Source organism: Notolepis coatsorum (assembly GCF_963971535.1).
Source record: "Notolepis coatsorum genome assembly, chromosome: 3".
In the NCBI taxonomy this organism is placed as follows: domain Eukaryota; kingdom Metazoa; phylum Chordata; class Actinopteri; order Aulopiformes; family Paralepididae; genus Notolepis; species Notolepis coatsorum.
The window spans coordinates 95,379,779-95,523,957 of NC_140167.1; the positions used below are offsets into that span (position 1 = coordinate 95,379,779).

Here is a 144,179-nt window from a genome sequence, read left to right on the forward strand (position 1 = left end):
AGATCCTTAGGAACTTCTACTCATGTACAATAGAGAGCATCCTGACCGGCAACATCACCTCCTGGTTTGGGAATAGCACTGCACAAGACCGTAGCAGACTACAAAGAGTGACACGTTCAGCCGAACGCACAATTAGAGGGGGGCTTCCCACCCTCCAGAACATTTACAACAAGCGGTGCAAGGGGAAGGCTAAGAGAATTATTAAGGACTCGAGCCACCCGAACAACTGCCTCTTTGAACTGCTGCCGTCAGGCAAGCGATACCGGAGTCTTATGGCGAGCACAGAAAGACTCAGAAGGAGCTTCTATCCCCAGGCCATCAGGCTGCTAAACGAAAATAATCGCTAAACGAACAATAATCACTATGCAACAACCATCAAATGCACACAGCACACACACCCACACGCACACACTCACTCAAACAAACAACACACTGCAGCACCCACTCTCCACACTTTAGATCACACAAACACACTTACACTTTATATTTATTGATAAAGGATTTGCACTACAACTCGTACACCTACTGTGAATTGTACCTAAACTGCACCTCGTCCATTTATGCCTTGCACTATATTGTATTGTATTGTATATTAGTACACTGCACAGTATTGTATATTGTATGGTAACTACGTCTACGAACATTGTACATATGTCAAAACTGAACACTGTGACCTCTTTTTTTTTACTTCTAATTTTTACTATGTTTTTATTTCATACTTATCTTGTCATGCACAGTCTCTGAAGCGCAACAGTAAGAAGCATTTTGTACAAAAGTATTCTGTACTTCTGTATGACAACTATTAAAGAAACTTGAAACTTGAAAACTTGAACTGGTGGTGGTGGTCCCTGCCTGCTGGTGGTGGTGGTCCCTGCCTGCTGGTGGTGGTCCCTGCCTGCTGGTGGTGGTCCCTGCCTGCTGGTGGTGGTCCCTGCCCCTGGTGGTGGTCCCTGCCCCTGGTGGTGGTGGTCCCTGCCTGCTGGTGGTGGTGGTCCCTGCCTGCTGGTGGTGGTCCCTGCCCCTGGTGGTGGTGGTCCCTGCCTGCTGGTGGTGGTGGTCCCTGCCTGCTGGTGGTGGTCCCTGCCTGCTGGTGGTGGTCCCTGCCTGCTGATGGTGGTCCCTGCCTGCTGCTGGTGGTCCCTGCCTGCTGGTGGTGGTGGTCCCTGCCCAATGTTGTGGAGCCTGGCGGCCGGTAGTACGAAGGACTGGCCGGGGTGGTTAGTGGTGTGTCGTGTGTTGTATCGGTTAAAGATACTAGGTACCCACGTTGTTGTCAGACCAGCAATATACTCTTGTTAAGAATGGGATGTCCAGACAGGCGCTCCTGACTTTCTTGCAAGTTTATTAACAAAAGCACACAATGACGGCTTCTTAAAAACACTTGCTGTCGCTCATAAACACTGGATGTTTACAATAATTCAAGGTTTGAATCAGCGTTCTCCAAACTAATCTAACAAAAATGTCCGCTGATCGTATCCCGTCATTGGCAACGTGGATATAGCTTATTCTTCACCGATGGTGCAGTCCGTCTGACGTAATCTCCTTCTTCTTCACCGTCTTCTCTTTCAACTCTCCTCTAGTGTCTTGATGGCCCTGTATTTATAGCAGGCCGGGGTCCAGCTGATGACATCACAGCTAGTGACATCATAACAGGTTTTCCTCCAATCCACAAGTTAGTTTGAAAATGTAGGCGTGGCTTATCGCTAACTGCCCTGCTGAAGAGAGTATTTCTTTCCAACTCATTTTAAGACTGAAACATTGTTACTATTACATTTACAACACATGATATATGAATATTAAGGTACTTCTCTCAAAGACACATATTTCAACATAACACATTAACTGTTTAGTCCCAGAGTAAACCACAAAGCTGACATTCACATGAGTTGTTTCCAGTTCAGAGTATCAAGATCTATATTACCTTATTTGACTTATTCATTAAACTAATTTACCTAGATTTCTTTAAAACAGAGCTTTTCTAAATAATTATCTTAAATGATACTAATTCAACCAGTTACCATTGATACTCAAACTGAATTAGTTTACACAATAGTTTTGCACAGTAAAATCACTTGACCTCCCTTAACACTTTGGTTGCCTAAGGTTAAATTAATGATATACCATAGATTGCCAGCGCTATTTGTCTATGGAGAAAGTCCCCTTCTTTGCAGGGCTATAACTTTTTAAATTCTATTGCTACATTGCCATTATTAGGGCCCATTCAAAGTCCTATATGTATTGTTCATTGTGTAGCAACGTTAAACTTTTTCATTCACATATTCATAGTAAAGTATGGTCTAATGTATAAGTATGTTTTCATCTCTTTCTGCAGCTTTCTCCAGAACGTGATATATAGCCCCAAATGCATTATATTGATGATGAAATACAGTTTGATGGCAATCAGCGCGATATAAAAAATTCCAACTAGACGTACTTCTAGAAGTTACTACACGTCATCTGATGTTGACCGGATGGGCGAGGGGGCGTTTATAATTCCGTGGGCAGCGTTATACCAATCATCTAATGTGGGTCAAATGTTGATAATATCAGTTATTATCGAAGACGGTAACGTTACACGCTGAAACTCACCCCAGTCTCCGCGCGCCGTTGGGCGATCATCGTCGAGTAGAAATTTTATCATTATGGGATATATTATTACCCGGTCCATCTCCAGCTTGTATAATGGTATATACGTCCAAATCATGTTGTTTATCGAGTTATTGGCAATCGATCGCTATGTAGTGTGACGAGCTAGAGTGCCGGAACCTATCCCGAGTGGCCGGAAGCAATACGGACATCTAGCACAACCTCTACTGCGCTTCCTGTTAAGCAGTTGCGCGATCGGCCACCAGATGGCGCTCCTGAACCGCCAGAGAGCTCAGTGGGTCCTGCTGGTGTATCTCAGGCCAGCGGAGGGACATTATGAATCCGATCGCAGATTTTTTAAATATTGATATAAAGACGACGTACAGCGTCCCCCGGCAACTTTAGCATGGCCAGCAAAGACGTCTAAAGACGGCTCCCGGCAGTCAAAGTGTTAATCCTGTACATTTGGCTATAAACCACTCCAAATTTACTATCAAAATGTTTCCCAGGTTAAACACATCCTTTCAGTGATAATTGTAGTTTAATCTGGTTTAAATTGAATATAGAAAAATACATTTCTAATGTGTCCTAATTACCAACATTATCTCCTTCCTCCTGTCTATTTGTGCCCCAACAGAAGTTTGAGCTTTTCACACCTCTGAGAGAAACAGCTGTGAACCTGCTTGTATGCAAATGCATTTGTCTCCCTTCTTCAGTTCCTCACAGCATTTTCTGATTACTTGCATTAGTTACAGAATGAGTTATTCTTAAAAGATATATACTTTATCCCACATAATACTTTGAAGATGTATTACTTTAAATTAGTTTTTTAAAAGGCTTGATTCAACCAGAAGCTTTATTTCATGATTATATTTTAAGTGATTTTCAAGAGCAGCCTAGCTGCTCACACAACACTGTGTTGCTACAGCTGTTTATCACGTATACATGTGATTTGAATGTTAACACCGTCATTGGCCGAATCATTGTTTTGAGTCTTCGGGGGTGAATCATATCCCTTGGTCCCTTCTGTTGTATGTTGCTTTTAAGCTCACTGAGGTGTCTGTATGCAAAATTGGTTTCTGTGGAGACATCCTGGCTCGGATGACCTGGGACAACTGGTCCCCTATATTGATTTAGCTGTTTAAGGTCACGGGAGGATTTTCTCTAAATGGCTTCCTAAATTCCAAATTGGGAGGTAATAGTTATTTAAGAATATGTATAATTTAACAGTCAAATTATACTACACGTGCTTTTCATCTTGGCTATACATTTTCTGTTCTATGTATTCTCTTTTTGATCACCCCATCTTCCTTATATAGAGGACAGGAGGTCCCGCTCACCCTCCAGCTCTTCAGGCAGTGAGAGGGAGGACAGTGAGACTGAGGTCGACACCAAGCAGGACCGGGCAGCAAACACCAAGCAGGACCAGGCAGCGAACACCAAGCAGGACCAGGCAGCAGACACCAAGCAGGACCAGGCAGCAGACACCAAGCAGGACCAGGCAGCAGACACCAAGCAGGACCAGGCAGCGGACACCAAGCAGGACCAGGCAGCAGACACCAAGCAGGACCAGGCAGCAGACACCAAGCAGGACCAGGCAGCAGACACCAAGCAGGACCAGGCAGCGGACACCAAGCAGGACCAGGCAGCAGACATCAAACTGGAGGAAGATGCTCGTCAGGTCGACCAGGAAGAAGAAACCCCAGTGCTGCCAACCGAAACAGACAAGCCAACCGCAGAGGTGGCCACCAGAGTCACTGCCACGCCGCCCCAGAAGAGCGACACCCCTGCCGTGGTGGCTGAGGACCCCGGGGCATGGGACAGGGGGGACCCAGGGGACGACACCACCGCGGGTTCAACAGGGGTGTCAGACACCGGGGTCCCCTCCAGAGCAGAGGAGGGAAACAAAGCTGACGGAACTGCAGATGAGTTCCCGGCTCCGCAGGAGGAACCGGAGAGGGGTGAGTATTCACCAGCGCACGGAGGCACCGCGCCACACCGGGAGCCCGAGTGAGAGACCGAATCCGTCCCGTGTTGTTTTGTCAAACCTTTTCCACTATGATTACAACAAGCGGGATCATCCCTGTTTAGATACAATTTTCAGTTAAACAGAAGTGACATCATGGCTTTTCTTTCTTTTTAAGTCGCACATTAATTCACACATTATGACCTAATGTGTGGTTCTGGTTTTGATAGTGGAAAAGCTACACCTGTCTGTGTGGTCTTTGGATAGACCACCGCAACACTTCCGGTATTCTGAAATCATGGGAGAGAGAGAGAGCGGGGGGAGAAAATGAATGAATGTGGATGAGAGCCTTGACCTTAATTAAGTAGTTGTAGCTACGGCTGTGGGGGTGCTGGAAACAGGATCCAATATACTTCTATACGCCTGAGTCTCCTGAACACGGAGAGACTAATCCCAAGTCGATCGGCACTTTCTCGGCCGAGCTATAATCACTTTTTCGCACCTACTCCTCAACTCCGCATGCACAGATTGCCCACGGAGTGTCTCTGGATTGTCCAGAGATCTAGGTTTATCTGACTATAGCTCGGCCGAGAAAGTGCCGATCGACTTGGGATCGACGTGTTCAGGAGACTCATGCGTATAAAAGTATATTGGATCCTGTCTCCAGCACCCCCACAGCAGTAGCTACAACCACTTAATGTCAAGGCTCTCATCCACATTCATTCATTTTATCCCCCCACTCTCTCTCCCATGATCTCAATGTAACGTGGAAGTGCAGTGGTCTATGTTGTTTTACATGGGCTTCTGGCATGTCCTCTCCCTCTGTATCTGTGTGTGAGGATTTTCTCTGTGAGCTTTATTTTTGTTTGTTTAATTTTTTGTTGCCATATTTTAATCGAAGACACTGTTTGCAATTTGTAAGAACTTGCCAGTTTAATAATCTTTGTATTCTAATCATGCATGGCAATGTTTTTAGATAAAATGCACATTTAAAGTACCTGGCTTATAATTGTGATGAGCTCTGGCTCTATTACCTAATCATGTGTTTCTATAAATGTTTTGGTTTGTTTTATGTGTGCATGTTTATCATACATTTTGCATGTTATGCTATTTTCATACATTATTCATTTTGTTCCATTTACTTTTTGAGATTAAAAAAGAAATTACATTTGTGGTTTCACCCTCCTTCATTTATGTTTGACATTTTTTATTATTGCATGTGGTACAATGTGTGACGTTTGTAATCATTGCAGTTGATATCAAATGGCCTTTTGTTGTGATGTTGTGGTGCTTGTGGCATGAAGGCTCAACTTGGCGTTGCTGGTAACGTGATTTCACAGCATGTCATGTTTCTTTCTCTTCTCCACGCCTAACCCAAGCCAAGTCTGTGCAGGAGAAGCTGGCGGAGGGCATCTTGAAGGAGGCCCAGTGCAGCTCCGAGCCAGAGCTGAGTGACACCAGCACAGAGGAGGAGGAAGCCACAGATAAAGGCCAAGACAGCAAGGGTACCGTTTACTTTTTAGATTTCTCTGAACAACTTTGTAATATGGAGAATCAGTTGGCTCAACCTTTATAATTACCTGGTCCATTGACATTTGTTGCAATGTACAAATTAGTACAGATTGAAGGATATCAGTGTTTCAGCCTTATCAACCCGTCATCTGCCGTTCCTCTGCGTTGTGTTTGTAGTCGTTTGGTGATGGTTATCTTACTGGCTGTCACACTGTCTTACCCCGTTGATGCATTCGGGCAAAAGAATCAACTCGAAAACGTGATCTCTTCTCTTGGTGGGATGTTTATTTTCATAAATAAAAGGTCTCGTACAGAATGAAACAAATTTAAAGTCTTTAAACGGTGAAGAAACTAGATTAATAATTCTATCTCGTGGTCGTGGTTGTTGCGGCCTCGCTCACTAGTTGAAGCCTGTCCTGGTAGCCAGTAGCTATTAACGTATATTTCTATAATGTAACGTATCTCTGATCGATCGTTCTGAACTTGTATAGTGGAATTTCCCTTCTCTCTGCGTTGTTGACTCTGTCCATTCATTCAATTGGTTCGTTTGCAGGAATTAGGCACGGACGAGAGCGCTCGGTTCCAACCAGACGATCTGTTTTTATTCATCAATAAAAAGCCTCAGATCTTATTATAAAAGTGGTTTCCAGCTGTTCCCATATTGACAAGATACGAGCTGGATTCCCTAAAGGTTCACAAAGATATTGTTCTCCTCTGCTATGCTGCTGCAAGATCAGAAAAGTCTTCTCCTCTTTGTTGATTCGGGTCGGCCTGGCAACACGCGGCCGGCTCTTTGTTGTGCTGGTTGCCCCTGGCAATACTGGTCTCATCGATCGTCTGGGGTAGCGCTGGGTGCGCTTGTTTTCCCTTCTGCTTGTCTCCTCTCTCCGCCAGTTCCTGTATTTAAAGACAAACAGCCCGCCCCCTTGCCGCGTCGCCCTAGTGACGATCGCTAGGGGCGTCACTTCCTTCTAATTGGCTAAGCTTGACGTCGCCCATTTTGGGGATAGTACCCGACGCCATTTTTTTTCACCAGTTTGGCTCCTTATATGGAAGATTACAGTTTTAACGGGCCGTCTCTCCTGAACAGAAATAACCCATGAGTTGTTTCCTAGTTTAACAGCTAAAAGTACTTTGTCATGCGTTTATTGTCTTTAAACTTAGAGATTATTCTTTATTTTGACTAGACAGTTTTCTAACAGTCTTTTCTTGAGTTCTTGGGCCTTCTAAATATATCTTTAAACTTATTATTGATCTTTAACCATGCTTATTGTATTTATATATTGTCTAAAGTAATACCTTTGACTTAGTTTTAGCCTTTTAAACACTCAGCCTCTTAATCTAATTTCTAATCTTAGTTAATAATATAGTTTGTAGCTTACCTTAACTTTTAAAAGATCAATCCGTATCTTGTTTAGTCTCAAACTGATCCATACAATAATCTAAACCGGTCTAGTCTAATTTCAATACATAATACTTTTTGTATTTTATTTTTTTATTATTTTTTAAACAAACACATAAACAAACATGACAACACACGATAAGATATACAAGCATTAATTGTCAGAGCACATCCAATGAAATCACATTTTAGTTAATTGTCTTATATAAGATATACCCCTAATACCTGTTATCTAAAAACCTACACACATATGCTCCAGCTCGAACCCCCCCCTCCCGGACCCCACCTTGGGAAGTACCTCCATTATCCCTCGCACCTAACCAGACACTACCATTATAAGCTAGCTTTTATTCTCTCCACCACTTCTAACCACATTGACATTTTGGATTCATTGAGACCCAGAATTCTTGCTGTAGATATTTCTTGATAAATCACATCGAGATATGTAAGAAACCAAACTTTCCGGCAAATTTTTTCCGGTTGAAACCAGCGTGATGCGATCAGCTTTTTAGCTACTGTGATACCCGATAAAACCAATCTCTTTAGCTGTGGATTTACTGCAAACTCAAAAACATCATTCAATAGTAATACCGAGGGGTGTACAGGTATATTCCAAGATACAAGTTTTGATAATTGTTGGGTCACATCTTTCCAGAATGCCTTAACTGGTGGGCAGTCCCAATACATGTGCATAAATGTCCCTTCGTCCCCATTTGTACATTGGGAGCATTTGGAGTCTTGTTTAAGACCCATTCTGCACAGTCTTATAGGAGTCAAGTATGTCCTGTGAATATAGTTAAGATTGATTTGTTGATGATCCGGGTTCCTTGATGTAAGTCGGACATTTGCCCAGGCTCCTTGCCAATCAAAGTCATTTTCCAGGTCTGGTATATCCCTCCTCCAGACAGAGTCTAGTTGGAGGGTTTCATACGAGGACGTTAGTAATTGATGATAAAAATCTGAAACAAAACCTCTCGATGTCTCTCTTTCATAGAAGAATTTGTGGTATCTGTGGTGTTCAATTGGTATGTCTAATGGAACACCGTAAGACTTCAAACATAGCTGTAACTGTATGTAAAAAAGCCATGTGGACTTGGTGAGATAAAAAAAATTGCGTATTTCTTTATCACTACAAAAACCCTGTTTGTTAAAAACATCCCCTAATGAGTGTATGCCTTGCTCTTCCCATATAGGGAATCTTATAGGTCGTTTTTCAATTAAGAGTGCATTGTTATTGAATAAGGGAGTATGATTGTGCCATTTATGTGGGTTAGGATTATTTTTTTGTGATTCACGCCATATCCGGATCGCATGAGTAATTATGGGGCCAAATTTCCGTTCACAGTGCTTGATTGGTAGTTTAGTGTATGCTATGTCCTTCAGTCTATGTGGGGTTACTATGTTTTCTTCTAATTTTCTCCAGGATACTAATGCTTGGGGGTCAAACCATGTTGTCAATGGTCTTAATGTGTACGCCTTAAAATATTGGAAAAAATCTGGAAATGCCATGCCACCATCTGCTTTATTTCTCTGTGCGGTGGATCTTTTTATACGTGGTGGTTTGTTATTCCAAATAAATTTGTATGTGGAGGAGTGTAATCTTTTCCAGTAACCCTCTGGAGGGGGTAACGGTAGCATTGAACTGAAGAAGTTGATTCTAGGTAGTACATCCATCTTAACTATTGATATCCGTGCTTGTACTGTGTTTTTAAGTTTTGCCCATCTATCAAGGTCGTCTTTGATTTTGTTTTGGATTTTTGTGTAATTGTGCTTCACCGTTTGTCTTATGGTGGGGAATATTTCCACTCCCAAGCATCTAAAATGTCAAAGGCTTTCATAGCATCCAGGGACAGCATCGCCTTAGGTATGGTGTCATCCTTGTCGGCATCTATTACGTGCAGTATTCGTCTTATGTTATCAGTGATCAGGCGGCCTCTTATGAAGCCAGTTTGGTCCGGGTGAACTAAAGACGTCATATGCTTTTGTAATCTGATGGCTAATACCTTAGAGTACAGTTTGATATCGGTTCCGAGGAGGCTTAAAGGTATAATAACTACCGCACTCGTTGGGGTCTTTGTCTTTTTTAAGGAGGACTGTTATGAGTGCAATATTGTCATTCTTATGGAAGTTCCCCTCCTTGACTGAGTATAAGATCATATTTAGTAATAAGGGTCCAATTATGTCCCAACAAGAAAGGTACATTTCTGATGGGATACCGTCTCTTCCAGGAGCCTTACCACTTTGCATTGCGGTTATGGCCTTCTTGAGTTCCTCTAGTGTGATCGGTGTTTCTAACTGTTTAGCGTCATCCTCTGAAAGTTTAGGGAGAATAATTTGATTAAGATATGTGTCCATTTTGTTTTGATCGAAGGTCGTTTCTGATTTATATAAGTCGGAGTAGAATTCTTTGAATGTATCGTTTATTTTTACAGGGTCTGTTTCAAGTACTTGTTGTGCTCTAATGGTAGTTATATCTGCACATTTTGCATTAATTCTCAATCGCATGGCTAATAGGTGACTAGGTTTAGAACCTTGGGAGTACTGCTGTTGTCTTGTGCTGCGTATTTGTATTTCCGATTGTTGTCTGTATATGGCATTGATCTCTATTTTTAGTACGTTAACTTGATTCTCTAGTCGAGTTGAGTTGTTGTATTTTAGAGAATTAAATAACGTTGAGTAAAGCGTTTCCAGCTCAGCCAGTTTTGTGCATTGATTCTTGCGCATTTTGGAGGAAAAGCTATCAGTGAAATCTTTGATCATTCCCTTTACCGACATCCATAATATTCTGGGGTCTTGCACCGAGTTTGCATTCTCCCGTTGGAATACTATAAGAGCTTCTTTGAGTTGTGTAATGAATTCCTTGTTATTAAGCAGCATCGAGTTAAATCGCCATCTTGGGGCTCGGGAGGATAGTATACCAAATGTTCCTTTAAGGAGTAAATAACAGTGATCTGATAGTGCGTTGGGTATCATTTCCACTTCATAATTATCAAATAGTCTCTGTGATGCAAAGACATAATCTATTCTGGATAATGTGTTATGTCTCGCAGATCGACAAGAGTACTTTCGGGTTGTGGGATTAAGTAATCGCCATAAGTCATTTACACCTGTAATCTTCGACCAATCCTTTAATGCCTTAGATGAATTATTTTGTTCGCTGGAAAAGTCGAGGTAAGATTTGTCCATCCTTGGGTTCCAGATGGCATTAAAATCCGCACCTATTATAAATGAGTAATCGGGAATGTCTAACATTGCATTGGTTAGTGTAGTGAAGAAATCCTCTTCGTACATAATACATAATACATAATACTTTATAGTTTAGTTTGCTGTTGTCCAAATTTAGGCAATTAATTACAAAGGAGTTCCTGTGGCTAGATGCCGACCAGGTGCCCTGTTGAACTGCTAACTTTATCTTGTCTTCAGGCCCCATATATGGCCTAGAGTATTTACAGTTGGCCTAATCAATCACAATGCATCTATTGTGGGGGAAGGTTTGGTCAACAGCCATCTGTTCAACTGTTAAACTTACTGGCAGCCAGAACCTGGTGGTATACTAAATTACATTGTAGTTTCCTATAGAATATATGTGAAGGGGGAAGGTTTTACAACTTCTATCTTTAGGCTTTGTGCCCTCTCCTTTGCCAGAGAGACAGACAGATGATTTGATCCAAATTAACTATTTTCCAATGTTTTCTCTAATCAATGCTACGTTTAGTTACTTTGTCATTTTACTTTATCCATCTAAGTGATTATTTTATCTCTAACCGAAGTCTGTTAATATTTCCTATGGTTTTTGGCCAGATATAAATGCAGATTAACTGTTTTCCCTTTAATCACTTACAACAGCATTGTCCCCTGCATGTGTACATTCCTTGGGAGAAGACATGTTTCATTTAGATAATTTACGACACTATCTGTTCTATTAGCCAAAGCTAGTGCTCCTCGTGGTCAGGGTTTTCCCTTCCCCCCTCCCAACCCTCGTCTGAGAGCTGGGAGCTCAGCTCCTGTCTCGCTTGCTATCCAACACACTTCGTCTGACTCAAACCGGAAGAACTCACAGCTATAAAGTATTTTCCCTAGCAACGGCTCTTAGCCATAGCAACGCTGCCCTATCTACTCTCATCACAAAGCGACGGCGGCCGCTTGTCACCTCTGACCCAATCAAACGCTGCTATGGCTTAAAATGAACACTCTCTCTCCATTTCTTGGAGTAACCTTGAGTCTCTCTCTCTCCCGTTTCTTATCTCTCCCACACTCTGTCTGTGTCTCTTACAGTCTCTAAGTTCAACACACACACACACACACACACACACAGAGGAGATGTCTGTCTCAGCGTTTAGAGTTTAACATGTTTAAAGTAACTAATATCTATATGTTATAACCAAATGAAAATCATTGATTTCCTTCAAGATACAGACATAAAAACGCAGAGATACAGACATTTAGCACAAAGAAAAAAGTTATTGATGACATTTGCCAAAACTATTTTCTTTTTACAATTCTATTCTTAATTATTTCTCATTGTATTTACAGATATTGTTCCCGAAAGGTCCGTGACATTTTCCCTGCAGCAACAGGACCCTGTTGGCGAGGTGACGTGTGAGGAAGCTGCTGCTGTTGCCAGTGAAGCTGAAGCTCACAGAGAAGAGGAGTCTGAGCAGCAGGAACAGGAGGACGCGACCAGACCGGTGCTCAACCAGAGCGCCGCGGAGGTCCAGAGTGACGACGGGTCGGAGAAAAACAAGCTTGTTGAAAAGACTGCATCGGAGCAAGGCGACAAAGACAACACGGAGGAGAAAGACAAATCAGAGGTCATAGAAGAAGCAGACATGTCTGAGAAAAGGGCAGAAGACAAGGCTTCGGAAGCAGATGAACCAGGGAAATCTACAGAAACTGGGACGGCGAAGAAAGAAGACACAAAGCGTGACGAGACGGAACGAGAAGCAAAGAGCATCAAAGAGGCTGAGCCGTCAACACCAGAACCAGGGAACAAGACTGAGGAAATGTTAGATAACGCAGAGGTGGAGGAGGAGGAGGCGACAGCAGTCAGAGCAGCAGTAGCGGAGATGAAAGAGGAGCCCACAGTGGAGCCTGAGGCCCTCAGCTGCAATGAAGCACCTGTGACTGATGCAGAGAAGCACGGAGACGGGGAGGCCATGGTCGGAAGCTCGATAGCTGAAGCCACGGTGGAGAATTCGAGCAGTTCGTTGGAGGGGAGCAGAGACACCACAGTTCGCTCTGAAAACCCAGCGGACGTGATTGATGTAATAAGGGCAGACGAACCAGAGAAAGATGATGACAAAGAGGAGGCGACAGGAGATGCCCACAGTGTGGAGGCCAAGACGGATGAAGAAGGACAACAAGAGAGCGTTAAAGACAATCAGACAAGTACCAAGAGAGAAGAGGAACACAAGGAACCGGTCAAAGTAAATGAGGGAGAAGATGAGGCAGAGAAGGCCGAACCTCAGGGAGATATGGTGGGGGGTGAAGAGGTAAAACAAGACGGGTTACAAGACGTCAACAACGTAGAAGATGAAGAAAAGATTAAGAAAATAACAGAGGAGGTGGAAGGAAGTGTGAAAGACGTAGGAACCACTGGAGAAGGGGCTGAGGACGATGGAAAGGCTGGAGCAAAGGCACAAGAGGACGGAGGGGAAGGACAAGAAGACAGAGGGGAGGGACATCTTGATGAAGGAGATAGAATCGCAGGTGAAGAGAAGGTCAAGGAAGCAGAACAGTCAGAGAAAGTTGAGGACAACAAAGTTGAGGACAGCAAAGATGAGGACCCCAAAGATGAGGACAACAAAGTTGAGGACAGCAAAGATGAGGACAGCAAAGATGAGGACAACAAAGTTGAGGACAATGAATGTGGTGAAGCTGATGAAGAACAATTAGAAGAAAAAGTGACAACATTTGAGAAGATTCTAGAAGGTGAAGAAATATCTCAGTCTACTGGGGAACAGCCTGAGAAAATGGCAGAGGAAGAACATAAGAAAGAGTTCATGTCAGATGACAAAGCAGAGGATGAATCAAACGAGGCGACAGCTGAGGAGGAAACAGCTGCAGAGATCGTGGACGACGTTCCAGAGGCTGAGAATGTTCAGAAGGTGAATGAAAAAGATGGAACCAATAGTGAAAAGGAGGAGAGAGACACGACGGCCACTGAGGTCGATGGTGGAGAGAAAGAGAAAGCCACTGAAGCACAGAAAGAAACCCAGGAGGACGAGACAAGCTCGACAAAGACTGAGGGACTCAATAAAATGGAGAACGGAGAAGGTACTAAAGACTGTGGAGAGAGGAGCGATAAGGTGGATCAATCTCCTGACACAGATTGGGTAGAAAAGGGCTCTTCTAAGACTGAAGATGCCAATGTGGATATCCAGCCTGAGTCCCGTCACGTGGAATCAGAGTCAGCGACGACGTCTGTTGTGGAGGTCAAAGAGGAGGTCAAGGCAGACTCCGAACTCAAGCGAGATATGAAAGACGACACAGAGGAGCCAAAAGATCCCGATGAGAATATTGAGCCCACGGACGGCAAAGAATCCGCCCCCGAAAGTGAAGACAAAGACACAGATGTGAACATAAAGAATGACAACGTCCAGAATAATGTCAACGAGGCGACGGTTGTTTCGTCAATGTCTCAGGCCCAGTCTCAGGCCCAGTCTTCAGAACATACAGCCGACGTTGATAACATGGCCCATGAGTCGGATGGAAAGAAAAAGGCACCCGACTCAGAGATGGACAAACCCCCGAACACTGACAGAAATACTGCCGATGTCGACCCGTCTGCTAAGAACGGAGCAACCGGAGCGGACACAGAGGAGGCGAGTAAGCCTTCCGAGGAGGGTGCAAGTGTGCTTCTGAAACCCCAAGCGGGATCATCAGGAAGAGATGCAGATCACCCAAAAGACAGCGGTGCAGAAGATAAAGAAGCCGACATTCCTGGGAACAGTGACATGACGCCAGAGTCCTTGGAAATAGAAGACAACAGGGATCTCGTTAAAAACTGGGTGAACCTGCATCAAGAGTCAAAGTTCTTTGAGACGTTTGTTGAACCTCTGGATGACTTGAGGGGGTCGACTTTGAACAGCACTGAGGCCAGTGACTCTAACCGGAACACAAAAGTGATTGAATCTAAACATGCAACAGAGCCACCAAGACCAGAGAGTCCAGTTACAACACTGCAGATGTCCAAGCATAGGACTGATGATGCAGATCCCATAACAACTGAGTTTGAGGACAATACCAAAGTGGAGGCCCTACAGTCAGACCTTGGGAGTAATCGCTCTAAAGGTAATCACGATGAAAATGTACCTATTAAAGAGACACTGCAAATGAAGAAGACTGAAGTCACTGATGATTTCACACCCATTACGGAGATTGAACATAGTGGTGAAGACGACACAACCAGGCCAGCGAAGGAAGAGACGAGTTCAGAGGAAAACAAGCGAACCAGTGGAATATCAGAAGAAGACAAGGACAAAGTTGTAACGATAGAAAGGGAGCCTGAGCAAAATGAAATCTCCAAAACGGAGGTCAAAAGCATTGCAGATACTAATCCTTCAGTGGCCAGTGTCAAGCCTGACAATGTCCCAGAGAGCCCAATAGAAGATGATGGAACCAATGATAAGCCAGGGCTGGATGAAAAACAAACAGCTGTTGAAGACAGAGATCCCACGCCTCCGTCCAGAACCAAGGATGGACCTCAAAAGCATGTGGAGAGTCCAGAGAATTTCTCCAAATCTTCTCCTAGCGACCCGACAGTAGGAGAACGTGAAGATACCAAAGACACAAGTGAGCAGAGAGAAGCGAGCGCAGAGGTGGAAGAAATAACGGATCTTACGACAGCTTCTAAGTCAGATGGTGGCTCTAAAGGTGATCACGGTGAAAATGTACCTATTAAAGAGACACTGCAAATGAAGAAGACTGAAGTCACTGATGATTTCACACCCATTACGGAGATTGAACATAGTGGTGAAGACGACACAACCGGGCCAGCGAAGGAACAGATGAGTTCAGAGGAAAACAAGCGAACCAGTGGAATATCAGAAGAAGACAAGGACAAAGTTGTAACGATAGAAAGGGAGCCTGAGCAAAATGAAATCTCCAAAACGGAGGTCGAAAGCATCGCAGATACTAATCATTCAGTGGCCAGTGTCAAGCCTGACAATGTCCCAGAGAGCCCAATAGAAGATGATGGAACCAATGATAAGCCAGGGCTGGATGAAAAACAAACAGCTGATGAAGACCGAGACCCCACGCCTCCGTCCAGAACCAAGGGTGGACCTCAAAAGCATGTGGAGAGTCCAGAGAATCTCTCCAAATCTTCTCCTAGCGACCCGACAGTAGGAGAACGTGAAGATACCAAAGACACAAGTGAGCAGAGAGAAGCGAGCGCAGAGGTGGAAGAAATAACGGATCTTACGACAGCTTCTAAGTCAGATGGTGGCTCTAAAGGTGATCACGGTGAAAATGTACCTATTAAAGAGACACTGCAAATGAAGAAGACTGAAGTCACTGATGATTTCACACCCATTACGGAGATTGAACATAGTGGTGAAGACGACACAACCGGGCCAGCGAAGGAAGAGACGAGTTCAGAGGAAAACAGGCGAACCAGTGGAATATCAGAAGAAGACAAGGACAAAGTTGTAACGATAGAAAGGGAGCCTGAGCAAAATGAAATCTCCAAAACGGAGGTCGAAAGCATCGCAGATACTAATCATTCAGTGGCCAGTGTCAAGCCTGACAATGTCCCAGAGAGCCCAATAGAAGATGATGGAACCAATGATAAGCCAGGGCTGGATGAAAAACAAACAGCTGATGAAGACCGAGACCCCACGCCTCCGTCCAGAACCAAGGATGGACCTCAAAAGCACGTGGAGAGTCCAGAGAATTTCTCCAAATCTTCTCCTAGCGACCCGACAGTAGGAGAACGTGAAGATACCAAAGACACAAGTGAGCAGAGAGAAGCGAGCGCAGAGGTGGAAGAAATAACAGATCTTACGACAGCTTCTAAGTCAGATGGTGGCAGCCAGGGAGACTCCCAGGGTCAACCCAGATGGTCAACAGGAAGTGTCAGAGGAACAGGAAGTGTCAGAGGAACAGGAAGTGTCAGAGGGACAGGAAGTGTCAGAGGGGACAACAAGGTGGAGCTGATTGAGGACATAAAACAGACCGTCAGTAAAGATCAGTTGGGCACATCGTCGGTGGAGGAGACCACACTGTTTGGACGCACCTCGTATCCACAGCTGACCGCTGCACGGACAAAGAGTGGCTATTAACACATCACACCATAGACCAGCACTAAGGTACGTCTCTCCGTTTTCACATTTTAAAAGTGAGAATTGACACTTTTATCTGGGACAGAGTATGCTTTAATTCTGTTCTCTTTTGTACAGCGCATGTATGACAATCAGATGACCACATGATGACCTGGAAGTATCTTCTTAGTTATCGCCAATGGCCTTGAAATGACATGAACTGTGATGTGACACATTGGGTACTCGTTAGTTCTTTAGATTTAAATGTGTCAAGCCTTTTGAGATCAAATGATTTGAGGATCATCGAGATCAAGATGGCTCTACGGAAGCCATGAAGTGACATTACGTCTGTGTTTACAATGGAAACCTAATCGGTCTTTATCCTTTAATAGGGTAAATTACATAGCCTATCCCTTACTATTATTGGTCACAACACTGAGGCATGGTTTGTGAGGGTATCGTTCACGGGTACCGTCACTGGTCCCTGTAAACAAATACTCCCTTCACTCACGCCGCAGAAAGGGTTGAATAATTCATTGCCGTCAAGCCTCTCCCAGGTCCCAGGTCAGTTTGCCCCAAAGCACCTGAGCGACACACTTATTACATCATGCGTATTGACAGCTCGGCTGACGGATGCACAATAGCACCTTGGCTTTGATCACGAGAGACCTCATCTTGCACAGGAGGTCACAATGATACGTGATACGTGATTTAATTTCCATTTGACATTTTAATGAATGCTTTGATATTCGTTGACTCATAATTTGATGATGCATCAAACTGAATATGTTGTGCTAAGGAGGGAATTAAATCAATATCTGCAGATGTCTAATTAGTTATCTAAACACTGGTAGAATTGTTGATATGTAGCCTACAATGTAGGCACTGATTTGTGTCACTATCTGCTGCTAATACTACCTCTTGCATGAAGCATTCTGATTTTTCCATTGCCTTTCCCTGGGATTTTGTAATTAGTGTGTTTTGTGAAGAGTTATATTTATCAAATCAACTGGACAACTAAATGCTTGTGGGATTTGACCAATTCAGAAATAAAAACACAAATTACTTTCAGTTTCTTTCTTTTTTTACATGAAGTTATATATACTGTATATATTATAGTTATATACACTAAGTCCCAGAAGTATTGCATACAACGATTGAGGCTTACACAGTTTTTATTTCAACAATATGCAGACAGTATACACACCATAATAATATATATATAAACATGGCACACAAATATTTACAAAATACAAAAACCCACAACAACATTTTAGATATTATTTATAATACATTTAATTGGAAATGTTACTCAATAAAGATGTTTGTAATAAAAATAAATGTTGGCAACCATTCAAAGTAAGGTGTAATGCGTTTAAAATTTATCAACTCTCATGCTAACATGGCTACACGTGGTTTCAACTATTTATGGTAACCCTTTATAAAAAAGCTAAATATGAATATAAAAGCTAAATGGACAGGCCACCTCACTGTGGAGTAAAGTGTAATATAACTGCTGCTAAACAGAGAGACAGAGCCCAGAAACCGGGGTCTGGTTTTGTGAGCCAACAGTGCATGATTACAGTAATGCAAGAGGAGCTTCGAGCCATATCAGTTACTGTCTTCAAGGCTTCCACTGCTGCTGAGGGACGTGGTGTGGAAGCGCATGGTGCTCATTGGATCAGAGACGTAGCCTGGTGAAGAGAGGAGGCAGAGGTGAAGAGACAACTCCACTTCATCACGTTCACTGTGGTGGAAGGCCGACTGGCTTCCTCCCTCAAATACACCTCCCCCATAGGGAGAGGTAGTAGGTGTAGTGTCCCGCGCGGTCCACCCGTATAGGGATTTATCATTGGGAAAATGTATTATCGGCTATTGTAATAATTCTGCCTCATGAACATTGGCAAGCTTTCCATTTTTTCAAAAGATTTGTTCCCTTCTATCACTAACATTATTGTTTAAAGGTCCCATGTTTTGCTATTCCTTTCACTATTTGGGCAATGTTACACAATTCCTGTGAGTCTATGGAACACATCTGTAATAAATTTTTTCAAAAAAATTCATTGTTTTGTATTTCTAATCAAGTACTCTAAAGCAGCATTTTTCCACTTCAAGATTTCAAGCTGTTTTGGGCAGGGCTCCGCCCATAAGCGCTTTGAGTGACAGTCACCCACACAGCGTGATACATGTATATGAGAGAGCGAGAGAGAGAATGAGCAAGGGAGAGAGAGGGAGAGAGAAAGAGGATACATTGCTCCGTGCGCGCGTGTGCGCTGTGTGAGCGGCTCGAGCGATTGTCTGTAAAATGCAGATGTGGACCGTGGAGAGAGAGAGAGAGAGAGAGAGAGAGAGAGAGAGAGAGAGAGAGAGAGAGAGAGAGAGGAGAAGGAGAGTCAGGGACAGGAAGACCGCTTCCGCATTATTCCCACTGCTCCATTGTCGAGCGAATTGTTGATTCTCTCTGTCGGCACCCGCGCACATCAACCCGTTTGAGGAAGTGTCAGTATTTGCACTTGCTCTGTTGTTGAGTGCGCTACCATAGAGGGGCCGTTAGCTATGCAGATGAGAATTCTTGGACGTCACAGGTACGCGAAATTCAGAATAGCTTAGTTCAGTGAGGGATGATCTAGTGACCTGGGACTGATGAGCCAAAATGAGAATTAGAGACACAGACCCCATTGATACAACCCCACATTGCTCAAAAACAATGCTAAACACTGGAAAAGGCCATGTATAAGACACAGGACCTTTAAGCATTTTTGGTTGAAATAAAGTTAGTTATAAGGTTGTTTAATTTGTTGTTAAAAAGAATAACTACACTTACCAGTAGAACACCTACACGCGGCCATTGTGTAGTTTCTCAGTGAACGAAACATAAACGTTGTTATTTTGCTACTTTGACGATTAATTGCGAATTATTTCACGTTGAGCTATAGATTGCGGATGAATACACACAGAAAGGTACACCATGCCAATGTTCATGCTTTATTTGTTTTAAACGAGACGATTTAGAAATGGGTCCATTGGAAATACATTGCAATTTCAAGTGGGGTGGACCGCGTGGGAAACAACCATGACGTAACCACTACACCTCCCTATCGTCTACCATGTCTACCCCCTCCGAGCTCACCCCTCCTCCCTCCCTCACTCACCCCAACCAAATCTACCCTGTCTCTGACCTGGGCACAACCCCTGTTCTCTTACTATAAAGACCCACATTTCACTTGATTCAGGAGCTCTATGGAGGATACTGGGCCTGTGTTCTGGGGTCATCCAGCCTAACTGTGGTCAACTCTGTTTGAACTAAAGAAACCTGTGTTAACCAAGTCTATATTTGACTTGAGTACATCCTTACTCATGGTAAATTCCTCCACATCACACACACATTATTATTCCAGATACTAGCTAATATCCAGGTTACGGTCTTAGTCAGGTTACGTCTCTATGCATCTTCATATCTTGGTCACTAACATCCCTGTATATACATGACTTGAGAACACAGAATATTGTGAATACCTGCATGGAAACCACTTGTACACAGTAAATGAGATACAGTGTTTACATGCCTCGGTGTCCCGGGCTGATATTGGCATATTCATATCCACATCCTATTTGTGTTTCCTGTAGTAGCAGGGGTATGAACCTACCCCAGCTATTATAAATGGGTTATGGCATGTACCTATGGGTTATGGCATGTACCTATTCAAAGACTGAATAACTTGTTATAATTAATCATATCTGTGCGTGTATGCGCATGTAAATGCACTCTAGGGCTGACCCCTATTAGTCGATTAGTCGACTAATCGGTCGAAAGGAGCCGTAGTCGACTGGCCAACCTCTTAGTCGAATATATAAAAAAATATATATATATTAAAAAAAAAAAATCATTCTTTCCAAAAGAAAAGAGGCCTAGAAGCGTGGCTAACGCTAATGGCATGCATACCAGAGGCTAACTGCCTACGAAAACAGGCACAGAGGCACTGAAAGAGGATTTCACCCATCTAATGAACACACTAGACAAATATCAAGATGTATCCATCAGTGGACCAATTGCATGCTTTTGCAGAGGACAAGAAGCCTTCAGTCAACTCCTTCAGACATTAAGCACCCCCCACAGCCCAAATGGAATGATAAAAAAAAATATATATATATATATATATATTATACTTTTTTTTATTTTTATTTTTTTTTTAGTCAACCAATAGTCGACTAACGGCACATTTTGGCCAATCATAGTCGACCATCCAAATCCTTAGTCGGGGACAGCCCTAATGCACTCACTGATGATCGGTCTACTCAATTGCTGTGCACAAAATGAATCCATAATATAATAACTTTGCCTTTAAAAGAAACAACAACAACTCTCATGTCGGTGGACAATATGCATTTGCACACAAACCGTTGCGGTCGATCGGTGGCAGCTGCATGTTCCGCCTCAGCTCCTCCAGAGACTGGCCTTGGGACGCGCCTCGCCCCTCGCTGGAAATGAACGATAAGATGTCACCATCATTATTCATATTTTTATAGAATTCTTTTATTTAGCCTTTATTTAACCAGGTTTGTCCCAATTGAGATCCAGGATCTCTTTTACAAGGGAGACCTGGCCAAGAATTAGCAGAAACACAAAGTTTCAACATACACACATAGACATTACAGATAAAAGTAACGTTACAAAATGGTAAAATAAAACATCTGCACACAGAAAACGTGGTTACTTACAATAGGCTTCACCATCAGCCTTAAATACACTCAGTGTTACCAAGCTTTGGATCTTCAGATCGGACTGGAGATTGTTCCATGCAGTAGGTGCGGAAAACCTAAAAGCTTTCTTTCCCATTTCTGTTCGGAAATTTTTGTTCGGATATTAATCCCAATGGCCTGCAGTAAGAACAATACTAGATACGGCAGCGCAGAAAAGCCCATTACGCTGTGATCAGAATGGAAGACAGACGAGGTGGGTTGGGACAGGGGCAGGTAGAATCCCATACCTGACGTCCTCTGCTGTTCAATCTCACATTGTCCGTATTCACACGCCGGCCATTTTGCTATTATGGCATGCTCAGGTTGGGATTCTTGGAAAGGGATCATGACATAAGAGCAAAATGGCTGCCGTGTGAATATGGTCAATGCAGGGACGCGGGAAGGGGGGGTGCGGGGGGTGCTGCAGCACCCCCTCTCAATTATTGCAAAAAAAAAAAAAAAAAAAAAATGTATGGCAGTATTTATATATTTGTATATACTGTAACTGTATAACTGTAACACTGTATATTATAAGTTTATCCTGCTCAAAGCACATCACCATTTTAATATTGTGTGTATTGAGCCGTACTGTATTGTAGCCATTCTCCAATCTGTTAAATAAAGTTTTCATTCATTCATTACACTACTGTATGTACACAATCATACGTGTAAAACCGAGTAGATTTTCGAGTGATGACAGACTGTCACAGACTGATTGAATGACAGGTGAAACAACTAATTGTATTCACCTCCTGTCTCCCGCCCTTCCCACGCGCCACAAACCACTGAGCTACTGTGATACTAACTGGCGATAGTAACTGGCGCCGCTCTGATGGCTGCCTTTCTGATCGCTCCGACGAGACTGTGCTTTATTTTGTTAATTTTTATAGTATTAGGAGTTTTATTTGCACCAACTGTTGGTGCATTATATGTGTATGACCGTCAGTCAATCATTGACATTGGATTAAGAAAAACTTACCGTTTGGATTGCTCTCTGGATCGGATCGCTGAACAGCAGAAATGGCCCGCCGAGATCCTTTGTTATGCCGGCCATGGCCAAGACGCCAAGAAGCCGCCGCGAAGACGAGGAAAGAGAGCCGGGGTCCGGAACAGACTGAGGTCCAAACGACACAGAACCACATTGCCCAGCATATTGTTGGCCAATGTGCAATCGATAGGAAACAAATTGGACGACATCAGAGCAAGGATCCAATTCCAGAGGGACATTCGGGATTGTAACGTCCTCTGTTTCACAGAAACTTGGCTGAGTCCAGATGTCCCGAATCATGCAATAGAACCGGCAGACCACTTCTTCGTTCTACGCAAAGACCGGACGGCATTAGAGTCATTAAAGAAGAAAGGAGGCGGCATTGCCTTCATGATAAACAAGGAGTGGTGCGATGTAGGCAACACAAAGGAAATGTCTAACCACTGCTCCCCAGACCTGGAGTTTATCACGATAAAATGTCGACCCTTCTTCCTCCCAAGAGAGTTAACGTCCATCATCCTCATCGGAGTGTACATTCCACCACACGCGAACACTGAGGTCGCACTTTCAAAACTTCACGACGAGGTAAACAAACTCCAAGCAGCTAATGTTGACGCTGCCATTTTGGTCTTGGGGGATTTCAACAGCGCGCGTCTTAAAAAGGTGCTGCCGAATTTCTATCAGCATGTGACCTGTCCCACCAGAGGCGAGAACATATTAGACCATGTATACTCGCAATTTAAGAATGGGTACAAGTCACAGGCTCTTAGTCCATTCGGTAAAAGCGATCACGCCGCCATTTTCCTTTTGCCTAAGTACAAACAGAGTCTCAAGCGAACGCCGGTGGTCTCGCGAGAGGTTAAGCGTTGGGCCGTGACGTCAGTGGAGTCACTCCAAGCAGTGCTGGGAAGCACAGAATGGAGTGTATTCCGTGATAACACAGCCAATATTAACGAATACACCGAAACGGTGATTGACTATGTCTGTACTCAGGTAGAAGTAATAATCCCCACCACCAAAATTAATATCTACCCAAATCAAAAGCCCTGGGTAGACAAATCCGTCCGTGAGGCTCTGAAAGTGCGCACATCAGCATACAACACCGGGCTGGTGACAGGCAACATGGAAGAACACAAGATGGCAAGATACAACGTCAGGAGAGCAGTAATAGAGGCAAAACGGCGTTACAGGGATAAAGTTGAACTTCAGTTTGAACAGGCTGACTCTAGAGGCATGTGGCAGGGCCTCAGAACAATGACAGACTACAAAGGAACCCCCCTCAAACTGAACAGTGACATCTCCTTAGCAAATGATCTCAACTCCTTCTATGCGAGGTTTGAGGCTGTGAACAACAACACCAGCCTACAAACCACGGCAATGGGGGGGGGGGGGGTCTGCTGATGGAGACTCAGTGTTCAGGGTAACAGAGCATGAGGTGAGACGGATCTTTAAAAAAGTGGATATCAGGAAGGCAGCAGGACCGGACGGCATCCCCGGCCGCGTCCTAAAAGTCTGTGCCGACCAACTGGCCCCGGTATTCACTGACATCTTCAACCTGTCCTTGGAACAGGCCGTCATCCCCACCTGTCTGAAGAAGTCCACCATCATCCCTGTACCCAAAAAATCTACGCCCGCTTGCCTCAACGACTACCGCCCTGTAGCCCTCACCTCCATAGCCATGAAGTGCTTTGAGAAGCTAGTGAAGGGCTACATCTGTTCCTCCCTCCCCATCAACCTGGACCCTCTGCAATTTGCATATCGCCCCAACAGGTCCACGGAGGACGCCATAGCCCATGTGCTGCACACAGCAGCATCACATCTGGACAAGAGGCAGGGGAACTATGTGAGAATGCTGTTCATCGACTACAGCTCAGCATTCAATACCATAGTCCCCTCCAAACTCATAGCCAAGCTCAGGGACCTGGGCTTGAACTATGACCTGTGCCAGTGGGTCCTGGACTTCCTGACGGGCAGACCCCAGGTGGTAAGAGCCGGCAACTGCACCTCCTCATCCATCACGCTCAACATAGGGGCCCCCCAGGGCTGTGTTCTGAGCCCCCTCCTCTACTCCCTGTACACACATGACTGCGTAGCACAGCGGAACAACAACACCATCATCAAATTTGCTGATGACACAGTAGTGGTGGGCCTGATCTCTGCCAACGACGAAAGGGCCTACCTGGAAGAGGTAGAGAACCTGTCACAGTGGTGTCAGGAGAACTGCCTCTCCCTGAACGTCAGCAAAACAAAAGAGATGATTGTGGACTTCAGGAGGTCGGGGGTCAAGGACTACAGCCCCCTCAGCATCGACGGGGCACCAGTTGAGAGAGTGAACAGTTTCAAGTACCTCGGAGCCCACATATCCGAGGACTTGACATGGACCACACACATTGACAGTGTTGTGAAGAAGGCACGACAACGCCTCTACTTCCTCAGGCGCCTAAGGAAGTTCCAAGTCAGTCAGAAGATCCTTAGGAACTTCTACTCATGTACAATAGAGAGCATCCTGACCGGCAACATCACCTCCTGGTTTGGGAATAGCACTGCAAAAGACCGTAGCAGACTACAAAGAGTGACACGTTCAGCCGAACGCACAATTAGAGGGGGGCTTCCCACCCTCCAGAACATTTACAACAAGCGGTGCAAGGGGAAGGCTAAGAGAATTATTAAGGACTCGAGCCACCCGAACAACTGCCTCTTTGAACTGCTGCCGTCAGGCAAGCGATACCGGAGTCTTATGGCGAGCACAGAAAGACTCAGAAGGAGCTTCTATCCCCAGGCCATCAGGCTGCTAAACGAACAATAATCGCTAAACGAACAATAATCACTATGCAACAACCATCAAATGCACACAGCACACACACCCACACGCACACACTCACTCAAACAAACAACACACTGCAGCACCCACTCTCCACACTTTAGATCACACAAACACACTTACACTTTATATTTATTGATAAAGGATTTGCACTACAACTCGTACACCTACTGTGAATTGTACCTAAACTGCACCTCGTCCATTTATGCCTTGCACTATATAGTATTGTATATTAGTACACTGCACAGTATTGTATATTGTATGGTAACTACGTCTACGAACATTGTACATATGTCTAAACTGAACACTGTGACCTCTTTTTTTACTTCTAATTTTTACTATTTTTACTATGTTTTTATTTCATACTTATCTTGTCATGCACAGTCTCTGGAGCGCAACAGTAAGAAGCATTTTGTACAAAAGTATTCTGTACTTCTGTATGACAACTATTAAAGAAACTTGAAACTTGAAACTATACAGTGCTTGCGCAGTCAGTCGATTTGAGCTAGTAGTCAGACTTTGCTAGCACAGAATGTCTCACTCGCAGAAAAGAAAAATATCAGATTTATTTTCGAAACGTCCCGCCGGTCCCAGTGACAGTCCCACTAAATCTGATAAACGTCAGAGAGAGACAGAGACGACAGGTTCAGCCTCAGCATCAGGTATTGAAGAGTTAACTGAGTCTGTTCCCCTATACCCCCCCTCGGGCGCCAGGGGCTTCCACTGAGGGGTGATGCAAATAGGGATGGGGTGTTATGGCAGCTCATGATGGAAAGAGTGCGCACCGAGTCTGATCCCGAGTTGAAGAATTGGCTCCAAAAGAGAGACAACTGGATGTCCAACAACATCCAAAACGAAATCTTACAGCTGCTTGCCCATGATATTCAGCGACAAATTAGAGGCAAAGCATCCAAAAGCCCAATCTTTGGCTTGAGCGCTGACGGAACCACTGATGTCACTCACTGGAAAAGAACAATTCTCGTGTAATATACAGTTAGCCGATGACAACTTGGAAGCTCAGAACTTCTTTTGGGGTTTTTACAATGCCCGGCCCAGACACAACAGCCGAGACGCTGTTTTTGTGTATAAAATACTTTTATGCCTCGACCTGCCCATGGAGAGGCTGATAGGATACTGTTTTGACGGGGCCAGCAACATGTCTGGGGGGTACAGGCTAGACCAGGGGTTCCCAAATTTTTCAGGCCGCGACCCAAAAAAAACGGTGTCAGAGAGCCGCGACCCCCACTATTATAGGAGGTAAAAAAATATTATTTTAAATGGAAATGTATGGTTGAAACATGCAAACGTTCAAACGCACACACACTAATAAGCATTGGAGGCTTTTAACCAGGGCCGGACTGGGGAAATCATTCAGGCCAGGAAATATAGCCCCAGTCAGGCCACTTTTTAAGCAGGGGGTCTGGGGGTCCCCCACCAGGAATTTTTTTGTTACAAAGACTTAATTTCCTGCATTCTGGTGCAGGCATTTTTTTTATTTGTACCCTTTAAATGCCAGTGTTTGTGATGGCATCACAACTTATTGTTAAAAAACAGGCTAGCATATGTATGATTAGCAACAACACAGATTTTTATGGATTTTCAGTTTTTTGTAATTGATAAATACAATATTTTATTCAACTTCAGCCCTGATCATAACACCACATATTCATTTTATAATTCTAACCCTTTAAATGCCAGTGTGTGTGATGGCATATATTTGCAATATATCAAATGCAAAGTACATTTTTCTGGGGGGGATTATTACAGGCTAGCATGTGTCAATGATTAGCAGTTTTTCGTAAGGATCCCGCCTCCACCAATCACATGCGGCTCCCTTTGTGTGTGTGTGAGAGCAAGAGAGAGAGAGAGAGAGATAGTTCTCCAACTTGTGTGAGTTGCAGTGATCTCCTGGTTGTTCCCCACCTAGGTTATCTAACTATTGCGCTGGTGCAAATAGAAACACTGGCCTGGCCTTTCTCGATTCTGTGGGTGGTGGTGCATGGCTTCTAAGTTCAGTGGCCTGACCGGATTTTTATTTTTTTTTTTATCTGGCGACCCCCCAGCACCCCCTGCCGTTTTATAGTTCCCGCGTGCCTGGGTCAATGGCCTGTGTAGTACGACCCAATAACCCGCTTTTAACTTGACATTCAAATATAAACAGAAACATAAACATTCTAAATGAACCCAAGGTTATTTCCCATTGCAGTGTTTGCTAATACAGTAGTCGACAGGGAATATATTAGATTAGATTACTGTAAATGATGAGAACTATTTTATTGCACTGCACTATTGCATCATTTTACTCTGTCTATTCTATTTTTACTAACTATTTTATTGCACTATTTTACTCTGTCTATTCTATTTTACTCTTTTTATTGCTGTCTATTTAAAAATTGCCATAGAATCAAACCGTAAACAAAGAGGCCTATTAAGATGTTAGTAAAAATGTGATTTAATGTTCTATGCCTTACCATTATTATTATTATTATTATTATTATTATTATTATTATTATTATTATTATTATTATTATTATTATTATTATTATTATTATTATTATTATTATTATTATTATTATTATTAGATTAGATTCAAATGTATTGTCAACGAAAATAAGTTTGGTATCCAACAAGAGTGCAAATGTAACAGTAAAGTGCAACAGCAATATATAATGTTCAGGTGATTAAACTGGGTACAAAATATACAAATTGGTAGTCATACTGGCCAGCAGCGTAACTAGTAAGAGTTAAGTGTTTCCCATTAATTACCTAGACTGTGGCAGCCCGCCACAGTCTAATTAGTCCCACCACAGTTTTATAATGAACCAAAAAAAAAGTTATATAAATATATGTAAATATAAAGTTTGCCAATAGGGATGTATCAGTAGTATTGGCAGTGGTAGTAGTCGTAATAGTAATCCAGTATATATTTTTTTTCCTAAAAAAATAAACCAGTTCAACACACTTTTGCTTAATTTCTTTGATGGCTCAAATGAAACCTCTCCTCAAGACACCCCAGCCGTTCCATGTATTTGTTAAATTCCACCACCAGCACACCCGATTCAACTAATAAAGGGCTAGTTAAGTTGAATCAGGTGTGCTGGTGGTGGAATTTAACAAATACATTGAACGGCTGGGGTGCTTCGAGGAGGACTAGTCGATTTTGTGTTTTGAGCACAAAGTTCATCATAGATCTAGCCTCTTTATTTTGCTCTCAAAGTGCACCAGATTGAGGGGCCGAGGTTCACACACCATCTCACAAAATCCTGTGGGAAACACTGTAGGATATGTAAAGATATAGATTTAGTATCTACAGATATGGAAAAGGACTATGTGCATATAAATAAATAAACTCTGGTCCAAACTGTTCCCTGTAGCAACGCGACGCCAGTGAAACCGTCTCTATACAAAATGTATGAAACTTTCGGATCAAGCGCCAGGTTATTTGGGACGAGCCAAACACCAGCCTGCAGCCTCTTGTTGCTGCGTCTCATAGAGACTGTTACCAGGCTGCCTCTCTCCTAGTGCCTTTTATTACACACACACGCACGCGCGCGTGCACACACACACACACACACACACACACACACACACACACACACACACACACACACACACACACACACACACACACACACACACACACACACACACACACACACACACACACACACACACACAGGCCACAGTGAAGGCCTTAGTTGCCTTTTATTACCTACACACACACACACACACACACACACACACACACACACACACACACACACACACACACGCACACGCACACGCACACACACACACACACACCTTCTTAGTTCTCAGTCAGAATGTCATGAATGTTTTATTGCATGTGCTTTCTATTGTCTCCCGGTCTCGTATCCGAGCAACTCTGCTCCTCACTGTTGCAGTAAAACGCTGCAACTGATCTGCATGTTTGTTACTTTGCCAAACAAGGGCGCAGAGGGTGGGGTTGTTATCGCTGCTGCTACAAAGCTTGTTGTGAATCAGAACAGGCCCAGACGTGACATTTCCCAGAACCCCCTGCTGGCGTCGGCTGCGTACGTAACCTGACTGGAATATAAAACACTGGTTTATAGGGCGACTTGAAATCAACAGTGAAAACTCATGTCCTTTGGTGACGTCTGGGGTGAAGCCTTTTGGTGAGCAGCGGTGTTCACTGTTGTATATTGAGTTGCCTTGGACCTTACCTCTGGCTGTAGTGGTCTGAGGGGATGCTCTGGCTGGGCTCCCTTACCTCTGCCTGTAGTGGTCTGAGGGGATGCTCTGGCTGGGCTCCCTTACCTCTGCCTGTAGTGGTCTGAGGGGATCGATGCTCTGGCTGGGCTCCCTTACCTCTGCCTGTAGTGGTCTGAGGGGATCGATGCTCTGGCTGGGCTCCCTTACCTCTGCCTGTAGTGGTCTGAGGGGATCGATGCTCTGGCTGGGCTCCCTTACCTCTGGCTGTAGTGGTCTGAGGGGATGCTCTGGCTGGGCTCCCTTACCTCTGCCTGTAGCGGTCTGAGGGGATGCTCTGGCTGGGTTCCCTTACCTCTGCCTGTAGTGGTCTGAGGGGATGCTCTGGCTGGGTTCCCTCCCCTCTGCCTGTAGTGGTCTGAGGGGATGCTCTGGCTGGGCTCCCTTACCTCTGCCTGTAGCGGTCTGAGGGGATGCTCTGGCTGGGTTCCCTCCCCTCTGCCTGTAGTGGTCTGAGGGGATGCTCTGGCTGGGCTCCCCCATACCTCTGCCTGTAGTGGTCTGAGGGGATGCTCTGGCTGGGTTCCCTCCCCTCTGCCTGTAGCGGTCTGAGGGGATGCTCTGGCTGGGCTCCCTTACCTCTGCCTGTAGCGGTCTGAGGGGATGCTCTGGCTGGGCTCCCTTACCTCTGCCTGTAGCGGTCTGAGGGGATGCTCTGGCTGGGCTCCCTTACCTCTGCCTGTAGCGGTCTGAGGGGATGCTCTGGCTGGGCTCCCTTACCTCTGCCTGTAGTGGTCTGAGGGGATGCTCTGGCTGGGCTCCCTTACCTCTGCCTGTAGCGGTCTGAGGGGATGCTCTGGCTGGGTTCCCCCCGCTCTGCCTGTAGTGGTCTGAGGGGATGCTCTGGCTGGGCTCCCTTACCTCTGCCTGTAGTGGTCTGAGGGGATGCTCTGGCTGGGCTCCCTTACCTCTGCCTGTAGTGGTCTGAGGGGATGCTCTGGCTGGGCTCCCTTACCTCTGCCTGTAGCGGTCTGAGGGGATGCTCTGGCTGGGCTCCCTTACCTCTGCCTGTAGTGGTCTGAGGGGATCCTCTGGCTGGGCTCCCTTACCTCTGCCTGTAGTGGTCTGAGGGGATGCTCTGGCTGGGTTCCCCCCGCTCTGCCTGTAGTGGTCTGAGGGGATGCTCTGGCTGGGCTCCCTTACCTCTGCCTGTAGTGGTCTGAGGGGATGCTCTGGCTGGGTTCCCTTACCTCTGCCTGTAGTGGTCTGAGGGGATCGATGCTCTGGCTGGGCTCCCTTACCTCTGGCTCCAGAAGGCGTAGGCGCGGGAGTTGAGGGCGTACTCCAGCTCGAAGCGGGAGCGCAGGGCGGCCACGTTGTTCCGGCCGGGGCCCCCCCGCCCCGCCAGCAGGCAGTCGGAGGAGCAGGACGGGGAGAGAGAGCCGCTGCTGTTACTGGAGGCCGGGGACGCCAACTGTGGGGGGGCCACACACACACACGCACACGCACGTGCGCGCGCGCGCACGCACGCACGCACGCACGCACGCACGCACGCACGCACGCACGCACGCACGCACGCACGCACGCACGCACGCACGCACGCACGCACGCACGCACGCACGCACGCACGCACGCACGCACGCACGCACGCACACACACACACACACACACACACACACACACACACACACACACACACACACACACACACACACACACACACACACACACACACACACACACACACACACACACACACACACACACACACACACACACACACACACACACACACACACACACACACACACACACACACACACACACACACACACACACACACACACACACACACACACACACACACACACACACACACACACACACACACACACACACACACACACACACACACAAGGTGTTAACCCTTTCACTGCCACACGACAGAAGGTTAACCCTTTACTATCACACAACCGACGGCTGTCGTGTGGCAGTGGAAGGGTTAACCTTCTGTGTATTGTCGCAGTGAAAGGGTTAACCGTTTGGTAGTGCGGCGGTGAAAGGGTTAAATATCAGTGTATATATTGCATCCTTATTGCAACATTATATGAGATAGTATATACACAGATATATTTGACTGACGGATTATAATAAGCATGTTTATACAACAGGCCGGTCCGACCCACGCATTGTGATTGGTCGAGAGCGTTCTAAAACGTTGGGAGCAAATTTCCAAACAAACGTTATTTGGACGAACTGACCACATATTTGGAATCGAAATGGGTACATTCTCTTCTTGATTTTTATAATAATAATAATAATAATAAAAATAATGGTCCTAGGTCGTACATTAATTAAAACAGCGGTCCACCTTGGTAAATAGGTGGTCGGTCGGACCTACCCGTTGTATGAATTAGAATAATACGTCATTCGTTTGCGTTGCCAAGCTGGTTGATAGCCTACTCCATTTGAAATTCCATAGCAAAGATACATCTTTAGGAACTATTTTTCTACGCCAAGTTCACTGAAATCAATATAAAAGACCCTAGAATTGTCTGTATTCATCCTATATTTTTCCCGACGGTGCAACTTGCTGTATAAAAGCAATAATACACGAGTGATACACTGTGATGCCTACACCACTCGAGCTTCGCTCTCGTGGCTGCGGGCGCATCACAGACGTGGCAATATTCCTGATATTCCACCCGGTTCTCGTGCATTTTTATTACTTAATTATACTTTGATAAATAGGTCTCCATACCTCAACATTGCATAGGCATTCCTCCAGTTTGTCGACCACCTCAGAGAACTCAGGCCTGTCCTGAACCAGAGAGAGAGAGAGAGCAGACCAGGGTTATTTCTGGCACTCTTGAGGCCATGGTTACACAGACTGTTTTTGTTTTCGTTTTGTTGCTGTTTTGAATATGTTTGCTGTCCCTGTTAACACTTTCTATGCCACTCACGAGTTTTCTCGGAATTATTAATATCTCGTTGAAAGCCACTCACGAGATTTCTCGGATTTTAATTTTTTTTCTTTTTTTTAGCGATCTGAAATCATATTGCATCACGCAAGCCTACCCTAGTCTACCCGAGAGCCGCCGGCGATCAGATGTGGAAAAAAGCGCCCCCTATCGTCTCCCAGATGACATAAGGGATTTTGGAATGGACTCAATGAAAATGGATGGGGAAAAAAATCCTGTACTCCACATTTTCCAGTCCACTGATGCAGCCGGGGTTATCAGAGTTCATTCTGGAGCCTCTGAGCCCTGCGGAATCATGTGTTCTACAGTACACACGTTGGATCTATACACTTATCAATTTTTTCGAATGGTGATCAGGAATTGGAATATACCAGTTGGATACCATCTGATGTCAGGTAAGGAATCTATGTTATCAGTGTTAGGATAATCAGACTCATTTTGATGAAGATATAAGCTGTTTTGTGAAATGTCCTCTATTGGTTTCACTGTAAAAATCCAAGAGGAAATGAACACGGCGATTATCCGTGCGCGGCTCGAATGGGCGTGCGTGTACGTATAATATTGATCATCTAGCGTTTATTTGAAAACGATTCATAAATAGGCCGACAAATATCAACGTTCTGGAATATTCCAGTAAAAGACGATTATCATAGAATGGCCCAGAATGGACTGTTTTTTACCTCAAAACGGGTGCTTTTCAAAATGCTCTCAAACGGAAATGAAGCGATAAAAAAACAATCTGCCTTGACAGCACTGACTGGAAAAGGATTCTTTGATAAGCGACGGGCAGATTAGACACATAGCCATAATTTAAAACATAGATATTAACGATAACATTAAAGTGGATGGTGGCATTCAAGCGCTAACTCTGGCGCCACCTGGTGGCACTGAAAGTGTTAAATAGAAATGACGTTTTGGCAGGAAAACGCGTTGCCCTAGCGGCAGGGCTCTACAGTGCGACCATATTGCTCGCATATGCCCCTAAAAATATGTGTGTGCGAACCTCAAAAATCAATTACGCGCACGGTGTGCGAATGTGGGTAACAGCCTCTGTCGTACTTTTTATTTCTCCGCTGAGAATCGTTAAAAAACTACAAGTCCCACATTGCACTCAAGCCAACGGTCCAATCACAGTAGAGTGAAGTGACTGGTTTCATGGGAAATAAAGCAAATGACCAATCGGAAGCTCTCATTTTCCTTGTTTACTTCCTGAAACTCCGCCATTGCGATCAGGGCTCTCGTTTTCCGAGACACTAACTTATTATAGTCTCTCTCTTACCAATAGCAATAGATTTTAGAACACCTAGATTTATCGATAGCAATAGTAATATAACGTTAATGCAACAAAACGAATGCCTTGCTTTGTTAATCATAACGTTGATGCAGTAGCGTATGTCGGTGTGTTGGCTGTAACGGACATGACAATAACGTAACGTGTACACATTAAAATTGCGATAATCTATTCTAACATTTTCAAATCGATGCAGTTGAATTTCCCCCTTAGGATCGATGCATTGTTGTTACACCCCTACACCAAAGTCACTGGCCCACTGTGTATCTGTGTGTATAATAACTTGGCTAGCGTTATCAACAGCAGAGATGGGCAATAGGGTCCAGCTGCAGCGCCGGACGGCCGGCGTGCAAGCGGTGTGATGTAATTGGCAGACTCGACTGTCAATCAATGGTCTACCTGACACGCAAACTCATAAACAATGTTTCTGTACTGGAGGTGTACAGTATTTCAATAGGCAACCCTGAAAGGATTATTTTTCTAGAAGAGCAACACAGCCAAAACATAGGCATTGTATGCATAAAAGGGGCTAAAGTTAAGTGACTGAACCTTTTGTAGCAGTAGTTTGATTTGATAGTTTATTTGATAGGGACAGCACATGTTAATGAACATCAAGTACAAAATACAAAATGTAAACATGCAGGGTTGTAGCAAGAGCTAATTTACACGCATGCACGCACAGTACAAATATACATTTATTTAAAAAAATTTAAATAAACTCTTACTTGAAATATTTTCACTGTGCTCCTAAATATTTTTGGGTGCTCCTAAATTTCTTTGTGTGCTCCTAAATTTGTTCATTTAGGAGCACATGTGCTCCTTGGGAAAAAGGTTAGCGTAGAGCCCTGCCTAGCGGGAACGCTGAAAAGGGGTTTTCCTCGCCAAAACTCACCGACAACGTGTCGTGTAATCTGCGCGGAGCCGTTGTTGCTCAACGACCATGCGCAGTAGATACCGACATCTGCGTGCCCTCACCAATGTCCGGTGACAACAGAGCTGTCCCAAATAGCTGCAGCTACCATGTGTTGTCAAGTTATTGTTATAAGGACCCCAGTCCAAGCTACAACAGTCTGCATTCCCTTAACAATTGTTTGTATTGAGCCGTATTGTATTGTACCCATTCTGCAATATGTTAAATAAAGTTTACATTCATTAATTCTGCTAGCATTAACGATTGCATGAGCAGCTGGCTAACGTGAGCTAACGTTAGCTACCAGACCCTGTTAGCTCAGAGCCCCTCTTTCAACATAACAAGCATTAAACAAAATGGCCCAGTCATCTATTCACTTTTGTTTAATACATGAGGCGTTGTCTCTAATGTTATCTAGCTACTGATAGCTCCTGATATCATCCTGGTGCTGGCTGGCTAACTAACGTGAGCTAACGTTAGCTGCTAGCCACAATGCTATACTGTTATACTGGCATATTCACGTTAGCATGTAAGCTAACAAAATCGGCGCCGATGAGACTAAACTCCGCTTTTGGTGTTCAATTGTGTTGATGTTAGTTTTGTTTCATCAACAAATGAGAGGCAGAACACACAGTGAATGTATCCGTTTTGTTTATTGCACGTTCTTTGCTGAAAAATAAGTGCTACAGTGGCTAAATAGCTCAAGGAGGCATTTAAAGATGGCGGCTTGTATATATTTTTTGCAGGAAGTGTATTGGCACATTCAAGTTCTGATTGGTTGAAAATTGCCTTCATGTTCGCCATCTACTGCCACCTACTGCTTTGGCATTGTACTACATCACTGTGCTCAGGAGGCAAAACGAAGTGCTCAGGTTGCAAAACGAATGTCTAACTCGGCTGCCACTACGTTGCAACCGGGAAAGCGAAACTCATTTTGAAAACGAAACGAAAAACACCCTAGGTGTAACCTCAGCCTAAAACACACACCTGTGTGTAGCAACTATTTCCCTAGTGTTAGTGAATCACACAGCCACAGAACGAGATCTAGCTTAGCAAACCTGCATCCTCCAAGGTGTAGAACACAGATGGGACAGAGCTCATCCTCCAAGGTGTAGAACACAGATGGGACAGAGCTCATCCTCCAAGGTGGAGAACAAAGATGGGACAGAGCTCATCCTCCAAGGTGGAGAACAAAGATGGGACAGAGCTCATCCTCCAAGGTGTAGAACACAGATGGGACAGAGCTCATCCTCCAAGGTGTAGAACACAGATGGGACAGAGCTCATCCTCCAAGGTGGAGAACAAAGATGGGACAGAGCTCATCCTCCAAGGTGGAGAACAAAGATGGGACAGTGCTCATCCTCCAAGATGTAGAACACAGATGGGACAGTGCTCATCCTCCAAGGTGTAGAACACAGATGGGACAGAGCTCATCCTCCAAGGTGTAGAACACAGATGGGACAGTGCTCATCCTCCAAGGTGTAGAACACAGATGGGACAGTGCTCATCCTCCAAGGTGTAGAACACAGATGGGACAGAGCTCATCCTCCAAGGTGTAGAACACAGATGGGACAGAGCTCATCCTCCAAGGTGGAGAACACAGATGGGACAGTGATCATCCTCCAAGGTGTAGAACACAGATGGGACAGAGCTCATCCTCCAAGGTGTAGAACAAAGATGGGACAGAGCTCATCCTCCAAGGTGTAGAACACAGATGGGACAGAGCTCATCCTCCAAGGTGTAGAACACAGATGGGACAGAGCTCATCCTCCAAGGTGGAGAACACAGATGGGACAGTGATCATCCTCCAAGGTGTAGAACACAGATGGGACAGTGATCATCCTCCAAGGTGTAGAACACAGATGGGACAGAGCTCATCCTCCAAGGTGTAGAACACAGATGGGACAGAGCTCATCCTCCAAGGTGTAGAACACAGATGGGACAGAGCTCATCCTCCAAGGTGGAGAACAAAGATGGGACAGTGCTCATTTGCTCACAAAGGAGCACAGGAGTGGAATGAGTTGCCTTTGACCACCAAACAGATCTTGAACCTGTATAGTTTCAAGGTGAACGTTAGGAAATGGCTCCTAGAAAATGTCCCAGAGTAACTAAGGAAGGTTCTAGTTTTAATGTAGTGTAGTTTTAGTGTGTCTGTAATTTTTGTACATATTTTATTAATAATGTTGTATTTTACTTTTTAATTATATTTTTAGCAATATGCTGTAGGCTGATGATAATATGTGTCATATATGTTTATGTAAATACCATGTGCTGCTGAGACCAAGGACCACAATGGAAATAAGTGTGACTTTTTTGTGCTATCCTTGATCATTTTAGGATGCATGACTTGTTGTAACATGTAATGTATTTTAATAATTGTCAAATAAACTAAACTAAAAGTCCTCTCCAACACTCCCACATGAAGCTTCAAAAAGCTTTAGCTCTCCTCTCTCAGAACACACAGCCACCCCGGGGCCGTTCAATCACACATCACACCCCCAGACAGCGGCCAGGGGCCTGTGTGCTGTTTCTAAATCATAATCATCATCATCATTTTTTTATTATTCGTACATGGAATTGTTACAGTCCAACAGTGTCTTCATTCCATGGCCGAAAGGAACAGGAAGAAGAAAGCTCTTATTGTACCTGCCCCTACACACATACAGTACACTGATAAGACTGTTCATAGTGCAATGTTTACCAAACCAAACTAAATGTACATACTTATTATGCAGAAATGAAAACATCAACACAATTAAATTAACATAACAAAATTAAATAAGTATCTATCAGTTAAATTGCATATTTACTGAGGTTCATTCATTTATACACACGCACACACACCCCACACACGCGTATCTATATATTTTATAGTACACTGTTATTATTATTATTTTTTTAATCTTTTCCCCCCTCCTTTTTCCTCCGTTTTTCTCCCATCCCAATGTTAGTCGTTATCCCAATCCCCTTCCTGGTCGCTGCGCACCTACCCCCCACAGTCGGTCTGGGAGAGTGGAGGCTATCACATGCTTCCTCCGACACATGTGTAGCCAATCAACCGCTTCTTTTCACCTGGCAGCGCGGACTCTCACTGAGAGGGTGTAACGTGTGGAAGGATCACACTACCCCCCTTAGATCCTTTCCTCGCTGAGCAGGCGCCCCGACCGAACTGTAGGAGTCGCTGTTTACAACAACCAGGACCCACCCACCAGCTTTCCACCCCTAACACTGCCAATTGTGTTAGTATGAACGACCAGCCAAGCTCGTAGCAACGCCGAGAGCTGGGCTCGAACCCAGCGTCTCCTGCGTTGGTGGCGAGTGCCTTGCCCACTACACCACCTAGCCGCCCCGTATAGTACACTGTTCTAATAATACCTATATAAGGAGCCTGATGTGTCATGAAGATCAAAAACATTCAACAGAGTTAATAAATCGACATCAAAAAGGCCCTCGTTTCTTTATTTACAAGGTGAACTTCTCCCCGTTATCATGAATAACCAAGCGTCTAACAGCACACAGTGTTCTGCTTACAGGGCAGTATTATTATTATTCACAGTCTGACTGGAACTCTGTTGTAGAGTCCGCTTTTGAGCGTTTTGCAGGGTTAACATTAACGCTAAGCTAACAGCTAACGCTAGTTAGCTTAGCCTGTCCAGCAGCTAACATTATCCCATCGTTTGTGGCAATTATATTACATGTCATTGATCTACTGGTCGACCACGGCCGACTGGTTGGGCACCACTGGTCTAATAGAAATGAATGCATTCAAACAAGAAACTAATGTATAGAAAATAGCATGGCAAACAAAAATTGCCAGGCCTAATGTGAGCCAGGAAGTGCTGTGCGTTTGTAACGTGGCTTCATGTTTTCATCCACTTGTTTTTGGTTGAGGTCTGAACTCTCAAATTGCCCATAAATATCGTTTTTGTGGGTATTCTCCAGTTGTTGCTGTGGTGTTATCTGCCCAAAATTCAAGCAAGCATGACAGTAACGACGTTGTGTGTGTCACGCCCCCCGCACCCGCACAGCCCGATTCCGAGACCACCTAATCCAACTGATCCCGTTCAGGCGGGGGTAAAACGAATCAGCGCCGTTTCGCATCCCAAAAGGGGTGAGTGAGAACACTCCCCCCCCGTTCCCGGAGCAGTGATTCGATCCCCAAACGTGAGTGAGAAAGGCCCCTCAAGAGTCACTCCGTGGCCAGGCCTGTAACCACGATGTGCCCAGGCCTGTAACCACGATGTGCCCAGGCCTGTAACCACGATGTGCCCAGGCCTGTAACCACGATGTGCCCAGGCCTGTAACCACGATGTGCCCAGGTCTGTAACCACGATGTGCCCAGGTCTGTAACCACGATGTGCCCTGTAACCACGATGTGCCCAGGCCTGTAACCACGATGTGCCCAGGCCTGTAACCACGATGTGCCCTGTGACCACGATGTGCCCAGGCCTGTAACCACGATGTGCCCTGTAACCACGATGTGCCCAGGTCTGTAACCACGATGTGCCCAGGTCTGTAACCACGATGTGCCCAGGCCTGTAACCACGATGTGCCCAGGCCTGTAACCACGATGTGCCCAGGCCTGTAACCACGATGTGCCCAGGCCTGTAACCACGATGTGCCCAGGCCTGTAACCACGATGTGCCCAGGCCTGTAACCACGATGTGCCCAGGCCTGTAACCACGATGTGCCCAGGTCTGTAACCACGATGTGCCCTGTGACCACGATGTGCCCAGGTCTGTAACCACGATCATTTTAAAAGGGCATTTAAAAGGATCCAATTTACTTTTAAATGCGTTTATTCTTTGTTTTTTTATCCAATTTCCGACAATTAGTTACACAAAATGCAATTTCTTGATTCAGAACAATTTGATCATGGATGAACAAAACGTTCAATGCGAATGGTTGATTCGAATTCCAAGGACTTTTTTTAAGCACCTTGTTAATAAATTGGCTGTTTTCAAGGAATTCAGGCCTTGACTTTCTTTGGTCAAAAATCAAGCACTTTAAGCACTTCAAGGCCCTTGTGCGAACCCTGTGTACCTGTACAGGAGAGAGAGAGAGAGAGAGAGAGAGAGAGAGAGGAGAGAGAGAGAGAGAGAGAGAGAGAGAGAGAGAGAGAGAGAGAGAGAGAGAGAGAGAGAGTGAGAGAGAGGGAGAGAGAGAGAGAGAGAGAGAGAGAGAGAGAGAGAGAGAGAGAGAGAGGAGAGAGAGAGAGAGAGAGACGGAGAGAGAGAGAGAGAGAGAGAGAGTGAGAGAGAGAGAGAGAGAGAGAGAGAGAGAGGGAGAGAGAGAGAGAGAGAGAGAGAGAGAGAGAGAGAGAGAGAGAGAGAGAGAGAGAGAGAGAGAGAGGGAGAGAGAGAGAGAGAGAGAGACGGAGAGAGAGAGGAGAGAGAGAGAGAGAGAGAGAGAGAGAGAGAGAGAGAGGGAGAGAGAGGGAGAGAGAGAGAGAGAGAGAGAGAGAGAGAGAGAGAGAGAGAGAGAGAGAGGAGAGAGAGGGAGAGAGAGAGAGAGAGGGAGAGAGAGAGAGAGAGAGAGAGAGAGAGACAGGTGAACCTGCAGTGAATCTCACTGTTGCTTTGCTCCGACACGTCTATGATTGAAAACGCTGGGCCTCGACACCGTGTTACACACCGGGACCCTGGAGTCCGGCGTGAGAAGGAGAACACACGGGAGGCCAGGAGGGCTGATAACAGCACATCCCTGACACCCACCAGGCCTGTTGGCTGGCAACCCTACCTGGCAAACAGGGAGGCCACCTGTACCCCAGGGAACCATAAGAAAACACACCAGGTCTAATATGAGCGTCCCGACGCAGCGCCGGGGGAGGGGGGGTATGGTTCACAACGTCCCAGGATGTGTGAAGCCACGCGACAACAGAGCGTCTGGGGGATGATGGGCCCGTTCTGCTCATTACCGCTGCAAACAGCTGACTCAGAGCTCACTCAGCGAGAGACACCCGACACCTAGCGACGCGGACCGGCCTCGGTAATAGCGCCGTGCTTTTATAGTTCTGTGAAACTAAAGACTTGCACGTGGGTCGAGTATATAATGGCATACGATTAAACATTGATGAGTGGTCCTTGGATGATCTGGGCTGCTCACGTGAGACGCTAAAAAGGAGATTCGCGGTTCGATTCCCGCTCCTCCCCGCCGGGCAGCGCGTCGAAGTGTCCTTGAGCAACACCCCCCCCCCGTGACGAGCAGGTCGGCACCTCGCATGGTCGCGTCCGCCGTCGGTGTGTGTGTGTGTGAGTGAGTGGGTCAAATGTGAGGAACAAAATTGTAAAGCGCTTTGGATAAAAGAGATATATAAATGCAGCCATTTACCATTTGACCATTGACCTACCTCAGGGCAGGTGTTCCAGCCCCTCATCAGTAGAGCAGAGATGGGTTTGGGGATGGAGTAGCCGATGGGAGGCCGGATGTGATGGTACGCCATGTCTGCAGCTGCGGCCGCTGGCGAAGGAGAGCGGGACGAGAGACTTTCAGAGATTCAGCTGCACAATGTTGAAAAGAAAACATCCCATCATGACCTGTGATGATGTGTTATTATATTCTGTGATCAATATCTATGTGCTGCAGGCGTTCCCAGCCTTTTCTGCCAAGTGACCCCAAATTGAAGTCATAACATTCCAATGACTCCCAAGTTCAAGTTGTGTTTTATTAGTGTTTTATGAGGTACATGTACATTATAGTGAAAAGCTTGGTTCTGTATGAGCCTCCTGAGATTGTGCTTCATACAGTAAAAAAAAGGGTAAAAGACCAAACACTATACGAGATATACAATTATACAAAACTAAAAATGTGCAAAATACAAAAAAATTATAAAACGAAATGCAAAAACGACATATGAATAGTATGTTCTCACATTGTACATTGAATTGGTCATCATAGCCTAGACACGCTTTATGGCTTTCATAGTGGCTTCTGTGTGCAGTCCAAAATCAATTTCATCATCGCAGTCCTTTTAGTTTGATGTGGAAATGATCTTGAGACTAGGGTTGTCAGTTTATCGCGTTAATTAGATTAATTAATTACACAGCAAAGTATCGTGTTATGAAAATTAACTCAACATTTATAAAAAATAAAATAAATATTTTTAATTTAAATTTATTTTTATTTTAATATTTTTTTATCTCATTCATTCCATAAGAACGTAGAATACACATTTACAATTTTTCTTTAAATGGTCCATTTGCATGTTCTTGGTATCTGATTCTAGGGACATCTATGGATCTCAGGGAATGTATTCCCAGTGTCATAAATACTGTCTGTTACTAGGCTTGAGTAAATTGTAATGAACCAAATGAGAATATCAATAAATTTATTTGTATCTTTGACTGTGAATAACACCATGCTAAAATTGACCAGACCTGACAAATCTAAGCAAATTAATGAATGATGAATGATGATTAAACAGAAGGTTTTGTAGATACAGTACTGAATTCTGCCATCCGGACACATGCAATTTGAAATATGATTATAGAATATAGAATATCAGACATAAAATGGTTATGCGATTAAAATGCGATTAATTAGATTAATTAATTACAAATCCTGTAATGAATTAGATAAAAAAAATAATAATCGCCTGACAGCACTACTTGAGATGGTTGAGACCCACTTTGACCACATCATCATCATCATCATCAAACCTTTATTTGAATAGGCAGGTTAATTAAGAACAAGTTCTTATTTTCAATAACGGCCTATTTGGGGGTAAAAAGACCCCTAAATTAAAATAAATAAAAATAAAACACAAAGGAACATTATTAAAAAGGCAGGACATACATACAGAGCAACAACTGAACTGAACAACAACAAATACAACAGAACAACAGTGGCAGCATGTTGTTAGCTCACGGAGAAACATCTACATGAGTGCTCTAGGGAGTTTGTTAAAGTTTCCTTAAACAATCTAATTGAAATAAACGTTTCCATATTTAAGGTTTTTTGTAGTGTGTTCCAGCTATCAGCTGCTGCGTACTGAAAGGAGGAACGGCCTTGTGAGGAGTTGGCATGGGGGGCGTTTACCAGGATATGTGTGGCTGACCGGGTGTGGTAATTCGGGAGTGGACGAGGGTGGACTAGGCGAGTAAGGTAATGGGGAGTACGGCCTAGAAGTGTTTTATATACAAAGGCCAGCCAGTGGATGTTGTGTCTAATCTCCAGGGAGGGCCAGTTTACTAGGGAGTATAGCTCGCAGTGGTGGGTCCTGTAGGGGGCATTGGTAGCGAAGCGAATGGCGGAGTGATATAGGATATCTAAGCGCTCTAGATCACCTTTACGGGCCAAGCGGTAGATTACATCGCTAAAATCAAATAGCGGCAGGACAGTCATCTGGACCAGGGTGAGTTTAGCAGATCTAGTGAAGGAGGAACGGTTCCTATACAGAAAGCTAAGCCTTGCTTTGACTTTGGCCTGCAGTTTAGTTAGGTGTTCAGAGAAGGAGAGTTTGGTGACGATCCACACTCCCAGGTGTTTATAAGAGGTGACGACCAGTTCAAGCCTGAGGCTGGGAGAGCCTGGTCCCCCGTGGACTCAGCTGCACCAGAGGAGGGCTGAGTTCCACATCTCCAATACTCGTGCCAGTCTGACATTCGATTTTCATGTCAGAGTCGAAAAATATATAATTATATAAAAAAGAAATTATAATACATTTATTAAAACCCGTTGATAGGCCAATGCAATGCTGTTATTATAGGCTACGGTGGTGAATGGTGTCATTTTTATTTATTGTCGGTCAGCTGAGCCAGCTAATCTGAAGGATTATCCGAAGTGCCTATTTATGTGCAATACCCTTTGATTTTGACATTTATAGCACTTTCAGCTTTTTCTGGCCACGCAGGACCGATAGAGGGAGAGAGGGAGAGAGGGAGAAGGGAGGAGAGGCAGGGAAGACAGGACTGGGAAACGAACCCGGGACGACCGCTTGGCGACTATGTGGTGACGTGCTACTGGAGCGCCCCGTACCCTTTGATTTTAATGATCCATTCTATTAAATAGAATAACTGAATTTAAGTGAAACTGAACATTTTTACTGAATTTAAATATTACATTTTTCGAATATTTGGTCTTAAGAACAGTAGACTATTCAAAAATTATTTCGGTCAAATAGCTGCTCAAATAGCATCTAGCGAGTATAGTACAGTACAGTATAGTACAGTACAGTATAGTACAGTAGTCCCTGGCAGCTGCTTTCACCTGCAGGAGGAACCCAATGGTCCCGGTGCTCCGACTGGTTTAACACCATCTGATGCAGGTCTGGTGCAACACACTCATACAGTATATTATTAGTGCTGTCGGGAGATTAAAATGTATCTAATTAATTACAGGATTTGTAATTAATTAATCTAATTAATCGCATTTTAATCGCATAACCATTTTAGGCCTGATATTCTATATTCTATAATCATATTTCAAATAGCATGTGTCCGGATGGCAGAATTCAGTACTGTATCTACAAAACCTTCTGTTTAATCATATTCCCTTTATTCATTTGCTTAGATTTTTCAGGTCTGTTCAATTTGAGCACGGTGTTATTCACAGTCAAAGATAAAACATTTTTTATTGATATTCTCATTTGGTTCATTACAATTTACTCAAGCCTAGTAACAGACACAGTATTTCTGACACTGGGAATACATTCCCTGAGATCCATAGATGTCCCTAGAATCAGATACCAAGAACATGCAAATGGCCATTTAAAAAAAAGTTTGTAAATGTTTATTCTACGTTCGTATGGAATGAATGAGATTAAAAAAAATAAAAAATCTTTTTATAATTAAAAAAATTATAATTTTATTTATATCTTTTTTTTTAATTAATTTTGAGTTAATTTTCATAACGCGATCATTTGCTGTGTAATTAATTAATCTAATTAACGCGATAAACTGACAGCCCTATATATTATACAACTATGATTTATCACTGAGGTGTTTGACGGACACCAGGGAACAGTACCAGGCTTCAGGTGAGCGAACGGCACCTCCCCCGTCAGCAGCTCCCAGAGGCAGAGGGCGTAGCTGAACATGTCCGCCTTCACCGTGTAGCGTGTGCACTGTGTGAAGACCTCTGGGGCCATCCAGCGCAGGTTCTACACACACACACACACACCCACACACACACACACACACACACACACACACACACACACACACCACACACACACACACCACACACACACACACAAACACACAGAGATAAAGTGAAGACCAATTAACAGCACAGAACGCTTGCAAGGACAATTGGTTTCCTCAGAACAAGTTGAGCCCAAGAGACACGAGACACTTAGCGGCTGACTGCAGGCCGAGCGCTCTGTTGATGAGTCAGCAGCACGTCGTCTAGAGACACCATCTGCATCAGCAGGGCCGCTTCTCCTCTCTGGGAGCTAACTGATGGCTGACAGGAGGAGAGAGGAGGAGAGAGAGAGAGAGAGAGAGAGAGAGAGAGAGAGAGAGAGAGAGAGAGAGAGAGAGAGAGAGAGAGAGAGAGAGAGAGAGGAGGACTAACCCCAGGCTGACATGAGGAGAGAGAGAGAGGACTAACCCCAGAGGAGAGAGGAGGAGAGAGAGAGAGAGAGAGAGAGAGAGAGAAAGAGAAAGAGAGAGAGAGAGAGAGAGAGAGAGAGAGAGAGAGAGAGAGAGAGAGAGAGAGAGAGAGAGAGAGAGAGAGAGAGAGAGAGAGAGACTAACCCCAGGCTGCTTGGTCATGTTGTCCTGGTCCACAGACTGTAGGAATCTGGACTCTGCCAGGGGAGAAAATACAGCAATTTACATGAACTCCACGTCCCCTGATATCAAAGAGAAACAATATCCTTATAACGTGCGTCTTTACCTCCGAAGTCCGCCACCACGGCATGTCCGTCCTCGTACAGCAGGATGTTGTGACTGGAAAACACATGTGCATCATTAGCATCTAGCATTTTTCTCCCATCCCCCAATTTAGTCGTTATGCCCATTTCCTTCCTGGTCGTTGTGCGCATTGCCCCACTGTCGATCTGGGGAGGGTGTAGAACTACCACATGCCTCCTCCGATACATGTGGAGTCAGCCAGAGGCTTCTTTTCACCCGACAGCGAGGGTTTCACTGGGAGAACGTAACGTGTGCGGAGGTTCACGCTATTTCCCCCAGATCCCCTCCCTGCTGAACAGGCGCCTCGACCGACCAGTAGGTTTGCAACGACCAGGACTCATACCCCACCGGCTTCCCACCTGCAAATACGGCCAATTATGTTCGTAGGGACGACCGACCGAGCCGGAGGTACCGCTGAAAGCTAGATTCGAATCCAGAGTCTCTGTGGTGGTAGGCGAGTGCTTAGACCTCTACGCTACCCAGCCGCACCAGCATCATGACTGTTATTTCAGATCAATATCACGTCAACGCGGGCGGCTGGGTGGCGCAGTGGAGATTGCGCTCGTCACCAATGCAAGAGACTCCGGTCTCGAATCCGGGTGTCAGCGTTGCCTCCGGCTTGGGCCGGCCGTCATACTGGCTCAATTGGCAGAGCCGGCGGGTGGAAGTCGATGGGTGGGGATTTGGACGTTGTGGACAGCGACTCCTACAGGTCGGTTGGGGGACGCCTGCACAGCAGAGACAGGAAGTATTGGGGGCAGCGTGAGCCTCCCACGCGTTACACCTCGCCACTGAGAGTCCGCGCTGTCTGGTGAAAAGATGTGACAGGCTGCCTCCTCGTGTACCGGAGGGGACACGTGATGCAAGGCTTCTATCCTCCCTACAACCGACCAGTGAGGGGCATAGTCGAGCAATGGAGAATTGGAAACTCGAAATTGGGATGGGAGAAAAATAGAAAAAATTAGGAGAAAAAGTGGATACACAATTTTTTTAAATCACGTCAACCCCTAAAAAAGCGTCCCGTCACTGGGAGGCCTACCTGTTGAGGTCCTGGTGGGTGATGGGCTGCGTGAGGTGCCTACTGTACCTGTTGAGGTCCCGGTGGGTGATGGGCTGGGTGAGGTGCCTACTGTACCTGTTGAGGTCCTGGTGGGTGATGGGCTGGGTGAGGTGCCTACCTGTTGAGGTCCCGGTGGGTGATGGGCTGGGTGAGGTGCCTACCTGTTGAGGTCCTGGTGGGTGATGGGCTGGGTGAGGTGCCTACCTGTTGAGGTCCCGGTGGGTGATGGGCTGGGTGAGGTGCCTACCTGTTGAGGTCCCGGTGGGTGATGGGCTGCTGCGTGAGGTGCCTACCTGTTGAGGTCCCGGTGGATGATGGGCTGCGTGAGGTGCCTACCTGTTGAGGTCCTGGTGGGTGATGGGCTGTGTGAGGTGCCTACCTGTTGAGGTCCTGGTGGATGATGGGCTGGGTGAGGTGCCTACCTGTTGAGGTCCTGGTGGATGATGGGCTGGGTGAGGTGCCTACCTGTTGAGGTCCTGGTGGATGATGGGCTGGGTGAGGTGCCTACCTGTTGAGGTCCTGGTGGATGATGGGCTGGGTGAGGTGCCTACCTGTTGAGGTCCCGGTGGGTGAGGGGCTGGGTGAGGTGCCTACCTGTTGAGGTCCTGGTGGATGATGGGCTGGGTGAGGTGCCTACCTGTTGAGGTCCCGGTGGGTGAGGGGCTGGGTGAGGTGTCTACCTGTTGAGGTCCCGGTGGATGATGGGCTGGGTGAGGTGCCTACCTGTTGAGGTCCCGGTGGATGATGGGCTGGGTGAGGTGTCTACCTGTTGAGGTCCTGGTGGATGATGGGCTGGGTGAGGTGTCTACCTGTTGAGGTCCCGGTGGATGATGGGCTGGGTGAGGTGTCTACCTGTTGAGGTCCTGGTGGGTGATGGGCTGCGTGAGGTGCCTACCTGTTGAGGTCCTGGTGGGTGATGGGCTGCGTGAGGTGCCTACCTGTTGAGGTCCTGGTGGGTGAGGGGCTGGGTGAGGTGCCTACCTGTTGAGGTCCCGGTGGATGATGGGCTGCGTGAGGTTGTGCAGATACTCCATGCCCTTGGCCACGTCGATGGCAATGACCAGCTTGGACTGCAGGTCGATGATCCTGCCCGTTGACACATCATTAAAGGAGCGGCCACTTAGTGCCACAGATCAATACGGGGCCCTGCATGCCAATCACCCGCAGCACTTCACACAGATCACCAGTCTATATAAGACGGCACCTGGGCGCAGAGTTATTGGACCACTCCATCTGGATCAATGACGAGCCGGCAAAGGGAGCAGTGGGCGCAGGGAACAGTGGGCGCAGGGAGCAGTGGGCGCAGGGGGCAGTGGGCGCAGGGGGCAGTGGGCGCAGGGGGCAGTGGGCGCAGGGGGGCACTAAGCAGGAGGACGATGAGACCTGAACCACGGCATCATGTTACGTGAACCTGTGCTGATGCACCTTCTGACACTTTCTGTAAATCATTGACTATTTTATTTTGTCTTATGTAATTTTATATCATCTTACTACTGCTACTTATTGTTATTGAACACACACAAACACACACCCTGCACCTTAACCCTTTCACTGCCACACGACAGCCGGTTAACCCTTTCCCACTGTGACAATACAGAAGGTTAGCCCTTTACTATCACACAACCGACGGCGATGCTCCGTCATTAGCATCATTAGCTCCGCTAATGCGGAGCTAATGATGCTAATGATGGAGCATCGCCGTCGGTCGTGTGATAGTAAAGGGCTAACCTTCTGTCGTGTGGCAGTGAAAGGGTTAACATGCACATACACTACTGTATAGGCGAGACACCTTCTGTAAATAATTGACTATTTTATTTGATCTTACCTCATTTTATATTTAATTTGATCTTACCACTACTACTTATTGTTACAATTTTTTGTCTTCATTGTTGTTTCTTAAGTGTGCACCGTGTTGAGTCTGAGCTCGAAACACAAACATGTCATTACCTGCGATGCCCCATCGTGTAGCGTTGTGTATTTGACAAATAAATCACTTGAACTTGAACTACACCTGACACAGAGTAACTATTCTCCACGCTCACACTATGAGCAGTTTGACATCCTGTGAAATCTTTCCAGTGGGATTCAGAAGCTGACTTGACGGGAGAACGACCTGCTTCCTGGGAGCCTTAAGAGGAAGAGCTATCTCACAGAATCACTTCTGCCTCTAGCCAGTGTTGTAGCGCTCGAGTCCAGGACTCGTGACTCGACTTGGACTTGAGCACTGATGACTTGGACTTGGACTCAAGCATCGACTGCATTCGGACTCTGAAGGTGCAGACGAGGACTCGGGCATGTTAATTGATAAATACAGTTATTTTTTTTTTTTGTAATAGGCCCTAATCATTTGGCATAAGATGTTGATGGCTAGTGCATTTGTTTGGCAATTGTGTGACAAAGTAAATGAACTCCCTTTGAAATGGTGACCGCTGGGCGGCTAAGTGGCGCAGTGGGCAAGGCGCTCGCCACTAACGCAGGAGATGCTGGGTTCGAGCCCAGCTCTCTGCGTTGCTTCCGGCTTGGCTGGTCGTTCATACTAACACAATTGGCAGTATTAGGGGGTGGGAAAGACGGTGGGTGGGGATCGGACGTTGTGGACAGCGACTCCTACAGGTCGGTTGGTGCGCCTGCGCAGCAGAATCAGGAAGTATAGGGGGCAGCGTGAGCCTCCCACGCGTTACTCTTCGCCACTGAGAGATCGCGCTGTGCAGGTGAAAAGATGCGACAGCTGCCTCCTCGTGTACCGGAGGGGACACGTGATGCAAGGCTTCGTCCACACTGCAGCCGACCAGTGGGAGGCATGGTCTAGCAACGTTCGAGACAGGGGAGGGTAGAATTGGACAATACGAAATTGGGATGGGAGAAAAATAGAAAATGGGGAGAAAAAGTAGATAAAAAAAAATAAAAATGGTGACCGCTGTGTCATTTATGTTTAATGTAGACCCTGTTTTATTTGTATGTCAGCTCTTTGACTGCCAGAGCGGAGTGGACTCGACCTCGATGACTTGGACTCGGACTCGGGTAATGGGGACTCGACTCGGACTCGACTCTGGCTCTTCTTTGGTAACTCGTAAACTAAATGTCGGACTACAGATTTAGTGACTCGACTACAACACTTCTGATGCTGACGTACAGCACTTGGGTAAAGAAAGAAAATGCAGAAACACTGATGTTGTTATAATCAAATGTTTGTTTCGTTGATTCCAGGTAACATCTCTTAAGGGACAACAGATGGAAACTAGCCTTGGCTATAATCTGGCTTGTTTACAAGCTTCTTTTGTAATACATTGTTGTAATACATTGGAGTGTTGTTCATTAACTTGCACTGTCCCTTTGCAAAAAACCTTCAAGTCAAATCCAAGCTTGCAACTGTCTGGTCATTTCTTGCTGAATGTAGGCTCAATGGGCCAAATGACTCCTATTCCAAGACACAGAGTTCAGGTTAAAGGTGCAGGTTTCCCACAGACGTTGCTAAATGAAATTCAAGGACTTTCAAGTACTTTTCTAAGCACTATTTTCCATTTTAAAAGGCATTTAAAAGGATACAATTCACTTTGAAATGCTGTCTTTCATTGAAAAGAAAATCTGATTCAATATTTATGCCTTAAAACCAATGTCTGACAATTAGTTACACTTTAAATTAAAGAAATATATTTCTTGATTCAGAACTATTTTATCACGGATGAACAAAACGTTCAATGTGAATGGTTGATTTGAATTTCAATGACTTTTTAAGCACCTTGTTAAAAAAAAATCTGTTTTCAAGGAATGCCAGGCCTTGACTTAATTTTTTCAGAAATCAAGCACTTTAAGCACTTCAAGGACCTTGTGCGAACCCTGAGGTTGTGCATCAAGAAGCCACCGCCTCACCTCTTCTGCTCGTGCAGCAGGGAGAACAGGGAGCCTCCGGAGACATACTGGGTGACGATGGCGAACTGGCTGGGATCATCCAGACAAGCGCCCACCAGCTGGATGACGCAGGGATGGTTGAGACGACAGAGGATGGACACCTCTCTGCAGAACATGTCCACGTCTGACTTGGAGCAGTAGGTGTTGGCTCGATACCTGGGGGCAGGAGGACAGTTGATGCTGCAGGATGTGACGGTTCATGTCTGGTGACTGAGGGGGGGGGGGGGGGGGGGTTTAAAAACATACGGTGTTGTTGTGGCTCTCGTTACCGTTTGATGGCTACAACCTTGTTCCGGCATTTGCCCCGGTAAACCTTTCCAAAGGAACCTGGACGGGAGTGAATTTAATGATCAAACATATTATCTTGTCAGGAAACATGTTGGTAATGAGAGAACAGTAAAAACACAACAGAGGAATGATTAGATTACAAATGTATTGTCATCACACAGCACAAGTACAGTACAACGAAAATAAGTTTGGCATCCAACCAGAGTGCAACAGTAATATACAACGTACAGGTGATTAAACTGGGTACAAAATATACAAATTAGTACTACTGAGTGCAGTGCTAATCAGATGTATGTACAGAGTTGTAGTATAATATGTGGTACAGTGGTACAGGTGTAAAGACAGTATGGTAGTAGTCATACTGGCCAGCAGCGTAACTAGTAAGAGTAGGATATGTACAGATATAGATATAGTATCTACTACAGATATGTAAAAGGACTATATGCAGGTGAATACGGACAGGTGTGGATAGGTATATATGTGGTGAGAATTAATATATATATATATATATATATATACAGCATCTGTACATGCTATAATACAGATCTAAGTGTTATTTGCAGATGTATAAGTAAGTATATAGAGGGGTTATATGCAGGTGTATAAGTAGGTAGATAGAGGGTTATATGGAGGTGTATAAGTAAGTATATAGAGGGGTTATATGCAGGTGTATAAGTAAGTATATAGAGGGGTTATATGCAGGTGCATAAGTAGGTATATATAGGGTTATTTGCAGGTGTATAAGTAAGTATATAGAGGTTATATGCAGGTGTATAAGTAAGTATATAGAGGGTTATATGCAGGTGTATAAGTAAGTATATAGATGGGTTATATGCAGGTGCATAAGTAGGTATATAGAGGGTTATTTGCAGGTGTATAAGTAAGTATATAGAGGGTTATATGCAGGTGTATAAGTAGGTATATAGAGGGTTATATGCAGGTGTATAAGTAAGTATATAGAGGGGTTATATGCAGGTGTATAGGTAAGTATATAGAGGGTTATATGCAGGTGTATAAGTAAGTATATAGAGGGTTATATGCAGGTGTATAAGTAAGTATATAGAGGGTTATATGCAGGTGTATAAGTAAGTATATAGAGGGTTATATGCAGGTGTATAAGTAAGTATATAGAGGGTTATATGCAGGTGTATAAGTAAGTATATAGAGGGTTATATGCAGGTGTATAAGTAAGTATATAGAGGGTTATATGCAGGTGTATAAGTAAGTATATAGAGGGTTATATGCAGGTGTATAAGTAGGTATATAGAGGGTTATATGCAGGTGTATAAGTAAGTATATAGAGGGTTATATGCAGGTGTATAAGTAGGTATATAGAGGTTATATACAGGTGTATAAGTAGGTATATAGAGGGTTATATGCAGGTGTATAAGTAAGTATATAGAGGGTTATATGCAGGTGTATAAGTAGGTATATAGAGGGTTATATGCAGGTGTATAAGTAAGTATATAGAGGGTTATATGCAGGTGTATAAGTAGGTATATAGAGGGTTATATGCAGGTGTATAAGTAAGTATATAGAGGGGTTATATGCAGGTGCATAAGTAGGTATATAGAGAGTTATTTGCAGGTGTATAAGTAAGTATATAGAGGTTATATGCAGGTGTATAAGTAAGTATATAGAGGTTATATGCAGGTGTATAAGTAAGTATATAGAGGGTTATATGCAGGTGTATAAGTAAGTATATAGAGGGGTTATATGCAGGTGTATAGGTAAGTATATAGAGGGTTATATGCAGGTGTATAAGTAAGTATATAGAGGGTTATTTGCAGGTGTATAAGTAAGTATATAGAGGGTTATATGCAGGTGTATAAGTAAGTATATAGAGGGTTATTTGCAGGTGTATAAGTAAGTATATAGAGGGTTATATGCAGGTGTATAAGTAAGTATATAGAGGGTTATTTGCAGGTGTATAAGTAAGTATATAGAGGGTTATATGCAGGTGTATAAGTAAGTATATAGAGGGTTATTTGCAGGTGTATAAGTAAGTATATAGAGGGTTATATGCAGGTGTATAAGTAAGTATATAGAGGGTTATTTGCAGGTGTATAGGTAAGTATATAGAGGGTTATATGCAGGTGTATAAGTAAGTATATAGAGGGTTATTTGCAGGTGTATAAGTAAGTATATAGAGGTTATATGCAGGTGTATAAGTAAGTATATAGAGGTTATATGCAGGTGTATAAGTAAGTATATAGAGGGTTATATGCAGGTGTATAAGTAGGTATATAGAGAGTTATATGCAGGTGTATAAGTAGGTATATAGAGGGTTATATACAGGTGTATAAGAAAGTATATAGAGGGTTATATGCAGGTGTATAAGTAGGTATATAGAGGTTATATGCAGGTGTATAAGTAAGTATATAGAGGGTTATATGCAGGTGTATAAGTAAGTATATAGAGGGTTATATGCAGGTGTATAAGTAGGTATATAGAGGTTATATGCAGGTGTATAAGTAGGTATATAGAGAGTTATATGCAGGTGTATAAGTAGGTATATAGAGGGTTATATGCAGGTGTATAAGTAGGTATATAGAGAGTTATATGCAGGTGTATAAGTAGGTATATAGAGGGTTATATGCAGGTGTATAAGTAAGTATATAGAGGGTTATATGCAGGTGTATAAGTAAGTATATAGAGGGTTATATGCAGGTGTATAAGTAGGTATATAGAGGTTATATGCAGGTGTATAAGTAAGTATATAGAGAGTTATATGCAGGTGTATAAGTAAGTATATAGAGGGGTTATTTGCAGGTGTATAAGTAAGTATTTACAGAGTTATATGCAGGTGTATAGGTAAGTATTTACAGAGTTATTTGCAGATGTATAAGTAAGTATATAGAGGGGTTATTTGCAGGTGTATAAGTAAGTATATAGAGGTTATATGCAGGTGTATAAGTAAGTATATAGAGGGTTATATGCAGGTGTATAAGTAAGTATATAGAGGGTTATATGCAGGTGTATAAGTAGGTATATAGAGGTTATATGCAGGTGTATAAGTAGGTATATAGAGAGTTATATGCAGGTGTATAAGTAGGTATATAGAGGGTTATATGCAGGTGTATAAGTAGGTATATAGAGAGTTATATGCAGGTGTATAAGTAGGTATATAGAGGGTTATATGCAGGTGTATAAGTAGGTATATAGAGAGTTATATGCAGGTGTATAAGTAAGTATATAGAGGGTTATATGCAGGTGTATAAGTAAGTATATAGAGGTTATATGCAGGTGTATAAGTAAGTATATAGAGGGTTATATGCAGATGTATAAGTAAGTATATAGAGGGTTATATGCAGGTGTATAGGTAAGTATATAGAGGTTATATGCAGGTGTATAAGTAAGTATATAGGGTTATTTGCAGGTGTATAAGTAAGTATTTACAGAGTTATATGCAGGTGTATAGGTAAGTATTTACAGAGTTATTTGCAGATGTATAAGTAAGTATATAGAGGGGTTATATGCAGGTGTATAGGTAAGTATTTACAGAGTTATATGCAGGTGTATAAGTAGGTATATAGAGGTTATATGCAGGTGTATAGGTAAGTATATAGAGGGTTATATGCAGGTGTATAAGTAAGTATATAGAGGGTTATATGCAGGTGTATAAGTAGGTATATAGAGGGTTATATGCAGGTGTATAAGTAGGTATATAGAGGGTTATATGCAGGTGTATAGGTAAGTATATAGAGGGTTATATGCAGGTGTATAAGTAAGTATATAGAGGGTTATTTGCAGGTGTATAAGTAAGTATATAGAGGGTTATATGCAGGTGTATAAGTAAGTATATAGAGGGTTATTTGCAGGTGTATAAGTAAGTATATAGAGGTTATATGCAGGTGTATAGGTAGGTATTTACAGAGTTATTTGCAGATGTATAAGTAAGTATATAGAGGGTTATATGCAGGTGTATAAGTAAGTATATAGAGGTTATATGCAGGTGTATAGGTAAGTATATAGAGGGGTTATATGCAGATGTATAAGTAAGTATATAGAGGGGTTATATGCAGGTGTATAGGTAAGTATATAGAGGGGTTATATGCAGATGTATAAGTAGGTATATAGAGGGTTATATGCAGGTGTATAAGTAAGTATATAGAGGGTTATTTGCAGGTGTATAAGTAAGTATATAGAGGGTTATATGCAGGTGTATAAGTAAGTATATAGAGGGTTATTTGCAGGTGTATAAGTAGGTATATAGAGGGTTATATGCAGGTGTATAAGTAGGTATATAGAGTTATTTGCAGGTGTATAAGTAGGTATATAGAGTTATTTGCAGGTGTATAAGTAGGTATATAGAGTTATATACAGGTGTATAAGTAGGTATATAGAGGGTTATATGCAGGTGTATAAGTAAGTATATAGAGGGTTATATGCAGGTGTATAAGTAAGTATATAAAGGTTTTATACAGGTGTATAAGTAGGTATATAGAGTTATATGCAGGTGTATAAGTAGGTATATAGAGAGTATATGCAGGTGTATAAGTAAGTATATAGAGGTTATATGCAGGTGTATAGGTAGGTATTTACAGAGTTATTTGCAGATGTATAAGTAAGTATATAGAGGGATTATATGCAGGTGTATAAGTAAGTATATAGAGGTTATATGCAGGTGTATAGGTAAGTATATAGAGGGGTTATATGCAGGTATATAAGTAAGTATATAGAGGTTATATGCAGGTGTATAGGTAAGTATATAGAGGGGTTATATGCAGGTATATAAGTAAGTATATAGAGGTTATATGCAGGTGTATAAGTAAGTATATAGAGGGGTTATTTGCAGGTGTATAAGTAAGTATATAGAGGTTATATGCAGGTGTATAAGTAGGTATATAGAGGGTTATATGCAGGTGTATAGGTAAGTATATAGAGGTTATATGCAGGTGTATAAGTATGTATATAGAGAGTTATATGCAGGTGTATAAGTAAGTATATAGAGGTTATATGCAGGTGTATAGGTAAGTATATAGAGGTTATATGCAGGTATATAAGTAAGTATATAGAGGTTATATGCAGGTGTATAAGTAAGTATATAGAGGGGTTATTTGCAGGTGTATAGGTAAGTATATAGAGGGGTTATTTGCAGGTGTATAGGTAGGTATATAGAGGTTATATGCAGGTGTATAAGTAGGTATATAGAGGTTATATGCAGGTGTATAAGTAGGTATATAGAGAGTTATATGCAGGTGTATAAGTAAGTATATAGAGGGTTATATGCAGGTGTATAAGTAGGTATATAGAGGTTATATGCAGGTGTATAAGTAGGTATATAGAGGGTTATATGCAGGTGTATAAATAGGTATATAGAGGGTTATATGCAGGTGTATAGGTAAGTATATAGAGGGGTTATTTGCAGGTGTATAGGTAGGTATATAGAGGTTATATGCAGGTGTATAAGTAGGTATATAGAGGGTTATATACAGGTGTATAGGTAAGTATATAGAGGGTTATATGCAGGTGTATAAGTAGGTATATAGAAAGTTATATGCAGGTGTATAAGTAGGTATATAGAGGGTTATATACAGGTGTATAAGTAGGTATATAGAGGGTTATATGCAGGTGTATAAGTAGGTATATAGAGGGTTATATGCAGGTGTATAGGTAGGTATATAGAGGTTATATGCAGGTGTATAAGTAGGTATATAGAGAGTTATATGCAGGTGTATAAGTAGGTATATAGAGGGTTATATGCAGGTGTATAAGTAGGTATATAGAGGTTATATGCAGGTGTATAGGTAGGTATATAGAGGGTTATATGCAGGTGTATAAGTAGGTATATAGAGGTTATATGCAGGTGTATAAGTAGGTATATAGAGAGTTATATGCAGGTGTATAAGTAGGTATATAGAGGGTTATATGCAGGTGTATAGGTAGGTATATAGAGGTTATATGCAGGTGTATAAGTAGGTATATAGAGAGTTATATGCAGGTGTAAGTATATAGAGGGTTATATGCAGGTGTATAGGTAGGTATATAGAGGGTTATATGCAGGTGTATAAGTAGGTATATAGAGGTTATATGCAGGTGTATAAGTAGGTATATAAGTAGGTATATAGAGGGTTATATGCAGGTGTATAAGTAAGTATATAGAGGTTATATGCAGGTGTATAAGTAAGTATATAGAGGTTATATGCAGGTGTATAGGTAGGTATATAGAGGGTTATATGCAGGTGTATAAGTAGGTATATAGAGGTTATATGCAGGTGTATAAGTAGGTATATAGAGGGTTATATGCAGGTGTATAAGTAGGTATATAGAGGGTTATATGCAGGTGTATAAGTAAGTATATAGAGGTTATATGCAGGTGTATAAGTAGGTATATAGAGGGTTATATGCAGGTGTATAAGTAGGTATATAGAGGGTTATATGCAGGTGTATAAGTAAGTATATAGAGGTTATATGCAGGTGTATAAGTAGGTATATAGAGGGTTATATGCAGGTGTATAAGTAAGTATATAGAGGTTATATGCAGGTGTATAAGTAAGTATATAGAGGGTTATATGCAGGTGTATAAGTAAGTATATAGAGGTTATATGCAGGTGTATAAGTAAGTATATAGAGGTTATATGCAGGTGTATAAGTAGGTATATAGAGGGTTATATGCAGGTGTATAAGTAGATATATAGAGGTTATATGCAGGTGTATAAGTAGGTATATAGAGAGTTATATGCAGGTGTATAAGTAGGTATATAGAGGGTTATATGCAGGTGTATAAGTAGGTATATAGAGGGTTATATGCAGGTGTATAAGTAGGTATATAGAGGGGTTATATGCAGATGTATAAGTAAGTATATAGAGGGTTATATGCAGGTGTATAAGTAAGTATATAGAGGGGTTATATGCAGGTGTATAGGTAAGTATATAGAGGGTTATATGCAGGTGTATAGGTAAGTATATAGAGGGGTTATATGCAGGTGTATAAGTAAGTATATAGAGGTTATATGCAGGTGTATAAGTAAGTATATAGAGGGGTTATATGCAGGTGTATAGGTAAGTATATAGAGGGTTATATGCAGGTGTATAGGTAAGTATATAGAGGGGTTATATGCAGGTATATAAGTAAGTATATAGAGGTTATATGCAGGTGTATTCAGACACATTAATAATAATAATAACTGACCAGAGCCGATGATCTCATTGAACTCCAGCTCAGACAGCTGCAGCTGGAAGTGGGAGGGCAGGTTGGCCCTGAGCAGCAGCACGTCTGCTTTCTCTGACAAGAAAACGTGGGATTTTAGATACGTTCATCAAATCAACAGGATCCGTCATGTAGGGACACTGAGATCTAACGAACACAGCAATAATTTGTAGCCGACTGTTAGCGAGCAGGTCCCATGGTTCAGCAGCAGCAGAGAGTGTGTACGGTCAGCTGACAGGGGTGTGAGGAGCAGGGCATGAAGCCACGCCACTACCTTTGGTCATGCTCTTGATCTTGCCCAGGGGCGACGGGACCGACACGTAGGACCCATCTGAAAGACAGCCACGAGAAGCAGACTGATTACTGAAAGGACTGAGACGCTTATTAGTCCAAATAGTGATTTCTAGTGGGGGGCGGGGGGGACTCACCCCCTCCTGGCTGAGAGTACTCATTGCATGGGGAGTCATCGGGGCGTTTGTAGTGTTTCAGCAAGGTGACGATGGCATCATGGCCTGAGATGAAACACACAGGGCCAGAAGAGTCACAAGGCTTTTTTGAGCAGGAGAAAAACCTTTCATGGTATAGGTCCATCCAGGAAACCCCTTCCCAGTTAGGTCCATCCAGGAAACCCCTTCCCAGTTAGGTCCATCCAAGAAAACCCTTCCCAGTTAGGTCCATCCAGGAAAACCCCTTCCCAGATAGGTCCATCCAGGAAAGACCTTCCCAGATAGGTCCATCCAGAAAAGACCTTCCCAGATAGGTCCATCCAGGAAAGACCTTCCCAGATAGGTCCATCCAGGAAAGACCTTCCCAGATAGGTCCATCCAGGAAAGACCTTCCCAGATAGGTCCATCCAGGAAAGACCTTCCCAGATAGGTCCATCCAGGAAAGACCTTCCCAGTTAGGTCCATCCAGGAAAACCCTTCCCAGATAGGTCCATCCAGGAAAGACCTTCCCAGATAGGTCCATCCAGGAAAGACCTTCCCAGATAGGTCCATCCAGGAAAGACCTTCCCAGATAGGTCCATCCAGGAAAGACCTTCCCAGATAGGTCCATCCAGGAAAGACCTTCCCAGATAGGTCCATCCAGGAAAGACCTTCCCAGTTAGGTCCATCCAGGAAAACCCTTCCCAGTTAGGTCCATCCAGGAAAACCCTTCCCAGATAGGTCCATCCAGGAAAGACCTTCCCAGATAGGTCCATCCAGGAAAGACCTTCCCAGATAGGTCCATCCAGGAAAGACCTTCCCAGATAGGTCCATCCAGGAAAACCCTTCCCAGATAGGTCCATCCAGGAAAGACCTTCCCAGATAGGTCCATCCACCTGTACGTCATGTGAACTGACCTTTCTCGTAGGCCCACATCAGGCAGGTCTGCTCATCCTTCTCCCCACTGGACCTGCTGGGGTCACAGGCCACCAGGTTCATGTCGGCCCCGTTGTCCAGCAGGAACTGTACCAGGCGGATGTGGCCGTGGAAACAGGCACTGTGCAGACCTACGCAGAGTCGCGAGGGTCAAAGGTCACGGACGGACGGAGCAGGTTGACCAAAAATATCTCACCTGGTCCAATATTGACCTATTTTTAGGAGTTAATGGCTGACCTATGTGGCCCGGAAAGGGTGGACAGAACAGAAAGGGTGTGTCCATTTACATTTAGTCGTTTAGCGGAGACGCTTTTATCCAAAGCAAACTTACAAGTTCTGTGCAACAGGTCAGCAGGAAGGGTACACCTCTCTCAGCTGAGTGACAATGTTCATCAAACAGTGTTGAAACTTGGGCGCTGCAGTGTTGAGTGCATAGTATTAGAGGGTAGAGGCATATCAGTATAGTAGGTAGTAGGGATGTCCAATATTATCGGCCTACCGATATTATCGGCCGATATTGGCGTTAAAATGTGATATCGGAAATGATCGGTATCGGTTTTTTATTTAAATTTTTTTATTTAACCTTTATTTACCCAGGCAAGCAAGTAAGAACACATTCTGATTTGTTTTATTGTCAAAAGTATGCATAATGTTGTGTTAATTTCATGACAAGAGATATGTAATGTTAATTACCTGAAATTATTCCGTTTTTTGGGGGGGGGGGGGGGGACCCTGCATATATCGGTATCGGTTGATATCGGTATCGGAAATTAAGAGTTGGACAATATCGGTATAGGTAAAAAAGCCCAATATGGAGCATCCCTAGTAGGTAGTAATATAGGCAAGGGAGATGACTTATTGGAAGAGTGCATGATAGTAGAACACAGCGAGGGTACCGGTGTGTCCATCCCGACCCTGGTGGTTGATACTGGTGGCATTCTGGCTCAACAGGAACTTGACCAGCTCCAGGTTTTTACCATAGGTGCAGGCACTGTGACACAGACACAGACATGACCTCAGAGCCAGTAAGACAGTGAGAGAGAGAGAGAGAGAGAGAGAGAGAGAGAGAGAGAGAGAGAGAGAGAGAGAGAGAGAGAGAGAGAGAGAGAGAGAGAGAGAGAGAGAAAGAGAGAGAGAGAGAGAGAGAGAGAGAGAGAGAGAGAGAGAGATCCCTGAGTAATGCAAGACACCCTACCTGTGAAACGCAGTCTCGCTGAATATGTTCTCCTTCGACAGGCTGTCTGCGCCAGAGAGCTCCACGATCTCCTTCACCGCCTCAAACTTTCCATTATAACAGGCTCTGAGGAAACACAACCGTTTGGTATATCGTGTCAGTTGACTTCGTATCGTCTAATAATAATAATAATAATTCATAATTAATCATTAACAATTAATCATTAATAATTAACCATAATAATTCATTAATAATAATAATAATAATAATAATTCATTACATTTAGTCAAGTCAAGTCAAGTCAATTTTATTTATATAGCACATTTCCAGGCAGCGGCAGCTGGCACAATAATGTGATGCAAGATATAAGATTAAAAACATAATAAAGCAATGAAAGTAATCAAAACAAAATAATATGATGCAAAATATAAGATTAAAAACATAGTAAAGCAATGAAAGTAATAAAAACAGGTAGGACACAGTAAAACAAATAGGATAGAAGGGCCAGGGGTCTAGTGGTGGTTAAGTAGGGGGGAAGGCCAAGGAGAACAGGTAGGTTTTTAAAAGTGATTTAAAAGCCTGCATGGTCTGGGCGGTCCGTACGCTGAGGGGGAGGCTGTTCCACAGTCTAGGCGCTGCGGTGGAGAAAGCTCTGTCTCCCCTATTTATATAGCGCTTTTCTAGACACTCAAAGCGCTCCCCACAATGTAGGGTGGAAATTGCCTCCTTCACCACCACTGGTAGCACCCAACCTTGGGCTATGCAGGCTCAATGGCTGCCATACACTGGCACCAGGCACACATCCCACTACACACAATGGCTGAACGGCTCAGGAGACAGGGATTGAAATCAGCCAATTAAGGGGGGAGGGATGACTTATGTGGCCTTGATGTCAGAGACCTGATTGGGAATTTGGCCCAGGAATGTCGGGGAACCCCCTACTCTTTGCGATAGGCGCCCTGGGTTCACACTACAGGGGTTAACCATCTGTAGTGTGGCAGTGAAATGGTGTACCTTTCTGTGCTTATTCATCCACAATCTATAGCTCAACATGAAAATATTCGCAATTAATCATAAAAAAAAATCGCAACATTTTATTTCAACCAAAAATGTTTAAACAATAATGTTAGTGATAGAAGGGAACTCATTTTGTGCAAAAATGGAAGGCTTTTCTATTTCCATGCGGCAGAATTGTTACAATAGCAGATAATCCATTTCCCCAATGATAAATCCCTATACGGGTGGAACAACCAGTGACGTCAGACTACACCTCCCTCTAGTGGCGGCTAGTGGAACAACCAGTGACGTCAGACTACACCTCCCTGTAGAGGAGGTGAAACACTCACAGGTGCAGCGGCGTGTCCCCGTAGATGTTGACGGAGTGCGGCTGCACGCCGAGGCCGCCCTGCAGCAGGAAGCGCACCACCTCGTGGTGACCGAAGCGGGCGCAGAAGTGGAGAGGCACGTGGTCCTCGTTGTCCTGGCTGTTCACTGCAGAGAGAGAGAGAGAGAGAGAGAGAGAGAGAGAGAGAGAGAGAGAGAGAGAGAGAGAGAGAGAGGCAGCTACCACCAGTATATTATTCTACCGTATGAGTTCCTCTGTGAAATGTTCCGAAGAGCCAACTCAACTACAAAAATGTATAGTAGTCAATCCAAAATAAACATCACCTGACGGCACACGAGCTCTACCGTGGTTTAACCCTTTCACTACCGCACTACCAAAAACGGTTAACCGACCGTTGGGTTGTGTGATAGTAAAGGGTTAACCTTCTTTCGTGTGGCAGTGAAATGGTTAACGATTCATTTAAAACAAATCTCAAACCGACAGATTTGGAACTGTGGGGGAATCTTTTTGGTTCCCCCAAACAATAGCTTAGTTCACCTAGTAGCTGAGAGGCCAAGGGCTACAGCCCCCACCTCTCTCTCTCTACATAAGATCAGTGTCTCCTAGCTGGCCAGGGGAGAGCACTCCTCTTCCTCAGTGTCTCCTAGCTGGCCAGGGGAGAGCACTCCTCTTCCTCAGTGTCTCCTAGCTGGCCAGAGGAGAGCACTCCTCTTCCTCAGTGTCTCCTAGCTGGCCAGGGGAGAGCACTCCTCTTTCTCAGTGTCTCCTAGCTGGCCAGAGGAGAGCACTCCTCTTCCTCAGTGTCTCCTAGCTGGCCAGAGGAGAGCACTCCTCTTCCTCAGTGTCTCCTAGCTGGCCAGGGGAGAGCACTCCTCTTCCTCAGTGTCTCCTAGCTGGCCAGGGGAGAGCACTCCTCTTCCTCAGTGTCTCCTAGCTGGCCACAGGAGAGCACTCCTCTTCCTCAGTGTCTCCTAGCTGGCCAGGGGAGAGCACTCCTCTTCCTCAGTGTATCCTAGCTGGCCAGAGGAGAGCACTCCTCTTCCTCAGTGTCTCCTAGCTGGCCAGAGGAGAGCACTCCTCTTCCTCAGTGTCTCCTAGCTGGCCAGGGGAGAGCACTCCTCTTTCTCAGTGTCTCCTAGCTGGCCAGAGGAGAGCACTCCTCTTCTTCAGTGTCTCCTAGCTGGCCAGGGGAGAGCACTCCTCTTCCTCAGTGTCTCCTAGCTGGCCAGGGGAGAGCACTCCTCTTCCTCAGTGTCTCCTAGCTGGCCAGAGGAGAGCACTCCTCTTCCTCAGTGTCTCCTAGCTGGCCAGAGGAGAGCACTCCTCTTCCTCAGTGTCTCCTAGCTGGCCAGGGGAGAGCACTCCTCTTCCTCAGTGTCTCCTAGCTGGCCAGGGGAGAGCACTCCTCTTCCTCAGTGTCTCCTAGCTGGCCAGAGGAGAGCACTCCTCTTCCTCAGTGTCTCCTAGCTGGCCAGGGGAGAGCACTCCTCTTCCTCAGTGTCTCCTAGCTGGCCAGAGGAGAGCACTCCTCTTCCTCAGTGTCTCCTAGCTGGCCAGGGGAGAGCACTCCTCTTCCTCAGTGTCTCCTAGCTGGCCAGAGGAGAGCACTCCTCTTCCTCAGTGTCTCCTAGCTGGCCACAGGAGAGCACTCCTCTTCCTCAGTGTCTCCTAGCTGGCCAGGGGAGAGCACTCCTCTTCCTCAGTGTCTCCTAGCTGGCCAGGGGAGAGCACTCCTCTTCCTCAGTGTCTCCTAGCTGGCCAGGGGAGAGCACTCCTCTTCCTCAGTGTCTCCTAGCTGGCCAGAGGAGAGCACTCCTCTTCCTCAGTGTCTCCTAGCTGGCCAGGGGAGAGCACTCCTCTTCCTCAGTGTCTCCTAGCTGGCCAGGGGAGAGCACTCCTCTTCCTCAGTGTCTCCTAGCTGGCCAGAGGAGAGCACTCCTCTTCCTCAGTGTCTCCTAGCTGGCCAGGGGAGAGCACTCCTCTTCCTCAGTGTCTCCTAGCTGGCCAGGGGAGAGCACTCCTCTCAGCCAAAGCTCATTTAACCCACATGTAATTTGTACAGATTGTTTTTACTATTAAACCTATTTTGATCAGAAGATCCGTCTACGATATAATCGATGAGTCTGGTTTCCACCACAGAACCACCGCTCATCACCAGAAACCATGACATTTCCTCATTATGGTTCTTGATCTTAAGTGTTCCATTATCACGACGCCCATGATTTGAATTCATGGGTTTATTGAAGGACGAACATGTTCTCTTCAGTTCTCTCACCTTCAGTCTTGCTCCCCTCCCCCGTCAGCAGCTTGACAATCCCGAGGAAGCCCTTAGCAGCAGCCAGGTGCAGCGGCCTGTCACCCACCTCTCCGCTCACGTTCACATCCCCGCCAAACTTCAGGAGCAGCTTTGCCACCTGGGGGATGAAGTTATGCGCATTTATATTGAAAAAATCTAAAAAAGAGATTTAAAAAAAAAAAAAAAAAATCAATTGAAAGTGAATGTTCAAAACATTATCCGTTATCATCATCAGTTCATCAAATGTACGGTATGCGACAGTGAGATCAGTGGACCTGTGCGAGCAAGACACTAAACACTGCCAAGTTTGATTCTGAATAGGGCCACGCATGCGCTCACTGTATTGTAAGGTATTTGGTTAAACATGGCCAACAAATGACATATGATATGAAATTAGTGTGATGATTACCTGCTCATGGCCATAGTAAGCAGCGATATGCAGTGATGATTACCTGCTCATGGCCATAGTAAGCAGCAATATGCAGTGATGATTACCTGCTCATGGCCATAGTAAGCAGCAATATGCAGTGATGATTACCTGCTCATGGCCATAGTAAGCAGCAATATGCAGTGATGATTACCTGCTCATGGCCATAGTAAGCAGCAATATGCAGTGATGATTACCTGCTCATGGCCATAGTAAGCAGCAATATGCAGTGATGATTACCTGCTCATGGCCATAGTAAGCAGCAATATGCAGTGATGATTACCTGCTCATGACCATAGTAAGCAGCAATATGCAGTGATGATTACCTGCTCATGGCCATAGTAAGCAGCAATATGCAGTGATGATTACCTGCTCATGACCATAGTAAGCAGCAATATGCAGTGATGATTACCTGCTCATGGCCATAGTAAGCAGCAATATGCAGTGATGATTACCTGCTCATGACCATAGTAAGCAGCAATATGCAGTGATGATTACCTGCTCATTGCCATAGTAAGCAGCAATATGCAGTGATGATTACCTGCTCATGGCCATAGTAAGCAGCAATATGCAGTGATGATTACCTGCTCATGGCCATAGTAAGCAGCAATATGCAGTGATGATTACCTGCTCATGGCCATAGTAAGCAGCAATATGCAGTGATGATTACCTGCTCATGGCCATAGTAAGCAGCGATATGCAGTGATGATTACCTGCTCATGGCCATAGTAAGCAGCAATATGCAGTGATGATTACCTGCTCATGGCCATAGTAAGCAGCGATATGCAGTGATGATTACCTGCTCATGGCCATAGTAAGCAGCAATATGCAGTGATGATTACCTGCTCATGGCCATAGTAAGCAGCAATATGCAGTGGGGTAAAGAACACCGCATCCTGGATGTTGACGGAAGCTCCATGTTGGAGAAGTATATCCACTGCCTGGAAACAATGACAATCATAATAATCACAAAAAGGTTGAAACATCCACATCTGTGTATGTATTTACAATCGCAACATGGGTGTAAATTGACACTTGTGAGCAGGATGAGTTCCCACCTCATGGTGGCCGGCTACTGTGGCGATGTGCAGGGCGGTGAGAGCACCGTATCCCACCTGCTGGATGTCCGCCCCCCCGTGGAGCAGGCCGTTCACCAGCTCAGAGTTGTCCTGCATGGGGCAGGGAGAACGAGACAGATAATGAAGCCATACTACTACTACTACTGCTGCACTACTGACAACACTGGCTTTCTGTGTGACTTGCACCCCACCATGTGGCCAAACCTAGGAAGGACCTCACATCACCAGATAAGATCTCAAACGCAGCACTGTAGAATAGAGCAAGGTTAAATGCTTTTTATTAACATGGTGTTTTAAAGATGTTGTTGAGGTTTGTGTGGCAGGGTTCCCACAGACATTGCAAAATTAAATTCAGTACTTTTCTAAGCACTATTTTTCATTTTAAACGGGCATTTAAAAGGATACAATTAACTTTTAAATGCTGTTATAGAATGCTTTTTTATAGAAAAAAATATTTATGATCCAATATTTATGGCTTAAAACCAATTTCCGACAATTGGTTACACTTTAAATAAAAAATAAAAAATGTCTTGATTCAGAACAATTGGATGAACAAAACTTTCAATGCGAATCTGTGATTTGAATTCCAAGGACTTTTAAGCAACTTGTTAATTGTTTTTTGTGCTGTTTTCAAGGAATTCCAGCCAGGCCTTGACTTTTTTGTAAAAAATCAAGCACGTTAAGCACTTCAAGGACCTTGTGCGAACCCTGGTGTGGTAATGATCTCTTCTCACCTTATAGACGGCCAGGTGTAATGATCTGTTCTCACCTTATAGACTGCCAGGTGTACTCACCTTATAGACGGCCAGGTGTAATGCAGTGAATCCGTTTCTGGTCAATCTAGACGGACGCAGGCCTTTCAGCATCAAGGTCCGGACGTGGGCCTTGTTTCCTGGACACAGCGAAATGTTGCCCCCCAAACCACAGCAATACTTTGATTGATTGATTGAAAAGTTTATTAACAGATTGCAGAATGGGTACAGTACAGTACAGCTCAATACATACAATTGTTAAGGGGATGCAGACCAGAGAAAGACTTTCGTCTTGTTTACATCAGGGTCCCCCATTTTCAATTCATCATAACATATATGACATACATGACATACAGATAGACAGTACTGCTACATCTATACATTTATGACATATCAGATTTGCAAATACAGTACTGTTTGTGATACAAAAGTGTCCAGAAAAAGAGTGTATATACATTTGACGTAGAAACTGTACATTGGAGGAGGTTGGGTGGGTGGGGTGGGGTTGGGTGGGTTGGGGTGGGCTGTACATTGGAGGTGGTAAGGGGTTAATTGCAGGGGTGTAAAGTACTTGAGTAATTGTACTTCATTACAATACAGTAAACAATAAAAGTACAGTTTTGGGGGATTTGTACTTTACTCAAGTATTATTAGGTTTGTATACTTGTACTTTTACTCAATTACATTTCAGAGATTTTTAAAAAAAATTTTACTCCTTACATTTAAAATGCAGACCTACAAAGTACAAAGTACAAATCTTGCAGGTCCAACTATATTAATTAGTATATTTGTTTCTCCGGCCGAACTAACGTTATCGTTATTAATCCTGCGGCTGCACTTTATTTAAAAACAGCCAATCAAATCCCCATCAATGGAAAATTAACCCGCCCATACCCATGCTGATTGGTCCTTGTGCAAGACTAGAAAGCGGGGATCTTTGATTAAACACCTGCTATCAGAAGAATACAGTCAGAAAAAAAGTTTGTACTTTTACTTTTTAGTACTTAAGTACGTTTAAAAGTAGAAACTGTTTGACTTTTACTCAAGTGTGTTTTTAGCCAGATACAGTACTCTAACTTTTACTTGAGTAAGATTTTGAGACGGTACCCATACTTTCACTTAAGTTTCTGGGTACTTTTTACACCCCTGGTTAATTGAGACTGAGAGCTAGTAGTGATGCCACTGTTGTGGAATATTTTAAATCAGCCATGACAACAGTGAACTGTTAGAAATTCAAATGAGTCAAATTGTATAAAAATAGAACATAGTTTATTATCTGTTTCTATGGCCACAGAAAGAGTATGATCAGTTTATAATCAGAGACACACAAGCGTCTGACCAGAAAGTGACAAAGAGCTCTGGTCCGACTTACAATAAATACATAATTGACATGACGTCAAAAGATGTCAAAAGATATGACAAGAAAGGTAAACAAACATGCCCTAGTGAGAAAATGAAAACAAAAGATGGGGTTAGGGGCTTTGTTGTGTCTCACACAAGAACTGGAGACAAGGCCAGATTTCATATCTCCTGGCCCTTTTGTAATTTTGTTGTTTTAAGAACACTGTCAGACTGTCGCCCTAGTGTATACTATTAAACTATATTAACTAGTCAAGGCTGTGCAGAGAATACATATTTAACACAGAGCTATGGACAGGGTCATATTTTCCAAGACATACCTCCACATATGGAGCAGAGATGTAACAGGGAGAGACCACCCTCTGTTCGGTAGCTCAAATTCACCTTCTGAAAAGCCTCATCAGAGCTGAGTCATAAAAAAAAATTATTATTAAAAAAAATAATCTTGTGACAATTCTAAACCTGGCAAAGAATGTTCAGCAATCTGAGTGAAATACAGACAAAAACAATTAAACATACTATTTGATAAAGACAGAATAGAACATAATAGGCCAGGGACTAAATAATAAAAAGATATGTATGAAAAAAGAAAAAGAGAACAACAGTTCCTATGCTTCTGACCTGAAAGCGTGTTTGAGCTCCGTGAGCTGGTCCTCTGTGATGCGCAGGTCCGCCTCCAGCCGCTCAGCGATGACGGAGTACGACTCACTCACTTTCTTCTTCCATTCATCTTCAGAGCCAGATCAGCGTTAGACAAACACTTGCACTTGTTGTGTAATATTCACAACGTGCATATTGTAACATTTTCAGTGAAGTGATTATTACTATTAATAATAATAATAATAATAATAATAATAATAATAATAATAATAATAATAATAATAATAATAATAATAATAATAATAATAATAATAATAATAATAGGGCGGCTACGTGGCGTAGTGGGCAAGGCGCTTGCCACGAAATCTGGAGACGCTGGGCTCGCCTGTTCGAGCCCAGCGCTCCACATTTGCTTTCAGTTTAGCTGGTCGTCCGTACTAATACACATTGGCCGTATTAGGGGGTGGGAAACTGATGGGTGGGGATCGGGCGTTGTGGACAGCGACTCCTACAGGTCGGTTGGTGCGCCTGCGCAGTGGAATCAGGAAGTGTCGGGGGCAGCGTGAGCCTCCCACGCGTTACTCCTCGCCACTGAGAGATCGAGCTGCGCAGGTGAAAAGATGCGACTGCTGTTACCTCAAGTACCGGAGGGGACTTGTGCTATGTATGACTTAGTCCACATTGCAGCCGGCTTGTGGGAGGCAAGAAACAGCGTTCGTGACAGGGGAGGGTTGAATTGGATGATACGAAATTGGGATGGGAGAAAATATAGAAAATGGGAGAAAAAGTGGATAAAAAATTTAAAAGAAAAAAAAAATAATAATAATAATAATAATAATAATAATAATAATAATAATAATAATAATAATAATAATAATAATAATAATAATAATAATAATAATAATAATAATAATAAACGTTATTTGTATAGCACCTTTCATGCAAGAATTGCAGCTCAAAGTGCTTCAGTAAAAAAGACAGGCATATAATGAGCACAACATTGGCAGATCAAGAGCAATTGCATGAAGTGCAGACATATAATTAGGCATAAAATAGACAGCAGCAAAATAGACAAAGTCAAGGTAAGGCATATAGATCATTATCGTTTTTCATATTAGGATCTAACATCTTAATAGGCCTCTTTGTTTACAGTTTGATTATTATCACTGATACACATTAAATAGACATAGCATGAAATTGGCAGATTAAGATTTCAAATATGTTTATCAGAAAGATATTGAATCAAATTCAGAGTTCAAAGAATAAAATTGCCTTTGTATCCGTGTATTCCAATACCACACAATCAATAACTGCAAAATAAAAACAGTTTGTTTCATCCATATCGATGGCAGCACAAAGTGACGTCCTGCTCATGGCTGCTGTCCCTCTTCACAAGCAGAACCTGTAGACAGACAGGCCGGCTGCAGGTGAAGAAGAGTCAACATGACACCCAGCCGTTACCTGTACAGGTCTGAGTCGGTCTGGATTTGTAATTTCCCATCGAGAGTCCTTTCGCTTACGGTTCTATCAAGCCGTGGTGTATACAGCAGTGGTACGACCCCCCCCCCCCCCCCCCCCCCCCCCCCCCACCGCGGTAGAGCAGGGGGCGAGATAAAGGAGGGGTCGTGGCCCCGGGGCTAAAAATAAACATCTTTGAGTGGAATGTCTGAGAACTATGACAACTGATCTCCCCTTTGTATGCAAGCACGCCCGTGTGTGTGTGTGTGCCCGTGTGTGTGTGTGTGTGTGTGTTGTGCACGTGCATGCAGAGCCCATGATCTTTATGAAACAGCAGGTGATCATCTCCTCCCACTGACCTACAGGCTACAGGCTGCCAGAGCAATAAGCCAGTGGCCACTTTATATGTAGCCTGTTGTACACGTCTAAAAATAAAACCATCGTGCCCTGTTCTTCAGGGACAATTGACAACACTAGATGTTGTGTTAGACTAACCATTGACTACATAGTTCAATCAAAAGACTGCATTTATGACAATACATGGTACCACTGTGTCTATAATACTGTACATAGATTAGCGTAGCATATTTACTCCTTAGCTTTTTCATACGCATACCAATAATAATAATAGCTTGGCTAGCCTTTCATGCAACCCACAGATGAGGGTGATGTGTTGCCAGGGCTTGGTGCGGGTGAGAAGCCTGCCAGCAGAGCTCTGCTCATACTGGAACCTGTCCAGGGCATTGCTGGGTACAACCAGACAGGACTCCATTACAGTAGTCAAGGTGGGAGGTGATGAATGCATGTACAGTACGACGGCGGTCTCCGCCCAGGAAGTCAGTGAGTAAAGGCCGGAGTCTGGAGATGTTTCTGAGGTAAAAGAATGTGGTTCTTGTTACAGACTTGATGTGAGACTGAGCGGAGAGTGCAGAGTCCAGTAGTTAGTACACCCAGGTTGTGGACGTCAGGGGCAGGAGAGTGCAGAGTCCAGTAATTAGTACACCCAGGTTGTGGACGTCAGGGGCAGGAGAGTGCAGAGTCCAGTAATTAGTACACCCAGGTGGTGGACGTCAGGGGCAGGAGAGTGCAGAGTCCAGTAATTAGTACACCCAGGTGGTGGACGTCAGGGGCAGGAGAGTGCAGAGTCCAGTAATTAGTACACCCAGGTGGTGGACGTCAGGGGCAGGAGAGTGCAGAGTCCAGTAATTAGTACACCCAGGTTGTGGACGTCAGGGGCAGGAGAGTGCAGAGTCCAGTAATTAGTACACCCAGGTGGTGGACGTCAGGGGCAGGAGAGTGCAGAGTCCAGTAATTAGTACACCCAGGTGGTGGACGTCAGGGGAAGGAGAGTGCAGAGTCCAGTAATTAGTACACCCAGGTGGTGGACGTCAGGGGAAGGAGAGTGCAGAGTCCAGTAATTAGTACACCCAGGTTGTGGACGTCAGGGGAAGCAGAGTGCAGAGTCCAGTAGTTAGTACACCCAGGTGGTGGACGTCAGGGGCAGGAGAGTGCAGAGTCCAGTAGTACACCCAGGTTGTGGACGTCAGGGGAAGCAGAGTGCAGAGTCCAGTAGTTAGTACACCCAGGTGGTGGACGTCAGGGGCAGGAGAGTGCAGAGTCCAGTAGTACACCCAGGTTGTGGACCTCAGGGGAAGCAGAGTGCAGAGTCCAGTAGTACACCCAGGTTGTGGACCTCAGGGGAAGGAGAGTGCAGAGTCCAGTAGTACACCCAGGTTGTGGACCTCAGGGGCAGGAGAGTGCAGAGTCCAGTAGTACACCCAGGTTGTTGTGGACATCAGGGGAAGGAGAGTGCAGAGTCCAGTAGTACACCCAGGTTGTGGACCTCAGGGGAAGCAGAGTGCAGAGTCCAGTAGTACACCCAGGTTGTGGACCTCAGGGGAAGCAGAGTGCAGAGTCCAGTAGTACACCCAGGTTGTGGACCTCAGGGGAAGGAGAGTGCAGAGCCCAGTAGTACACCCAGGTTGTGGACCTCAGGGGAAGCAGAGTGCAGAGTCCAGTAGTACACCCAGGTTGTTGTGGACTTCAGGGGAAGGAGAGATGGAGCAGCAGTCCAGAAGCAGATCTTCCAGCCGCATTGGAGCCACAACTATGGGCTCCGTCTTGTTGGTGTTGAGCTTGAGAAGGTTTGATGACATCCAGAGTTTTATTTCATGTAGGCAGTTGACAAGGGAATGAGGGGGAGCTGCGCGCAAGGTCTGGTAGTGAGATACAACTCTGTGTGCCGTCAGAGTACGAGTGAAAGCTCAGACCATGGTGACGGATAATCTGACCAAGGGGGGATCGTGTAAATGGTGAAAAGGTTAGGGCTGGGAATCGGGTGGGGGGTAAAAATGTGACTGGTAGAACATTTCTACCAGTCACATCTTTACCCCCCACCCACCCGAACTATGGCCCTAATATCCTTGATAATTTTACAAGAAGTAAAAAGTACAAAAGTAAATGACAATGTCTTATGTCAACATGCTTGTTTCTTGTAATGTTATTTCAAAAAGTTTCATTTTCTGGAACAATTTGGGGGGGCCAAATAATTATATCATAGAGGGCCAAACTTGGCCCGTGGACCATACATTGGACAGGCCCGATGGACTAATCTAACTTCAGTGGGTCTGCTGGTAGGACTCTCTCATACTGCTGTTTCAAGGGTTCATCTTATGCTTAAAGCATGGTACCAGTTAAATGCTTAAAGCACCAGTTAAAGAAAGCTTAAAGCACCAGTTAAATAATGCTTAAAGCACCAGTTAAAGAATGCTTAAAGCACCAGTTAAAGAAAGCTTAAAGCATGGCACCAGTTAAAGAATGCTTAAAGCACCAGTTAAAGAAAGCTTAAAGCACCAGTTAAAGAATGCTTAAAGCACCAGTTAAAGAAAGCTTAAAGCATGGCACCAGTTAAAGAATGCTTAAAGCACCAGCTAAAGAAAGCTTAAAGCATGGCACCAGGTAAAGAATGCTTAAAGCACCAGTTAAAGAATGCTTAAAGCACCAGTTAAAGAATGCTTAAAGCATGGCACCAGTTAAAGAATGCTTAAAGCACCAGTTAAATAATGCTTAAAGCACCAGTTAAAGAATGCTTAAAGCACCAGTTAAAGAATGCTTAAAGCACCAGTTAAAGAATGCTTAAAGCACCAGCTAAAGAAAGCTTAAAGCATGGCACCAGGTAAAGAATGCTTAAAGCACCAGTTAAAGAATGCTTAAAGCACCAGTTAAAGAATGCTTAAAGCATGGCACCAGTTAAAGAATGCTTAAAGCACCAGTTAAAGAATGCTTAAAGCACCAGTTAAAGAAAGCTTAAAGCATGGCACCAGTTAAAGAATGCTTAAAGCACCAGTTAAAGAAAGCTTAAAGCACCAGTTAAAGAAAGCTTAAAGCATGGCACCAGTTAAAGAATGCTTAAAGCACCAGCTAAAGAAAGCTTAAAGCACCAGTTAAAGAATGCTTAAAGCATGGCACCAGTTAAAGAATGCTTAAAGCACCAGTTAAAGAATGCTTAAAGCATGGCACCAGTTAAAGAATGCTTAAAGCACCAGTTAAAGAATGCTTAAAGCACCAGATAAAGAAAGCTTAAAGCATGGCACCAGTTAAAGAATGCTTAAAGCACCAGCTAAAGAAAGCTTAAAGCATGGCACCAGGTAAAGAATGCTTAAAGCACCAGTTAAAGAATGCTTAAAGCACCAGTTAAAGAATGCTTAAAGCATGGCACCAGTTAAAGAATGCTTAAAGCATGGCACCAGTTAAAGAATGCTTAAAGCACCAGTTAAAGAATGCTTAAAGCACCAGTTAAAGAATGCTTAAAGCATGGCACCAGTTAAAGAATGCTTAAAGCATGGCACCAGTTAAAGAATGCTTAAAGCATGGCACCAGTTAAAGAATGCTTAAAGCACCAGTTAAATAATGCTTAAAGCACCAGTTAAAGAATGCTTAAAGCATGGCACCAGTTAAAGAATGCTTAAAGCACCAGTTAAAGAATGCTTAAAGCACCAGTTAAAGAAAGCTTAAAGCACCAGTTAAAGAAAGCTTAAAGCATGGCACCAGTTAAAGAATGCTTAAAGCACCAGTTAAAGAAAGCTTAAAGCATGGCACCAGTTAAAGAATGCTTAAAGCACCAGTTAAAGAAAGCTTAAAGCATGGCACCAGTTAAAGAATGCTTAAAGCACCAGTTAAAGAAAGCTTAAAGCATGGCACCAGTTAAAGAATGCTTAAAGCACCAGTTAAAGAAAGCTTAAAGCATGGCACCAGTTAAAGAATGCTTAAAGCACCAGTTAAAGAAAGCTTAAAGCATGGCACCAGTTAAAGAATGCTTAAAGCACCAGTTAAAGAAAGCTTAAAGCATGGCACCAGTTAAAGAATGCTTAAAGCACCAGTTAAAGAATGCTTAAAGCATGGCACCAGTTAAAGAATGCTTAAAGCACCAGCTAAAGAAAGCTTAAAGCATGGCACCAGTTAAAGAATGCTTAAAGCATGGCACCAGTTAAAGAATGCTTAAAGCACCAGTTAAAGAATGCTTAAAGCACCAGTTAAATAATGCTTAAAGCATGGCACCAGTTAAAGAATGCTTAAAGCACCAGTTAAAGAATGCTTAAAGCACCAGTTAAAGAATGCTTAAAGCATGGCACCAGTTAAAGAATGCTTAAAGCACCAGTTAAAGAATGCTTAAAGCATGGCACCAGTTAAAGAATGCTTAAAGCACCAGTTAAAGAATGCTTAAAGCACCAGTTAAAGAATGCTTAAAGCATGGCACCAGTTAAAGAATGCTTAAAGCACCAGTTAAAGAATGCTTAAAGCACCAGTTAAAGAATGCTTAAAGCACCAGTTAAAGAATGCTTAAAGCATGGCACCAGTTAAAGAATGCTTAAAGCACCAGTTAAAGAAAGCTTAAAGCACCAGTTAAATAAAGCTTAAAGCATGGCACCAGTTAAAGAATGCTTAAAGCACCAGTTAAAGAATGCTTAAAGCACCAGTTAAAGAATGCTTAAAGCACCAGTTAAAGAATGCTTAAAGCATGGCACCAGTTAAAGAATGCTTAAAGCACCAGTTAAAGAAAGCTTAAAGCACCAGTTAAATAATGCTTAAAGCATGGCACCAGTTAAAGAATGCTTAAAGCACTAGTTAAAGGGGACACCCATATTTGGAATTCCCATGTTATTCCGTGTCCCACGACAGTTGACAGTATGCTGGTGCTCTCTCCTAAAGCTAGGGATCAGAGAGGAAGCCCTTGTCTTTGTGACTTTATTATCCATTGGTCAGTTTAAAGCTATAATAGCCAAACATTTCACCTCAGTCTGCAGTTGTTTATGTATTGTACCTCTCTGTGTCATTGTAAATGAGAGCTTGGTCTTTCGAGATTAAATAAAGATTGAATGAACTGAGACTGCTTCGACTGACTTTGTGGGCCCATAAAATGTTTGTGTGAGCATGCACATGCCAATTAGCAATTCTAGACTAGCGATATAGCCCCAATTTTGCCATCCAGGTGACCTCACAAACTCAAGGGGTCTCTCCGGTGTATCGCTTTAGGAGAGAGAGCAATGCATGTTCGCAAAGGACTGAGTTGACCTAGTGCACAGATATAACTATGTGAATTCTTAAAATTGGATGGCAATCCCCTTTTAATGCTGAAATACCACTGTTGTGTAATACAGAACCAAAAGGATTGCAAACCTGAGCATTTATAGAAGAATAAAAAGAAAAGTTACAAAGAAATAGAGTTGAGGACAAATAACCTACTGCAGTACTAGTGTAGCTGTGGCCATTATATGGTTTCATCATTTATATGTTATTTCAGTTTGTAAGTGTAATATTTGAGAATGTATTTATGTTTCATTTCTTATTTTCTTTATTATTTAATTTGCTACAATTTATAATATATTCATTTTGACGTCTGGTCATATATGGTGTCCCGTTAGGCTGCTGTCGCGTTTTTACCTTTGGAACTGATTAAGACACCTGCGAGCAAGCGGCAGGGATGGTCGGAGACTGGGACTGATTAAGACACCTGCGAGCAAGCGGCAGGGATGGTCGGAGACTGGGACTGATTAAGACACCTGCGAGCAAGCGGCAGGGATGGTCGGAGACTGGGACTGATTAAGACACCTGCGAGCAAGCGGCAGGGATGGTCGGAGACTGGGACTGATTAAGACACCTGCGAGCAAGCGGCAGGGATGGTCGGAAACGAGTTGTACAGGCTCTCCTAATTCTAAGAGTGTACCACTATGTGTACCACTATCAAGACTGTTACCAAGAACAGAAGAATAAGACCCCTTTTTATGTAGCATGCAGCCAACAAGGTATTTAATGTTTGTTTGTATTTTGCTTTGCTGACGTGTTGTTTTCATACCGTGTATATTATTGTTTGTGTTGACCTGACGCGACTTATGTTTCTGTTTAAGTTTTCACAGTGGATTGGAGGTGGATTAGAGGACCAAGCCTTTAATAAACCCGTTGAAAGGAAACCACTTGTGTCTGCAGTGCTTGGAAGGAGTTACAACTAGTGTGATTTCATCAGACCTTCATACAAAATGTAATCACACATAATCCCAACTTTTGAACATCCCTGGTGCATTCTTTCAATCAACCCCATATTGCATTCAGTTGACCCATCTCAAACCCTGCCCTCTTTTCTTGATCCTCCAATCGCAACAGTTGTGATTGGGGGATCAAGGAAAGAGGGCAGGGTTTAAGATAGGTCCATTCAGGTGATATTATGAACATCTAAACATGATTACAACTGAACATGGAGACGTCAACATCAAGAGCAAGAGTTCCTCTGCATAATGTCCTCATGCAGTCCCTTCCTGAACTTGAGCATCTCCACAAGATCCTTCCACTGCAAAGCCTCATGCATAGATATCAGCTTCGAGTCCTTCAGTACAGCGAGTGTGGAACCACCGTCGATCGCCCGTGTCATCTCCAAAGACCTCGAGAACGACGTTTGTAGATCGGGGCACATCGGAAACAGACAGGCATTCCACAGACTACAGACGGAGTCGTCGCCGGAGAACCTCAGGACTTCACTACCCAGACCCCACTGGGGAAGACACTCCGCCAGACTGACTCCAAAGAGCTTCAGCCTCTCGACGTACGCGGGCGCCTCGACGCTCCCTTTCAGGTCGTCGTGGATACCGAAGACGACGGTCACGAAGCCGGGTCGGCCTCGGTCGTTCACGCTGAGCGAGTGCATGAAGACCCCACCGGGCACGGAGAGGCGCGGGCCGACCCAGCAGCCACTGAGGACGGACCCCTCGCCGACGGTCACTCCTGCCTCCAGTCTGGAGTACTCGACCACGGAGCCAGGGGCCACGCGGCAGCCGGGCTCCAGGACGCTGGACACGACACAGCAGCAGACGGCGGAGCCCTCAGAGGCTCGGTCCGGATGCACACTGAAGGCAGAGGAGAGCAGGCCCAGCTCGCTCCTCAGCACGGGGTCCGCCGTGAGGTGATGGAGGTACTCGGCGGTGGTTCCGATGTGATAAAACTTGGAGTTGTTCAGGAGAACGACGTTCAGCGGAGTTCCTCGGAGACGATTGAAGATTTTCTGGCGGATCTCCACCAGGCTCTTCTCCCGTTTAGTGACGTTAGTGGTGTCATTGGTGTACGCTATGGTGGCTTTGGGGCCCAGTGCCTGAAGAAAGTCCCCGTACGCATCTATCTCGCAGTCCAAAGGTCCGACCTCTTCCAGTAGCCTAAAGAGAGCCATCGCAGTCAGGTAATCCATATAATATGTGCTGTCTGTGTAGACGAACTCAGTAGACGGCGCGCCGCACGCGGCGTCCATCTTACAAACGGCGCCGCTGTCTCTCATCCTATCGACGCTCGGCTTGTGCAGGAAGTGTAGGCAGGAAGTGGATTCCATCTCGGAGGTTCCACGCTTTTCACTCTCTTCCAAAACAAACACCCCGTGGGTAGTTCCGGTGGAGAGCGGGGAGGGATGGGCCAAAGCGGTGAAGCCGGGTTTGTCAAACCGTATGCTCTCCTCCTCCTCCTCGCCGATGCTGTAGAGCTCCACGTCGTCCGCACAGGTCACCAGTACGCCGGGCTTCATCCGAGATGGGAAATCCACATACATGGCCAGTTTGAGCTCCAGCATGTGGTACAGGGGGTCGCCCAGGGGCAGTGCAGTGAAGATCTTCCCCAAGGCACTGGCATTAGGCAAACGCTGACTGAATCCTCCTAAGAGAGAGGGACCAGTGAGAAACAACATATTGCCACATATATGCTTATTTGAATCAATAAACAGGCATTGTATATAGTAGACTTAATTTAGCTATATATATCTATACATGGGGTTGACTTAGGATAGAATCTATTATACATATGTACATATGTGCATTGTGATGGATAGAGTACGTACATATTGTGATCGATAAGAGTACACATATTGTGATCAATAGAATACACAAAGTATGTCTCACCTCTCCAGCAGATCAAACCGTTTATCTTTTTTTCTAATGATCCCTTATACTTTCTATTCTCATATTTGTATTTCTATTACCCTGCCTGTACCTCCCCTCCCCCTCCCCATGTGCTGCTATTACCCCGGCATTTCCCCCAAGGGGATCAATAAAGATCCATGTTATCTTATCTTATCTAATGGAATGACTGAAAACAACATACCTGCATGAATCAGGATGACTCTCATTCTGCCTAGAGTCTTCCCATAGATGCCATCCAGATGTTGCAATGCATACAGAGTTGAGCCGCCATTACCTTGAAAAACACCAGCAGTTGTTGTTCTTCATATCATTTCGTGGCAACAGGGGGGACAGGGGGTGATGTGTTTAAAAGGGTTGACTGACCCACTTACCTATTTTGGATCCAGGTGGATCTGAAAAGACCTTATAATGGATCCCAAGGGGCAGCTCTTTATTATCGACCTTCTCTGTGATCTGGAGCTCATATGCTTCTCTTTGGCTCTCATCCGCCGCAGTCACGACGACTAGATCCCAAAATTCCACGGGCCGCACCGCTTTACCTTGATGCACCAGCAGAATGATATTTGGTCAGAAAAAGCTTACTGTGGAATGTAAACAGTAAGAACAGAGAGACTCAGACTCAGCTTCTTCCCCAAGGCCATCGGAACACTGAACACTGATCTCTCCACACACACCACACATCCTGCACTCTCTCGCACACAAACACACTACAGGTCACTTTAGGAAAAAGAAAAGGTCACTTTAAAAAACATAAATGTATGTTTTTGTATAATATAGTTAGTATAGTATAGTTACATATAGCATAACTGTATATTGTATAGCATATTGTATAGTACTGTATATAGGACTCATTACCTTTAATTCGTAAGCTTAGCATTGTATAGTATTTTATCTTAGTACCTTTTATCATGTCTAGTATCTATTATCTATTCTATTATATTCTATTATTATTTGTATTTTTTTGCACAATCAAGGCGGGCGCCGGGCATGGCCACCTTCATTTCACTACATGTCTTGTGTCTGTATGTGACTAAATGTGGAGGCGACAGTGGCTCCGTAGGTAGAGCAGTCGTCTGGTTATCTGGAGGTTCCCGGTTCGATTCCCGCTCCTCCCGGGCAGCGTGTCGAAGTATCCTTGAGCAAGACACTTAACCCCCTAATTGCTCCAAATGAGCAGGTTGGCACCTTGCATGGTTGCCTCCGACGTCGGTGTGTGAATGTGTGAGTGAATGTGTAAAATGTGAGGAACAAATTGTAAAAAGAAAAAAAGAGGAGGTAGGGACCGCACTCGGAATATCGTTGTTTTTATTTTCAAGTTGTTATAGCGCACAAAACGTTTTCAGCCATCCGGCCTTCATCAGCTAATGTTGGACTACGCACCTGTCTGAGCGCAGTGGTTACCCCCTTTTTCTACCTGAACAAATTGTAAAGCACTGCCTTTGGATAAAAGCGCTATATAAATGCAGCCAGTTATTACCATTTACTAATAAATCTCTTGAATCTTGAATCTAAACGTCAGCCAGGAGTGTAATTCTTCCAGCTTCAGATGTATCGTTTGATTTGTTATAACTGTTTTAGTGCACCCTCTCTGAGCACAGCCAACTCTCAGTATGTTGAGAGGGCAGAGCCCTGTTGGAGATGTCAAGTCAGTATCATAATACACAAAGCTTTCAAATGATAAATTCATGATAAATTTATTCATCTTCTTCGCAGGAACAGGTCTGCTCATCTGCAATGGTTTGATTATAATGACAACCAGGAGGATAGTTTTTCAAGGGAATTTAACCATATTTCCATAATAATAAATGTAATAATACATTTTTATATAGCGCCTGTCATTAGGTATCTCAAAGCGCTTTACATACATGGCATTATAGCATAGGGACAAACACGTGGAGTATATTCACTGCTATAACATTTTGGGTAACTTTTCATTGACATGCAACGAGATTGAAAAACACGAATTTCATTGTGCTGGTTCTTTAATGAATGGAAATACAACAATTGGATTTTTTTTGTATTTCACGCATAAGTAAATGTAAGTGTAACCTACGAAACGTAACACTGGTGTTCCCAATCTAGGCTAACAACAGCGTACAGTAAGCGTAAACACATAGTTTGGCCAGTTAGATGTAACTAAATATTAAACCTACCACGCAAAGAGTTGAATTTTCTCAGCTTCTCTCTGGTTGCAATTTGCAACTTTTTGTTATCTTGTGCGTTCATATTCATGTCTCAAAGTTGCATAAACTAATAATATGGATAAATCGAAGTATCGCATAAATTAGCACGCTGCACCTTGCTGACATAAAGTACACCAAATAAATAGACTAAAAATTGAAGAAGGAACTGCGTCTAATATTTCCGGGTTTGGAACTGGTGACGTCACTTGTTTACATCGTGAGCGGAGAGAGCACGTGGTCAAGTGGCCAATCATCTTTCACCTCCCTCTGGTGCTTCCAATAGTACCCAGCTGCAGCTCCGGAGACCAGCGCTTACAAGCCCCGCACATACAAGCCCGCACATAGCAACCCCTCGCTTCCATTGGCTGATTTTGGTCACGTGATTTTGGGTCACGTTGCACTGCGGGATTGATTGATTGATTGATTGAAAACTTTATTAACAGATTGCCGTATGATTTGGGTCACGTTGCACTGCGGGATTGATTGATTGATTGATTGATTGATTCATTGATTCATTGATTCATTGATTGATTGATTGAAAACTTTATTAACAGATTGATTGATTGATTGAAAACTTTATTAACAGATTGCCGAATGGGTACACGTGACCACAGGCCCTGATTGATTGATTGAAAACTTTATTAACAGATTGTAGAATGGGTACACGTGACCTGACCGATTGATTGATTGATTGATTGATTGATTGATTGAAAACTTTATTAACAGATTGCAGAATGGGTACAGTGACCGATTGATTGATTGATTGATTGATTGATTGATTGATTGATTGATTGATTGATTGATTGAAAACTTTATTAACAGATTGCAGAATGCAGTACAGCTCAATACACACAATTGTTAAGGGGATGCAGACCATGCAGTACTGTTACATTTGTGACATACAGTAAATATATACAAGGGGGAGGGAACTGTACATTTATGATGAATTGAAAATGGGGGACCCTGATGTAAACAAGACGGAAGTCTTTCTCTGGTCTGCATCCCCTTAACAATTGTGTGTATTGAGCTGTACTGCAGATATATTTCAATTGCCTTACTTATTTACATAAGTATTATAGGCCTACAGCAGTATTGTACAGACAGTCTGTGTGAAGTCTGTGTGGTTCTCCAGCTGCACAAAGGCAGAGCAAGAGGCTCTACAGAGGGTGGTGATGATAAAGCCATGATAAAGACCTTCAATCAGCTGAAGGGGAATCCCTCCAAGCTGCTGTCAGCGCTACACACCTTCGGCCGCTCTGGTATCAGCCATGCATCAAAACGTGCACACGCACTCAGGCGAGTCGCTAACCGTGCTGGGCCAAGCATAGCGGCTCAACCCACCTCTGTTGCCCGTCGTAAAATGAAGCTCGGGGGTCGACGACGGCTCGCTGCGGGGAGGCCGAAGAAAAGTGTGGTGAGCACAGACCATCGCTATAGTTTCCCAACAGGAGTAAAGTCTGGAACGCACCACAGCCTGTCACAAGCAGTAGAGATGTGTCGTAGCAATCCGAAGTGACATTGACCACCAATATAGCATGTACATAAAGACCCAGTGCCTCATCCGTAGCTAATATTGCACTACCACAGGACCTAGCATGTCCTACCATGCTCTGTAAATAACTTATGTACATATACCGATATGCCCTACTCTGTTTACTTGTTTTATTGCACAATGTCGTTCTATTGGATTCTATTATATGTTATTACTATTGTATTATGCACATCTTTGCGGGCACGACCACCCGCATTTATTATTTTTTTTTTTTTTTGATATTTTTTGCACAAATCTCTCCAATATTCAAAACATCTCTTTCCACATCACCATATGCAACTTCCAAGATTTGCCTTTTTCTTTTTTGTAAGAACATACAAAACATGTAAAGGACTCATACAAATACATTAACAACTCAAGTTCAAGTTCAAGTTCTTTAATAGTTGTCATACAGAAGTACAGAATACTTTCATACAAAATGCTTCTTACTGTTACGCTCCAGAGACTGTGCTAGACAAGATAGTATCAAATAACATAATAACATAATATAGCATGAATTTAGAAGAAGAAAATGAGGTCACAGTGTTCGGTAAGCGTCCCAGACACATGTAGGTGTGCATGATAGCATGCATGCATGTGTGTCTCCAACATATGTATGTGGGTACGTGTATTGATTGATTGATTGATTGAATTGATTGATTGATTGATTGATTGAAAAGTTTATTAACAGATTGCAGAATGGGTACAACTGACATGGAAAATAAAAAAGACTTACGAAAAAAAGAAAAATACTATACTATACATTGTGCGTATACATCCCTGATATATATACTTTGCATGTAGACCGATCTACCTGCGAGCAGGTATGTGCTGCATCCTCTATCGGGATGCCACCCTTCTCCATATTGCATGTGAGAGAAAGCGTCCCAGACACATGTAGGTGTGCATGATAGCATGCATGCATGTGTGTCTCCAACATATGTATGTGGGTACGTGTATTGATTGATTGATTGAATTGATTGATTGATTGATTGAAAAGTTTATTAACAGATTGCAGAATGGGTACAGTACAGTACATCTCAATACATACAATTGTTAAGGGGATGCAGACCAGAGAAAGACTTTCATCTTGTTTACATCAGGGTCCCCCATTTTCAATTCATCATAACATATATGACATACATGACATACAGATAGACAGTACTGCTACATCTATACATTTATGACATATCAGATTTGCAAATACAGTACTGTTTGTGATACAAAAGTGTCCAGAAAAGGAGTGTATATACATTTGGCGTAGAAACTGTACATTGGAGGAGGTTGGTGGGGTGGGGTTGGGTGGGTTGGGTGAGGGCTGTGTACGTAAGCATGTGTACATGCCTCACATGTGTGTGTGTGTGCATCTTCCAGGTATGCGACTGTACTCCTATCTCTTGTGTGTGTCTCGTATCCATGTGTGCCTCCGCCCCCTATGTGAGTGTATATCTCAGGTGTGCATATATATGTGCGTCTCAGCTACGTATGTGTGTGTCTCCTATGTACATGTATATCCCCCATATGTGTCAGTGAGAGCCTATACCTCAACTATGTGTATATGTAGGTGTGTGTATGCCTATTTCCTATAAGTGAGTATGTGCATGTATGTGTGCCCCTGACATGTATAACTTAGCCTTGTGCATATGAGTGTGTGTAAACCTATTATGTACACATACGAATATGTGTATCCTAGATACTTGTATGCGGCTAAACATGCACATATGAGAGTGTGATAGAGACAGTGACCATTCCATAGATATACCATCCGGACATAAAATCCATGTACATACATATATAACACATTATAAAGTACAAGTACCATCAGATCAGATCCCCTTTTTCATATTCATCCTTGATATCATTGTAACCCCACCTTAATCATTTGTCCCCAGACCATTCAGTCAGGTGTAGAAAACTGTCCCATAAACGTGTATGCAAATAAACAACTTGTGACAAATAAAACTCTTGACTTGACCACCAGCCTCTCTATCTAAATGTTATATTGTTAACTGTCTAGTTAGGCATTAACTGTGTTAATCTAAATGTTATATTGTTAACTGTCTAGTTAAGGCATTAACTGGGTTAATTAATCTAAATGTTATATTGTTAACTGTCTAGTTAAGGCATTAACTGGGTTAAGTGGGGAGTGCGTCATGGTACAGTTTCAGTAAGTGGGGAGTGTAAACAAGTTGAACGCGTCACGTGAAATAACGTTACGTGAATAAACATATAACGTTACAATGTACAGTTTCTGACAGCTGGCTGTGTTGTGAAATGTGCATAACGTTATGAATAAACCGCGAAGTCACGCGAAATAACGTTATAAACGCGAATCTGGTAGTATATTTATTTGTATCTTCTTGAGATGATAACATTAACATCCGCATTTTACCGCATGGCGAGCTAAACCAATCAGAGAGGGGCTTCGCTCAACCAATCAAAGAGGGGGCTGCAGAAATGGAGCCCAACCAATCAGAGAGGCGTCTGCAGAACTTCAGCCATTGGGTGGGACCCAAATCACGTGACCAAAATCAGCCAATGGAAGCGAGGGGTTGCTATGTGCGGGCTTGTATGTGCGGGGCTTGTAAGCGCTGGTCTCCGGAGCTGCAGCTGGAAGCATCTCGGTGCTTCTGGGAGGGTTGCAGACATTGATTGATTGAAAACTTTATTAACAGATTGCAGAATGGGTACAATACAAGGGATGCAGACCAGAGAAAGACTTTCGTCTTGTTTACATCAGGGTCCCCCATTTTCAATTCATCATAACATTTATGACATACATGACATACAGATAGACAGTACTGTTTGTGATACAAAATGAGTCTAAAAAAGTATATACATTTGACGAAGAAACTGTACATTGGAGGAGGTTGGTAGGTGGGGTGGGGGGGGGGGGACTGTACATTGGAGGTGGGTGGGGTGGGGGTTGAGTAGGCGGGGTGGGGGGGTAACTGTACATTGGATTATCGACGAAACCTTACTTGGTCCCAAGAAGAGGGTCTCGTGTATTATTGGGTTAGGACATTTACTGTACATTGGAGGGGGTTGGGTTAGGACATTTACAGGGGCCAGTTTCGAATTGCAGTCTCCCGTAGGTGCTCTTTGAGTGGTTTTGAAAGTGGGTAGTGATTCACATTCCTTTACAGCTTACGTGCTTCTGGGAGGGTTGCAGACAGATCTGTCTGGGCTGCTTTCTGCTCAAGAAGGCTGACATGTTCAAGTTAACATTGTTGTTTCGATACGCAGTCAGCTAGTTAGCTCAATTATGCTAATTATGATACTTTGTGGTTCATTCATTCGCTATTGGTGCCTATATCCCATAGACCTAGCCAGATATGAAATTGTAGTTAGCTCTCTGTGCAGCGTGTAGCTTAATCCCAGCGGAAGAGTCGCAGAACGCTTCCGCATTCTTCGCCGCACGCCTCTGGCGTATCAAGTCAGATTGGCCACATTTCTGTATAACAACAAACATCAGTGCATCAGTCTGAGCCACTTGCTTCTGGAGAATGTGCAACACCTGAGATTCTGTAGGTCATTAAATATCAGTGTATTGTCAGAGAACTTTACCACAAAGATAGATACCCTTGTGGAATGTGTACATTTGGTGAAACGACCTCAAAGGAAATCAGGTGGGTTATAATTCCCATTTGAACCCACAACCATCTCTATTCCTTCCGCCACATTAAGTCTGGTTGATATGTTTTAGGCTGTATATACCGTATGCTTGAATTGATTGAATCAGATGACTTTCTCTCCATTATAGGCCATGTAATATTAGCCTACATTAAAACACATCAGATCACCCTGTTCCTGTTGCACCGCAAGGAAACTATAAAAGAAGGAAGGGTCATCATCACGTTACTGTGTAGTGCCCAGTGTACTTTCAGTTCGGCCAACATTGAGTTGAATGGGATCAGCCATCTCCTCGTTAATGACCTGTTAAACAGGTTATTACCTTGGATGTCAGAATCATCAGCAATTTGATATATTGGTTGATGTATATTTCCTCAGATAGCTGGTCAATTTTGAATTTTAAAACAGGCTTCAATAGAACCGACACCAAAGTCTGGAACCAAGCAGAGCATAGAACGCTGGGATTCTGACGTGACGACTCTTCCTTCTTTTATAATTTCCTTGGTGCAGTGTGTTGGGAAAGATGGAGACAGCTACAACCTCTTTATCTCCATGACAGCCATATGGGGACCATGAACTATATCCAGGGATTGGCCGGCTGCCAAAATCTCTCTGGATTAAGCCTTTATGACACCCCACGCGACCCAAAGACAGAAACTACAGACACTGACTGCATGGTTCACAACATGTCACTGAATGCTCTGGATCACTATGAATCAAGAGGTTTATTTGTCACATACATACCAGGGCATACAGTGAAATGCGGGTGGTCATGCCCGCATCGATTGTGCAATACTACAATAATAAGATAGACATAGAAATAGGTAAGACACAAGATGTGCATGATAAAAAGTTCCTGAGAAACTGGTTCCTATTTACACTACTATACAATATACAATTTACAATTTTAACTCCCGTCATTTTTATATTTAATGTATCTAAACTATACTATTACAATACCTCCTTCCTTTAATGTCATCTCCGATTAGAAGATACTTGAGAAGCGGTTACTAATTGTCATTCCCATTGTCCCCGATTTCTCTATCATTTCATTGCTTTTGTTTGTAACTCGTCTTATACAGGGATCCTATCAGAGTGGAATGAAGCCAGTTTAGAAGATCACTTCGGAGATCAACAGGATCCAGGGACTTTGTTCCTCAACTCTGAACATCGGACGATGGATTCGGGCTCATCTGAAGAGAAATAAATCTTTGAGTAGTTACAAAAGAAGCACATGATTTGCAGACGAATGAAAGACGATTGTTTTTGTATCTATTTTCACCTTCCTGTCTTACCTTGTCATTTTGTTGATATCTTCAGACTTTGTCAAACCTGTGCCTGGCTGTACACGAAACAGATAACGCATGTTACACCAATCGTTCCTGTGGAGACCAATGCACAACGCAGTCTAGGAGGACCCCCGAGAGAACGCTGGGTCAAAAGCTTGCTTGAAGTACATGGTGGTGGTAAGAAACAGTTCAACTGTAGTAGTATCATCATCATAGCAGTAGTATTAGAAGAAGGATGTAGGATGAAATATGGTCTAGTGATTGACAGAGGAATTTAGCTAGCATGATTGAACTATAGTAGTGTTGAACCTGGGACCATAGGGTCCACATGGCCGCACTAACCAGCTGAGCTAAAGGGTCAGACCCGTTAGCAGGTGCTGGTTGACTGTGACCAACTTGTGTGTGACTACTCGGTGTATGTATGTTTGTATTAACACGTATCTTTTGAAAGTATGTTGGTATTTTATAATATGTATATTTGTATTTTTGTATGTTTGATTTTACAAAACAGGGGAAGTTCTCGATAAGCCTCTAGGCTTCTAACTTCTCCTTCACAATATGGTTATAACTTATTATGTATTGTTTTTACTTTTGTTTAACTGTGTTAATAAATAAATACAAATACAAGTGCTGGTTGACTGTGACCGACTCGTTAGTAGTTTACAGTATCATCATCATAGCAGTGGTATTAGAAGAAAGATGTGGGATGAGATAGGTTCTAGTGATTGACAGAAAATCTAGCTAGCATGATTTGTTCTTCCATAGTGGTTGGAAAGCCAATAATGACTGCAATCTGTTTCGGTTTTTCAAGAAACTGCATTTAAACTTGGAAGAAATGGATGCAAACCATTCAACTATCCAGGGGTAATCGGGTCAGTGTTTCGGTGTTGTCTAGCTGTATCTTTTTCCACGATTCTCAACAATTATTCAGCATCAAGTATATGTTCCTTTTTTTATTGACGTATTATTTTACTGTTGTAGTAGCCTATGTTGCTTTGATTGAATTATTTCCAGGTTTTACAAGCCAACACAATCGCGGTGCCAGTGGAAGCCAAGAGAGGCTTTCATCCTCCACCAAACACTCCACGGTGCAGGAAAACTCTCAAACAGCAGAATCATTGGGCATGACAAAGACCTTGACAAGAACATGCACATTTCCCATCACCAGGAAAGCCAAGACACCCGCAAAGCCATCAGACACTTTCACTCCAACGCCCTTGCAGGTACAACGTCCCATCAACCAGGCTGAGAAGAGTCTTATGAGCTGCTGTCACAGCTCCACCAACCAGGCTGAGAAGAGTCTTATGAGCTGCTGTCACAGCTCCATCAATCAGGCTCCCTTAACGATGATCCGAGAGGAAGAAGAAAGAGCACATCACTCAGTCCCTGGAATAGAGGCAAGGCATCAAGGCCTCACGATGAACTGCAGGGAAAAGGTTGTTCTGGAGAGGGAGCAAGACCAGGCAAAGTTGGAGGCTGTTCTGGCATCATTGAGCCAGCGGGGATAGGGACGTGGAGGCTGTTCTGGCATCATTGAGCCAGCGGGGATAGGGGCGTGGAGGCTGTTCTGGCATCATTGAGCCAGGGGGGATAGGGGCGTGGAGGCTGTTCTGGCATCATTGAGCCAGCGGGGATAGGGACATGGAGGCTGTTCTGGCATCATTGAGCCAGGGGGGATAGGGGCGTGGAGGCTGTTCTGGCATCATTGAGCCAGGGGGGATAGGGACGTGGAGGCTGTTCTGGCATCATTGAGCCAGCGGGGATAGGGACGTGGAGGCTGTTCTGGCATCATTGAGCCAGCGGGGATAGGGGCGTGGAGGCTGTTCTGGCATCATTGAGCCAGGGGGGATAGGGACGTGGAGGCTGTTAGTGTTCTGGCATCATTGAGCCAGCGGGGATAGGGGCATGGAGGCTGTTCTGGCATCATTGAGCCAGCGGGGATAGGGACGTGGAGGCTGTTAGTGTTCTGGCATCATTGAGCCAGCGGGGATAGGGGCATGGAGGCTGTTCTGGCATCATTGAGCCAGCGGGGATAGGGACGTGGAGGCTGTTAGTGTTCTGGCATCATTGAGCCAGCGGGGATAGGGACGTGGAGGCTGTTCTGGCATCATTGAGCCAGCGGGGATGGGGGTGTGGAGGATGCCAGGCAGAAGCACACATTCTTTCTGGAGAAGAAGGAGGCTGCTCTGGACCTTCAGTGTGGCATGCCTCTGACCAAGGCCATGAGCAATACATGTCCAGCGGGGGGGGACCATGCAAACAGTGATTTATGTAAAAACACACTTGACACCCAAGCAGAGAAACCCAGCACAGAGAGGCCAGCTTGAGGGCTTGACATTTCAGATGAGGCCCAAAGACCCATCTATGCCGTGCAGTCATGCTCCATTAAACCACCTACTACAGCTGTTACAATACTTAAATGGTTAGTGCATCGCCTCTGCAAGTTCTGTTTGTTTTGTGAATGTTTTGGTATGTGAAGAATTAGTAAGGAATGCAATGGGGGTGAAAATCAACAAACAGCTCAAGCGAACATAATCCACTGATCTACTGTGTTTATTATTTCAGTTAATCAAGGCAGCTTGTCATATGAAATACATGGCCATTGTCCATACTGGTGTGTTAAACAAGCAAACGGTTTGTGGCTTTCAATGAGATTGCACACAATATTTTCAAATTAAAATGCCATCAAGGCTCTGAATGCACAATCATTACATTTATGACGCAATTATGACTCGACTCAAGGAGGTAGAAAACAACCTATACAAAAAGGAGATCATCGATATCCCGGTTTAAACTCCAAAGGTTAGAAAACCTTTCATTCACATATCAGTAACGCTAAAAAGGACATGTCATTTCAGTATAAGCACGTCTTGTCTCATAAATAGTCTAATTGCTCGTGTTAAAACAAACCAACTTGTATGCCCAAATATGATCTATGGATTTAGTATTACACATAAAAATACGTTATTTCACCGTCGTCTACATTATTTCCATTCTAATAAAAGGTTAAGCAGCATAAAATCCAAAAGTGACTCATGACAAACATTGTGCGCTCCTGCTACATAATGTAAAGTAAAAACAACATAATGTAAAGTAAAAACAAGTTTGTTTGACCTAAATCTGAATATTTGAGGGATCCTCTGGCCAGTTCAGAACTAAATGGTTTGAGGGGGAGAGGAGCTGGAACTGAAGGCTGCATGGGTTCAGTCAATGCATGCAGCTTTAGAAGAGAAGTTATCCATAACCTCTGCCAAGAGCACAGCGCCGTGGGGGAAAAGACATCAGGACGATGCCATTTTATCATCCAGCGTCATCTCAACCATGACCTGGGAGGCCAGGTGGACCAGGGTGGGAGCGGGGGTGGGGCCGGGGGTGGGACTGGGAGTGGGGGTGGGACTGGGGGGCATGGCGGCCGGGCTGTCTCTGTGGGCCTCCAGGTACTTGCTGCAGGAGGAGAAGGTACAGTAGAAGCCGGAGGAGAGCCCAGCGATGTCTGTGGAGATGTAGGGGAGGACGCCCGGGGTGGCCTGGTTGTAGTAGGTGATCTGAAACCATAAACAGAAACAAAAAATAAATACATTTTCATAATAATAATAATAATAATAATAATAATAAAAAACGTTATTTATAAAGCACCCTTCATGCAATAGCAAGCAGCCCAGAGTGCTTTGACAACACAAAAAATAAGATTTACAAATTAATAATAAAATGCATGACTCAGTAGACAAATTGCATATATCACAAGCAATAAAATAAGTAGAACAAATAAAAGAGTGTTAAATAAAATGATTAAAACAAAAGGAATACGGGGCGCCCCAGTGGCAAACCACATAGCGCGCTCAGCCGCGACACGGCCGACCCGGGTTCGACTCCCGAACCCGTCGTTATTTTCCGAATGTCTTCCCCCCACTCTGTCTCCCATTCCTCCTCTGTCTCTCACTACTGGACTGCCCAGTAGCAATAAAACGCCAAAAAACAAATCTTAAAAAAAAAAAAAAAAAAAAGGAATACACTAAATACAGTTAAAAGCCAAGATAAAAAGATGTGTTTTCATGGAGCTCCGTTAGGCCCAGTAGTGCCAAGGCAGCGGCACAAGTCGTGTGACTTTATAGCGGTTGCGTGCTGAAGTCAATGTGCCATTAAATTTGACCCACCTTGCAGTACATTTACATTTAGTAATTTAGTAAGCTCTGTACGACAAGTCAGCAGGAAGGGTACAATTCTTTCAGCTGAGTAACGAAGTTCATCAACAAACAGTGTTGAAACGTGGGTGCTGCGGTGTTGAGTGCATAGTAGTAGAGACATAATAGCATAGTAGGTTGTAGGCCTGTCCCCGACTAAGGATTTGTAGTCGAATTTGATTGGCCAAAATTGGCCGATAGTCGACTGATGTACAGTTTGCCCCCCCCACCCCGCCCCACCTACCCAACCTCCTCCAATGTACAGTTTCTTCGTCAAATGTATATACACTCTTTTTTAGACTCTTTTTGTATCACAACCACACTGTATTTGTAAATCTGATATGTCATAAATGTATAGATGTAGCAGTACTGTCTATCTGTATGTCATGTATATGTCATATGTTATGATGAATTGAAAATGGGGGACCCTGATGTAAACAAGACGAAAGTCTTTCTCTGGTCTGCATCCCCTTAACAATTGTGTGTATTGAGCCGTACTGTATTTTGTACCCATTCTGCAATCTGTTAATACAATTTTCAATCAATCAATCAATCATTCCATTTGGGCTGTGGGGGGTGCTTAATGTCTGAAGGAGTCGACTGAAGGCTTCTTGTCCTCTGCATAACGCATGCAATTGGTCCACTGATGGATACATCTTGATATTTGTCTAGTGTGTTCATTAGACAGGTGAAATCCTCTTTCAGTGCCTCTGTGCCTGTTTTCTTAGGCAGTTAGCCTCGCTGGTATGCGCGCCATTAGCGTTAGCCACGCTTCTAGGTCTCTTTGCTTTTGGAAAGAGTGATACAAACTTTAAAAAAGTATATATATTTATTTTTTGCATTAGACTAAGAGGTTGGCAGTCGACTACGGCTCCTTTCGATCGATTAGTCGACTATTCGCCCTAGTAGGTTGTAATATAGGCAAGGAAGATTATTGACAGTAAGAAGGTTCTTTATCTTTTTTATAGTGCTGTCAGGCGATTAAAAAAATGAATCTAATTAATTACAGCATTTGTAATTAATTAATCTAATTAATCACATAACCATTTTAGGCCTGATATTTTATATTCTATAATCATATTTCAAATCGCATGTGTCCGGATGGCAGAATTCCGTACTGTATCTACAAAACCTTCTGTTTAATCATCTTCCCTTTATTCATTTGCTTAGATTTTTCAGGTCTGGTCAATTTTAGCATGGTGTTATTCACAGTCAAAATGAAAATGTACTCAAGCCTAGTAACAGACTAACAGAATAATTCCCTGAGATCCATAGATGTCCCTAGAATCAGATACCAAGAACATGCAAATGGACCGTTTGTAAATGTGTATTCTACGTTCTCATGGAATGAATGAGATAAAAAAATATATATATATTATTATTATTATTATAAAATAAAATAAAAAATAATTATTTTTTTTAATACATTTTGAGTTAATTTTCATAACGCGATAATTTGCTGTGCAATTAATTAATCTAATTAACGCGATAAACTGACAGCCCTACTTTTTTACCTTAGTGACGTTACTGGACTCTTCATGGATACTGAAGCCAGCACAAAGCACCTCCCCCCTGGTGTACTCCTCAGTGGGAGGGTGGGTCGGCAGAGTGACCGAGCGCAGGGCAATCAGATATGGGTCCCTGAGAGGGACAAAAGAGGACACCATCAGAGGACAACACAAAAGAGCAATTTGCAGCAGGGGGGGCAGTAAAGCAATAACCAAAAAAAAGGACAAAACAGATGGATCAGGAAATCAAGACATATAGTGTTGCCATGAAGATGGACATTCGGGTGACCATTTATTGAAGATCCTAAGCGTGCGATGATGAGTGGTCGTTATGCAGTATAATACAATACCTGGCATCACAGGGCTTCCTCCTAGATGCCAGCAGGATGAAGTCATGACCTTTGGCCCCTTTAGTGACAGATGGCGTGGCTACGCGGTATATAGTGTCGTCATCATCTGCCTGGTTGATCACGTCACACTGCCTGCAGGCCACAAAGTAAGGGATACATTTGTCGACATCCAAAATATCAAAACACATGCTTACATCAGTTTTTTAATCAACATCCTACTTTAAAAACAATTCACAACTGTCCCGGGAAACATCCCAAACTACAGTATCATGTGTCCCAAACTGAAGAGGAACCGTCCCAAATCCCCCCAAAATATGGTTGTGTGCTGTATATATATATATTTTTTTTTTTTACTCTATTTTTTCTCACCCTTTTTTCCAATTCCATTTCCCCCCCACTAGCCGGCCTAGGGAGGGTTGAAGACTATCACATGTCTCCTCCGATACATGTGGAGTCAGCCAGACGCTTCTTTTCACCTGACAGCGAGGATAACAGTACTGTATATTTGAATACCGTTTATGTCACAAATGTATCAGTACTAAATACCTATATGTCCCTATGCCATAAATGTCATGTATGTTGTGTGTGTCATAAATGTCTATATGAATTGAAAATGGGGGACCCTGATGGAAACAAGACAAACGTCTTTCTCTGGTCTGCATCCCCTTAACAATTGTATGTATTGAGCCGTACTGTATTGTACCCATTCTGCAATCTGTTAAATAAAGTTTTCATTCATTCATTCATTCTCACTGGGGGAGTGTAACGCGTGGGAGGATCACACTACCCTCCCCCAGATTCTTTCCCTGCTGAACAGGCGCCCCGACCGACCAGTAGGAGTCGCTGTTTACAACGACCAGGACACATACCCCACCGGCTTCCCACCCGCTAACACTGCCAATTGTGTTAGTATGGACGACCGACCAAGCCGGAGGCACCGCTGACAGCTGGATTCGATACCAGAGTCTCTGCGGTGGTAGGCAGGCGCTTAGTCCGCTGCCTTTTTTATCTGCTGCCCCAGGACCATTCACACATCGGTCTTGTACCGACACACAAGTCTTATCATCCACAGGACGCCCTTAATGTCAAGCCCTGATCGAACCACTTGTTGTGCCTTGCGGTACTGACTCGTAATGCCTGTCCCACTCCAGTCTCCTGGTCAGGTCTGAGAGCAGGTGGAAGGTCTGGTCTGCTGGGACATTGACGAGAGTCTCCACCTTAAAACACAGAATATGGTTCTCCTCCAGGGTGGAGAGACTGACCTGGGAACATACCAAACAAAAAGAAAAAATAAGGGGGGGGGGAGGGATTAGACTGTGCGTGTGAGTGCAGTCCACATTCCATTAGAGGTATTTACAGTACACAGAATGTTCTACTGCGCTGTAGTTCATAACATGAAGCGGTGGGTTCAGTAAACACACACACACAGCTTTTAGAGGGCGATTCTCGAAGTGAGAGAATCATGTTGAAGGTTCTGCTTCAAGCTAAGAATGTTGACTTATTCCATGTTGGTTCCAAGCTTCACCAGAACAGACCTACTTTGAGCAGTGCCACTGTGACTATGCATAATCAACTTGCCAAAAATAATGACTGGAATGAAATGGTAGAAGGATTATACAGCTTGCCGTCAATCTCAAAGCTGCTATGTGTACGATTTTTGATCGTTTGGAATGAGTGACTCAACCACATCCAAATTCCATTCAATAACAAGATTATGATTTAATGTTGCGGGCCACACTCCTACGCAGAGCAGCCTCTACGTCACACAGCTCTGACCCAAGTGCAACGAGAACTGACCTCTGCGACCAGATCAGATTGAAAGAAAGTGTGGCATTAACTTTGAATTGCATGTAAACATACTGTAGTATCAGGAATAACCAAATAGCATTAAGGTTGTCAGAAAATTTATGAATTATGCAGTGATATAGTTATCAGAAAGGTAAACAGATTCATCTTTTCTGCGTCACGGAACCGTACCTTTATGGCCGTGTCATCGTTTCCATGGACAGAGTGAATAAACATAGCTGCAGACGCTGTGACATTATTTAACCTTTTTTAACTAATTATTTTAGTTATTTAGAAAGTAGACAAAATGGGTTAAGCATATGTGTATAGGTTTTTAGATAACAGGTATTAGGGGTATATCCTGTATAAGACAATTAACTAAATGGTGATTTCATTGGATGTGCACTGTCAACTAATGCTTGTATATCTTATCGTGTGTTGTCATGTTTGTTTATGTGTTTGTTTAAAAAATTATAAAAAAATAAAATACAAAATAAAATTGGTTAAGGGGGAACAATTAATATAACATTATTTATATTTAAAATAATAATAGTATAAGAAGCACCGGTTAGTTTACTTCCTGTTTGGGAAGAGATGTTCGACAGAGGAACGTTGTGCGTAACTTGCCGGCCAGACAGTGAAGACTATTTATAGACTCAACCATTAGATTACCATCGATTCTTATCGAACATAATCCCTTTTGAGCTTCTCTGATTGGTTAGAAGGGGGAGCCGCTCTGTGAAACTTCAGAATGGAAACTGCACTGTTGCTAAACTCACAGTAGACTGAGTCAATGCGTCCATGTCAACATATGTTTTGGAGCAAAAAAAGACATCTTAAACATCATAGCTTTTAATAATTGGTCCTTTACCTCCCCTAAAAACACAACACTGACCTTGTTCTTCTCCGAGATTAACACCCAGTTGTTTCGAGCGGCCATCAGTCTCAGGGCCGATACATTGTTGTAGCTCAGGTACAGCTGAAAGAGGAGTTCAGAGTTGTGACTGTGAGGTACTGTAGGAAGCAGGTATCTAATGGATACGTCGTCATGGCAATATACGGTGCAAGGAACAAGGCTGCCATGCGATACTATTTGCCATGTAATACCAGGGTGCGCACAAGGTCCTTGAAGTGCTTAAAGTGCTGATATTTTGACAAAAAAAATCAAAAGGCCTGGAATTCATTGAAAACAGCCCATTTTTTAACAAGGTGCTTAAAAAGTCCTTGGAATTCAAATCAACCATTCGCATTGAAAGTTTTGTTCATCCATGATAAAAAATGTCTGAAATCAAGAAATTGTATTATTTCTTTTTTTTTTATCTCAAGTGTAACTAATAGTCGGAAATTGGTTTTAAGCCATAAATATTGGATCAAATCTTTTTCCAATAAAAAAAATAACTGCATTTAAAAGTGAATTGGATCCTTTTAAATGCCCTTTTAAAATGAAAAAGAGTGCTTGGAAAAGTACTTGAAAGTCATTGAATTTCATTTTGCAAAGTCTGTGAGAACCCTGTAATACTTTCCCTGCCATGGTCATGATACGTTTGTTATCAACACAGAAACACGTGTCCCACACTCCCTTCAGAGTTCATTCTGATGACATCATATAAATCTGTAATATTGCTAGGTCTTTGAAAAGGTCAGTGGCAGACACGGTCAGCGGTGCCAGATTTGAGTGGTGTGCAATGCCAAGGGTCACACTGACACCATGGCACCATGGCACTACCGCTCTCCACATACGAGAACTGTGTGCGCAGCTACAGTATCTTGCAGTATGTGCAAGCGGTTTAATAATGGTTCCTGAACATGCAGGGAACCGGTTTGCAATATCTGTTGTCTGATCAAACACTGCACTGCAACCACTGTAATACCTGGTTACTTGGGTCCCGAGGTACAGACGGAGGTAATACCTGGTTACTTGGGTCCCGAGGTACAGACGGAGGTAATACCTGGTTACTTGGGTCCCGAGGTACAGACGGAGGTAATACCTGGTTACTTGGGTCCCGAGGTACAGACGGAGGTAATACCTGGTTACTTGGGTCCCGAGGTACAGACGGAGGTAATACCTGGTTACTTGGGTCCCGAGGTACAGACGGAGGTAATACCTGGTTACTTGGGTCCCAAAGTACAGACGGAGGTAATACCTGGTTACTTGGGTCCCGAGGTACAGACGGAGGTAATACCTGGTTACTTGGGTCCCAAGGTACAGACAGAGGTAATACCTGGTTACTTGGGTCCCAAGGTACAGACAGAGGTACTTCAGTTTGCTTGCAGGAGATGATGTACTTCCTGTAAACAAACAACATAGTAATGACTCTATGTTGTAATGAGTAATGAAATTGCCATTTGTGGCCCATATAATGTGACTGATCTAAACAGAGATACTAACCTATCTAGACGGATTTTCTTCCTCGCAATAGCCTCTTGGTAGCGCCTCTTGCCATCCTAGAAAACAAAAAGAGTTCAACAAAATTGACAAAGCAGGGATGGGTGATACACAAATATCTTACTTAAAAAAATAAACGTCTTCACAGGTATACTAATAATACCTGCTTGTGAAGCACAAGTCAGTCTCACACTTGTGTTTGAGTATATGTGTCTGCAATAACTTGTGTTTGAGTATGCGTGTCTGCAATAACTTGTGTTTGAGTATGTGTCTGCAATAATTTGTGTTTGAGTATATGTGTCTGCAATAACTTGCATATTCCTTATCCGATTTGGCTAAAATCTGATGGATTGTTTCGTCAGCCGAGGATCCGATCCGCACTTTACAGGTGTATTTATTTTTTCTAATCCTTCAATGATCAGTGGTGCAGATCAAGGCAGGCCCGGACTGGCCATCGGGAGCAACGGGAGTTTTCCCGGTGGCCTGGCCTGCACAGATAATAATAAAAAAATATATATATATATTATATAAAAAGAATTATAATTTTTTTTTTATTAAATGTTATTATTATTTTTGCCAAGCCATTGTTTCTAGTTGCGGCGGTGCGATAGTTAGATAACCTAGGTGGGTGGGGAACAACCAGGATTTCACTGTCTGCGACAGAGTTGGAGAACTATCTCTCTGACTCTCTCCCTCTTGCGGATCACACACACACACACACACACACACACACACACATGGCGCCGCGCTGCCGCATGTGATTGGTGGAGGCAGGACCAGGGGATACAACTGGAATGGCAGATGGCACTCTGCAGAATAATAGCCAGTGAGCCAGGTAGTGAGGGACTCGGGAGAGATCAGAGAGGGAAAGTCAATTAACGTTGATGTCAAGATGGACAGTGGAAGAAAGAGAAAGGGTGAAGCAGAGAGGGAGAAAACAAAAAAAATAAAGGCCCTTACAGGAGATGCTGCTAAATCCGGCAACATTTATCAAATGTTTTCTTGCACCAAAGTCAAGGGACCAGCAGGTTAGTCAGTAATAAAAATAAACATGGATGTTAGCTAGCTAACGTTACCATGCAATGCATCATCATCTCCCCTGTCAAAAGCCCAATGTTAAATCTGCCAAGAAACAAATAAATAATTTAACCCTTGTGTCTGAAAACTAAAGTGTTATACTCTTACCATATTAGGGGACTAAATTGAAAAACACCATAAAAAGATTATGTTGAAATAATTTCCCACTTTCTTTTCCATAAATATTTTATTCAACTTCAGCCCTGATCATAACCATTTTTCGTTTTTTTTGTAATGTTAGATTAAAAATGAAATACTCCCACTTTTCTGAAAAGAGTTGTTAAATCTGACATTAAAAACAATATGTGGTGGTTATGATCGGGCTGAAGTTGAATAAACTATTTATGAAAGAGAAACTAAAAAAAATTCCAAGATAATTCAAAGATTACACACCTTTGCCACATATATTTGGCTACAAACATAATCACTGCAAAGTCATCAAAAAATAAGAATCTGATCAGACACAAGGGTTAAGTTGTTGTTCCCTTTCTAATTTCCTCAAAAACATCTAGTCTAGTTAAGGTGATCAATATTATTTGACAATTGATGCTTTTTGTTGGAAATTTCAGTCAGTGAGCTCATACTTTGAGCTCATAATTTTATAGTTAAAATGATTGAGACAACGCAATCTTCGGTCTTCGTTGTGCATGCATGCCTGTGCTCACCACACGCGATACATGTGTCACACTATTCTGGCAGTGGCTACTGTTATTATAGTATTGTTAACACTTTGCCGCCCAACCACGAGTTAACTCGGGTTTCGGTGCCATGCGTTGAGGACCAGAGCCACGAGTTAACTCGTGGCAAGTTGTTATTGTTTTATTCCATATTAATAAACGGATCAAGATCCCCGATCGACTCTGCAGATTTACCCGCCTCCTTGAAATCGGCGACATGCAATACCGGCCAGATCCTCTTAGGGGTGCCATCGCTCCACTGCAGTATCATTGTGGGCGAGTGGATAATTTTCTTTTTTACAGTCTATGGCCGTTTCATATGAGCCTGGATCCCAAGCGACCATCCTCCACCGTTGATCACTGTTCGAAGCGCAGATTTCAGCCTGGAATAATGGGATTTATGATCAGCCAATGGACATATCGATCTACCAGATGCCGATGAATAATGGGGAAATGCTGCCGGCGATCACATGGGCTGACGGTAGGACATTATTAACCCAAATTACAGCCGGATTGGACATTGTTGTAAAACGCAAGCGATCGATCAGTGAATGTGGCTACTTGAACGCACACTGTATTGCTAATCAATAATACTAATCGGCGTCCCCCGCCGCCCCCATTTCATCCTTAGATGCTCTGTAATAGTCCGGATGCTAAGCAGTTTGTTTTATTTCATTCGTATATATACAACAGAAATGCCGTTCGATATAACGTGAGTAGCCTTTAGCCTCATATCTAGCTTCCCAGAAGAAATATGAGATGACAACTGCGATAAAGCTTATATTCACGACGCTATAAAATGACAACCAACCGATGGATTTTTATTTTCTTTAAGCCATTATGAAGGCACGGTTTATGCACTCAAGTGACAATGAGAATGGACAGATAGCAATACTATAAAGTATATATATAGCTATCCAAAAGTACATCGGTTTGTTTACAAAGCGTTGTCCTCCAGCCACATATTAGATGGCGAGGGCCGGTCGTCAATGTGTTAATGAAAGGTCTGTTATTTAATGTTTGTGTAAAGGGCTATTTTAACTGTTGATGGGTAGTGCATCAGTAAACTGAATAGGGTATTGTGCTCTTGCTCTGTTTGAATAGGTGGAGAGAGTGGTTAACTGTATTATAATAGTAAATAGAAAAATATGTTGTGCTCTTGCTTTTTTCTTTTTGAAGGTGGAGGGAGTAGCGTTGCTAGTGCCACAACAGTTTTATTTGAGGTTCATAACAGTACATTGTACTAAGCAATTGTTGGCTCATTAGTTTGTGATTCACATGCACTAAAATTCACCAGAATGCAGTCTTTGTAACAAAAAAAATCCTGGTGGGGGACTCCCAAACCCCCGGCTTAAAAAGTGGCCTGACTGGGGCTATATTTCGCGCTATATCTCCCGGTATGAATTATTTCCCCAGTCCGGCCCTGGATCAAGGTCAATGTTTAAGCTATTGGTGGATATACCAAGATGGCCCAGTGACGCCAGGTGATGTGAGTGAGGACTATACTCACACTACACCATATTATAATGAGTCCCCTCAATCTACATGGTATTCTCCTGAATGCTAAAAGCCTGTAAACGTGGGTTTACAGGTCATGTTGTAGGGCATGTGTTGCATCTCTCTCCGAGTACCGTTGTAGTTAGTAATGTAACTTTTTCCACGTCCTGTCACCTTGACTGAACATCACAGCCTCTGCAGGTCCAGACAGCTGCACAACTCACCACAGGTTCAGGTTGTATCCTTGGCAACGTGCGTGGTTTTCCGTTGCCGTCCATTACCTCAAAGGTCATGAAGGCAGTATTTATATGACGCAGCGGATCTCCACCCTTATAGGCCTCCGCGCACACACCCACTTCCATGCTACAGAACAAACACACATGGGTGGAGGCATGAGAATACAACAGGTGTAGTCAAGACTACTTCTCCCTTGAGTGGTTCTCAAACATTTTCACGTCAAGGACCTGCAAATTAATCCGTACTTGGCCAAAGAGCCCCATTTGATCAGATTTTGTCCCAGAGACCCTCATGTGATAAGGTGTTTTGTAAATTTGTTACATACGATTTAATCCAGAATGACATAACTGTCTGTAGGTGGAGAGATAACTAGAGATAAGAATAATCATATGAACCGATCCTATATGTACCTACCTCATATGTGACCAAATAAAAACACAACTGGAGAACGACGTGGTCGTTGAGGTTGTGGAGAATCACCTGTACTTGAAGGAGTTGTTGACCATGGCTTTCAGCACCAGCCGGTCACCGATGTGAGACGGACCACGGAAGTGGAACATGTCTATGGTCCTCAGGGTTGGGTGAGCGTTGCACAGGCGACTAGAGACACAGAGGGAAGAAAAGAGATATAGAATAGCTGGTATACAATATAGAATTATCTCAGACGGGGTCCGTATGCACGTGTTTCAGTTCAATATGCTGTTTTCATGACGTGCTCGTTTGCCCGTCTGTCGGATATCTTTACCTTTTATGAGGCTTGTTTATATCTTTTTTAGTTCTGAAGATATTAACCAATGAACTTTTTAAAAAAAGGCGTGGCTCAGCACATTACTAGATGCAAGTCAACAACCCTTTGGTCGATCATCACGAAGCTTGAAGGATATACCTACCTGAAACATTCCCTGAAAATTGTGTTAAACAACCACTAGGGGGCGTTACAAATGCTGAAAGTGGGCGTGGCATAACACAAATCGGACAATAAATGTTTTGTCAAAACCTTACAAAACCCACAGGACACGTTTCATAACGCTGCTGAACCATGTGTATGAACTTATTTAGCAATTTTATGATCCATATTGGCTTGAAACCCGGTGATCACTGCTTGCGGCTATATTTTCTTTTTACAATTTAACAAATTTTGATGAAACAATTGAATTGATGCATCTTGCCTCTGTGTTCCAACATACATTTTATTTTTTTTTAAGTACAAGTCTGCCATACTGGATATTTAGAATTTTTGTAAAAACATATTGTACCAGAAGTCCGAAGTATCTGGTCAAGAAAACCTGGTCCATTGAGAGGTGGTGGTATCAGCTGAGTGCTCTTACTGTTGTGCAACAGTTTTATCAACAATCTTATTCATAACAAACACATGTGCAGCTGCTCCGCTGGTGTAACAGGTAGGATGGAAACGTGTAGCAGTAAACAAAAGGCGTTGCTACGTTACACGTACGTCATCACAAGGTTCGAACTCCGCTTGGAATGTAGCTCAGCCAATCACAATGCGAGGTCCGAACAGTATCTCCCCCCAAGTGTTTTAAACAGTGGTGTCTGAGAACAGACCAATACCACACTCTATAGCAGGGGTCATCGACTACATTTGTCCAAGGGCCAAGCAGACACTATGGGGGCCGGACTCAAATTAGACCCAATTCAATATTTTCACTTGAATCAATGTTTTTTATTTTTTTTTATCAGGTGTTCCCAAACGTTCAGCTCGAGACCCAAAAGAGAATATGGTGTCTCTCTGGGACCGAAACATACACAAATACATCATTAATGACCATAACATCTACCACTGATTAAGAATACAACAACCCATGAACTAACACTAACCATAATCACCACTCACTTAGTCATTATACACACACACACACAATATTTCTAATGAACTGAACTATTATCAACTATCCAGTTAGTTTTGCGACTGAAAAATGATGCATAAAAAGGTTGGTTAAAGGGAATACAGAACATGGAGAGAGAGGGATGGGGGAGAGCGAGAGAGAGAGAAGGAGATAGAGTGTCAGCCTGTCCCAGTCACCTGGTGGTAACATGATCCCCACAAAATCAACTCAAATGAACTAAAGTAAACTGAGGACGAGCAGTTCACAGCGAGGGCTGCTCGCTTCCAACTGCTCCAGGGTCAGTTGAACTGTTTTGATCTCAGTATGTTAGTGTAGGGCTGCTCGCTTCGAACTGCTCCAGGGTCAGTTGAACTGTTTTGATCTCAGTATGTTAGTGTAGGGCTGCTCGCTATGAACTGCTCCAGGGTCAGTTGAACTGTTTTGATCTCAGTATGTTAGCGCCAATGAGCGACTCATTAATATATACTGTGGGCTGGATGGGAGTGTTTGGCGGGTCCAAATGTATGTGTGGTCGGTTAAATAAAATAAATGGTGCATTTATATAGTGCTTTTATCCAAAGCGCTTCACAATTTGTTCCTCACATTTGACCCATTCACTCACACAACACCGACGGCGGAGGCGACCGTGCAAGGTGCCAACCTGCTCATCGGGAGCACTTAGGGGTTAAGTGCCTTGCTCAAGGACACTTCCAACACGCTGCCCAGGAGGAGTGGGAATCGAACCGGGAACATGTTCATATGAACATGTCGCAGTTGACGTTGGCTGCTCTATATAGTATACTATACAAGCAACTAGGGCTGACCTCGACTAGTCGAATAATCGATCGAAAGGAGCCGTAGTCGACTGCCAACCTCTTAGTCGAATGAAAGAAATATGTAATAATTTTTATTATTATTATTTTTTAAATCATTCTTTCCAAAAGCAAAGAGGCCTAGAAGCGTGGCTAACGCTAATGGTGCACATACCAGCGAGGCTAACTGCCTAAGAAAACGGACACAGAAAGAGGATTTCACACACTAGACATATCAAGATGTATCCATCAGTGGACCAATTGCATGCTTTCGCAGAGGACAAGAAGCCTTCAGTCGACTCCTTCAGACATTAAGCACCCCCCACAGCCCAAATGGAATGCCCCCCCCCCCACAGGCCTACAAGCAGCCTTTACCCATCCCCTACTCACCCAATCCTATACGTCATCTCACTTGTCCCTTCCTATCCATTGACGTCGTCACTTACACTGTACCCCATATCTCTGTACTCACCCCCCTCTCCTATGTCAATGCTCCACTGCGTTTGATCTACTCTCCTGCATCAATACATTTACATTTAGTCATTAAGCTGACGCTTTTATCCAAAGCAACCTACAAGTTCTGTACGACAAGTCATCAGGAAGGGCACAACTCTATCAGCTGAGTAACAATGTTCATCAAAGTGTTGAGTGTTACAGTCAGTGATGCCACAGATTACTTGTAAAAAATAATCTGATTACTGATGACTCCTTTAAAAAGTAATCTAGTTACTTTACTGATTACTTGATTATCAGTAAAGTAACTAGGTTACGAAGTCGTCGTCGTCCCCCCTGCTGCTGCCACAACATAAGAATGACAACAGTTTTTTTTATCTCTCTCGCTCTCTACCAAATCCATTCTGAGACAACGGACTCAGTGCGTACTCCGCAAGTCGCGCGTAACATGAATCTCTCTCACTCTCTCTCAAGTAGCCAAATTACACTATAAAACGAACTGGATAGTTGATTTAACTTCATGCTGAAGCCATTCTAAAATCAGCTCTAAACGTAAACATGTGTGTGTGAGCGCACGTCCCATCTCCGGTCTAGCTGACTGTACCCCTGGCTCTCTTATCATCAGCATTATATTATGAGATAGTAACTAAATAGTAATGCACAGCCACTTGGAAAAGTAACTGTAATCAGATTACTGGCTTGTAAAAAGTAAGTAAATTAGATTACTATTTACTGAAAAAGTAATCAGATTAGAGTAACTAGTTACTTAGTAACTAGTTACTGGCATCACTGGTTACAGTGTAGGTTAGTATATTAGGACAAGTGCATGACATTGACAGTAAGGTTAGTTAGGGTTAGAATTTAAAAAAAATAATTTTTCTCATTTCAGATAATGGTTGAAGAAGTGCGTCTTTAGTCGACGGCGAAAGATTGGACGGGTTTCGGCTGTCCTAACTGGGGTGGGCAGTTCGTTCCACCATTGTGGGGCAAGGACTGAGAATAGGCGACTTCTCTTTGATGACCCTCCCGGAGCTTGGATAGGAGTGGGTCTGAGGCGGCCAGAAGATGCAGAGCGTAGGGGTCTTGAGGGTGTGTAGTTAGAGACCATTGACCGGAGGTAGGTTCCCTTTGCCGCACGGTACGCCAGGTCGAGGGCCTTGAAGCGGATTTGTGTGGCAATGGGGAGCCAGTGCAGGTCCCTAAGAAGTGGGGTGACATGGGCTGACTTCGGTAGGTTTGAGATCAGGCGGGCCGCTGCGTTCTTCGTTAGCTCGCCATTCTATAGAGATCCAGGCAGAGGGCGCTCTGTGCTGTACTCTGTCTCTCTGCAACATGATACTTCCACCTTCAACCAAAGACTCTGTCATCTTCGCCTGCGTCAATAATCCATTTAGATTATTCTTTAAAAAGGTAACCACTGTGCTCAGACAGGTGCATAGTCCAAAACTAGTAAGTCACAAAAAAGGGGGTAGGGGCCGCACTCAAGGAATATCGTTATTTTATTTTAATACGCACAATTTATATACGCACAAAATGTTTTCGACCGTCCGGCCTTCATAATAATAATAATAATAGATTAAATTTGTACCGCACTTTATATTTGTGAGAATCTCAAAGTGCTACAGGAGATAAAGATAAAAAGTTAAATGAATAAAACAATTAAAATGAATAAAACAACCAATGAAATGGAAGAACATAAAAGTAAAATAAAATAAAATAATAATAAAATGAATAGATGTCAAAAGAAAAAGAAAAGAAAAATTCAGGCAAAAGCCTTGTTAAAAAGAAATGTTTTTAGGCCCCTTTTAAAAGCCTCGACGGACTGTGGTGCTCTCAGGTGGATGGGGAGAGCATTCCACAGTCTGGGTGCGGCAGAGCAGAAGGCTCGATCGCCCATGGTGTGCAGCTTAGTCCTGGGGGCTTTGAGGAGGTAGGCTGTGCCGGAGCGGAGGGAGCGTGAGGAGGACTGGGGGGTGAGGAGTTCCTTGAGATAGGCAGGGGCACCACCGTGTACGCACTGGTGAGTGAGGAGGGAGACCTTGAACTCAATCCTGTGTTCCACGGGGAGCCAGTGAAGGGATCTGAGGGTGGGGGTGATGTGATCATATTTGCGCACCCTCATCAGGCTCCTGATCCTTCATCAGTGTTTGTGACTTATCACATGGGGTAACATCGTTGTCAATGATTGGCCCAAAGGGTGGTTGCATCATGTGTTGGGGGGGGGGGGGGGGTTACTGTTGTTACATTGTAACTTGTTTGTCTTCCTGATGATAAACATGACAACCATTGTTCTTGGTGATTGGTCACTTCACACTGTAGAAGTGTGTATGTACAGTGCTGTGTACAGTGCTGTATATACAGTACACCACATATTTACATTTACCGCATATATATATTTGTCTGAATACACCTGCATATAACCCCTCTATATACTTACTTATACACCTGCATATAATCCAGAGCTCTGTATGATAGCATGTACAATAATGCTGTATATACCTATATATATATATATTTATTCTCACCGCATATATATCTATACTAACCCATCTGTACTTACCTGCACATAGTCCATATATATATATGTACATATCCTATTCTTACTAGTTGTGATGCAATATGACTACTACCATACTGTCTTAATAACTGTATCACTGTACATATTAATACTACAACTCTGTACATACATCTGATTAGCACTACACTCAGTAATACCAATTTGTATATTTTGTACCCAGTTTAATATCCTGTACGTTGTATATTGTGCTGTTCCATTTGCACTCTGGTTGGATGCCAAACCTCTTTTCATTGTACTGTACTTGTGCTGTATGATGACATACATTTTGAACTAATCACTGTTTTCCTAGTGATTGGACAAATGAATCAATGAGACCTTTATTGCCCTTCAAGGGAATTTGCTTTGCACAAAGAGAGCAACAAAAAGGCCTAAATAGGCACAAATATGAACAATACAGCACAGACAAACAAGTGAGAGATATCGATGGTTTTCATGTGTATGTAATGTAATATCTATATAGATATTTCGTTTTAACGGATCCTCTGTGTGTTAAACTCTGAAACTGTAGAGGGGAGCAGGGAGCCAGGGTGGCTAGAAGCGAGATAAGAAGCCCAGTCGAGGTCACTCATAGCTAGGAATAACATTAAGAGATAGGGCGGTGTTGCTATGGGCTCACAGCCGTTGCTAGGATATAGACTTTATAGCCATGAGTTCTTCCGGTTTGAGGCAGACGAGGTTGCGACGGCGAGACGAATAACCAATAGCTGAGCTGAGCTCCCAGCTCTCTGAACGAGGGTTGGGAGGGGGAAGGGGAAACCACGAGGACAGAGCTAGCTACAGGCTAACAGAACAGATAGCTCCAGGCTAACAGATAGGCCGCAACAACCGAGGCCGCAACAACCGAGCGGGTATCGAGAGATTAATCTAGGTTCATTAGACCACCAAAGACTTTCGTTTTGTACGAGATGCTATGTTTATGGAAATAAACATCCTGCTGATAAAGAGGTCACGTTTCCAGTACTAATTCTTCTGTTACGGATGCATCAACGGGGTGAAACAGTGTGACAGCCAGTAAGATTGCCATCAACAAACAAACAACAAACACAACGCAGAGACTTCACGGAACGGCAGATGATGGGTTGATAAGGGCTGAGAACGCGATAATCTAAACACAAGACATGAGCATAATAAATACGAACATCATAAAAAGCATGACACTGCATGACCCTCAACGGCACCATGGTGCAAGTGCTAAAAAATACCAAATAATTCAAACTTGTTAAGCAGCTGAATGCTGCGTGGGACAAAGGACGTGATGCATGGTTTGGTTCTAGTCCTAGGCCTGCAGTACCTCTGCCCTGAGGGTAAGAGTGCGTACTCAGACCATAGTGGGTGCAGTTGATCGGCTATGATCTTTTCTGCCAATTTCCTGGTGTACTGGTCTGACATGTTTGTAACACTGCACATTGCTTCACCAGTTGCCTTGCCTCCTAAATTTTACCACCCTATCTAATGTATTCTTATTCTGTACACTTAGTGCCCCCCCCCCCCCCCCAGCACTTAATACAGAAAGTCAGCACACTCTGGATGCAGGTCTTATAGAACAGTATCTGCAGAGTTCTGTCCACTTTGAAACTTCTAAGTTTTCCTCAAGAAGTACAGACGTTGTTGAGCCTTTGCAGATCTGCCATTGGTGTTAGCGTTCCATGTGAGTTTACTGTCGATAATAGTGCCCCGGTATTTTTACTCCTGTACTATTTCAATGGGCACATTGTTCATGGTCACAAGGGGCAGAGAATAAGATTTTGTCAAAAAAGATTTCTTTGGTCTTTTTTTGTATTTAAAAATCAATTAAGTTTTCAGAGCACCAGTTTAAATCACAGCTATATAACTGGTCTCATCGTCAGTAAGAAGGCCGATCAGGGCCACGTCGTCCGCAAATGTAATCATTTTGCAATAGTCCTGGTGACTAATTAAGTCATTAATGTACAATATGAACAGCAGAGGCACGAGGACACGACCCTGTGGTACCCCAGTCTGAGTGCTGATGCACAAACATGTGACTGTCCCAATTATTTTTAGTTTATTGCCTATAATTATGTCTTTCTTCTATTACCTGTACACCCCCCCCTCCCCCATGCCGCTATGATGCCCTCATTTCCCCAAGGGGATCAATAAAGGAATATCTTATCTGATCTTACATCTTGTAAATGTGTGTTTTATTTTCTCCTGCATTTCCTAAGAGCTCACCTGGCAGCAATAGTCGCCACGTTCTCCATCCAGGCCATGATCTGACCGCCGAACGTGCTGACTTGGTGGTTGGCATGGGGTGGCAACACCAGCTCCACACTCTCCACCCGCGTCCGCTCGGCCGACACGCCGCCCTCGTACTCCTCACACTCCCCTGTTGGCGACACAGACATACAACACTTTTAAAATGGCTGCACCACCGTGCCCGTCTGTGTTTTATTATTGATCACCGCTCGTGTCGACCGCTCGTACCCAGTTGAGCGGCGCTGCTGCTCAATAGATCCGTGATGATCTCCGCGTGGACGAGTCTCATCCTCCTCCTCTCCGCCGCAATGCTGTACTCCATCTTCTCCATCAGTGTACTGGGGATCACCTGCTTCAACTGCGTCTATATACACACACACACACACATTTATGATTTATGTCCACGTGAATTACAAACCGGCAAGGTACATAAACACGGTAAATTAGGGGTGTAACGATGCATCGATTAATCGAAATGCATCGATTCTAATGTGACGATTCAACTGCATCGATTTGAAAATGTTAGAATCGATTATAATCTAAATTAATCGAAAAAAAAAAAAAAAAAAAACTTTATTTATTATTATTATTTTTTTATGTTTTTTTTGGTGTGTATTGTTTTTATTGACCTATAGTCCATTCATGCTGAGTGAATCAGTTCCCCCGGCCACATTTGTGTATTCAACATTTTTGGGGGAATTAACTGATAGAAAATTAATCGAATCGAATCGTGGTCAAATGAAGAGATTTCATGATGCATTGAATCGTTGCCTGAATAACCGTAATCGAAATTAATCGTTGTGAGGTCTCATCGTTACACCCCTACTGTAAATGCAATCTGATATCCAGAGACCTTTTAAGTTACACGTGTGCTAAATAGCCAATAACATACAGGGTCAACATCGGGGATATGAAGAGCAACACCTCTTCCACACGGTGCGATACGCAACACACACAAACACCAAACATTGGACGATGCGTTTTTGCCGGATGGGTCTTTGCCTGTATCCAACGCCATCTTGGATTATCTCACCTTCCCAGCCTCAGTGCGTCTGGCCACGAAGGTGGCGAAGGCGTGGCACACATTCCATTGCTTGTCAGTGAACAGGTCCTCACAGCTGACCAGAATGCCAACCTGAAAATTAACAACATGGTCACTGCTCCAGCACAGTCTTAAAGGGGCGGTCCACAGCTTTTAAGATGCAGGACACAGACAAATAAACGAGTTGACCCACTTCTTAAAAAGCTCCCATAACGTGTTTATTGTCAGCACAGACAATTCTGCCTCCAATTTCTCAAAATTAAAAGCCCTTGGTGTCTGGGTGGTGTAGAGGTCTAAGCACTCGCCTACCACCACAGAGACCAGGGTTAGAATCCCGGCAGTGGTACCTCCAGCTTGGTCAGTCGCCCCAACGAACACAATTGGCACGGGTGTTCACGGGTGGAAAGCCGGCGGGGGAGTCCTGGTCGTTGCAACAGCGACGGTCATTGGTCAGTCGGGGCGCCTGTTCAGCAGGGGGGGGGGTCTGGGGGAGATAGTGTGAACCTCCGCGTGCGTTATGCTCTCCCAGTGAAACTCCTCGCTGTCAGGTGAAAAGAAGCAGCAGGCATGTGGTAGTCTACACCCTCCCCAGACCGACAGTAGGGCAGCATGTGGTAGTCTACACCCTCCCCAGACCGACAGTAGGGCAGCATGTGGTAGTCTACACCCTCCCCAGACCGACAGTAGGGCAGCATGTGGTAGTCTACACCCTCCCCAGACCGACAGTAGGGCAGCATGTGGTAGTCTACACCCTCTCCAGACCGACAGTAGGGCAGCATGTGGTAGTCTACACCCTCTCCAGACCGACAGTAGGGCAGCATGTGGTGGTAGTCTACACCCTCCCCAGACCGACAGTAGGGCAGCATGTGGTGGTCTACACCCTCCCCAGACTGACAGTAGGGCAGCATGTGGTAGTCTACACCCTCCCCAGACCGACAGTAGGGCAGCATGTGGTAGTCTACACCCTCCCCAGACTGACAGTAGGGCAGCATGTGGTAGTCTACACCCTCCCCAGACCGACAGTAGGGCAGCATGTGGTAGTCTACACCCTCCCCAGACTGACAGTAGGGCAGCATGTGGTGGTCTACACCCTCCCCAGACTGACAGTAGGACAGCATGTGGTGGTCTACACCCTCCCCAGACCGACAGTAGGGCAGCATGTGGTGGTCTACACCCTCCCCAGACCGACAGTAGGGCAGCATGTGGTAGTCTACACCCTCCCCAGACCGACAGTAGGGCAGCATGTGGTAGTCTACACCCTCCCCAGACCGACAGCAGGGCAGCATGTGGTAGTCTACACCCTCCCCAGACTGACAGTAGGGCAGCATGTGGTGGTCTACACCCTCCCCAGACTGACAGTAGGGCAGCATGTGGTGGTCTACACCCTCCCCAGACTGACAGTAGGACAGCATGTGGTGGTCTACACCCTCCCCAGACCGACAGTAGGGCAGCATGTGGTGGTCTACACCCTCCCCAGACCGACAGTAGGGCAGCATGTGGTAGTCTACACCCTCCCCAGACAGACAGTAGGGCAGCATGTGGTAGTCTACACCCTCCCCAGACCGACAGTAGGGCAGCATGTGGTAGTCTACACCCTCCCCAGACCGACAGCAGGGCAGCATGTGGTAGTCTACACCCTCCCCAGACTGACAGTAGGGCAGCATGTGGTGGTCTACACCCTCCCCAGACTGACAGTAGGGCAGCATGTGGTGGTCTACACCCTCCCCAGACTGACAGTAGGACAGCATGTGGTGGTCTACACCCTCCCCAGACTGACAGTAGGACAGCATGTGGTGGTCTACACCCTCCCCAGACCGACAGTAGGGCAGCATGTGGTAGTCTACACCCTCCCCAGACAGACAGTAGGGCAGCATGTGGTAGTCTACACCCTCCCCAGACCGACAGTAGGGCAGCATGTGGTAGTCTACACCCTCCCCAGACCGACAGCAGGGCAGCATGTGGTAGTCTACACCCTCCCCAGACCGACAGCAGGGCAGTGCAACGACCAGGAGGTAATTGACATAATGACTCAATTGGGGAGATGGGGGAAAAAGGTAAAAAGCTAAAGAATAATGATTCAAAACCCTGGTGCACATGCTTTATGGATGGACTGAATGTCCTCCCAATTAGTGACAATTCAGGACTCTTAAAAAAAAACATGGACTATTCCTTTAACAGATTGACAACAACATTGACATAAAGAAGTGTCCAAAACCACAGACCTCCATGCTGGACGTGAAGGCTCTGTTGACCTTTGCTTTGATGTTGACTACTTGTCCCACCCTAGAGCGAACAGAAAGACAAGTCTCTTTACTGTTAACATCGTACAGTGGTTAGTGTGTCAACACAGCATCCTGAGCCCCGTACTCAGTCACCCCAGACAGAGAGAGAGAGAGAGAGAGAGAAACGCATACTGACCCGATGGTGTGATCAAAGTGGATGTCGTCCACTGAGGCGGTGATACAGGAACAGCCCGCATGTCTCTCGGCTGGGAGAGGAGACAAGACGTTACACAGGTGCTTAGGTAGAGCAGGTAGAGCAGACAGAGCAGGTAGAGCAGACAGAATGCATTAAATCGCTCACTAGTCGAGGAGAAGGCCAGAGGTTATGTGTGGATGGAGACGTCCTCAAACTAAGCCCTTAACAAATTCACATTGTCAAATCTATTCTAAAGAATGCATTTGAGTGTTATGTTTTTTTCACAGTTAAACACAGAAGGGGTTTTATACTTTCAGGTGATGTAGTATATATATATATATAGGGCGCCAGTAGCTCAGGAGGTAGAGCGGTCGTCTGGTAATCGGAAGGTTCCTGGTTCGATTTCCCACTCCTCCCAGGCAGCGTGTCGAAGTGTCCTTGAGCAAGACACTTAACCCCTATAACTGCTCCCAATGAGCAGGTTGGCACCTTGCATGGTCGCCTCCACCGTCGGTGTGTGAATGTGAGTGAATGGGTGAATGTGAGGAACAAAATTGTAAAGCGCTTTGGATAAAAGCGCTATATAAAAATGGACCATTTACAATTTATATATATACTGTATATATATTCAACTGTTATACATTTTATATCTGTAACACTTTACTTTAGGAACTATGAAGTACCTAGTAAGTAAGTAATCAAGTAAGTAAGTAACGTTTATTTAATATAGCACCTTTCACAGAGCAGTCACAAAGTGCTTCCCCAAAGAATGGAAAATTCAAACAAAGACTTTACACTCAAAATGTATATTTTATACCCAGTTTAATCACCTGTACATTGTATATTGCTGTTGCACTTGCACTCTGGTTGGATGCCACATTATTTTTGTTGTACTGTACGTGTGCCGTATATAATGACAATACATTTTAATCTAAAACATTACAAGACAAAGGCCAGTTTGAATAAATTAGTCTTCAGCTGCTTTTTAAAAAGGCGTCAGAGTTTGTAGAGCAAGGAACTAATGAGGAACTATGTTAATAAACTGACGATTATCCATCAGTTACTCAAGTCTCATCAGTCAGACCTCATGTCTCAGTGCAGGTTTCTACTAAATGGTTTCTGCTTCACCTCCCAATGACACATTCAGATACAAATAAAAATCTGTTTAATAACATGCGTGTCCCTCCATTTTGTCAACATGTACTTCCTAATTATAGTTCCCACTATTTCCTACAACTGCATGTACAGAATAAAAACAGTGTTTATTTTATTTTATTTTTTATTAAAATCCTTTACATGTTTCTCCAGACTTTTCTTTAACATTTTTTTTTTATAAACCCTTCCGTCAGTTCATAATGATCCTGATTAAGTGACCCCTCGCTCACCAGACAGGCAGGCCGTGGAGTCCATCCACTTGAGCAGCTGCCCGGCGCTCAGCTCCCCCCAGGGGTTGGCGTGACAGGGCAGCACGATCTGACTCATCTTCACCTCCGTGGGGTTCCTGTACACCTCCCCGCTCGCCAGGATCAACGGAGGCTCCTCCCCCAGGGGGGAGTGGGCGGAGTCTCTCCTGTCAGACGCCATCATCACCCTGCAGGCCGGGAACAGAGGGGACGTGAATATCTCCAACACCGAGTCAGTTTCAAGTTCGCTTACTTTTACCTTATCGTTTCAGAGTGACACGATACTTCAGAGAGGGGTCTGTCAATATAACAGCTTGTAAGACAGATAATTTATTGATCCCCTTGGGGAAATTCAGGGTATCTCACATAGCTCACACAATAAATAGACATATACACAATAAATAGACATATACAGACAATGACAGTTTCTCAGTCAGTCGTTCACAATTATGTCTGCATCATGAACTAAAAAGTAAGCACATGATACAAATTAAAGTACATCATATCTACCAATGATAATAAAAACGTGATAAGATAAAAACAGGTGTATAAGACTATAAGAAAATATTTTTATTTTATTTACAGCACCCCGTTTGTTGCAGTCAATGTTATATTTACTCTAACGTGGTGGTGTATTGATGGAAAACAACTCCAGAACAAATCAGATTATTTGATCTAAGACTATTTGGCTCTCAGTATGATTGATTGATTGAATTGATTGAAAACTTTATTAACAGATTGCAGAATGGGTACAGTACAGTACAGCTCAATACACACAATTGTTAAGGGGATGCAGACCAGAGAAAGACTTTCGTCTTGTTTACATCAGGGTCCCCCATTTTCAATTCATCATAAAGACAGATGATATTACTTTGATCTGTCAGAAACAATGCAATTTGAGGGTATATATCAAACTAAAGGCTTTCACTTCAAGCTGGTTAGAGTGACTAAGGAACTGAAATCGCCACTAAAATTAAGTGATCCTGTCTGTGGAGACTGTGGGGCATAATAACATTCCTGCCCTTTATTTACCTCTAACGGGCTAGCCCAACCAGGGGAAATAAAGCATGTTGGACCTCGTCATGTTGGACCAGTCCAGCCAACAAAAGAGTGTTTGTGTGTTTGAACAAGAGCAACAAGGCTTTAAATAATCTGCGGCTCAGTTCGTCGTCTGAGCGATTGCTCAAGATTTCTGCTCTATACTTCGACAGGAAAGTGAATAATAGTCTACATGATCTGTAAATAAATACATATCGTCTTAACATCGGATGCGACTATTCATCAACTTTTCAGCATGCGTTTATCGGACAGGCTCATTTGGTCCATACTGTTGTATGTTAATAAGCAGCATATATACTGGTTTGCAAACTATTTCGAGACGCGCGTCTCTGCGCACATTGTTGTTGTTGTTGTTAGTGGAAACCTTTGTGTTTGGAGAGAACACGTCTGATGACAACTAGTCACATGTTCTGGTTTGATTGATTGAAAACTTTATTAACAGATTGCAGAATGGGTACAATAGTACAGCTCAATACACACAATTGTTACTTAAGGGGATGCAGACCAGAGAAAGACTTTCGTCTTGTTTACATCAGGGTCCCCCATTTTCAACTCATCAGGACATAGATGACATACAGATAGACAGTAGGCTACTGCTACATGTTGCCTATACATTTATGACATACCAGATTTGCCAATACAGTACTGTTTGTGATACAAAAAGAGTCCAGAAAAGAGAATATATATATATGGTCACCCGTCAGTCTCTCTGGGGGCGACATCGCTGCAGTGACCTCTAAATTACTTGTCGGCATACTAGAGAGAAAATAACCGCACGATGTGTTATTATTATTATGGTTATGGTTTACGCCATTGGCTAACGGCGTGCGTCGTGACTGGGCACAAGTTGGGTATAGAGGCATGATGCGGGTTACCGGGTAGTACGGGTACATATAGGGTTTTACTACATAACGGTAATGCTGATGACGTCATTTGTAATGTAAAATAACCCGACACTGCAGCCTATAATTAGACGTTCGTGTCCAAGAAAGAGAAATACGGTCACCTACCTTTCCCAGTGTCGCTGCTGCAGAGTCGCTGCAGAGTTGACCACAGGCCCGCCGACGGGGCTCACACTAAACCTCTACAGTACACAACAACAACACAAACACAAACACAAACACCGGGCGACTGAGACAAGTATGCACCCTTCCTTCACTACCTCTGTTCACTTTTATTCTCCATTCCACAACACACCGACCCGCATTCTGTCACAGAGAGAGGCAACACCCCCTGTTACGCACAGTATTTAAGGTGGAACTGTGTAGGAGACATGCTGGTCTCAGGTTAAAGGGGCGACAAACACATCAACACCAATCACCAGTTGACTAAATGTTTGTGTAGAGCTACTTTGTTTTTATTTTATTTTATAATCATCTCATAGCAATATATGTACGCCATTCAATGATCTATATGTGGCTTTTACTAAACCAAGTTATCATTGTACATGATTTATATTAGATAACAGAATGACTACTCCCTATAACAGACCTACACATCATTGTCTCAATATGATTCATACAATACATGATTTTAATTAAACCGTAGCGTTGACGAATCAGCAGTTTAACGAATCCAAATAGGGTAACTTGTTTGTTTTGTGTTGAAAGGCTCCTTTAAAAATAATTATTTGCTGCAGGGTTGGTTTGGGGAGCGTTATGTCAAACTATAGCTTAGTTAAGCTATTTTGTGACAAGATAGCTACAGTATGGCCTGAAACAGCCCAGTCCCAGACATACAGATATATATGATAAATCAATAATCTCTGTAAATATGTCTGTTGTTTCAAAGTGAGTTTATGTAGCCACTATCTCGTGCATGGACGTTACATTCGGATTACATATTTATATAGTTTGTTACTGAATGTTGTTATAATGAATTGTGCATAATTTGTCACGCGGGGAGGAAATTCACGTGGGGGTTTACAAATAAATGTAAATTAACCTGACATGGTTATATAATTCTAAGACTACGCCATGTTATAATAGAACTTGTGTACGCCGTTATATAGTATATAGACTGGCTGCTACAGCATATGCAGTCCTATAGATCAATGAAATCGGGCCAGGCAAATACGGGCTAATCATATCAATCTACTTGTTATTCCATTGATAGCCACGCATGTACATGTACCCATGTACATGTCAAAATACTTCCCAAAGGTCAGTGAATACCACGATCACAACACCAGAGGGAGCTCCACAAATCATGTAAAACCCAGATTCGGATCAAACAAGGGACTAAACACGTTTCGCAATTATGCCACATCAATGTGGAACGCCCTGCCTAAAGCTGTAAAGGAATGTGAATCACTACCCACCTTCAAAAACACTCTCAAAAAACACCTACGTGAGACTGCAATTCGAAACTGGCCCCTACAAATGTCCTAACCTAGTTGTACAGTAAATGACCAAGTAAGGCTTTGTCAATATTCCAATGTACAGTGTAAAATGTGTGTGTGTCCCCTTCCCAACCCCCCCCACCTCCAATGTACAGCCCTCACCCAACCCACCCAACCCCACCCCACCCAACCAACCTCCTCCAATGTACAGTTTCTATGCCAAATGTATATACACTCCTTTTCTGGACACTTTTGTATCACAAACAGTACTGTATTTGCAAATCTGATATGTCATAAATGTATAGATGTAGCAGTACTGTCTATCTGTATGTCATGTATGTCATATATGTTATGATGAATTGAAAATGGGGGACCCTGATGTAAACAAGTCGAAAGTCTTTCTCTGGTCTGCATCCCCTTAACAATTGTATGTATTGAGCTGTACTGTACTGTACCCATTCTGCAATCTGTTAATAAACTTTTCAATCAATCAAACATTCCACCGAAGGACCTCATCATATCGCAGCCGCCCGTGACGTCAGTGTGCGAACCATACCATGGTCTTCGGGGGAGCTCATTATATTTGGGGGGGGGGGGGGGGGTCAGCAGCTCACAGGGAGGACTTTACTGTGATGATGCTTGTGTAGCAACCTGAAAATATGCCTATTATTCAGATGTGCTGACTTGCCTTTTATCTCCCCTTTGTGCACCAAGACATTCTAATTACTAATTAGTTTCCATTAATATTCCCTCGAACAATGACGCAGGCTCCTCCTTGGTCTACTCGCTGGAATATGGATTATGAACAGTATCGCTGGACCATATTCACTCACCCAGCCTCCCTGTGTGGCTAGTTGGCGACCAGCAGGGGGCGGTGGCAGGCAGAGAGCGTACCAGAGAGCCGTGGGAAGGAAATAAATGGAGGCGGAAGAGGGGAGACGAGTCCTCTTCTGTTTGGGATGTTGCTGTGAACGGTCGCAGCTGCAACGGGAGGTGCTTTGGAATAGCCCCGTTAAAGAACCCCCAGAGAGCCCCGCCGGAGCGAGCGACGGGTTATCATAGGAGTATCCGTGATAGTGCGTGAGTAAGAGAGACTGAGCCACGGGACTGACGTCCATAGTTGTCGGGTTACAGTAGCAGTGTGACGGTATAATTAGCGTGCGGCTAACGGCTATATCGACTCCAGTGCAACCCTAGCGCGAGGCGCTGAAGAAGACCGGTGGTATAGTCAACCACGTTGCGCCACAGTATAATCGTGTAGCAGGTGGGCTGTTTGGGACCCAGAGTGTAGCTGCAGTGTGAGTGAGGGCGAGTTTATATATGTGCGCCGTCGACTCTGCACCGGCTGTTTACAAACGTTCTGCACCGGCTGACTTCAGGCCAACACGGGAGATCATCCCGACCGGCAGAGGTCGCCAACACCCAGCACACGCTCTCAGCTCACTACTGCCCCTGCTCCAGCCCCGCCTGCTAGCACCCGCGACGAGAGCGTTCGACGGCATCTTGCCACCCGGACGGTGGTGGTGCGGCGCGGCCGCCATTTTGGGTTGAGTACAATTGAGCATCAATGCTCCGGATTTATTACACAGTACACAGTGTGGTGCAGCCTGCAGGCGAAGCTAACGTTGCTAACCACAGTTCTAGGGGTACCCCATTAACAATACATGCCGGCATTAGCATAGGACTTGGTTAGGTATTTGTGGGCCCACCTTGTGATTTCTTTTCATTTTCTTTGAGTGTGATAACGTGTTTATGTTTAATAATATTTTCCCATCTAATTAACCCTTTCCCTGTGGGGAGGTTACAGACCTGGTGTATTATAAATAAAGCCTAGAGAGGTATTATTCTTGCCGTATAATTAAAGCCTGTCAGAGGTATTATACAGGGTGAAGACCCAGACGTGAGCGATGAGTCAAACACATTGAAGTATATTATCCCTGATATTAACCCAGAGGTGGGTGTATAATATACGCGTTTATGAGGTATGGAGTTACAAACGGAACTATAGTGGGACTTCAGTCCATTTGGTCACTATTATTAAATCATTGTAACTGACCAGTAGAATTAACATTAAAGAATTAGATGGGAGTTCTGTGTGCGTGTCTATCCATGAGCCGTTTAACAACTCTTTTGGTGTGGGTAACGTTAATCCAATTAACCCCTTCCTATTCCACCTTTCCCTTTTTATTGTAAGGTTTCTAGTGGTCATCAAGGGAGGGTACTGCTTGCGGGAGGGACGAATCTATTTAGGCATATCAGTCACTAGGTGTGGGAGGGCCCAAGGAGGTAATCAGGGAAGTGAGAGCGAGTTGGGGAGTACTGCTGACCGCCCCGGAGAGGCTAGGAGGACCAGAGTACCAAACCAGGTTGGTAAATCCCGGGCCCCATTCACTCTCACTACCGGGTCCCAGGTTGACGCTCCAGGCCCAAAGACGAGGGTGCAGTCAGACGGAGCTCTACTGTGTCCAGCTACCTTGTGACTGCCAGCAACCGTTCCCACGAAGCAGGGATAATCCACCCTGCTACACTTGCAATGCTGACATAGGCTATATGAGTAACATTACAGAAGAACCACACATAGTCCACACCACACAGGTCTGCATGCATGATGAAGACGCACATATTGAAATACCTGTCAACCCTCCCGTTTTTCCAGGGATTCTCCCGTATTTCAACCTTCTCTCCGCCGTCCTCCCGTTAAAATATGTTCCCGTATTTTACATTTTTTTTTTATTTATACAAAATGGCTGCAATTCCCCTCCGTGACGACAGGTGGCAGCAGTGTATATTAGAATGTTAGCACAGGAAGTCAGACCAGAAGACGGTTGCCGAGAAAAGTGGGGTTGTTCCCGGAGAGCTCACTCTCGGCCGTGGTTTCTCAGTGTATAATGAATGGTGCTCTCCCTCAACATGCGAGTAGGGTGAGACAAAACCATTCTTTAGTCCAAATAATACCCTACTTTATACTATATTATTGTCATTCGTTTAATGTAAAGTCAGTCTTACATTGACACTGCTTTTCCGTTGCATTTACCCATAATCCATTGCTGTATTAGACCCATGTGCCAGTATAACTTTTGTAAAGTAATGAAGCGCAAATGTAAAGTTAATCAATACACAATGAAACAATATCTTTATCTATATCTTTATCTATATCAAGTGTTAACAGAACTCGCTTTGGGGCGTCAATAATATGGTCAAGAGGCATGGATTCTCTATTGTGCCTGAACTGGCTTGGCTTCTTTTATTCACATATGATCAGTGGTTGTACAGAGCTCTACTCTCTTTGAGAGTAGTTGAGGGAGAGAAAGATAGGGGCGGGTTACGGGTACCATCTCTTTTATAGTCCCTGTGAGGTAGGATACCTGAGTGGCTACGCCCAGAGCGCCCTCCAGTGGGGACAGATATACATGCACCAAAGCAACCACTGATAGATACAATTCGTCTATACAGACAGACGACTCAGTCACTAGTGTAAACAGTCATATGTACAGTTAGTGGAAACAGTTAAATACAGTTAGACAGTTACTTGCAATACTATACATAGAACCTCTAACTTTAACATCAAGGACCACAATGGAAATAAGTCTTGACTTTTTTGTGTAGCATCCTTGACGTTTTTCTGTAAACTTGTATTTTTTTTTAAAATGTCTAATAAAATCAAATAAAATCAAATATCACATGTCAAAACTACTTTAATAAAACAAGATTTCCGTTTTTCATTTCTACTAATTCATCCAAAACAAGACAGCAATTCTACTTCTGCATGCACCGGGAGAATTGAGCTCAAAGCACAGATTTGGAGTTGATAGAATGGACATTGCTGTTCTTAGGAAATGTTGCACATGGTGGAAATAATGGAAATGAACATTTCTAACATTAACATTTAGTGTATGTTTAAAGTTGATACATTGAGGCATGGTACAATTTCACTTTATATTACAGCAGTATCCGTTTTTAACATTACAATTAGTGTCTGACACTATAGACACATGTTAAAAGTCAAAGTCAACTTTGTCATTTTCCAATTTGTGCAAGACATACAGAAAAACTCAATTACGTGCCCCCCTTCCCACGGTGTAGCAGAGAGCAGCTGTCAACAAACATCCTAACAGAAAATATATACATACGAGGGGGAGGAGACTACATTGGGAGGGGGCGGGGGAGGGGGGCGGGGCGAAATCTCCCGTTTTTTCAAATCCCAATGTTGACAGCTATGATTGAAATACACATGCTCAAAATAACCCCTCTGATCCAACACTAAAATTCACACACAACAGTCCTATTTACACATAAACACACAGATGAACCAATACCGAACAACAAGTCCACGACCAAACACATCGCGTCTAACATTATTATAGGCAAATGCAACATTATCACACCAGTCAGCGCCCTGGTCAGTACTAAAAGACAGGGTGAGAGCCGCACGCACCCACACACGAGACAAGCGCAGCTGCGCATGTAACCACCAACGCACAATAATCATACCATAGACATTTTATAAATGAGCAATAATGATAATAATACAGTTACTGTAATTAGAAAAAGTAGGTCTTACCTTAACACAGAAGCGACCCACAAAGGCCTGGGATCAGCTGCCTGCGAGATGCGTCCTCACTTGCTGTTTTAAAGTGCCGCGCTAAAGCAGGGTAGTTATTCCAGACTGCTTTTACAGTATTAACATTACTCACCACCCACCTGATGGTGAAGATCTGCCCAATTCTCTAAATCTGCATCATATCACAGAAGTAGTCCCCGCTGCAGGTTGTTAGCGTCACAGAAGTGGTCCCCGCAGCAGGTTGTTAGCGTCTCTGCATGTCACAGAAGTCGTCCCCGCTGCAGGTTGTTAGCGTCTCTGCATGTCACAGAAGTCGTCCCCGCAGAAGGTTGTTAGCGTCTGCATGTCACAGAAGTCGTCCCCGCTGCAGGTTGTTAGCGTCTCTGCATGTCACAGAAGTCGTCCCCGCTGCAGGTTGTTAGCGTCTCTGCATGTCACAGAAGTCACAGTGGTCCCCGCTGCAGGTTGTTAGCGTCTCTGCATGTCACAGAAGTCGTCCCCGCTGCAGGTTGTTAGCGTCTCTGCATGTCACAGAAGTGGTCCCTGCAGCAGGTTGTTAGCGTCTGCATGTCACAGAAGTGGTCCCTGCAGCAGGTTGTTAGCGTCTCTGCATGTCACAGAAGTCGTCCCCGCTGCAGGTTGTTAGCGTCTGCATGTCACAGAAGTGGTCCCTGCAGCAGGTTGTTAGCGTCTGCATGTCACAGAAGTCGTCCCCGCTGCAGGTTGTTAGCGTCTCTGCATGTCACAGAAGTCGTCCCCGCTGCAGGTTGTTAGCGTCTCTGCATGTCACAGAAGTGGTCCCCGCTGCAGGTTGTTAGCGTCTCTGCATGTCACAGAAGTCGTCCCCGCTGCAGGTTGTTAGCGTCTCTGCATGTCACAGAAGTGGTCCCTGCAGCAGGTTGTTAGCGTCTGCATGTCACAGAAGTGGTCCCTGCAGCAGGTTGTTAGCGTCTCTGCATGTCACAGAAGTCGTCCCCGCTGCAGGTTGTTAGCGTCTGCATGTCACAGAAGTGGTCCCTGCAGCAGGTTGTTAGCGTCTGCATGTCACAGAAGTCGTCCCCGCTGCAGGTTGTTAGCGTCTCTGCATGTCACAGAAGTGGTCCCTGCAGCAGGTTGTTAGCGTCTGCATGTCACAGAAGTGGTCCCTGCAGCAGGTTGTTAGCGTCTGCATGTCACAGAAGTGGTCCCTGCAGCAGGTTGTTAGCATCTGCATGTCACAGAAGTGGTCCCTGCAGCAGGTTGTTAGCGTCTGCATGTCACAGAAGTGGTCCCCGCAGCAGGTTGTTAGCGTCACAGAAGTCGTCCCCGCAGCAGGTTGTTAGCGTCGACAGCAGTCAATTTAAAATGGTGTTTGATTGAAGAAGTAGATGCTCCTACCGGCTCCTGCTCAGTCGAGTCCATTGGCTGCTTCGCCTTCTTTGGTTAGAAAGGTTACTTCTTTGATTTTTCGTTTAACTTTCGACATTATCCTGAATACCTGTATTTTCTTTCTTTTAAAACGGCGGGTGAAGTTTGATTTGTGCCTGCAGGCTGCAGCGCCGCCACGCTCCGAATGGTAATTGCAAGAATAGCATGCATGTCACCATCTATTGAACCAACGGTGAATTAGTGTGCAAATCATGAATCATACATCAAAATAGCAGAATTTTACGCATTATACATGATGATGACGATACAGAAAATTACAGAAAAATGAGAAATGCATGGCAAAAATAGCATTTATTGTCAGTATTTTAGAGACCCCCCAAATTCACAAATCATGTTTTCAGGGGAGCTGATGTCTCGTCTAGGGGAGCCATGGCTCCCCCAGCTCCCCCATGGTTCGCACCCTGCGTCTTAACCCTTTCACCGCCGCACTACCGAACGGTTAACCCTTTCACTGCGACAACAATACACAGAAGGTTAACCCTTTCCACTGCCACACGACAGGCCAGTTAACCCTTTCACTGCGACAATACACAGAACGAAGGTTAACCCTTTCACTGTGACAATACACAGAACAATACACTACCCACTTTCAAAACCACTCTCAAAGAACACCTACGGGAGACTGCAATTCGAAACTGGCCCTGTAAAACTGTAAATGTCCTAACCCAACCCCCTCCAATGTACAGTAAATGACCAAGTATGGTTGTCAATATTCCAATGTACAGTTTTGCTTGTACAGTTGTACAGTGTCCCCCACCCACCCCTCCTACCCAACCCCCCCCCCCCCCCCTCCCCACCCACCTCCAATGTACAGTCCCCCCCCACCCACCCAACCCCACCCCACCTACCCAACCTCCTCCAATGTACAGTTTCTACGTCAAATGTATATACTCTCTTCTCTGGACTCTTTTTGTATCGCAAAACAAACTGGTCAGACTACTGCTTGACCTGACTCCTAGAACCCACCTCACCCCTGCCCACTTTGACAACCTAGGATGGCTTAGAGTAGACAGCAACTTGCAATGGGCCTGGTCTACAAGATACACTACACGACCAAGGTACCCATGTACATGTCAAAATACTTCCCAAAGGTCAGTGAATACCACGATCACAACACCAGAGGGAGCTCCACAAATCATGTTAAACCCAGATTCCGCTCAAACAAGGGACTAAACACGTTTCGCAATTATGCCACATCAATGTGGAGCGCCCTACCCAAAGCTGTAAAGGAATGTGAATCACTACCCACTTTCAAAAATACTCTCAAAGAACACCTACGGGAGACTGCAATTCGAAACTGGTCCCCACAAATGTCCTAACCCAGTTGTACAGTAAATGACCAAGTATGGCTTTGTCAGTATTCCAATGTACAGTGTACAGTGTCCCCCACCCACCCCATACCCAACCCCCCCCACCTACCCAACCTCCTCCAATACAATTTCTACATCAAATGTATATACACTCTTTTCTGGACACTTTTTGTATCACAAACAGTACTGTATTTGCAAATCTGGTATGTCATAAATGTATAGATGTAGCAGTACTGTCTATCTGTATGTCATGTATGTCATATATGTTATGATGAGTTGAAAATGGGGGACCCTGATGTAAACAAGACTAAAGTCTTTCTCTGGTCTGCATCCCCTTAACAATTGTATGTATTGAGCTGTACTGTACTGTACCCATTCTGCAATCTGTTAATACAGTTTTCAATCAATCAATGTGATAGTGAAAGGGTTAACTCCAAGCCCACGTGACTGAACTCAAACTGGAAAGAAACAGACTAAGAAATGATGTAAACTCCATGATCAAAACAGCAAAAAAAGATTTCATCAATGACAAAACCGAGGAAAACAAAAACAAACCACGAGAAACTTTGGAAATTACTCAATAACCAACTAGGCTGCAGTAAAAAACTTAAAACCAGATTCTCAAACATAAACATAAAGACGGACAACACGCTCATCACAGAAAAGCTGGATGTAGCCAATTACTTAAATAGTTTCTTCACAAACATAGCCACAACACTGGTAAACAAACTACCCTCCCACTCAGGGCATTATGGGGTAGAACACATAGTAGCATACTACAAGAACCTAGGGGTCCACAAAGACGACTTCAAACTGGAAATGGTAACAACAGATGAGGTACTCAAAAAACTGAGCGCCCTCCAACCTAACAAGGCCACTGGCCATGACAACATCCCCTCCAAATTCCTCAGAGACTCAGCAGCCGCCATCACCCCAGTCATCACACACATAATAAACCTCTCCATAAAACAGGGACACGTCCCCAAGGACTTCAAAATTGCGAGAGTGACCCCTCTGCACAAAAAAGGCAGTAAATTAGACCCAGGCAACTACCGCCCTGTTTCTATCCTTACCTCCATCTCGAAAGTCATGGAAAAAAATGTATACGAACAGGTCGAAAAATACCTTGCGGAAAAAAATCTAATCTACGAATTCCAATCTGGCTTCAGAACATCCCACTCCAATGACACATGCTGTGCTGAAGGGTCTGCAATTAGGTAAAATTAGACCTAAAATAATCCCCCTTTAAGTTAATATGTGGGAGTTAAGTTATTATTTACCACATAATGTTACACTGTCTGCCTATTGATGGCATCTCAGGTTATATGACGGTGCTGCCATCTAGTGGGCCAGAGGTGGTTTTAGTGTTCCCTCGTAAATGCGTCACTTCCTCTAGGATACGTGTTGTTGACGTTGAACTTGACCGGACACGCAAGAGAGCGGACGTACACACAGCGTTGCTCTCGTTAACGTTATAGTTTGACGGTGACCAAGTATGTAAAGTGGCTTACCAAGCGGACATTATACCACCAAGAGAGAGTGAGTTTTAGTACCCAGCTAATTTGATGTTTAGTAAACGTCTGGGATTAGCATATTACAGCGGACTATAGTATTCCCCATCTATCGTTACCAGTTAGCCGAAGCTAGCTAGCTCGGCGCTAATACCTAAAGTAGATTCGGCTCATGTTTCGATAGCTGCTCTATACTGGACATATCAGTCGATATATAACACAGACCAGAGAACATTTAGATAGTGTCTGTGTCGCTGTAAAAGGACACAACTAGTCCTAAGAAGTAGCCATAGCAGTAGCCTGTGGTACAGAGGGGACCAGCGTGTCTGCAGCAGCTGTCGGCGTGCGCCGTGCGCCGTGCAGCACCACAGAGCGGAGCGAGACACTCGGACCACCACAGCGGAGCATCTGGTCTGCAGGAGCAGACTGGTGGCGCCTATTGGACCGGGCAGCGTCTTCCCGCCCTCATCAACACGCAGCGGTCTACTACTCCTCATCACCTCCATCTCTCTCATCCTGCAGAGGGAATTGTTCCTCTGTCACAGTGGTAACCGCGGCAACGTTTGGCCAGAACACTTTATTAGAACTATTTGGGCGCCCATCTAAATTTAGTAATAGTATTTAATTAGGCTTTGTGTAATGTGATAACAATATTTTGTATGTATCCTTTTCCCCTTTTTTGCTTATATAAAAGCATTATGATTCAAACAGTTTCCTCGCTCTTTCTAGTTTAGGTGACTCCATTTTAAGTTATTCACTCAGTTGTGTATTTGGTACAATTAGTTTAAGAGTTAAGGCATCCTACCACACCCCCTAAGGTGATAATTATATACAGTCCTCTAAGCTCCCGCACAATTTGGTCACTTCGAGCCGGAGTTAAACCAGATAGGATGTCACAAAAGAGCGAGGTAGGTTCAAAGGGCCCCCCCCCCCCCCTTCCCTGAAGGGAAGCCACGTGCTCCTAGGGAGCGTAGATTACCCTCCCGACTAGATGACTGTGTCCTGGGTACACCCAGTAGCCCTAGTTCGGAGAGCAATCAGCATGTGCTAAACACATCAGCTGACCGGACAGTAGGGGACTTTACAACCCAGACGGCAGGCACACCCCAGCTAGTAGTGGGTGCTGCTGCCACACCACAGTTAGATCAGACGGCAGGCACACCCCAGCTAGTAGAGGGTGCTGCTGCCACACCGCAGTTAGATCAGACTCTGAGAACAGAGTCAGACCCGACTGACACCCCCCAGCGGCCTGAAGAGAAGAAGAGACACCAGGTGGCAGTCTCATGTAGTAAAGACATAACTACCTTCTCGCCACTGGATACCGCCAACCAAGATGAGTATGATGAGCAAGATGAGTCTGAAGAAGAAGAGGAGAGTGACTCCGCTGAAAACGACTCGCAACCTGGAGAGGATATCAATCCCCCAGACAGAGTGGAGCCACGCGGCAGGCAGGACTTCAATCACTTCCAACCGGGAGAGTTCTTCCTAGACACTCGCAGAACTAGTAGGCCCCCCAGCAGAGCACAAAGCAGAGGGAGCGTTACCAGCCAAACAGGATTCATATTCCAATGCATGCAACAACAACGCGAAGATGCGCTCGACAGAGAGAGAAGAGCCGCGGAAGCACTGGAGCGGGAGCGCGATAGAGCGGCAGCCCAGGCCTTGGAGTACACCCGGCTCGCTACCGCCCAACTGCAATCGGCCTCTGCCTCCAGGCAATCATCAAGAGCATCCACTAGGAATAACTCACCCCAGCGCCGCCAGCCTGAAAGGGAGGAGCACCCGGCTACGTATCCCCGACCCCGAAGAAGGGACAAGGCCGACTCCGAAGACCTGGAAAGGCGACTGGCTCGTCTGCAGGAGGAATATACGGCACCAAGAGAGGTGCCACCCCGCTCTCAATGTGAGCGGCTACCCGCCACACACAGAGCAACCTCCAGATCCCATCAACATTGGCCCGTAACTGCACCGGCCCCCAGGTACGACCCGCTCCCACAGCGCCCACCAGGGAGCGCCATACCATTCTTCAAAGACAATTCTAGAAGCCAGTACCATGACATGAGGATGTGTCTGGAGTTCCTCCTGGGCGCCGCCAACCACAGCGAGCAACAGAAGTTCCTCGAGCTGTCTATGCACTGTACGCTGCCTGCGGCCAAGCTCATATGCACTGCCAACGCATACTCCCCCACCCCCTATACTTCGTCTCTCCAGGCCCTGGACGAGCGCTGGGGACGCCCGTGGGACCACATATTGGAGGAGATCCACGAGCTGGGAGAAATGGCAGACATAAAGGACGACCACGCCCTGGACGCATACTCCTTGAAGGTACAGGCTCTGGTGAGCCTCCTGACGTTCCAAGGAGCCGCCGGCCGCACTGAGCTCTATGCAGGCTCCAACGTAGAACGCTTCATCAGGAAGCTTCCAAAGGAAAGGGAAGAGAGGTTCCGACGGGAACACGAGCGTCTCCACCCCCAACAGCCACTGTCTACCCTGATGGAGCTCTCAGAGTTCCTGAAGTCGGAGATGAGGCACATCCGCCTCCCCAAGCGGGAAGAGCCGAGAGGCAATGGACGCAGTGGACGAGACAAGTCAGACCGAACGGGGCGGCCCGTTAGGGTGCTGACCACCGTACATGAAACCACATCAAAGGAGCACCAAGGGCCCCCGAAAGGCCAACGAGGCTTCTCCTCCCAGAAGAAAGGAGAGAAGAAGACTCCGCCGCCATGCCAGTGCTGCACAGAGGTCCACTGGCTAGACAACTGTCCCGTGTTCAAGGAGAAGACTACAGAGGAAAAGAAACAGTGGATAATAGAGAATAAGCGGTGCTGGAAGTGCGCCCGTGAGCACAGAGCAAAGGACTGCACCCTCAAGGGACCCTGCAGACAGAGCGGGTGCGGGAAGATCCACCTCACGGCCCTCCACGACCTCAACAATAGAGACGACAAGGCTAAGCCTTATGTGGCGGAAGTCCGTGATGAGCCCTCTAGAGAGCTACGCAACTACTACGTGGGTCCCGTGAGAGGCAGCACTCCCCGCGTGCTGTTGAAGATTGTGCCGGTGGTCCTGCGGAACCGCAACAAGACTCTGGAGACCTACGCGGTTATTGACGATGGCTCGGAGCGCACGCTGCTGATGCGTGAGGCTGCCATCGCCCTTGGACTCGTGGGCGACGCAGAGGAGCTGGATCTCCTCACCATCCAACCAGGGCGCACCACTATTCAAGGAGAAAGTGTGGCCCTCACCCTCACACCGGCCGGTCGGCCGAAGGAAGTCTTCAAAGTGAGCCGCGTATTCACAGCTGCCGGGTTGTGCCTCTCCAGTTATGGCTACCCGATGGAGTCCCTCATGAAGAGGTACCCACATCTCCGTAATCTGGGGATCAACGCTGCAATGGAGGTGAAGCCCACCCTCCTGCTCGGCTCCGATAATGTGAACCTCACTTTACCCAAGCACATCATCCCGGGTCCACCCGGATGTCCCGTCGCCCTGGAGACTCCGCTAGGCTGGACCCTGCAGGGCCCCATCAGTCTAAGAAATCTGAACGCCCGTCAGACCCACTGCCTCTTCATTGGAGCGGGGCACGAAGACGAGGCATTGCTGGAGAATGTTCAGAGGTTATGGCAGCTGGACATTGCTCCATACAAAAACGAGAAGATACACACTCGCTCCAAAGAAGATAAGGCGGCGATGGATCTTCTCCAAGCCAAGACCAAGCGTGTCTGCGTGCGCGGTGTCCTCAGATACGCCACACCGCTCTTGAGAAGAGAGCCCATGCCGACCTTCAAGGTTCCCCCAGGAGTAGCGAAGCCGTGTCTGCTTAGCACTGAAAGAAGACTCAGCAGAGACCCCGAGACGGCTGCCACCTACGCCACAGAAATGAGCAAGCTCATAGAGTCTGGACTCGTCAGGAGGCTGAAGCCTGAGGAGGCGGAAAGGAGTACCGAGTCATGGTACCTTCCACACCATAACGTTAAGCACAACGGAAAGAACAGAGTGGTCTTTAATTGCAGCTTTCAAGTGCGCCAGCAGAACCTCAACCGCTATCTCCTGCCCGGTCCGACTCTGACCCCTCCTCTCCTCGGAGTCATGGTGCGCTTCCGACGACAGAAGACCGCCGTCAGTGGCTACATCAAACGCATGTTCCATCAGGTGTGTTTGCTCGACGAAGATAAGCCACTCATGAGGTTCTTGTGGAGAGAAAACCCAGACGACCCGGAACCGTCCATCTATCAGTGGGAGGTGCTGCCCTTCGGGACGACCTGCAGCCCGTGTTGCGCCACCTACGCCCTGCAGCTTCATGTCGACGACGGCGCCGCACCCCCCGGAGTCTCCCATGCTGTCCACCACAGTTTCTATGTGGACAACTGCCTCCACAGCGTGGAGACCGCGGAAGAGGCCTACAAGCTGGTGCATGACATACGCACCTTCCTGGCCACCGCTGGCTTTGAGGTCCGCCAGTGGGCCACCAACGACCCTGAGGTCGTCCGAGACCTCCCAGACGAAGCGAAGGCTGACAGCAGCGAGACCTGGCTCTCCCAGTCAAGTGAGGACGCCCAGGAAATGACTCTGGGTCTCCTCTGGCGTTTCAAGTCTGACACCCTGTGTTACCGGCAAAAGAAAATCGAAACTCGCCATTACGTAACCAGGAGGTCGATCTACAGTACTCTGGCGAGTCAATATGACCCGTTGGGTTACATCAACCCCTACACGACTCGTGCCAAGGCTCTGGTCAGCGAGCTGTGGACTGAGGCGAAGGGATGGGATGACCCCCTACCAGAGACACTCGGGGCGAAGTGGAAGAAGTGGGAAGAAGAGCTCCCCACCCTCCAACAGATCGAGTTTCCCAGGAGCTACTTTCCCTCGAGCGTCAGTCTGACCGGCAGCCAGCTCTCCCTTCATGTATTCTGTGACGCGTCTGAGAAGGCATATGGTGCAGTAGCGTACCTGCGCGCGGTGGAGCCCGACGACACAGTCCACGTCTCCTTCATTCTTGCACGCTCAAGAGTTGCACCCAAGAAGCAGCAATCCATTCCCCCGCTGGAGCTCTGCGCAGCTCTAAGTGGAGCCCAGTTGGGAAAGATGCTGAAGGAAGAGCTGCACCTCCCCCTTCACGCGGTGTCGATGTGGTCTGACTCCACAACAGTCATCCAGTGGATCCAGTCGACTTCGTGCAGATATAAAGTATTCGTAGGAACAAGGGTGACAGAGATCCAAGAGCTTGTGGGGATCAGCTGCTGGCGATACGTTTCAACAGATGTCAACCCGGCGGACGTGATCACCAGAGGTGCGACCCTCGAGGAATTGGCACGTCCCAACCTCTACCACCGTGGACCCGACTACCTACGCAAGCCAGAAGAAGACTGGCCTTCTCCTCCGAACTTGGAGAACGCAGAGGTGGAGGTGGAACTTAAGAAGTCCATCTTCTGCGGCCTCACTGGACTCCAAGACCCTTCAAATACTGACGGTCCCAAGGTTGAGGATTGCCAGACCCTAGAAGAGCTCCAAGTACGTACCTTCCACCACCGGAACCCCGGTCCCGGAGACCCGACCCCTCTCAGCGCTGACGACTACGCCGCAGCTGAGATCATGTTGCTGCAGAGGGTGCAGCGGGAGGTCTTCCAGATCGAGATGGCGTGCTTGGGACGGAAGATGGAGCTACCAAGAGACAGCAAGCTGAGGCTACTGGCCCCCGAACTGGACGAGAAAGACCTCATACGTGTCGGAGGCCGCCTACGACGGGCTCAGGGCCTCACTGAGGACAGCAAACACCCCATCCTACTCCCCTCGAAGCATCCGGTGACTAACTTGGTGATTCGTCACTATGACACCAAATTGTATCACCCTGGAGCGGAGCGGCTCTTCGCGGAGCTCAGGAGAAGGTTCTGGATACTTCGCGGCCGGGAGGCTGTGCGGCGTTACCAACGGTCATGCACAGACTGCCAGAAGCTCAGAGCCCAACCCATCATGCCACGAATGGCTGACCTCCCATCCTGCCGCCTCCGTCTCCAAGAAGCGCCCTTCCACAACACGGGCATGGACTGCTTCGGGCCCTTCACCATCAAGGCGGAGATCGGGAGAGCAACTGCTAAGAGATGGGGAATCATCTTCAAGTGCCTCACCACGAGAGCCGTCCATCTCGAGGTGCTGGCTGAAATGACAACAGACAGCTTCCTCCAGTCATTCCGTCGATTTACTGGAAGGAGAGGGCGACCCCATACCTTATGGTCTGATCACGGGACGAATTTCAAGGGAGGAGAAGCTGAACTCATCAAGAGTTACCACCAGATGAGTGAGGAGTTGAGGGACGAGCTGGCCTCCCAACAGGTCACCTTCTCCTACAACCCTCCAAATGCACCCCACTTCGGTGGAACGTGGGAGAGAGAGGTCAAGTCAGTAAAGGCTGCTCTAGCAGCCGCGCTCAGAGGACAGGTTCCGAAGGCAGAGGTCTTCAACACCGTGCTGGTAGAGATTGAAGCCATTCTGAATTCCAAGCCACTGGGGTACGTCAGTAGCGACGCGGCCGATCTCGACCCCATAACACCCAACAGCCTTTTGATGGGGCGGCGAGACGCGGCCCTTCCCTTTGCGGTCTACGCCTCCACCGAGATCATCGGCAGAAGACAATGGAGGTATAGTCAGGCTTTAGCCGACCAATTCTGGAAGAGGTTCACCACCGAATATCTCCCATCGCTGCAAGGCCGCCGCAAGTGGATCACTGAAAGAGGCAACCTAGAACCAGGAACCCCAGTCATGATCGTGGATCAGGCGCTTCCCCGAGCCCGCTGGCTCACCGGAGGGGTGAAGAGTGTGGTAAAAGGGCAAGACGGAAGAGTCCGCTCTGCTATCGTGGATGTCGGAGGAAGAACATACCACAGACCAGTGGCTCGACTGATCCGACTACCCCCGTACTCTGACTCTGACCAGCCTGAGTGACTACTAGACATTCAGCAGACCTCAGTACTGATTAGCGCCGCAAATCAGGGGGCGGCTGTGCTGAAGGGTCTGCAATTAGGTAAAATTAGACCTAAAATAATCCCCCTTTAAGTTAATATGTGGGAGTTAAGTTATTATTTACCACATAATGTTACACTGTCTGCCTATTGATGGCATCTCAGGTTATATGACGGTGCTGCCATCTAGTGGGCCAGAGGTGGTTTTAGTGTTCCCTCGTAAATGCGTCACTTCCTCTAGGATACGTGTTGTTGACGTTGAACTTGACCGGACACGCAAGAGAGCGGACGTACACACAGCGTTGCTCTCGTTAACGTTATAGTTTGACGGTGACCAAGTATGTAAAGTGGCTTACCAAGCGGACATTATACCACCAAGAGAGAGTGAGTTTTAGTACCCAGCTAATTTGATGTTTAGTAAACGTCTGGGATTAGCATATTACAGCGGACTATAGTATTCCCCATCTATCGTTACCAGTTAGCCGAAGCTAGCTAGCTCGGCGCTAATACCTAAAGTAGATTCGGCTCATGTTTCGATAGCTGCTCTATACTGGACATATCAGTCGATATATAACACAGACCAGAGAACATTTAGATAGTGTCTGTGTCGCTGTAAAAGGACACAACTAGTCCTAAGAAGTAGCCATAGCAGTAGCCTGTGGTACAGAGGGGACCAGCGTGTCTGCAGCAGCTGTCGGCGTGCGCCGTGCGCCGTGCAGCACCACGGAGCGGAGCGAGACACTCGGACCACCACAGCGGAGCATCTGGTCTGCAGGAGCAGACTGGTGGCGCCTATTGGACCGGGCAGCGTCTTCCCGCCCTCATCAACACGCAGCGGTCTACTACTCCTCATCACCTCCATCTCTCTCATCCTGCAGAGGGAATTGTTCCTCTGTCACAGTGGTAACCGCGGCAACGTTTGGCCAGAACACTTTATTAGAACTATTTGGGCGCCCATCTAAATTTAGTAATAGTATTTAATTAGGCTTTGTGTAATGTGATAACAATATTTTGTATGTATCCTTTTCCCCTTTTTTGCTTATATAAAAGCATTATGATTCAAACAGTTTCCTCGCTCTTTCTAGTTTAGGTGACTCCATTTTAAGTTATTCACTCAGTTGTGTATTTGGTACAATTAGTTTAAGAGTTAAGGCATCCTACCACACCCCCTAAGGTGATAATTATATACAGTCCTCTAAGCTCCCGCACACATGCCTTCTCTATTTAAACGACCACATCAAACAAGAGGTGGACGCGGGCAAATACTGCGGCATGGTCATGCTGGACCTACAAAAGGCCTTCGACACTGTCAATCACACCATTCTGATTGACAAGCTAAAAGCAATTGGTTTTGATAGTCTATCAGTGAGCTGGATGCAATCCTACCTGGAGGGGAGAGAGCAGATGGTGGAGGTAAACGGTACCCTATCCCCCCCCCCCCCTCACAGTAAGCTGTGGTGTTCCACAAGGAAGCATACTAGGTCTGCTACTGTTCCTAATTTATGCAAATGACATGTCGTCAGCTTGTGACTGCAACTTGTTCCTGTTTGCGGACGACTCAGCCCTGCTGGTCTCTGACAAGAACAAGTTACAGGTTGAAAAAACCCTCAGCTCAGAACTAGGCAAAATCTGCATATGGCTCGCTGATAACAAACTATCATTACACATGGGCAAAACAGAGTCCATTCTCTTCGGTTCAAATAACAAACTCAGCAAGACCGACGGCTTCTCAGTTACAGTGGGTGACAATATTGTCACAAGGAAAGAAGATATTACCTACCTGGGTTCCATCCTAGAGGCAAATCTTTCCTGTGACAAAATGGCATCCAATGTAATAAAAAAAGTCAACCAACGAACTCGATTCTTGTACCGGTTCTCCTCACTGGTAAACAAGAATACCCTGAAGACTCTAGCAGGAGCACTCATTCAAGGGTACTACGACTATGCTTGCACCTCATGGTACCAAAGCACCTCAAAGGCGCTAAAAACAAAATTACAAACATCTCAAAACAAACTGGTCAGACTACTGCTTGACCTTACTCCTAGAACCCACCTCACCCCTGCCCACTTTGACAACCTAGGATGGCTTAGAGTAGACGACAGAGTACAGCAACTTGCAATGGGCCTGGTCTACAAGATACACTACACGACCAAGGTACCCATGTACATGTCAAAATACTTCCCAAAGGTCAGTGAATACCACGATCACAACACCAGAGGGAGCTCCACAAATCATGTTAAACCCAGATTCGGCTCAAACAAGGGACTAAACACGTTTCGCAATTATGCCACATCAATGTGGAACGCCCTACCCAAAGCTGTAAAGGAATGTGAATCACTACCCACTTTCAAAAACACTCTCAAAAAACACGAGACTGCAACTCGAAACTGGCCCCTGTAAATGTCCGAACACAACCCCCTCCAATGTACAGTAAATGACCAAGTATGGTCTTGTCAATAATCCAATGTACAGTTTTGTTTGTACAGTTGTACAGTGTCGCCCACCCACCCCTCCTACCCAACCCCCCCCCCACTCCAACCAACCCCCCCCCCCACCCACCCAACCACCTCCAATGTACAGTCCCCCCCCACCCCCACCTACCCAATCCAATGTACAGTTTCTACGTCAAATGTATATACTCTTTTTTTCTGGACTCTTTTTGTATCACAAACAGTACTGTAATTGCAAATCTGATATGTCATAAATGTATAGATGTAGCAGTACTGTCTATCTGTATGTCATGTATGTCATATATGTTACGATTAATTGAAAATGGGGGACCCTGATGTAAACAAGACGAAAGTCTTTCTCTGGTCTGCATCCCCTTAACAATTGTATGTATTGAGCTGTACTGTATGTACCCATTCTGCAATCTGTTAATAAAGTTTTCAATCAATCAATCAATCAATCAAACCTTCTGTCGTGTGGCAGTGAAAGGGTTAAATCATGTAAAACCCAGATTCGGCTCAAACAAGGGACTAAACACGTTTCGCAACTATGCCACATCAATGTGGAACGCCCTACCCACAGCTGTAAAGGAATGTGAATCACTACCCACTTTCAAAAACACTCTCAAAAAACACCTACGTGAGACTGCAATTCGAAACTGGCCCCTACAAATGTCCTAACCCAGTTGTACAGTAAATGACCAAGTAAGGCTTTGTCAGTATTCCAATGTACAGTGTAAAATGTGTGTGTCCCCCCTACCCAACCCCCCCCCCCCCCCCCCCCCACCTCCAATGTACAGCCCTCACCCAACCCACCCAACCCCACCCCACCCATCCAACCTCCTCCAATGTACAGTTTCTACGCCAAATGTATATACACTCCTTTTCTGGACACTTTTGTATCACAAACAGTACTGTATTTGCAAATCTGATATGTCATAAATGTATAGATGTAGCAGTACTGTCTATCTGTATGTCATGTATGTCATATATGTTATGATGAATTGAAAATGGGGGACCCTGATGTAAACAAGACGAAAGTCTTTCTCTGGTCTGCATCCCCTTAACAATTGTATGTATAGAGCTGTACTGTACTGTACCCATTCTGCAATCTGTTAATAAACTTTTCAATCAATCAATCAATCAAGGAGAACGCCTGCGCGCTGATTGGCGGAGAGGGGACGTCAGTCACTCCACACACTGGGGCCTACTAGCCCCTCCCCCTTGGCCAGGCTGATTGGCGGAGAGGGGACGTCAGTCACTCCACACACTGGGTCCTACTAGCCCCTCCCCCGTGGCCAGGCTGATTGGCGGTTGAGGGGACGTCACTCCACTAGCCCCTCCCCCTTGACCAGGCTCGGTTGAGGCGTGCGGTTGGAGAGAGAGAGAGAGAGAGAGAGAGAGAGAGAGAGAGAGAGAGAGAGAGAGAGAGAGAGAGAGAGAGAGAGAGAGAGAGAGAGAGAGAGAGAGAGAGAGAGAGAGAGAGAGAGAGAGAGAGAGAGAGAGAGAGAGAGAGTCGCGGCCGTGATGATGGTGATGGTGATCTGACAGATGAAATAAGCGAAAAGAAGAGAGAGAAGGCGGGCAGCAGTCCTCCTCCCACGAGACCAGAACCATGTTCCCCAAAGGCAAAGGCACTCCCGTGCCGTCGGATGGCCAAGCGAGAGAGAAGTAAGCTCAGATATACCTTCATATTTCAAGTTATGGTTCTTCCTTCTCTGTTGTTCTTCTGCTGGACGGACGGACAGACCGAGAGGCGGGTTCCTCCCAGAGAGAGAGAGAGAGAGAGACTTGAATGAACCGCCTTGTGTGTCTGACTGCTGCTCGCCATTCCCTCCCCAGGCGGGCGCTCTGCCCCCTCTGCCCCCCCGGGCTCCATGGCTGCAGCTCAGACTATGTTGTTGATATTATTGTTTTCTTCAGATCTAACGGCTCGTACTGTGACGTGACGTGTCGGTGTTGTGAGAACAAGGAGGCGAGCAGAACAACATGTCGCTATATTGTGTCTCTGTTGTCGCGCTGCTGCTGTGGAGACATTGTATCATTCTGTCCCCGACGGCCCGACCACCACCTCAGTGCCATACTGTCTGTCTGTCTGCTACAATAAAGCTTGTGTTATTGGTGTTATTGTTTCATATGATACGATATGATGATCATCTCTGCAGTCGAGACACTAGTCGAGCTCTCCTCTAGTTGTTGTGAGTCTCCACCAGGGCTTGGTTACACAATCTCTCCGTTTAATTGTTTGGCATCAGGCTGCTGGCAGCCATTGTTCGCAGGGCCTGTTGTAGCCGACTGACTCCTGCACTGTGTCTCTGGAGGAAATGTAAACTGCTGTGTAAAAAAAAATAAAAAATTGCTAGTAGGTATAATATGCTCTTTGACCAACATTTTAAAATTAATTTCAAAATGTTTCCCTCGTCACAGGTTGGCTCTATACGTCTACGAGTATTTGTTACACATAGGAGCACAGAAGTCCGCACAGACTTTTTTATCGGAGGTAAGAGCAATCTATGCTTATTATATCAATGTAGATTAGGTCAATTACACTGGGATCCATGCTAGCTACCTGTTTTGATGTTTATGATCTCATAGCATGACTAATATATATCAAGAGTCGAGTCAAGACCCATCAGCTGGGAAATTTGTCTTGGGCTTACAGTACACACCACACTACAGCCACAGACACACACATACATGACACAACACAACTGACTCCACACAGAGGAGATACACAATATAAAAGATACAGTAAAGCACCTGCACGGCAGGATGTCTGGTGGCAACGCCACATTATAATAGTATACCCAAATATACTAGTATAATATAATAGTATACAAAAAAAAAAAAAAAATCGATTATATATTGTTGAATGAATGAGAACTTTATTTAACAGATTGCTGAATGGGTACAATACAGTACGGCTCAATACACACAATAGTTAAGGGGATGCAGACCAGAGAAACACGTTTGTCTTGTTTACATCAGGGTCCCCCATTTTCAATTCATAGTGACATTTATGACATACACAACATACATGACATTTTTTTTTGATCCACTTTTTCTCCCATTTTTCTATATTTTCTCCCATCCCAATTTCGTATCATCCAATTCAACCCTCCCCTGTCACGGACGCTGTTTCTTGCCTCCCACAAGCCGGCTGCAATGTGGACTAAGTCATACATAGCACAAGTCCCCTCCGGTACTTGAGGTAACAGCAGTCGCATCTTTTCACCTGCGCAGCTCGATCTCTCAGTGGCGAGGAGTAACGCGTGGGAGGCTCACGCTGCCCCCGACACTTCCTGATTCTACTGCGCAGGCGCACCAACCGACCTGTAGGAGTCGCTGTCCACAACGCCCGATCCCCACCCATCAGTTTCCCACCCCCTAATACGGCCAATGTGTATTAGTACGGACGACCAGCTAAACTGAAAGCAAATGTGGAGCGCTGGGCTCGAACAGGCAAGCCCAGCGTCTCCAGATTTCGTGCCGAGCGCCTTGCCCACTACGCCAATGCCCAACATACATGACATTTATGGCATAGGGACATATAGGTATTTAGTACTGATACATTTGTGACCTATACGGTATTCAAATATACAGTACTGTTACCCATAGATCCTGACAGAGTATATGGTGGTGAGGAGACTGTACATTTGGAGGGGGTGGGTGGGTGGGAGAGAAATATACATATACGGCAGGGAGAGAATATATACATGCGGTGGGGAGGAGACTTGTCTATTAGGAGGGGGTGGGGGTTTTGGAACACATTTAATAGAACTCCATTACCAGACCCCTCTCTCTCTCTCTCTCTCTCTGAACCCTCCCTCCTCTAGATCCGATGGGAGAAGAACATAACGCTCGGAGAACCTCCTGGATTCCTACACTCATGGTGGTGGTGAGTCGTCTCGTTCAGTCGTCCTGGTCAACATGTTCGGGGCTCGTTGTTGTTTGTGTGTGCGGCGCAAGTTCATTGTTGCTCTTCTTCTCCGTGACCCCGTCTCGTCTCTCTACAGTGTATTCTGGGACCTGTACTGTGCGGCTCCAGAGAGACGAGAGACATGTGACCACTCCAGCGAAGCGAAAGCCTTCCATGATTACGTGAGTCGTGTGCTGCTGCCGCCTCCATGAGAACTGTTGCACGTTATTCTGCTCTGTGTTCTTCCTACAGAAGACACCGGGTCGCATCAATACTTTTACCAACGGATTTCCAGTTCTACGTTCTGATTGGCCACTGACGTTTCTGGTCGTGTGACATGTGCGGCCAATCGTGTGACGCCTGTTTCTTTCACCGGTTAAGCTTAGGCACTCTTTCGAAGTTGGTTAAGGTTAGAGTTTGTCTTAGAGCAGGGCGATAGAACACCAGCCCTGATTCCAAACCTTAACCAACTTCGAAAGAGTCGCCTAAGCTCAACCAGTGATAAACTAGGCGTTAGGTAGTTTGCATGCCGTTCGAGGCGGAAATGGGCAAAGACACAGGCGTCACGCGATTGGGCGCACATGTCACATGACCAGAAACGTCAGTGGCCAATGAGGTCGCACCAGAAACGTCAGTGGCCAATCGGATCGCAGAACGCGAACGCGGAACTGGAAATCCATTGGTAAAAAAATAGACGCCACCGGATCACCAGGAGAGTTGGGAAATAAACCGTATTTGTCTCAGATTCGTTGTTAGGATGAGTAGCGATGTTCTGTTGGGGAGCCGTCGGAGCAGCAACGGTTCTGGTTCTGTGCTCTTGTTCTGGCAGTGGTGCCGTACTGTAGGTGTGATCCTGGTGCCGTACTATAGGTGTGATCCTGGTGCCGTACTATAGGTGTGATCCTGGTGCCGTACTGTAGGTGTGATCCTGGTGGCTTTATGTCCGTATTTGGCTGCCTGGTACGCCTGCGCGGTGATCACATCATGCACCCAACGCCGGAAATAATGCAGTGTTGACCAGTTTATAAAAAATATAAAAAAAAAATTATTAGCAGCCAACGCCGAGCTTTCAAACCATCCCGTATTTTTGTCCGAAACCCTCGTGCAACTGTGACAACCATTGAAATTCCTCTGTGATACTTGTATAACGAACGGTTCGGGCAGAACCAGTCCTTCATGGTCAATATAGGTTGGTTTGCTGTGGGCTGGGAAGTGACTGTGGATTCACTCGGTGCATCACAGTCACAGCCTGAGAGGACCGCAGGGGCTATACAGAGACTACAGGTGTGATCCTGGTTCAGAGTCCAGACTACAGGTGTGATCCTGGTTCAGAGTCCAGACTACAGGTGTGATCCTGGTTCAGAGTCCAGACTACAGGTGTGATCCTGGTTCAGAGTCCAGACTACAGGTGTGATCCTGGTTCAGAGTCCAGACTACAGGTGTGATCCTGGTTCAGAGTCCAGACTACAGCTGTGATCCTGGTTCAGAGTCCAGACTACAGGTGTGATCCTGGTTCAGGGTCCAGACTACAGGTGTGATCCTGGTTCAGAGTCCAGACTACAGGTGTGATCCTGGTTCAGAGTCCAGACTACAGGTGTGATCCTGGTTCAGAGTCCAGACTACAGGTGTGATCCTGGTTCAGAGTCCAGTCCTCCTCCGCACCACGCCGCTCGAAGTCCCCCCCCCCCCCCCCCCCCGCCTCAGCCCCGAGAGGCACGACGAGTCTCTTTCCTGTCTCATAAACTCGGTTCCCTTCTGTTGATGATGGTCTCGATTGCACAGTGATTATTATTTTTTTTTTATTATACCCATAAGGCTCCCTCAGCCTCCGACTGACTTGCAGTACTATGTCTCTACTAGATGGACTAAGGACCTTTTTAAAGCAGACTATAATCCATTAACCCTTTCACCGCCGCACTGCCAAACGGTTAACCCTTTCACTGTGACAATACACAGAAGGTTAACCCTGTCACTGCCACACGACACTTTACTATCACACAAACAGTAAAGGGTTAACCTTCTGTCGTGTCATGTGGTGGTGAAAGGGTTAACATGATCCTATGGAGTAGAACCAGTAGATTCCTGATGTTCTGCAACAGGTGCATCTCTCACTGGCCTGGTGCTCGGCTTGCAGTGACTCGTCTCTTACCTACATTTACATGTTGCTGCATTCGCTTTGCATGTTGATAATGCGCTTTTTGGAACGCCTTTCATTCTTGTCTGCCTTCATTATTCCAAGCTGTGAGTCAGCATTCAGGCTGGTAGATGAGCTTTAAGTCAGTGTTTAGGCTGGTAGACGAGCTTTAAGTCAGTGTTTAGGCTGGTAGACGAGCTTTAAGTCAGTGTTTAGGCTGGTAGACGAGCTTTAAGTCAGTGTTTAGGCTGGTAGACGAGCTTTAAGTCAGTGTTCAGGCTGGTAGATGAGCTTTAAGTCAGCATTCAGGCTGGTAGACAAGCTTTAAGTCAGTGTTTAGGCTGGTAGATGAGCTTTAAGTCAGTGTTTAGGCTGGTAGACAAGCTTTAAGTCAGCATTCAGGCTGGTAGACGAGCTTTAAGTCAGCATTCAGGCTGGTAGACAAGCTTTAAGTCAGTGTTTAGGCTGGTAGATGAGCTTTAAGTCAGCATTCAGGCTGGTGGACGAGCTTTAAGTCAGTGTTTAGGCTGGTAGACGAGCTTTAAGTCAGTGTTTAGGCTGGTAGATGAGCTTTAAGTCAGTGTTTAGGCTGGTAGACAAGCTTTAAGTCAGCATTCAGGCTGGTGGACGAGCTTTAAGTCAGTGTTTAGGCTGGTAGACAAGCTTTAAGTCAGTGTTTAGGCTGGTAGACGAGCTTTAAGTCAGTGTTTAGGCTGGTAGATGAGCTTTAAGTCAGTGTTTAGGCTGGTAGATGAGCTTTAAGTCAGTGTTTAGGCTGGTAGATGAGCTTTAAGTCAGTGTTTAGGCTGGTAGACAAGCTTTAAGTCAGTGTTTAGGCTGGTAGACAAGCTTTAAGTCAGTGTTTAGGCTGGTAGACAAGCTTTAAGTCAGCATTCAGGCTGGTAGACAAGCTTTAAGTCAGTGTTTAGGCTGGTAGACAAGCTTTAAGTCAGTGTTTAGGCTGGTAGACAAGCTTTAAGTCAGTGTTTAGGCTGGTAGACAAGCTTTAAGTCAGCATTCAGGCTGGTAGACAAGCTTTAAGTCAGTGTTTAGGCTGGTAGACAAGCTTTAAGTCAGTGTTTAGGCTGGTAGACAAGCTTTAAGTCAGCATTCAGGCTGGTAGACAAGCTTTAAGTCAGTGTTTAGGCTGGTAGACAAGCTTTAAGTCAGTGTTTAGGCTGGTAGACAAGCTTTAAGTCAGTGTTTAGGCTGGTAGACAAGCTTTAAGTCAGCATTCAGGCTGGTAGACGAGCTTTAAGTCAGTGTTTAGGCTGGTAGACCAGCTTTAAGTCAGTGTTTAGGCTGGTAGACCAGCTTTAAGTCAGTGTTTAGGCTGGTAGACCAGCTTTAAGTCAGTGTTTAGGCTGGTAGATGAGCTTTAAGTCAGTGTTTAGGCTGGTAGATGGAAGAGTCTGATGAAGGCTACAACGTGAAATGTTGATCCATTAAAAAGTGTCATCTGCATCTAGAGCCTGAGTGTGTGCGACTTGATCTCTTCCTCTTTGACATTCTGGTCAAAATTAATCTTGATGGTTAGTTGCTTCCGGTCGCTCTTCCTCTTTCTCCTCTATCTTACAGGGCTGTACACTGCAACGAGATGATCGCAAATTGCCCCTTAATTTGGCCTGTGCAAGTGGAAAATAATATTTGGGGGCAACCTTGCGAGTAGTGATGTCAACCCTTCATTCGCATTTCACTCCTAAATTAATCCATACAAATTGGATAAAAAAAATAGTAAAACATTAGCCTACAACCAGGGCTGTGCAGTGCCACATAATGTCACGCCGGTGCTATGAAAAAATCTGTCGGCGATGAATGAATTTACTGCGATAGCCTGTGTGGAAAAAATGATTTGCGTGTGAAGTGAATCTGGGCCACTTGGTAGTTGTAGTCTATCGTGCGATTAAATACCATGTCCCCGTCTGGTAAAGTCCATACATCCAACACCAAATCCCATAATTCCTAGCGAACAATCTAATCGAAAGTGAATGTTGCATCGTCAAAGAAGAACTTCCTTTCAATAAGTTTAAGCCACTAATTTTGCTCTGCAAGAACAACGGAGCGGATATCAGTCCATCTTATGACAACCACGTCCGATGTGGAGAGATGATAAGAGACCATAGCCGATTAAATTAAGTCTGATCTGGCAGTGATGATTACAATGACAGGGACACGGACACTTCTAAGTTCTAACGTTCAGCCATGTATTAGGTGAGTCGCCCACAGGACGTTTTTCAATACTTAAATACTGTCTACTTAAATTTCCCTCCGGGGATCAATAAAGTATAAACCTATCTATCTAATAATGAGACAATATGCAAATAAGATAATACTAATAATTGTCACGGTTCCCCGTATTGAAAGTGGCTTGCAACTTACTGCTGGTAAAATCACGGTTTATTTCTCGTTCTGCATAGTATTACATTCCTCTTCTATAAACAATCAAAGTCCCACCGTAAGAGCCTCATATGGGTCAATTAAACCTTTTTGATTAGAGTCTTTCCTTCTAAGCTAAGTTGAACTGATCATTTCACTGTCAAAAGCGCAAAAACGTAAACAAGGTTGCGTCGCAACACGGTTTTCAAAATAAAGGTCACATATACACATACCTCTCAAAAAATTTCCCGGATATACATAAACATTAATTGGCATATATCTCTATAAACGGCCCAACACATTGATCACTTTAGGCACACCCTGAAACCAGTAACATCACAAATATGAAGCGGGTAATTACCCATAAAAATAATAAACCTTTCATGGGGTTATTTACAATAATAATAATTAATTTTATTTATAAAGCACTTTTCATTGTGAAACAAAGGTATGCAGAGTTTCTTGTCCTCCTGATTAATGCAATGGTGTGTGTGTGTTGTGGTGATCTCATTCAAGGAGCACTACAGTCAAGCGCGCGCACACACACACAGTTTGTTGTTTTTGTTCTATTAGTGATTTACACACTTTCTCAGTTGGTTCATTATAAAAGATACAAACCTGAAAACAAACGCACTTAAATGTTAAATAAAAGGACCACAGTAATGAGGCAGGAGGAACATATTTTTTTGCACTATAATGGTAAAATAGGTATTAAAAAATTTGCTCCAAAAAAAATATTCTTTGCCCCTAAATTTCTCATTTAGGGGCAAGTGTGCCCCTAGTGAAAAAGCTATTCTTGGGCTTCTTATCTGAAAAGATACAACGGGGT

At 44.6% G+C, this 144,179-nt stretch overlaps 4 protein-coding genes across 4 annotated transcripts in view; 1 reads left to right on the top strand and 3 right to left on the bottom strand.

Annotated features, from left to right (window-relative positions):
- Positions 1-18,036: 18,036 nt before the first annotated feature.
- Positions 18,037-69,811, bottom strand: tnni3k (TNNI3 interacting kinase; the record flags this gene model as incomplete). Its single annotated transcript, XM_084309991.1, has 25 exons — positions 18,037-18,423; positions 21,129-21,208; positions 30,771-30,943; positions 32,231-32,290; positions 41,001-41,110; positions 44,618-44,750; positions 45,349-45,401; positions 45,491-45,543; positions 47,549-47,653; positions 50,438-50,632; positions 50,746-50,803; positions 57,900-57,992; positions 58,192-58,248; positions 58,346-58,429; positions 59,260-59,409; positions 60,175-60,269; positions 60,474-60,578; positions 61,799-61,943; positions 64,073-64,211; positions 65,363-65,461; positions 65,579-65,689; positions 66,394-66,491; positions 68,031-68,116; positions 68,332-68,440; positions 69,772-69,811. 25 exons carry the CDS (start codon positions 69,809-69,811, stop codon positions 18,341-18,343), a joined length of 2,514 nt encoding a protein of 837 aa, XP_084166117.1. The 3' UTR covers positions 18,037-18,340.
- Positions 69,812-75,162: 5,351 nt separating this feature from the next.
- Positions 75,163-80,470, bottom strand: fpgt (fucose-1-phosphate guanylyltransferase). The gene is made up of 4 exons (XM_084309992.1): positions 80,369-80,470; positions 78,587-78,754; positions 78,397-78,489; positions 75,163-77,952 (listed from the first exon to the last, which is right to left on the bottom strand). The coding sequence occupies exons 1-4, from the start codon at positions 80,445-80,447 to the stop codon at positions 76,532-76,534; spliced, it is 1,761 nt and encodes a 586-aa protein (XP_084166118.1). The 5' UTR covers positions 80,448-80,470; the 3' UTR covers positions 75,163-76,531.
- A 7,334-nt stretch (positions 80,471-87,804) lies between these two features.
- acot11b (acyl-CoA thioesterase 11b) lies at positions 87,805-115,564 on the bottom strand. The gene is made up of 16 exons (XM_084310471.1): positions 115,383-115,564; positions 113,296-113,501; positions 111,911-111,980; positions 111,715-111,775; positions 109,484-109,585; positions 108,679-108,814; positions 108,427-108,580; positions 101,030-101,149; positions 100,537-100,675; positions 97,065-97,120; positions 96,898-96,964; positions 95,571-95,654; positions 94,019-94,152; positions 92,891-93,022; positions 92,547-92,673; positions 87,805-90,396 (listed from the first exon to the last, which is right to left on the bottom strand). The coding sequence occupies exons 2-16, from the start codon at positions 113,495-113,497 to the stop codon at positions 90,133-90,135; spliced, it is 1,848 nt and encodes a 615-aa protein (XP_084166597.1). The 5' UTR covers positions 113,498-113,501; positions 115,383-115,564; the 3' UTR covers positions 87,805-90,132.
- Positions 115,565-136,408: 20,844 nt separating this feature from the next.
- ssbp3b (single stranded DNA binding protein 3b) overlaps positions 136,409-144,179 on the top strand; it is a 40,564-nt gene continuing 32,793 nt past the window's right edge. The window contains exons 1-4 of the mRNA XM_084309465.1: positions 136,409-136,592; positions 137,349-137,421; positions 138,758-138,819; positions 138,938-139,022. Of these exons, the coding sequence (XP_084165591.1) occupies positions 136,537-136,592; positions 137,349-137,421; positions 138,758-138,819; positions 138,938-139,022 (276 nt within the window). The 5' untranslated portion in view covers positions 136,409-136,536. The remainder of the gene's footprint in view (positions 136,593-137,348; positions 137,422-138,757; positions 138,820-138,937; positions 139,023-144,179) is intronic.

Bases quoted from the DNA above. Each gene is read 5' to 3' on its own strand.
- fpgt (XM_084309992.1), bottom strand. From the start codon at position 80,447: ATGAATATGAACGCACAAGATAACAAAAAGTTGCAAATTGCAACCAGA. The intron at 78,490-78,586 runs GTAAGTGGGTCA...GTGTTTTTCAAG, and splicing joins TCCACCTGGATCCAAAATAG to GTAATGGCGGCTCAACTCTG. The intron at 77,953-78,396 runs GTATGTTGTTTT...CCTCTCTCTTAG, and splicing joins AGTCATCCTGATTCATGCAG to GAGGATTCAGTCAGCGTTTG.
- acot11b (XM_084310471.1), bottom strand. From the start codon at position 113,497: ATGATGGCGTCTGACAGGAGAGACTCCGCCCACTCCCCCCTGGGGGAG. The intron at 93,023-94,018 runs GTCAGTACCGCA...TGTGGCCTGCAG, and splicing joins GAGTGGGACAGGCATTACGA to GCAGTGTGACGTGATCAACC. The intron at 90,397-92,546 runs GTAAAAAAGTAG...TTATGGTTTCAG, and splicing joins AGTCCAGTAACGTCACTAAG to ATCACCTACTACAACCAGGC.